We start from the raw sequence: 144,179 nt of genomic DNA, 5'->3' as shown, positions 1-144,179 counted from the left end.
GACTCTCACCATGGCGCGTCCCCGTTTAATATGTCAGAGTTTACGCGTTTCCCTGTGTTATTAAATTGAAAAATCGCGAGAAGGAAAATGGCGATGTAAGTCGAGATATAAATCAATTTTTATGGTAGTAATTTTATCGTGCGAATTTTTAAGCGAATTTTTTCAAGCGGAAAGCTTGGCGGTAATGCATGTAATAGGCAAAAAGTACAATGTTCTTAGAACAATTTTCTGTTTTGGTTCCGTTTCTTAGACCATTCTCATAAAAATATGCAACTACATAAACATCCACCATAGTTGTAAGTCCTGTTTCTGGTTACTAAAGTACGTAATCATCTAAAAAGTCGAAAGGAAACAAGAACTTTTGTTTCCAGTCCCTTCCTTGATAATACATTTAAATTTAAAGTTATATATTCTTCCGTAAAACACGGAAAACACAATTCATCGCATTCTTCTGTAGTTAAAATTAATCTCGTTTAAAGAATTTATAAAAATTGGAAAAGTGGAAATGAAGAATGAATCTTATTTTTAAAATCTCGAGCCGTGTTGGTTTCAATCTCCCAGTGATTTTGTTGCTTTTTGCTTTGTATAATGCTAATGTTCCTCTTCCTCTCTCTCTCTCTCTCTCTCTCTCTCTCTCTCTCTCTCTCTCTCTCTCTTTCGAATTCTTTCACACGTACACACACACTCTCTCTCATCCTTTTTTGGTTCGTTTTCCTTACATTCTCTCTGCCTTTTGGTTCGTATGGTTGATGAGTTACCTGACTGCGCTTCTGGTACAGCGAAACAGAAAACAAGAAAGACACACCGCCAGTTGGCTTATTTCGATTTCGGCCGGATCGAAACGACGCCAAGTTGTTTCGCCCCCAAGTCGTTTCTTCGAAAAATGACCAATCGATCATTCGACCACGTCCTACTTTTTTTCTCGTTCGTTCGTTCATTCGTTCGTGCTCTAGCGAAGCTACTCGCAGACAGCGCTGAAAAACTTTTCGATCTGTCTGTGTCTGGTTTTTTGGTTTAATATATTCTTCGATTCTGCTGAGCAGATAATAATTCTATGAATAATTCCATGAATACTGAATACTCCGCCGCGAAATTTCCAACGCGGTTTTATACCTACGAATTTTTCAAATAAATCGTCTGGAGAGAATCTTTATGAATGATTAAACAAGTTACGATGTTGACTACGAATATTTTATGATTCACATTTGGAATTCGAGTGTCCTCCAAATGTGTTCGGTAATTTGTTAAACTGAATGGTCTGCAATTTCGAAATTTAGCATCAGAAATCTACTTTCATACAGGGTGATTCACGTAACTTGCACACCTGAAATAACTTTTAAATTATAATGACTAAATTGTTTAGTACAAAAGTTGTGTGATTTTAAGGGAAGCAGAATGTAGCGTATCAATTTTTTGTGGGTTTCGAAATTTTCAAAGTCGTCTTTATTTTTTTTTTTATCGAACGATATATTTTTTCGTCATAAATTGAAAGAACATTAAATTCCAGGTAAAAAAGTATTAAGCTACATTGATTCCAAATTTATACGTACAAAATAGATTCATATTCGCAAAAGAAAATGGAAAAAAGAAAAATTTACCAATCAGAACAATTTTCCAAACGAACGAAAATTTTGTAATTAAACCTAATCCAGTTTACGAATTTCCTAACCGAGATAATTTCACGAACGAACGGAGGAACGACGAGGAATTTTTGACTCCCAACTACGAATGCGCTGATTAAAAAAGTCGACGAACATTTAAATACGTCTCCTTTTTTTTTTTTCGAGAATATCTCCTAACTTTCTAATTAAATTAAAAAAGTTTTCGAAGAAGCTCTGACGAGACACCCGGATGTCGTTTCTGGTCCCCGCAGGATCCACGATGATTCACAAGCCCGCGCGGCAAGAAGAGATGTGCAGAAGAAAATCAAAGAGAGAAAAAAAAGAAAAAAAGGAAAAGAAGTAAGGATGATTATTTAAGAAAAAAAAAGGGTTTCACGCCCGAGATCTCGACGAAGACCAAGCATGAAGCGATCGTTTACAGTGCGTGTGCAGTACGCTGCGATCAAGCGTGAAGTTTACGAGACTCGAAACCGTGAAACCGGACTCCGACGACGTGGCGCGATGTCAGGGATGCTCCTGGCATCCGCGGAACGTGGATCCCAGACGGGGACATTTCTATTTATCTTTGGCGTACCCGAGGATCTTCTCTGGAAAACGCCAACCTCCTTCTCTTTCTCTCTCTCTCTCTCTCTCTCTCTTCCATTCTTCCTTTACCTCCCTTTCGAACTTCGAATTCCAATTCACTCGCAGATCCTGTATTATCGTTTATTTTCTTTCGTAATGACTGTTCTTTCCTCCCTCTCTTTCTATCCCGTGCTTCGATAAAAATTTCGATTCCTTCGGATTACAAGCAGAGCGTGCGATTTTTTTTTTTTTGTCGAACTAATATTCTCTTTCTTGATCTCACTGAAATTGATAATTTGACGTTTTATCTCGTTCTTTCCTAAATGACGGCTATACTATCCTCTCTGCTCCGCGTCTGGAGCTGTTTGATTTCATTGAATTACATAGATGATGCGGGAATTTTTATTGAATTAATTCCTTTTTTTTTTTCCTTTCTTTCCAGGGTCTTTCCGGGATGTAATATTCTCTCTTTTATACGTTTCATTTTATTCCCTTCGAAGCGATTATTCGTTCTTCCTCCTCTTTTCTGTATCTAATGGAAGTTCAAATTTACGAGTGAAACTTTATTGAATGAAAGGAATTTTCTTTATAAAGTACAAGAGAGTAGCACCAATTGTGAGAGAAGATTATCTATCAATCATTCTTTTCTAATCCTACTTAAAATCTTTTACTACTGAAACACCCCGACAATTTCCCTTCGCAACGTCGTAACTTCCAGGTCCTAAGAAATAACGAAATACACGAGGCAGCCTTTCATTCGAAAGAAACGATTCGGCTAACAAAGGGTTAATATTATCCTTTCATAAATTCTCTGTTGCTTTTCCATTAAAGCAAACCTACCAGAGTACAAAGCTTCGTAAAAACCGATATGTTATGCTTTTTTAACGCTCCCCTACTGACCCTCGATATCGACTCGACGAAACAAACCACCCTCTCTATCCGTACGGCAAATTCCTCGAGAAATTTACCAGCCCCGATAAACCACCGCGCTCGGTATAAAAAAAAAAGAAAAGAAAAACAAAAATACGAGAAATAAACCGGCTAAATTCCATCTCTCACCCTTTCCCTCCCTTTTCCTCCTTTTTAACTCTGAATTACTAGACATTCCTCGCGGTAATTAATATTTAACGAATATCGGTTGCCCGAGGCTCGTTCGCGTTCGCAACTATTTAAAACGCGCGTACTGCTCGCATATTACTCGGCGCGTCGCGGTCGGCTTGAATAAAAGCTCCGGACGAGCCCCGGAGCGAGACTCCGCGTTTCTTCCCTCGTCCTTTTACAATCCTCGCGTGCTCGTGCACCCAACAGAAACGAACGATACGATTCCTTGAACTGATTACACACCGGTGGATACAGCACGCGCAATTATACGTCCGGTTGATCGGTTCCACCGGCAGGGGGGAGGGAAAAATACGCGCGACGACCGCGCGGCAATTAGAGACGCGTCATTAAACGGTCGGAGTATCGTCGGTCAATTAGCTGGTATCGCTGATTACCCCGTCGAACGATCGTTCCGTTGTAAATAATTCGAAATGGAGAAGACGTGTTCGCGCCTTATGTTCTCGGTTGGAAGTGGCCAACTATCGTACGCTAATTTTTTTTTTTTCGTACGCCTTTTTTTCCCCTGATTAGCGAAAGAATTTTAAGGATCAGGCTTTTAGCGTGGTGATGGTGGAATGTTACTTGATTCGCTGTAATTGCTTTTATTTCATACAGTAACTCACTGTAAATATAATATATAGTAGGTTTATAATATATAGTAATATTTTGTGATGTATAATGTATCGTGCAAGGATTTTTGAAAGATGTAAACTTGCTTTTTCTATTCATTGAAGACTTAAGAATCTGCATCATTAATAGTTTAGAGATATTTTTCGATCGACGTAAGAAAAGTATTATTGATTAAGTTTCTTTTTAATTAAAGTATATGCTTGTTTGATGAAGAAAGAACAGTCAGCGATGATTCTATAACTTTTAACAATAAAAATCAACAGCAGATCGAAGTTACATTTCGCACATAAAAATCACTCAATCTAATACCGTTTAATCTTATCTCTATTTTACAACACATTCATTTGATAGCAAATTTTGCATTTCATGGCAGAAATGGAAGAAGAGATATTTTCTTCTACGAATTTCGTGCCCATTAATTGAACGTCTTTCAATTCAGCGTAATTGTCATTTGCCTGATTTTGTTTTCTAAACCAACAATTTCCATGTTTTCCAGAGAACTCCAGCATAGGCCAATCAACGTCGACGAAAATAGGAGAACCGCGTCGGTCGTTCGATTAACGTTTCTCTTCCTTTTTAACATCGTACTGTCCATCGATCGCGAGAACGAATGGTGACTTTCTTCCCGTTACAATGGAAAAAAAAAAGAGAGAAAGAAACAACACGATGAGGGGAGAAAATCGAGGCGAAACGCGTTCCGAATGTAATGCGTTCGTTCGTTCCCTCCGGAGACCGTAGCTGGAATGGAAATGACGCTTAATGATAGAAAACATGTTTCCTCCCCCGCCATTCCCTGTCTTCCGATTCTCATTCCCGCGACGATCGCCTACCAATCGAACTGAAATCGAATCGCCCGCAGCCATTCTATTTAATAATTCACAAACGACAATTTCATCTACGTTTATTCAATTTCCCCAATTCGGGAACTAACAGAATTGAAAATTCGTTTTTCATTTCTTTCTTTTTTCGCTAATATATATCGCGTAACAATTGAGCAAATATATATATATATAATTTTCACTTGTTATCACTAGAATGTGAATGTTCATGAGAAACAGAAAGGTGTGAAAAATGCAGAAAACATTCCGAAATTGGTCTTTTAATCTTTTCAAACTCAGACTCCATGAGTTTTTACGAATTCGCATAAATATCCACAGTCCAGTTGTCATTCGAACAAAAGTATAAAATCGAATGACTTCTCAATTTTTCATAGCAATATTTTAAAATCAATTTAAGAATCTTTTATACTGTTTGTGTAATTGCATGAAATGCATCGTTTACTAATAAAAATAAGAAATCAATGCATCACTGAGAAAGAACGTTCACTTGATACGTTCGTCTAGATTTAATACGCAAAAGACGCGAGTTCCTTTATTGCTCTCATAAATCGTATAGATGAAATTATCTCATTTATTTAACACTGAGATCCGTCGCGGGAACGACGATGGTGAAAATGAAATAGACGTGACAGCTGTGCTGAAGCACAGGAAGCACAGGGTGTCGGTGATATGACGATTGCCAACGAGTCTGCTTAGAGAAGATCTACTATAAGACGGCCGTCGTGGTACCTAGACATCGATTGCGATCCTCTAATTTAACGTCATTTTTCAATAACATTACCATGAAACTTTCATCTAAAATTCAAGTTAGAGTTACCAATTCAAAGTAGAGTTATCTAAATCGATATTTAAAAATTGATGGTTTGCTGTTGGATGTAGTTTTAAATTCAATTCATCCGACACATTACGTTAGCTGCAACGATCATTTAATATTTCGCAAAACCATGACTAAAGAGATACTCCACCACTCGTTCAGTTAAATTTAATACAAGATTAAATGTAACTTTATCTTCAATTGTTTGTTAGTAGAAAATTATCGAGAAAACTATAGCTTGAAATACTTGCTATTCAATGCCAAAGAAGAAGACTATATTTATATTCAATGCCAAAGGAGAACAAGAACGATGCCTTTGAAAACGACTTGAAATTTCGCTTGAAATGAAGTTCTTTCTTTCACTTTTTCAACTTCGTCGTGACTCGCAATCGAGAGTCGTCGGACACCACGCGGCGTGAATGGCGAGAAACGAACGGCAATGAAAGTCACAGTTGTCGAAAGATACCTCGATCTTGAGGCGCGAAGTACGGCGATGGAGGTAGCCTGAAGGTACTTCGGATCTCACCTGCGTCCTTGCCACCCTTCACGCAGATCCCAAAGCCATGGTGAGAGTCCGGTGGATCTCTCGTCATGGTGATTGTCCTTACGGTGAGCTCCTGTAGACTCAGTGGCTGAGAGCTCGGTGACGTCGGAGGATTCGCGGGATTCGGCTGCGACTGCTGCGACTGCTGCGACTGCTGTTGCTGCTGGGACGTCGACGAGGGCGTGCTTCGAACCGCGGCGACACTCGCCGGCGAGGATGCCGGCGTTCTTCTGTCGCCCTGTCGACGCTCCGACACACCGTTCCCAAAAAGTCTACGGTGAAATTTCGCTCGTTACTTTCTGCAAATTTGTCTCAGTGATTTAGCTGGCAAAGACACGAGTCGTTCGCTTCGAAATTTTACCGAGGATCGGATGCACGATTACAAAGAGATTCCATTGCAAATTAGAAGATTAGACGTGGGTTCATTTCAAATTAAACACGATTTGTGGCTGAACTTGTTGAATGAATTTCTAAGTTGTTTAGACTGTCCGATCGATTCAAAATCTATTTTCCTTTCCTAATTGGCTGATCGAATATTCCATTAATTCCACGCTTTAATCCACTGGGAATAAAACCACTTCCCTAATTCACTCGTTCGAATAAACTATTTATCCAGTCCAGTTCTTTTGTTTAATAATCATTGCAATATTTATTTAATAATAATTTATAGAAACGGTCATCCACTTCTGTTAACGTGAAAATTTCTATAAACATAAAATTGAAAGTTTATAAAGACAGTACAGTATAAAATTTCCACAAATCTATTCGCACTCGCAAGAACTGATATTAACGTAAAAACAAAAATTAATATTGTTAAATCTTCATTCTCAATTTAATTTCCGAAATTTCTGATTGAAAGAGGACCCGGTTAATAGACAAATCTGTAAAATCTAAACACCTGTTCCGTAAAAAACTTTCTATAAACATAGTATTAAAAGTTTATAATGACGATTCAGATTTTTTTCAAATTAACTCGCGATAGAAACTTTCCACAAATCTACCTGCATCTGCGTGAACTGATTTACTAACGTAGAGACTAAATTAACGTAGAAACTAATATCGTTGAATTCTCGTTCGCAATTTAATTCCAAAATCTCTGATTAAAGGAGGTTGACAGGTTGATGAAGAAATCTGTCACAAGAACTGCAAAACCGAGAACGTACCTGAGCACCTGTTCCGGTGATATGGCACCAGAACCTCCGGTGGCGTGTCCCCTGTGCCTGTACGGTGTGGTGTGCGAGGAATGGTGATGAGGAGCACTCGGAGGTCTCTCGACGATCGTGTAACTCGTGCCCGGAGGGCTGTAATATCCCCTGTGCTGACCACCATGATGCCTGCTGGTGGGCTCTAAATCCTCAGCTTCGTAGCAACCGCCGGTGCCGCTTCTCAGGAAGTGAGTGCCGCTGCGCAGGAAATGCGTCCCGCTACCGCCGCCCCACTGCAGCTCCTGTAATTCCGACCCGTAATCCTCCGTGCTACTGGCCATGCCTTTGGGATCCGTTTTGTCAGACCTGGGCAAAAAGATCACGCGAACGATGAAACACAGTTTGAAACACAAAGGGAATAATACGCAGGCTCGATCTAGATTCTTTGCGCAAAATTAAACTAGAGATGGACGCGTGTCGAGAATTGTTAAAATTGGGAAACCTTACGGCGATGTTTTGAAATTTCATTGACAGCGTGACGAGTAGACTGCGGATGTGTCTATGCGAATTTCAACTAAATTTTATTAATTTCATAAACTTTCTTTCAATTTTATGAATATAAACTAAAGATGTATAAAATATTACAACGAATGCTACATTACAGTTTGTATATTTGAGCATAGCGATATATTAGAGTTGCTCCTATCGTATTTTGGTCTCTGAGATCAATCTAAAAATGAATGTAGAAGTCTAATATGTATTCTATTCGATTATTGTTTCAATCTTTGGCTACTGCTATGATCGAATATCGTTTTTCCATTAAAACTTCCATTAAAATTCGCTAAATTTTTCGTTCGCTGTGCGCATGCAATGGACACGAAGAAATAAAAAAAAGTGTTGATGATTTTCCCTTACATTCAAAGTTTCTGGAAAACAAGTGGGCAAATTAATCATGTGATGCAAAAACGAACGAAATAAAGCTCCAAACGAGCTGCTCGATTCGTTGAAGTTTCCTTGGTGTCAAAGAGACAACTCTCAAGATTATGAAAATACAATTAGCAAGCGTCGTGTTAGGGGTGGGGATTAATAATCAAAGCGACTCGGCGGAAGATAAAGAGGGCCACGACCTAAATTTCCTAGTTAGCAACTGCATCGATATAGAATGTCATAAATTAATGGAGAATCGAGCCTCTCAGGAGATCGCGCGGACGTTCTAATATTCACCTTCCTGTGCCATTCAAATATCAAGCCTAAGTCGATCTCGCCCTTTGATCTGAAACCTCTCGTGTACAACTAAATTAACATTGAAATAACGCTGTGTAAAAAAATAAATAGAGATCAATCAGACCCGAATTGTAAACTGTCATTTTCTAAATACGAGCAGTAGTTGCGTGAGATTTGGTAAACTGATGTATTAAAGTACAGAATTTTCCAGAGTTTAGAAGTCAATGCATACAGAAAGTTTCAGTTTCCTTCGTATCGCAATATCACGAACGCTACTTCAAAGTCACTAATTTTATCCTGTCGAAATGAACGAGGAGTTTCTATTCAAAAGAGACAGACAATAATCAAATTTCAGTCTCTATTTCGATCACTCTGCGCCGAATATCAATTTTCAATTTTCAAATTTCCAATAAAGGAAGAGAATTTCTGTACAAGATAGACTCGGGGCTCAATTTCAAAATAGCTCTTTCACTTCTGTACCTTTCACCGTATTACCGCGAAACGTCCAATTCCACTTTTGGTATCTCGATTTCACGGAACGTCTGCCACGTGCCAAATATAAACAGAACCTAAACGTTTTCAGAAAATTTATTTCAGAAAATCGATCGATACCTTTGCTCGGCGTAGAACGACGTAGAGCGACCGTGAAACGACTTCACATCGATTGATATTAACGCGTGACTAATGGAACAACGGAATTCGAGGCGGGATAAATGCAATTATCGCTGTCTATCGTTCCTGATAAAATCTGTACGTGATGGCGGGAGGAGGGGTGATTTTCCATGGCAATGTCGTAATCTCGGGACAGGAAACTGACTGTTATCGCCGGAAGAAATTTGAAAGTTCGGCCTCCCTTACTTGTTCCTGGCATCACCGGCTCATGCAAACCCGCCCACTCGTCGCCGGCGATTTACACTACCCCATTGAAATTCCTCCCTCGTGACCGATAGTCCTCCTTGGCGGCATTTTCACCACCAACGGGGAACAACTTCCGCGACATCGTTTCAACTTTCGTGAAATATTGTCGTTTCCCCCTGTTGTTCGTATTGTTAGAACGACGCCAGATTTTCTGGCCAGGCACAAATGCAAATTTTTGAAGTCTCTTCCTTCCCGAGATTTAAATATATCGTAGGCGCGGATTAAAAGTGGATGCGTCGATGGTTCTGGTCCTTTTGAATTAACTTTTGAAGCTTATCGTAGACAAAATTTCATCCCACGTTAACATCCTTTTAATACACGCGATGTTGTCTACTTTTCTTTAAACGAATGAATTTCATTGGAAGAATTGCGTCTGTTTGACTTTATTGAATATTTCTGAAATGAAAGATATTCGCATTGAGGGCGAAGTTTTATCGTACGCACGTAGAACGCGTGGGAAACTTCGAAGAAAGAAACAAATATTTCTGCCGGGCACTCTCTCGTTTGTCGCTTTTCATTGAAAGAAGGAAACATAACGAGATCATAATGCTCGTTTCACATACGAAGCATCAAAAATGTTCGTAAAATCCAATCCGTTTCGTAATCCCCTGTTAAAGTATTTTATCATTCGAGCACCATCGACGTGATGCAGACTCGATGTATTATAAAACGATATTAAACAATACACGCGCGAACGATATTTCGCATGTTCGTACGAAATGCACACATAGTTCACGAAAGAGTGGGGAAAGGAACACGATAGAGAAGTTGCGCGGGAGTCACGTTTTCGTTTCATCTATCGTTCCATCTTTTACCTTGATATATTGCCTTATTTCTGTTGCGTTTCGAGTTTTACGACGGAATACGTAATGACCGGTATCGATTCTCGAAATAACGTAGCGATATTGGTTGGACGTTGTAGCCTTGAACACAGCCAGAACAGTATTTCTTGCATGAATTGATGTTTCGTAATGATCTATCAAACGGTACTGTGTTTGAATACCTTACGACGGAGTATTTCGTTTCTTGCATGCTTTCGCTTTTTATATGCTCTATAAGATATCCATCGTATTTCCATTAGATCTCACATTTCATGACCGCATACATTATGGAGAGATGATCGGCCGAATATCGAATTAACGTTTTTCTACGTCGAATAACAGCTCTTCACGGCTCCCTTGCAAAAACATCGAATTAATATTGAATTATTTCGAGAGAGCAATCAAGCTGCTTGCGAATAATTTAACGGGTGCTTACCATCCCGTTTAACTTTTTCGAATCACATTATAATACTTTCATATTACCTAATTGCACGTTTCTTTATCTTGTTTACCATATACGAGCGAAACAAGCTAGCTGTGAGTTAAAATTATTATTAATAAAAGCGCTACAATTATAATACTATTTAGTATGCAATGATGTTATTTCTAGTTAATTTTTTTATATCCCTCATTTTTTCTTCCACGAGAATAACAGGGATTAATTTATGGTAATCGTTAAAATGAAGAAGATTTAATACCGCAAACTACTTTAAGTGTAATGTTACAGCAACATTAATCCGTGCTTCAGTATCAATTTCCTCCTCTTCATAATTTCCTTTACTTTCCTTCACTCTTCCTTCCTTCCTTCCTTCCTTCCTTTTTATCTTTCATTCTTTCTCGTCATCTCCTCATTCTAATCCTTCCACTCTTCCCTTTCTATCTTATCATCTACACGTCCTTCCTTTTTTCCCTTAATTTCATTCCTTTCTTCTTACTTCTTTCCTTCTTTTTAACCTTTCTTCATTCACTCTCTTTCCAATATTTTCTATCTATCTTTCTTTCTTTCTTCATTTATTTACTTCATTCTTTTTTTTTTTATATATGGGGGTTTAGCGTCGCATCGACTACGAGGTCTTTAGCGACGTGTCGAAATTGACTCTTTATAACTGGTCTAGTAGTTAGGTCTTCTTTAGGTAGTCGATAACGTTTTTTTGTTGTTTCTGGCAGGTTAGAGCGGTGTTTTGGTTTAATCCATATTTACTTCTTATACTTCGGTATTTTCTGCATTCACGTAGTAGGTGCTGGGTGGTGATTTGTAGGTTGCAGGTGTTGCAGAAAGGTGGTTCTGTTTTGGTTAGGAGGTATTCTTGTGTGATCTTGGAGTGTCTAATTCGAAGCCTAGTCATAGCTATCCTTTCTTTTCTGCTTAGATTGTTGTTTGGTATTTTTTGATAGAAATGGTGTGCTATGTTGTGTATTTTGGTTCTATTTGTCGTAGTCCAAATTCTGTTCCATTCTTCTCTTTCCGCTTTGGTCGTTGAAATTAGTAGGTCTTGATGTGGGACTGGGATGTTGATTTCTTTTGTTTGGTCGATTGTTGCTTCTTTGGCTAAGGAGTCGGCTTGTTCGTTTCCTTCGATTCCCTGGTGTGACGGGATCCAGGTGATTATTATATGTTTGTGGTCGTTAGTAAGTTCGGTATATGTTTACTTCATTCTTATTTCCACTTTCGTTCCATCTTTTTCCTCGCTGTCCCTTTTTAATTCTCCTTTTCTTTTTTATCCATTGTTTCTTCTGCTTAGTTAAAAAATGGTACAAGAGGACATGACGTATGTACATAGTCTCCTACTTATTCCTACACAGGCAGTTTGAAATTAAAAAGAAAACTATACGACAGGGCGGACTGTATTCACAAGAGGTGTTCATAATGTTTAACTGGTCTTCTGTTACGAAACGAACTTCACTGTCAGTGAAGATAAGCGGGAAAAGAGTACGAGGTAATTCCGCCTTCGCTGCTTAAGAGGTCAAACCAAATAAGAAGTTCACGATGTTAAGAACTAGCATGCCCCGTGCCACTGTACACATCCATAAATAGCGTTACGAACTAGCGCAACGAATTATCAATATTTGCTGCACATCGACGTCCACTAAAGTTGAAACGTCGAGGAACTGTTTGTCTGCCCGGTCGATTTCCAGAAAATCGGTCATTAAAATTACGAGAAAATTTATAACTCATAGGAACCTTGTAAATTGTAAATGAAAATGAATACTTTGAAATTGTAAAGAAATTCACACAGACAGCGTCAAAGTTTTACAAATGAAGCTTGAGAAGGAATAAAGGTGATACTTAAGAACCAGAAGTAAAAGTTGTAGCTGAACGACATTACAATTTCACGTCACAACTTGGACAATTTTCCCCGCGACGATGCTGTTCCAATTTTTCATGCATTTCTTCGACGTGGTCTTCTTAAGTTTTCACGTACGTATTCTCCGTTCCATTTTTCTCACGTACGAGTACCTTGTTCTCGGCGTCGTCTTATCGCACATCGCATTTTCTATCCACGGTATAGAGCAAAAGTAGTTTCAAATGCATTTAATCTCCGTCTTTCCTTTTTTTTTTTTTTTCTTCTTCGGAATCAAAGATTGACGCAGCAAACATTTTTCAATCTATTAACATTTTAATTTAAACTTCCGTTGCATTCCAATGTCATTTTTAAAACATAGAAAATGTTCCAACATTATGTACAAATATCGGGCAAACTGCCATAAAATATCTCCCTAACCATTAGGTTCAGAAACGTGGCTTGATATTTTTTTACATGGATATTTTTAATATTCTTTCGATATATGTGCCAGTTGAAAAAAAATAAAGATGACCTTGAAAATTTCGAGAACTCTTCAACACACGAAAAAAATTGACACGCCATATTATGCCTTTAAAACCATACAACTTTTGTTATTAAATAATTTTTCATTGGACGCATAATTTGGCTTCAAGTGTGCAAGTTACGTGAATCATCTTGTACATCGTCTTCAATCATCGTTGAATTACACGTTAATTAATTATTAATTAGTTATTAATTATTAATTAGTTATTAAATCGCGTTGTACTGTTCCTTTCAAAAATTTCGAATCCAATTAACGCAAAATATAATTTGTACAATTTTGTTTATATTTGACTTTCTACTTAATATTGAAATTACTATTTCACACTTAATCGCAATTGAAACGAGAAAAATTCTTCAACCTCCTACATTATCCCCCCACAAATTTACAGCACGAAAACGACGCGAGACCCACAGAGTGATGTAAAAGTGTCGAGGGAACTTGTACCATATCTTGTACCATAAATAACGGTCGGTATCAGTGAAATCGGGTAGAAACTCAAAGCGTTCCATGTGGAATATTAATCTGGAGACGATGGAGGCGGCGGGGGAGCTTCGACACCCCGTGACAAGTCGATTTTCTAGAACAACCGCGGCATAACCGACGCGCGGCTAACGTTCTAATAGCGTTAGGAAGCCTCCTGTTACCGGCGGAAGAAATTTCGGAGTCATCCGGTTCGCGGTAAATGCATACCTATGCAAAGTCGGTGCTTCGTCGCGGATCGATCGCCGGCCAACGAGCGAGAGAATCGACTGGTCGCGGTGTTTAATTCATACCACCGGCTAGCGACGATCGATTCGCATTAAGGTTGGTTTATATTAACCGTTCGGACACGGAACGATTGCAACGTCAAGACGAAGACGCTTACGATTGGTACTCAGGATTGATTAGTATTGTCAAAGCTCTTTTGTACAATAATGTTATAACAGTAGTGAACTTTTTGCGAGTCACAAGTTACTGTAACTCTACAAATTTTCATTTTTCACAATTTGATAATAAGTTTGACGATAGTAAGTTACTGTAACTCTACAAATTTTCATTTTTCACAATTTGATAATAAGTTTGACGATAAAGTAAATAATTTAGTAAACAATTAAAGTTTAGTAAAGTAACGAATTTAGCGTTTAGTGATGTTATTATATTTAATAATATTATTGTATCAACATTCATCTTAGAGAAAATTTATATTGAACTCAATGAGCAGCATTTACGATAGATTTGAAAATACTGTATACAAGGTAACGGACAAGAACATGTGAAATATTTAGTGATTGAAAAACGCATCTTGGTGCAGAGTACACTTCTTCAATTATGTTTTTAAAATTACAAAATTGTACGAACATGCGCAATCTCATAAATAAAAAAGGAAAGATTTCATCTTGTTAAATGAAGAAAGAATGTTTCTATAATATACATGTGCACGTTTAATTTTCCGTTCCAGAAAAAATAGGGGAAAAATATTCGTACATGCATTACTGCAAAATATATAAACATTTATTAAGAATTTCATTATAATATATTATATAATATTATATATATTATATTAACATTAATACATTATATAATATTATATATTATATTAACATTAATACATTATATAATATGAATTTATTTTTTTATGATAATAAATTTTATCATAATATATTATATAAATGTTTATATCATAATATAAACATTTATTAAGAATTTAATTTTTACTATCAAATTTTACTAGCAAATTGAATATTTTTTTCGTACTTATAGAATATTTTTCCAACCTTCACAAATTCATCCAACGAAGAAAGAAAGGATTAATAAATGAACAATAACTTTTCGGCAGAGAAAATACTACGGTAATAAAGTGCGATAATAAATTAACATTCAGAATGAAAAATCTGAAACCTATTATTCTGTCGCGTTCCAGTCTTAAATGTACATTCTACCGTTCTCACCGGAGAGAAGTACAATGTTCTCCGGAAGAAATCACCCTCAAGAGGCGACGATCTTCCACCGAGTGTCCCCCTTTCTACTCGCTCGCGCGAATTACACGAGTTCTAGCCAGCTCGAAAATAGACCTGCAGAAACTCGGCTGCTTGAAGCTTCTGCGTTGAGCTTGGTGAATCGGAGCTATGGTTATTTGATTAGGTCTGTTATTAAACTCGGTCTCCAGGGAGGATAGAAGAGGTATTATGGGGAAAATGTTTTTTCAGCTTGAAAGATCGCTGCGTTCAGGGAATTTGCTTTGGCTTGCCTTGGGAATAACTTTTCTGACGTAAATTTTCGAGTAAACCTCGAGAGAAAGATATATTCAGAGTTTGTTACAATAACGTTCGATCAACTCAATGTTTTCTTGATTTTTGCGATGGATTCCTTTTTTAACAATGAACGTGATAATAAAATAGAATTTTAGAAAAGATATAGTATTCGAAAAGAGAAAGTAATTTCTTGTAACTTGTAACAGGTGTCAGTTGTGGTAGAAATGTTATAACGAATCAATAATTTTTCTAAAAATTATCCTTGGTGTAATATATTGTCCCACTAATCCTTTAGAGCTTCGAATACAATTAGTTCAAAGTAAGTTAAATTGTAAAATTGAAATGCAAGTTTTAAACGAACGATTGGAGGTATTTCCTGAAAATTTATTTACGAAATATGATAGAACAAGTGATGTAAAGCAAGTTTCACATGTGGGAATAAGTGAAAAATTCAGAACGAAATTATAGACGTCGTTCGAAGCTTCCGAGGAATTCGTGTTCGAAAATTTATCAAGTACATGAGAATTTGATTAATTCCCAGATACTATACTTAGATAGAAGGTTATACTAGCAAATATAGTATACTAGAAGATATTATTCTACGCAAGCAGATAAAGGAAAAACACAGAATGAAATTGTTTCGTTCGAAGTTTTAGCAAAAATTATATCGTGTAATTTATTGTGTAAAATTAATTCCTAATTGAACGTGACCGAAAAACTTATAGAGAATTATTCTCTATGCAAGTGGAATTCTTTTCTCATTTAGTATCTTAATTACTATTTTTCGAGGAAATTACATTTTCAAACATTCACACTTGGATTTTATTACTTTCCAACTAGACATTGGTGGAAAAGAATAAATACAAAAGATTATTTTATACGAAGAACGAAATTTTCCGAGGAACATGATTCTCGCGTGTAAAGAAGAACTTTCAAATTTCAATTCAACAAATATATCAAATATCTCGAAAATATCAAACATGTCACGCGAAATCGAATACGTCTGTAATCAACGATTAAATCACGCTAATTTCAAATAACATTTTCTTTCTTTGCATATCGCGCAATTCCCCCTTCCCCCTCAATTCGACTTTCCACGTGATCCATCATAGTAACTCCGACGTTATCTCCGCGGCCGCAAGAGGAACGGAAATATCGACGTTCTCCCCCTTTCCCCCGGGTGCAAATTTTAACCTCTGACCTGTACACCCGACTCGGATAATCCCCGGGGGTAGGTCGGTTTCAATGAAAACCGACAATTACCGAATACCGGCCGACCGACCGCAACATTGTTCGACCGGCGGCGTTAGCAACCCGGAGAGCTCACGCAACCTACACACCTGTGTCCTGCCTAACTGGCCGCAGCCGGCCGTTGTACCGCCCGCCCCCCCGTTTCACATACCAGCTGCCATAATACCCAGGAAACCGAGCAATTTCCCCAAATACGCTCGTCGACGCTCGGTTATTCATGCCGAGACAGCAATCAAACCAGCAGTTTCCAACCCTCGTCCGCGAGTCAAGCTTGACCCAACCTTGACACTGAGCTGCCGAGGGGTAGCTTGTTTGCCGGGGGTTGGTCGCGGTACAAGTTGCCCCTGCACGTTCCTAGAGGTTGTAAGTGGAGTGACAGAGAGAGGCTGTGAGGTGGGTGGTCGGGGGGGTGGCGAGGGGAGAGGGGAGAGAGAAGGGGCGACAAAACGATGAAACAGCCAGGTGGAGGAAAAGGTGGCGCAAAAGCGACGAGGGAAGAAGGGAGAGGATGGATACGAAAGCGTGACAGAGAAGTGGATAAACGGGGGTAGGATACGGTATGTTGAAGTAAGATAGAGAGAAGAAGAGAGAGAGAGGGAAGGAAAGACAGTAAATGATAGAGGAGAGAAGGACAGGCGGAGAGACAGAGTGAACGAGAGGAAGATAAAGTTATAGCGGGCGACGGAGTGGGTGAGTGGTGGCGTAGAGTGAGGAAAACGAAAGGAGGGATGCTATGTGTCCCGTGGTGCGAGGGTGGGGCGATCAATACTGCAGGAACACCCCCTGAAGCCGGCTTCATTCAGCAGCTCTCTTTCCACCGATTCTCGTAACTCCGAGCCAGGCCTCTAACGCCTGGTTACTATACCCGGCTATAGCTGCCTCTCTAAGTAAGAACGCAAGGGGCAACCGGTACGATTGTTTCAAGATAATCACCCCGCCTCCTCCACCCTCCTCCCTCCGCCATTCTCCTACTCTTTTCGATTTAATCGCGTTAAAAGGATAAAAGGATTTCGCGGAGGCGAACGACACGCTTTGATTTCCGTCGGTCTTCATCCCTCTTGAGGATTTTTTATCCCTTTCTTCCCTTTCTTTTTTTTTTTTCTTTTGGTTTAGATTTTTTCAATCAAGCTCGAAATCCGACCAGGCGAAGATTAGCAGAGAATTTCTTCGATCGTTTCTGATTTCTTCTATGTGAAATGGATTACCGGTCTGATTGCAGAGTGAACGGAATCTCGCGCGAATCTCGCATCGATCGATTGAACCGTTTGTTTTCACATGATGTTTAGGGTGGGACTAGACCTGCCTCGTTTTTCACAGTCGTCTATCAATCACCCCCGGGAGCAAATTGAATCGTCCAACGAAGAAAACGATTTGTCACTTGGGTATGTATGTACATAGAACAGAGGGTAAGAAAGAAGGGCTGATTGCCAGAAATTTATCTCGCATTTGACCTACGTATCAACGAACGAAGAAAATGGGGAGCTCGCAAAAGAAACGACCCTTATCGAATTTTTAGAATTTTCAAATAATAAAAATAAATTCACAAAATGATGGAATTTCAAATAATAAAAATAAATTCACAAATGAAAATTTGACAATCCCGGCTCTGCAAAACTCTTTGCCACAACTTCATAATTTAATTAAGTAAAGTGATCAATAACTTGACCGATATAATCATGATAATTGAGTCTCGCAACACGATGCCAATGAAATTTCTATACAAGTTTCATATAACACACACGCACACACACACACGCAGAGCTATCTACAAATTTCCAAATATTTTCACGAGCAATAAGTGTTATTGAATAACATAAAAAGAAACCTCTTTTCGAGAAAAAATTGAATTGAATGGAACAAAAATTAAAGCTGCCAGCATCGATCTCCACTCGAACGATGAAAAATTTCACCAATTACAGTCGACGATAATTGTCGAAGAGATTCAATTTCATACGTAATGATCCGTGCTCGTTCGAACGGTTAATAGAATGATTAAAACGGGAGAATGAAGCAGAAAACGATCGAGCATCGAGCTAACGAAACTGCACGCTGAAATTTTTCTATTAACTTCGCTAACGAGAGCGTGTCGTTTCCAATGAGCCACGAAAGAAAGTGAAATCTTTGGTGGTGAGAAAATTCTCTTTCTCGTTAGAGGATTACGCGACACGCGACGAATCGCGTCCAATGTTACGAAACCCAGCCGGCGAGAACGATCGGGCTCGCGTCGACGACGATCAGGACGAGGCGTCGTCGAGTTTTCGCGCATCAATTAACGATTACCCCGCCGGCGTGGTGATTCTATCGAACGTTCTAAATATAATTTCTTCGTTCACCGCCACGCGACACAGCCACAGGGCCTTTACCGTCATCCTTTCGCGACAAACACGTCATCGTCGATCATGGGCCTCTTTATTAACGAGCCTCGTTGATGAATGAATCGATGGAGATTCTTCTTTCGTCCGTTATCCGATAAATAATTTTCCCTTCAAGTTTGAATAACGGAAGAGAAGCCGAGAGACGAGAGCATGAATTTTTCGGAATACGTTCATGTAAAAGTTGTAACTCTTGTATTTCTTCTATCGACGAAATATGAGGGAATAAAAGATGGCTGTTGTATAGATATTTATAACTATACCTTGTTGTTTGTTCCATAAAGTTTAATTGTGAATGTGATGAAATTGCTGGCCGATCATGATGTTCTAATATGCGTGTTGTGATGGCTGACCAAAACGTGTATATTCTACTGAATCTCGTTAGACATTTTGAAGTTGCTATGTTATATTGTACGTATGCTACATGTGTATTTGCGTATTTGTGTATCTGTGAGAGATTTAAAGAGATTTAAATGTTCAAAATAAAGTACTTGTTGTAATATTTAATATCCATCTTCTTATCTGTAGTTTATAAAAATATGCTACATCTTGTATAGATGCTCCATTTCGTCAATAAACGTTGATATAGATGTGTTTATAACAAAAAAGTGAATCTCACAAAAATGTGATCACTCACTTAGTTATTAAATGAAACAATTATCAGATCTATTTAGTTTTATTTATTGGTTTGAAGAAATTAATTAAAAATCACAATACCATAAAGACAAAAGTTAATGGACAAATGAAATTCCTCCCAAATTCCTAACTTCATTCCTTTAAAAATCTTTAAAATCTCGTAAAACATTTATCTCAAGCTATTCAAAACTAACTCACCTATCTCACCGCTATTCAAAATCAGGGCCAATTCCAATAATTTAACCCCAACAATCATTGCCAGATGCAATTCTGCGAACACTCCGGAATCGATTTTTGTATAATTAAACACAGCGCTGTTTGAAACGAAGCAGTAAAAGGGTGAATCCCGCTGACTAAATTACGATAGCGATGAAAGTCACGTTGTCTTAATAAAGGAGGTGGTCTCTCCCCCTGGGAGACAAATGAGAATATACGACTTTATTTAAAAAGCGAAACAAAGACAAAATCTGTATGTACAAGGTGAGGAGTATTTATGAAATATGACAAAATTCTGAATTTGTTTTTTAAGTTACAAACAATCTTGTCTTAGGTTTTTAATTTAATTCTTTTTAAGTTTCAACTTAATTTGACGAATTTATCTCACATTTATGTCACTCCGTGACATGATGAGAAGAATTGAATAAAAATTTCAGAGACGAAAGATGATACGTTCTAGCTTAAGCTATTTTATTTGAATTACAGATTAGACGTGTGATCCTGCCGTTTATGCATTTATGAATTATGCAAAATTCTTTGGATTCCTCCATCATCTACCACCTTTACATCCAAAAAACACTAATTCCTCAAGTTGTACCAAACAATCTTCTCACGGCCAACGAGCAATCTGAAAATCAAAAACCCTTGATTCCTTCCACCAATGTAACAACTACGATTCCACTATCGTTTCGTCGGAAATGTCAGATACATGAACGAATGGCCGAAACATGACAGAAACAGAAACATAACTCTTCCACGCACTTTTTCAACAACATCCAACGTATATACGCAAGGCACGAGAGGAGAGGAGAGAAAGAAAAGGAAGCAAAGGCTCCCGAGAGAAATAAGGTCAGGCGAAAGGGCACGCAGTAAAGCGCGCGAGGAGGGTCGTAAAGCGTTGGGAAGCATCCGGTCGATGGTCAAGCATCCCCTTGCCGCGATATACGCGAGTTTTCCTTCGGCTATCGGCAATAGGAGGACACGCGGCCATTCGAGAAGCGGGGAACAACACAGCCGCTGCGGCCACACTGCAGTGGTGATATTTCACCGGGCGAGCCTCGCGGAAACAGCGGGCATGCCTGACCTCTCGGTGCACTCAGGTGCGCCAACGTACACGACCGTGGTGCACCGGTAGGTGGGAACACGACGCGGCTCCAGGTGTGTGCACCCGCTACGAATAAACCTGCCGTTTGTAAATATTGAACGAGACCTAACTACACAGAGCGAGGCCGATGCCGGGGCTCTCGCTACTTCGCGCTCGATTAAAATGGATGCTGCGACTACGTACCACGTCGGGCAGCTTCTGCAAAAGAGACACTTTGTATGCTGATTACGGGGGAAGAGGAACGCGCAGGTACGCCCGAGGGGCACTGGCGACGGCGACAACGGAGAACGGAAGGCAAATTGGAGATTTGCTGAGGGAACGCGCGATTAACAGGCTACGGATGTTTATGCAAATTGCGGGGGGGGAATCTAAGTAGATGTAATTGCACGGAGAATATGTACGTTGAATGGAGTTTTTTTTTTTTTTTTTTTATTTCTGGATGTCATTCGATTGGTCAGTTGAGAAAGAAACAGTCGATAGATTCGGAGAAAGCTTTTGAAAATATGTAAGTGGTATGTAGTTTACGAACGAATGATATTGGTTATTTAGTTGTCGTGGTTACAGATGCGAATAGACCGAATAGCGGATGTTTTGCAGTAGAAATATGAAGAATACGCGAGTGGATTTTTATTAATTTTCTGATTTGTGTATCACTTAGCGAATGATAAGGATTAGATACATTAATGGGATATTGTTGAAAAAGGAATGATCTGATAGATTAAGGTTATTAAAGATATAAACCTTTTAAGAATAAATGATAGATCAACGATGTTGTACGAGAAAGTTGTTGAAAAACTGTGTACAGGATGTTATAAAGTGCTATAAGAAAATTGACAGAACTTTGATATTTGATGTTATGAATTAACTATCAGGATATTGACGGAATTTTTCGTACAAGTTTCAACAGTGGCTTTGTATAAACGTTACGATACTTGAACACTGCTTTGTGAAATTCAAGACGAAAAAGTCAAAGAAAGGTTAAGAAATGTCATCGGCGATTGTGTGAGGTTGAAGATAAATAAACATTACACGTATCTATCGTAATATAGTACACTAATATTATTATTCGTTGTTTGGCGAAAAAATAAAAATAAAAAAGCTAAAGGAAATGAACGAACGAATTCCGACGTGTACAAGACAACTGAAGATATTTCGTTATTTCAAACAAATTGGATTGGAATACGATAATTTTTAAACAACGAACGAATTGAAACGAGCAAAATGTAATAGCAGAATTCGAAACAGTTTTTGTAACACGTCAGAAATTATTTTAATATTTTTGTAACTTCTAATATTCAGCTCTCGATATTCACTCCAACTTTGAAATATCAAAAATACGAACTATTTAAAAAATACCTCAAAATATTCAAAATTTTGTATGAGAATGAAAAAAATTCAGTCAGAGCGTACTCATATTTTACGTCAACATTTTATAGATTAAATTAAAATAAATTATGAATTCTTCACACTTTACTCGAGGAATTTTCCCAATCCAACTAAACTAAATGTTAATCACACATCGACAGACGAATAAATTGCTTCTCCAAGTTATATTATACTTCGTCGCGTAGCTAATTTCAAAAATAAATAAACAGCGAGGGACACGTGGCGGAATAATGAATTCCTCTGCCGATTAACCACGGCCCATCGCCATCGGGCGCGAAACGAGTACCTGACAGCATGTTTCCGGTACATCTCGCGAACGTACATATGCACCGAGGCCGCACCGAGGGTCGCTCGGTTCCGTTTTATCGATGCAAACTGCCCCCGCCACCGCGTCAAAACGCACTTCCCGTTTCACGTGCCGTTTCACTCGGAACCGATGCATCTAGGCCGACTTCGCCTCCAGCCAGTGCACGCTCGTCCTACCACGCTTCCGGCGCGGCTGTCTGAAGACACTGACTCCAGCAAACGCGGATTATGTTCGCAGAAAAAGGCCCTACAAACCGCCCTCCATTTACTCTGCGTTTACTGCGTAATGCGGTTGTCTGACTAAAGCAAGTGAAGTTACAATTTTCATCGTTTTCTATTTTTGCCTAATTTTTGTTTTTCCACACATTTCCAGAAGAGGGTTGAAACCATCTTCTTGTTAAGAGTTTAGCACTAAGTGTTTCAAAATTGTTGATCTGACAATGAGAGAAAGTCACGTTCTCATTGTTTCCTTTGTTAAATAATTTTTGGTTCGTTTGTTTGGTGCTAAATTCTCAGAGACTCTTAATTAAAATGTTATTATATATATATATATATATATATAGTATAATCAATAAATAGAAACAGATCAGTAGATAAGAAAATATTTTATCAGGGTCGATAAACAATCTTGTTCAATCGTCCAACGTCTCTCTCTATCTTTCTCTCTTTCTACTATGTTAAAAATTAAATTTTTCACCCGATTTCTCCCCAAAGATTCCATTGCATACAAAAGTAAATATTTCCCTTGGAAATTTCTTGGTCGTGTGACTTCTTCTACCGGCGAAACTTGGAAATTCCATCGAGAGATGGAAAACGACGTATCGTAACGCGGGACGCGTACGAAGTTATGGCACGTTCGTGTCGGAAGTACACCTGTGGGTACGCGAGATTTATACTGTGACGATTCTGTGCACGCCTCGAATCGCGGAAACGTTTCAAGCCAACAGTTTTAAACTATTTGACAAAAAGAAAAAAAAAATGAAGTCGATCATCTGTAGCGAGGTAACATCAAATCTCATTCAATATTTACCCATTGAACAAATAATTTTCGAATTCTCTCTCTCTCTCTCTCTCTACAATAATATAAAATATCAATTAACTCTATATAATAATGTAAAATAAAAATGTAACTCTATGTAATAATACAAAATACCAAAATCTTGCAATTTACCAATTTGCAAGAAACGAAACCTAAACATTCTTGTTATTAACACGTTGGTAAAAAAATCTCAACTGAATTTCGAAAACCTAGAATTTAAAATTCAAGACTGATTTCAATATTTGAAAATTCGAAAATTTACTCGCGACAATTGAAGTGAACACAAATGGAACGTAAAGGTATTCTTTATCAGCGGCTGAAATTGGAAATTTCTCGATGAACGTGGAATGATCGATTGATTTAGGGCTTTGTGTGGCAAAATTCGCAGCTAATTGGCTGTACGTGCCAACGTAACCGGACAGGCAAATGTTAGATATTGGTAATATGATTGAAAGCTCCATTTTCACGGCTCACCTGCCGTGTCCCTGTCAAAGTATGCGACCGCACGCTCGCCTCCGCTCCGCGATTCCTACGAACAGTGTGCACATTGCTCGACTGCAGCCAATGCACACGACCCACTATAAATACACCGAGGGACGTCCTATCGAACCCGATCGCTGCCACGACTTCACGAACACCGGACCAGCCTTCTCGCCTCTTCGTATAAATCTATATCTTGCGCTCGTGTTTGCGCGAAATTAACTTCTCCGACGAATAACGAAACAAGATCTGTGTGAATTTAGAGAAGAAAATTCGAGATCGTCAATTCCTTCATTTCGCTACATTTGCATATCAAGAAACACTTCGTAAAGTATCATTTTCGAGGAAGAATCCATAAAGACGAAATTTTATAATTTTTCAATTTTGAAGTGACAAAATATCATTAAAAAAGAAATATCAGTCTTGAAAGCAATCAACCCTTGAATGGTATCGTTGGTTACAGATGACTATAAAAATTTGTATTATTTATATTAGACTATTATATTATAATACTTATATTATCTATATTATATAATATGTAATAATATCTATATTATATTATATAATAATACTTATATTATCTATATTAGTATTATTTATATTAGACTACTAAACTTTACATTTGATTTGATTTTGCTCGATTAAGAAATTAGGCTAAGATCCAAATTAAAAATTTCACTATTATATAATATAATCATAAATTGTTATAGTAATCAGTAATGATTGGGGATTAAAACAACGATGTCACGTTAAACCGAATACGAAAAATAAAATTCCAATTACATTCGTTTCTCAATAAATGATATTTTTCGCGGGAGATAACAAGGACATGAAACTGTAACGATTTTTAACGCAAAGTGAAAGTGACAGAAAAAAAAATATCAACCCTGAAAGCAACGTTGATTACGAATAACTACAAAAATTTATATTAAATAACTTTACATTTGACTTGATTTTGTATCTTATATTAAGATCCAAATATATCATTAAATTAAAAATCTCGAAATCAAATGATATAGTTATAGTATCATTGCGATGACTCAATAATATCCAATAATTGAGAGTTAAAATAACGCCACGATCAGTCACGCTGAACCGTACGCGAAAAATAAAAATTCCAGCCTATTCTCAATTAGGTGCATTCGCGTTTCAGTAAATAATACTTCTGGCGGAAGGTAACAAAGGTACGAAACAGATGGATCGGCGATTACGTGGGAAGTTAATTCGGCGTGATACGAAGGAAACCAGCGGCGCGTCTCGAAAGCCTCGTGACGGCAACGATGGAAACACGAATCGTACCAGGCGTACTGCTAACGGTGAGTTATTACGATTTAACGCAGCAATTAATTAATAAAAGTAGACGTTTCCCGCGCGCGTTTTAAAACGGAAACCGCCTTCGCGATAACATCGACGAGAAAATATTGCGCAACTCGCCACGGCGATTACGTTACCCACGGCTTCGTTACACAAATCGCGCTGTCGTTAGAACAAGCCAGCCACAATTCGCCAATTTAACACTTAACCAAGATTAATCTTTCGCCACTGGCTAACTACCGCGCGCTGGAACGGCTAACGACCTTCAACCATCTTAATTACCACGCGGCTCTAAATCGAGTTGATTACGTCGAACGCATGAGAGAGAGAGAAAAGAAGAAGAAACGGGATGATGAATCAACGAACACGTCTGTAATACGTCGTCGTCGTCGTCGTCGGTTCAATTTTCGTTCAAATTCGAAATCGTTAACCGGGATAACGAAGCGGAAAATCATAATGGACGTCGGAGTCGCGTCGATTCGCTCTTATCGTCACGTTTCCACCCGGGTGCCCGGCGAACGACCGTCGAAACTACGAAAAAATTCGAGCCTGTTCCTGGTGAAAGTGAATGTAACGCGATTTATGGTTGTATCGTAAGCAATGTCGCGTGTATATATATATATATATATGTATGTATGTATGCGTAATTTACGAAGAATTTTGCAAAATTATTGTCGTTTGTGCTCTTTACGTGGAATGCACGTGAACTCTTTACTACGTTACATTTGTATTGCTGTGTCTGCACTTTCGTGTTTGCTCTCGTTAGTTTTTTTCAAGGTTAATATATTGTTGTAATATGTTAATTATAATTATATATAAAATTGTATGTTGTATATTAATATATAACATATCATATTAATTGTAATTATAATTATATATAAAATTGTATGTTAATATGTTGTATATTAATATATAACATATCATATTAATTGTAATTATAATTATATATAAAATTGTTAATATGTTGTATATTAATATATAACATATCATATTAATTGTAATTATAATTATATATAAAATTGTGTGTTAATATGATACATTAATATAATTTATCAACCATTATATAATATATATTAAGTGTAATATTGTGACAGAAATATGAATATCATTAAAGTTTCAGAAAGAACAGAGACAATTTATAATTTGTTTCGTCTGTCATTTTTTATTACTTAATAACAGTTATTTATATTACGTGAAATCATTTCATCTGCGTGCGATTGAATATTACAATCAGATGAAAAAGAAGAATTCCCTCCCCCGGACTCGTTAATTTGCACGTTTAATTTCGTCAGCTACCGTTTGATTTCATTTCACCCGTTATTAGATGCGAAACGGCACGATGCGTGGGGAAACGTCTCGAGAAATGTTCGCGCGTATTTCGCTTTAAAAGGCAATTCCACGTCCTGGCCGGCGGTCGTTTGAAATTAATATTCCCCGCCGTAATTCGCAAAAAATTCTAAAATAAACCGAGAGAGAAAGAGAGAAGGAAACTCGCTGGTAGACGGAACGTTCAGGGTGGTTATTATTAAAGAGGGTGGATATCCGAGTTGAAAAATTCAACGCCAGTCTTTTCCTTCGTGCCTCTCTACTTTACTCGTCTGCGTCCCATTTCCCTCCCTTCGTTCTCTTCTATCTCTCCCTCTTTTTCGTCCTTTTTCCCCTCTTCTCTTCTCTCCTTCTATATTTTTCGCTCAGCTTGTCTGAGATTCGTGCACGGTCACATTAAGAAGCCACGCTTACGTGACTGCCGCGGGGAGGGATTGCCGCTGCATTGCGAGAACTCGCGTCGCGCTCGCTAATGTTGCACATGCGGAAAAATGCACACGCCACGTGCGCCGAATGCGCAACATCGAGGGGGTGAGGAGGAAGGGAGAAACCCGCGAGCCCTCGAGAATGAATGCGTCGACGCGTGCAATGCGGAGAACTAGCACCGACCTCGAGAACTTCCTCTAATCGTGGAATTTTAACGTGCCCGAGAAGTGGGAATTTATGGTAACAAAATCGCCGTTCACCACGGCGAAATGGCTTCGAACGAAACGACCTGCCTCTTGAAATAACTTTGACTGCCTTTAACCCGTGGTTTTCAGGTTCGTTCACCGGTGAAGCGAAAAGAGAGAAAGGATATGGTAAACGAGGCTCATTTTCAATCGATCGCCGTGCAAAAGTCTCGGGACGAATACACTGTACACAGTTTGTTTCTGAAACTGCAGAAAGAAAACTGTATGACAAAGGTTCTGTGCAAACATTGATAACGTTAACGCGAAACATCTGTATTACCTGTGACAAATACTTAAATATCAAAAATGAAAAATATCCTGAGACATTCGAGTGGCAGCGCATAGATCGACGCATTTTGAAACGATTTAGTACTTTGTACGGTTAAATGAAACGAAATAATGAATTAAAGCTTATTAATTGATAATTTCTCATTCGTGACAGTGTTTGAATAATTTTTCAAAGTTTTTATTATCATTTCGATCGCACTTTTATCTCTCCGACACAAATCGGCGTTTAATTAAACTTCACGGTATTCGCTTCGACTTCTCGCCACGTACAAAATTAGCATCTTATATATTGTGAAAAGCGAAACTAAGCGAATTAAAATATCAAATTAGGAGACTGCATTCCGGAGAACACTTTGAATTTCAGATATCAATAATTGTCTCTCAATTAATGATGACGTTTAATATTTAACTCTTCGTTCGATCGCTGGCGATGAAAGAAAAAAAGAAGAGAAACCGTGAGTGACGATGGAAAGAAATTCTATCTGATCTAACGTCTGGAGGTGACTAAGCTTTAAACGGAATAGAAGATCGAATCTAATTTCCCATGTCGATTAGCGTGACGGATTTGCGTGTAGTCAGAAGATTAGCACGGATCAATGAGACAGTTTTGAACTGTTCTGCTAACGTTTGTGATATTCCACCATGAAGATTAAACATTTTTTTCCATCGTCAATTAACGCACTAACCGATGTAAAATTACTAACTGCGAAAGAGAAAAGAAACGCAGAAAAAACGAGAAGGAAATTCGGGCGAACAAGAGGACAAAGATTGCACCGAAGATTAAAATTAACGTGCAAAAGGGAAAGGAAAGAATTCGTAATGCAACGAAGGATACAAACTTTTACTCGTGTATTTAAAAATTATCCAAATCACTAAAAAATACGACGTTGTTTATCTACAAACAGAACTGTACTTTGAAAAATCATAAATTGAATAAGAGAGCAAACGTACATGGAACGGACCACTTAACGCAAAATTGAACAACGACAGGTATCGCGAAGGAAATTACCCGACATTGTCATCAATTATGGCAGAACGACACTGTGAAAAGGGCATTGATGATTTTTCCCCTCTGTTTTCCTCTCTATTTCCCTCGTTGCACGCAGGTTCACACACGCCCGAGGTCCATTTCCAAGTAAACAAATTCGCTTTTCGAGTCCGCGGGGCAGCCTGTTGCGCGAACGTTGACGCGAGACAGGGTTAATTTTGCTCTCCAGCTTTGCCCTCTTTTCGATTATCCCCTCGCTCCCCTTTTGTTTTTCTTTACTCTTCCTTTATTCTATTTTCCCCCGGCTAGTTTCGTTCTAAATTGTTTGAAAACTTTAAATTTCGGATGTATTCGCGTGTATTTTATTCTGTCTTTTCCTTTATTCTATCCTAAGTTTCTTTTTTTTTCTCTCTCTTTTTTTCACAGTGAAATTCAGACGAATCTCTATGCAAAATAGGCTACGGTTCGGTATCGAATCTGGGTTAGAGTTACAATGGGACACTGTCGAGTTTCATCGTAATTAACGCGCCGTCTATTGATACACCGTTATAATTACTCGTCTAATTCCGCTAATGTGTTACAGAAATTCTCGCATAACAATGAGATATCGTTATTGTCGCGATAGAAGTCCCGCAGTTGATAATAATAGGGCAACGTGTTTTCTCTAAAAAAAATCCCTCGTTACGTCCTACATTTGCGTTGAACGAGCCCGTTCAATTTCTGATAAATTCTAGGGTAGCAATTTAATTTATCAATCGTTTCGATAATCGTTGTCAGTTATCGTTAAATTATGAACGATCCCGAGGAATTTGGATTAAACGATTTAATTTCGAAGTTTTCACTTCGATTAATTAGGATTTATTACGTAAAACATTGGATAAAAATAAAATTAATGAAACTGAATGTTTCTGTACTTGCTTCGAAACCTAGAAACTTTGTTCTTCGTTGCTCGTTCGAGGCATTTTTTAACAGAAAATTCGTTTCTCGGAAAAAGAAATCGCGGATACTTACAAAGAATTAAAAAGTAACCTAACAGAAACTTTCAGATTATAATTATAATTCGACGATGCTATTTGCCATTTGACCAGTGGCACTTTATTGTTGAAGATAATGCGAAATGCAATGGAGATCGAAACGGATATATTGTTCGAGGTATGAAATTACTCTATTTCAACAAGTTTAACGTGACGAATATTAATGTACGGGTTTTCGACATTACAGAACTAATTCTGTATTTTACGGCTACGATAGCGAGTAACTGAATATGCAGGAAACAACAAGAAGAAGGATTAAATAACAGCGAAAATGTACAGAAGGAAATAATGTTATAAAAGTTATAAAAAATTCACAAATTGAACGAATAATTGAGCAATAACCAAAATTTATTTGATGATTTGAAATTTATTCTACCTGAGAGAATACTGCGTGGAAATCCACAAAAAGAGAAAAATAATAAATATTTTATGTACGTTGAACATTAATTAGTAATTGATGTATATATTGAACGTTATTATTTTATAATATTATAAAATAAATATTAATTAATAATAATTACTAATAATTATTTACGTTAAATATAAACATTTATCAAACTGGCTCAATCCAATTTCACTCGAAAGATTAGTTTCCTTATCATTATTAACACTAGAACGACCGACAAATGAAAAGTGAAAAGCTTGGGCGGGAAAATTAAAGCGCAAGGAACGAGAGAAAGTCTATAATACAACAGAGGACACGAATTTTTATATATATATATATATATATATATATATATTTCACAAACAACTAGTCGAATTTCTAAAAATCCATCGTTACAAATCTATTCTGCAAGAAATCGTCTCAACCACTTTGGCAATTTTAGTATTAAAAATATTTCGAATCTTCTGCTTCGACATACACAATCTGCAGCTTCACAAACAAGAGGAGTAATGAAAATGTTGCACTTAAATGACATTTAACTAACTCGCAGCTAGTTTCGCCCGAAAGACTAGTTTATTATGTCGTTAAAAATGTTCGCGTCTTACACTTCGTATAACTGCAACGTCACGTACACGACGCACAGTGGTTCGGTTTGACTGTGCAGGTAGTAACACACGTGAAATTCAAATCGCGATTGCACCGCGGTAGATGTTATCCTACCACGCGATGCATGTGAAAAGGAAAAAAAGGAGAAAGAACCTGCAAGGAAAAGGAATCTCTGCATGAACCGCGACACAACTCTGCAAGGTAATTACCGTCAGAACCTCCAAGTGTATCGACTTTGCGACCGATTACGCGTAACTCACGAGCTCGAGAACACCTTGCCGCGATAAACTCGTAAACGCGACGAGCGGAGGTTGGCTTTGAGCGTAAAGAACCAACCTCCTTTAATCGCAAGCATCGGAGAAAACCAGAAGCAAAAGAAGCGGTGTAAAAATATTAACAACGTCCCTTATTGTTTTCAGCTTAGCTCTCTGATGACCTCGCGATCTCCACGATCAATCAACGTATCGATTGACGTACTTGAATCAAATATCAATAGTTTAACGTTCTTCGTTCAGATTTTTCTGTTTTAAGTATTTTTCAAGTATTTTTGAAATACTCGAGACAAGGCGAGAGATATGGAGTATAATAGTAAAAAGCGTGGCGTAAAATTTGTCAAAAGTTCCACAATTTTAATTAAACACTTTCGCTCAGGCTGTTAGTCAGCATTAGACGATTTCTCAATTTTTCTAATGATATCTACGACTTTGTCAAATGATAAAAATTCACTTTGGATTATTTTGAATTAATATTACTTTTAACTAATATATATAGTAATTATTATATAATTATATATATAAAAATTATTATATTATATTAAATATAATAATTTTGAATTAATATATAACTCGTTGATTTGTAAGATACGCAAAGAAATTTGAACAAATGTACTTCCTTTCCGATCACGCTACTACTTCCGCTCCGTTTCGTTTCAAGTTCAAAACTTCCCCGTCCATAAAATAGAAGCTAAATGAGAGAATCGAAATGATACTTTATCACGATTATACAGTCCCTTCTTTTATTGAATCGTAATCCGTGTCACGAGTGTGACACAATGCCATAAAATAAGGGTTTAGCCAAGATTTAGGTTAAGAGATTTGCGAATAAATATTCAGATTTGCTTCGTGGATTCGCGCTGGACACACACCGGTTGCTCGCGAAAGTTGTGTACAGCGAACGAAAGCGAATCGACTAGGAGGGGGAGGAGAAAAAAAAATAAATAAAAGTATTGAAACGAGGCTCCGTACCTTTTCCATGCAAACTCGTTTCATTATACGAGAACCGATTGGTTCTCTATCGACATCGAATGGAAGGATAAAAAAAAAAAAAAAAAGAATAATGCTAGCAAAAGTGGAAACAAAAGAGACGTAGCTTCCAAAGAGAGATTCGTTCAGGGAAACAGAGGGAGGCGAACTGGGTAGCGTGAAAACTATACGAGAGAGAAACAATACTTTCGTCGTAGCTGGTCCGCTAACTCGATGTATCAGTTTGCTATTCACACGTGAAACGTGCGAGATATAATTGTATCAGTGGTTTCTGTTTCTTTTTTTTTTTTTTTTTCTTTTTTTTTTCATGCTGCGACTGAAAATGTGACGAACAGTAACGAACGACCCAGTGTTTGTGAATCTCTCTGAGCGTGGTCCAAGTTTTCGCGGTCCAACGCACACTTATTATTGAATATGATTCGAAACAGGACACTGTGGCTCTCGCTGGACCTTTGTTTTACGTATCACCTGAACAGTCACATACGCGTGTTATTTACGCGCGATTTGAAATTGGAGATCAAGCAGACGTGGATGTAGTTTTATCGTTTTACCCGATTTTTGAAATTAAACATTTTTATATCGCCGTCTGCTTTTTCCTCATTCAAACTTCGTCGATTTATATTCGTGTTTCAAGATGTTTATCAAGAAATACACAGAGCACAGCTTAGCTATAACTACTGCAAGGACAAATTTATATTTCCAATGCTACTATGCGCAGAAAAAAATGAAACACGTGGTGCCAAGCGTATAATGCGCCACGAAACAATGACCCAATCTTCAATCTCCCGAAAATCCAATTTCCCCGAACGAATGCTGTTTCAAACGCTTGAGAATAAACAAATCATCCCGCGCGCGAAAGCAGCTCTCGCTTAAAAAACGGAACAGCCTCAACACCGATCGAAATATATCTCGCTTGAAAGTTAACCCTGAAAACGAACGACCCCCTGACACACGATTTTCAAACGCGAAACAATGTTTAGAGAATGAAAGCAGTCCTGGTCGCGTCGCGGAATAACCAACTTTCGTGCATGATTCAACGACTTCGCAGGCTAATCCTCGCGATCATACCCCGGATCATACCGTATCGTCGCCAGAAACTGCCCTCGCAAAATGCAAATGGATTAACGGAGACCTGGCACCTCGGTTGAACAGAGTATATTCGCGCACGGCAGAACGGACGAGCATTGCTATTAGTTATTAACGTGTTCGCCCCCACTTCGTTTTTTTTTCCACGGAAGGCATGCTCACGCACCACGTCACAGGAATCGATCCTCAGCCACGAGGTCGAGGGCTGTGGAAAGTGTTACGAGAGGAGAAAGGAGAGACAGAGAGAGAGAGAGAGAGAGAGAGAGAGAGAGAGGCGACCGAGTCTTCCGCCAGCCAGAGGAAATGAACCGATTCAACGCCAGAGGCTCGAGCTACCCACGTCGCTTATTAGCCACCAAAAGGTTCCTGGCTTCTATCTTCGTGACCAGTTCTTAGAAAAATTTTTTACCCTTCGCGCATCTTCAACGAGGAGGTGGTGAAAGGTCACCGGGCCACGGGAACGAGGAGAGACGAATGTGGAGACTGTTTCTGTTCGGCCCGATGAATATTACGACTTCTTCTGGAATTTTGACACAAATATTCGATGTTTCGGAGGTAATTATAATATATAGTTAACTGTCTGCATATTATCTATTGTATAATAGCTATCACATATTATCATAGTGTATAATATTATCTATACAAGATGTACATTTGTTTGTGAATAATGTTACCGACCTAATTATTCATTTAACGCGTACAGTTCTTTAATTAGCATGTTATATTAAAACAAAACAAATTTATATTGATATCTTTCATTTTGCTTCGTTAATCCTAAGTAATTTGAAGGAACAGTCTGCTCGCGAAGGGAACAAAAATCTGACACATTGCAAAATATAAGAATACAAATTAATTTCGGAGGGGTTAATTAATCGGCCGATTTGAAAATTGATTTCAAGAGACTAATGTAGGCCTACGTACGTACAAAATGCTTACAGTCCCTAAGGTGTGTCATTGTTTAATTAAATTTTGTTTAACAACCACGCTGTATCCCGTATATATTGCTATACGACGAGGAAAAGAAGAGAGAGACAGGACAAAAAATTACCAGAATTATACTGATAGCAGAGACGAAGGTGGGATCTTTGTATAAGGGACAATCGAGTGAACGTTGAGGAAGATTAGGAACTGGACGGAGCGCGAAAACGCTGGAGAACGTCGGAGAACGCGAGAGGATGTGGGCTCTATTGTCGAAGGAAAGTTTGAAAGGGGCTCGCGGAAGTGAAAATTAAAATGAATGTCACCAAGAACTGGGGGCTTGTTCTTGTTCGGCAGAGTGGGAAAAAGTACCTGGTTTTAGAGGGATGGTTCCTTTTGTGACTGTAAAGAAATCTTTTTCGAGGATGTACACTTGAGAAGTGATATTTCCTTTTTCTTTTTATTCTATCATCAGAAATATCAAAGGTATAAAAATATCCTGAAGGATGAAACATTCGTAGAAAACGAAGTAAATTTGCACTGAGTTGCAATGCAAATGTGAAACAGTTCAAAATTTCTTTGCTTCTTGTTAAAGTAGTCGAAATGTTGCTACAATTCACTTCAGCCACTGAGATGTGATATATTTTAAAATAATGTATCGCTAGGTTAATATTATTCGATACATTAATATTAATGTTGTTCAAAAAGCTAGCTAATTTATATTTACTTTATTATTGTTCAGATATAATATTAGAAAATACGAAATAATAATATTATTAATAATAATATTAATATTCTTAATAATATAATATTAAGAAATAATAGTAATAAAAAATAATAATACTAGACGTGTATAAATAGGAACCGTATAATGTATCTAAGTACAGGTTAAAAACGTTAGTTATTAAGCGAGACTCCGTCGCGATATAACTTCCTCGCAAACTAGTAACTAAGAAATCCGTGAATGAACTAGCACGAACGTTTCTCGAAGACCTCGTTGCTGGAGAGAAAAGTTTAACCGATCACCGGAATCTAATCAAACAGACGACGGCGTCGCCGATTTCCAATTAAGAAAAGAAAACAGACTCGATTCGGCTCGATTGCAAATCTTTCGCCAGAAAGCGAAGAACCGGCGCTACGGAGCTGGCAATTAGTTCACTTCACGGCGAATCAACGATTGAAAGGCTCGATCATCGCCTCTGACGCTAACCGCCTTCCTTTTAACTATTTCGAGACGTCGGAGGGGGGAAGAAAAAAAGGGAAAGCTAATGGTATCGAGTAATTTAATCGAACTCCTAAATAATTTTTAATCGAATCGAAGCGTTCAAATGTATCAACGTTTGTTCGAGTTTAATCGTTTAGCGAGATTCTTCTTTCCTTTTCTCAATGAATTTTCAAAGTGTGAAATAATTAGGCGATGGCCTGGGCAACGTTTACTCCGGAAGAAAGGAAAAACAGAATTTACCTTAGCCAGCGAACTAGAAACCCGTGCACCGTGACACCGATCGACCATCCTTCGCGCGCTAAACGCCACGTCATCCAAAAAAAATCAGTAACACCTACTTTCGGTGCTAGGTGACCCAAAAAATGATACCTCGCATTCGCGTGAACAAAATTGTTCGACTAACAATTTCGAACGCCTGGTGCCGTTTCCGTAAAGAGGAATGAAATTGAAAATACAATGGTGTCTGAATTGCCTGGCTCGGGCAACCGAAACGTGGTAGAATAGTCGGTAGATGAATTATTGGACCTTCGATTATCACTTGTCTCGATTCTTACAGAACTTCTTTCAAGGAAGACTAAGGAAAATTGAAAGTTCCATCAATTGAAAGTTTTAATTAAATCAAACCTAATCCAAATCTTTTGAGGAAAATTGAAAGTTCTTTTTATTATGAAGGTTATTATGTTGGATTCTGTGTAATGGAGTCAACACGCTTACAATTTAGAAGAGTTTGTTCCCTTACAGTCGTGGTATGAAATAGGATGATATACAATGATTTAGAATGTCTTAGAATATGACGAGTGTCTAATGCTCTTAACGATATAGAATGTCTCTATAATGATTTAGAATGTTTTATGAGTTAGCGACATTGAATGTCTCTATAATGATTTAGAATGCTTTAAGAGTTAGCGATATTGATGTCTTTATTGTGAACGAATGTTAGCCACGCTGCCTGTTCCTAGGCGTGGGAAGATTTCCTTGCCTACTCGGTAGAAGAGGCCACTCAAGGTTAGGGACCATGTGCCGGTCCCAAGGTTTATGACGGATGCCCGTAAACCAGAGCTAGGGTAACCGGACGAAGGTCGAACCGAGGGATACATACCCAAAGGAGTGCACGGAGGGGCAGTCCGTCAGCAGAACGTCACTAAGTCGAACGTCGGAGTCAGTCTAGCGCGAAAATATACAGGACATTTGTCCTCAACGAGAAGTGCCTTGTAAAATTATTGCCTACACTATAATGATTTAGAATGTTTTAAGAGTTAGCGATGTTGAATGTCTCTATAATAATTTAGAATGTTTTAAGAGTCTCTAAAGCATGTCTTTATATATATTTGGTTATCATCGTCAAGTGGAAGGGGAAGAAGCACAGATGACCAACTATTGGTGACCAGCTTATTGTCAGTATTTGCATAGATTCAATATTGTCCGGGTTGGTCATCCAAGAATTATATCAAAAAAAAAAAAAAAAAAAAAAAACGTAATAAATGGTGTTACGCTTCGCTGGTCATTCTCTCGTCGTGCCTTTTACGTCAAGTCAAGATGTAGAATAAATACTTATATTTCACTATTATACAAATGTTGATTGTAATGAATGAGTCGAGAGGGCACGCTAGCTCTAGAGGAGTAACGGATTCTGACTGACTCTACGACTTTCCAGAATGGTCTACGATTTTATGGCCATAGTCCAGTGTCCCTTTTCTCAGGCTGGGCTTTGTTTCTGTCCTACCGAGCCTTTCCAGATTCTGTCTCTCCCTCCAAGGCCAGAGAAAGAATCCTTAGATGGGAGTACGACATCTGGCAATTCTCGGCAGGGTCGAGACTTCTTAGAAATTGACCTAACTGACTGCCGCGAAGGATTCTGTTCTGCTTTAGAACAAATGGTTCTGTTCTTCTCCAGAACAAATGGTTCAAATACTATCATTGGGACGTAGATAACTGTAGTAATTTATCATAAATAAAATTTAGGATTACAATTTTTGTTTCTTGTGTTTTACGTTCTCTGAAACTGAAAAAGATTGAAAAATTCGCAAACTAAATAAGTAAATTAATTCTGAATCGAGTGATATTATAATATTGCAATTCAGATATGAAACGTTAAGTACGTTGATCGAAACTACCGACCACGAAAGTACAAAGATTGTACCGAAGATTAAAATTAGCGTACAAAAGAATTCGTAATGCAACGAAGGGTACAAACTTTTACGCGTGTATTTTATAAAAATTATCCAAATCACTAAAAATACGACGTTGTCTATCTATAAACAGAATTGTACTTTGAAAAATCATAAATTTTGACCAATTTGCTAGTGTTGAAACTATTATTTTTCCCCAGTACCACAGTCATCCACGGCATCAAACAAAAACACGGACAGAGAGAGAGAGAGAGAGAGAGAGAGAGAGAGAGAGAGAAATATTTCCTCTGGATGGAATCCCTTCGTTGGCATCGGATCATCCGACAAATTAATTGTGAACACGAGTGGACGTGCTCGAATTAGCGCGGGGACAGAAGCTCGTTAACTGTACCGTGTGTGTGCGTGTGTGTGTGTGTGTGTGTGTGTGTGTGCAGGATTCGAAAAGAAAAGAACAGGGCGCGTTGCAAGCACTCTCGTTGCTCGGCGAAAGAAAAACAGAACAATTCAGCGTCGATAGGCTACTTGCCTACCGTGACACCAATTAAGCCTTGAAATATTGTGCACACGCGGTTACACGAGCATGCAAACACCTCTAACCTAATTTACTTGGGGCGAAAGATTTCGTAAGCGATAACGTTTTCCAATCGAGGGAGGAGACTCTCTTAATTTGAATACACACACCGCACGATCCGCGTGCAGTTCGCAGCATATCGTGTCACATTTTCAACGCCGACAACTTTGTAAAGCTCCAGTTTATCTTAAGCAGCCGTGACTTGTTCGTAAAGTCACGGCATGCGTTTCTTCGAATCGCGGGATGCGTTAAAGACTCTATCTCGCGTTCGTCTCATTCTCGTATCTTCGTCGGGTCTCTACGACTGTTGAAGAATCAATTTCAATGAATTTCCAACCTCGAAAAGTCATCGCCGAGGAATTTTGAAACATCTTTCACTTGGTTCTTTCACAATCCCGACAGAGATTTTCAACCACGAATTCTCCGAAAATCTTTCCTCGAGTTCTATAAAATTTTTTTATTCGTTTTATTCGGTAACGACGTTCCCAGTTTTAATAGCTGCAAACGTTATCCTCGGTAATAAATTTAATAAAATCTTCCGGTAAACACTGCACGGGGTTTTGTTTCACCAATTTCATCGCATCGGTGCAAATAAAATTTAGCACTCGACATTACTATTTGCGTTCGTAAATATCTATAATTTATTCGAATTAACGGTTCCATTTATGAAAAAATTGCAACAGTTTCAACCTGTTAGCTCGTTCGAATAATTCTTTTATGCAGAATTTTAATGATTTTGATTCATTCAACGTATAATCCATCTTGTCATATCCATATATCTCGATGGAAATCGCGTTTATCCGAATTATCAATTAAATGTTCCGAGTTTCTTGCTGCAATTGCACGATATAAGGTAAATAACATCGATATAAGATAAATTTTCAGAAATTAACGTAATTAACCCAGAAAAAGCAAGCCTGCTTTCTTGAGTAAAGTGGACACTAAGCTGAAAAGGTCCACGAGTCTGTGAAGAAGAAGGTATCCTTGATCCAAGCAACTTGTTCGAATTAACTCACACCATTCGAGGCAAAATCGAGAAAAAAAAGGAACTAACTGTAATCTTCCACGAGTTAACATCAAATCTTTGAACGAGAAAACTTCTTCGAGGAAAGTGAGAAAGATTTAATCCTCTACAACGGGAGTTTTGTTTGCTTAGAGCTGCAAGAATAAAAATTGTATTTAATTGGTCGCAATTTCGTAATCTAATCACATTAAGTAGAAAAAATAATAAAGTGTAAAAATAATATAATAACTATATAATATAAATACTATATAATAAAATAATATAGTAGAAATAAAGTAAAATAAATAAAAATAATAGATTGCAGATTTTTATACAAATTCATACTTTTGAGAATATAGTGTAAAATAAAACCTCGGTAGGAAATTGTTTTACGTATCAAATACTATAGAGAATATTTTAGCACATAACACTAATATTTGGTACAACATCACTTCAGCATACTGTAATATTATTTAGTACTTTAGATATTTTATATATTTTACGTGTGCTTTTTGCATGTTTAAATTTCTCACGTCAAGCGTCATCAAATTTCACATAAAAATCCACAATCTACTAATAAGATTTCAGAGATCTAGTTACATACATAGTAACTGGATCATTAAATTTCGCAAGCATCATTAAATTTCGCATAAAAATTCACAATCAGTTAATAGGTGAATAAATTAAGATTTTAGAGATCTAATTACATAGATCCAGTTACATGTAATTTTCAATACTATCTACTCACGACTTAATGAAAGATTACAACACGAAATTTCGAAACACGAAACGTGGACCGTGGGATCGTTCTGCCCGATTTAACTTATCGCTTATAGCGCATGCCCGCCTGTGATTTTCGTCCGAAAATCATCAAAGAAACAAGCAAGGAAGAGCAATCTCCCGGTCTCTAAGTAATTTCACCAATTCTCATTATCTTCGGAACTGTTATTAGTATATATATCGCCGTGGCGAGGAATTTACGAGCACCAACTGGCCGCGTGTACAAGCTTGGAAGGTTACGCGACGTCGTAAAATGTCTGGCAAAGATAACTGGTTGCCGCTGGTCGGCTGTCGTGAATACGTAATCGCGACACGATCAACGTCCAAAGCAATCTCGAGTAATTTTTATCGGCGGTCCGCGAAAGAATCGAGGCGAGGAGGAGAGAGGCGGACCAGTTACGACGAAGTTGGGAATCCGCGTCGACGAAACGAACTCCGAAAATCCTGTTTTCCTAACTGCCAGAGCGACTGATTTGCAATGTAGATCAGCCGTGAATCGTCCTATTTACATGTACCACCGTCCGCGAATGAATAATTCGAAATTGACCCGCGCTTGATAAGAGAAGAAACTGTTTGGGAGAACACCCGCTGCGAACAATCAACGAGTTTACTGCGCTAAATGATGTTATGGTGTCGGAGGATCGGCTGGACGATGAAATTCAGTCGGATTTTCGTTGGTTGGTTCGATAGAATGATCGTTACGGTACTGTGTTTTAAGAAATGAATTATTTATTAACCAGCTGCGTTTAATGTGTTTAATATCTATATTGTAATTAGGATGAAACTTGACGAAAATAAATGAGTACGCCTGTGTAATTATTTTAAATATTAGTGCGAATGTTTTTCGCATTTAAGGGAGAAATCTGAGGTTACTAAAATGCATGAAAAATATACACAATGTACGAAAAGTATACGTCACTTGTATCATCGCATTTAAAGCGATTCTTTACTTCAGTTTCCGTTATATTCATAAATGTGCGAGTTTGCCTAAATATCCACAAACATAAATAAAATTCCCATCGCCAAAAGTTGAATAAAGAATCACTAAAGACACGATCCTTAGTAGAGAACGATGATTAGATCGTTGTTAGGGGTTGTTGCAATTTGATCGTTCAAGTTGGCAGAGAATTAATTCACCGTGACAGTCGATGTCTCGCCAGAACTGCTGCTCCTCGACGAACTTATCAATCGAGTTTCCAGCAATTAGAAGTTGCCTCGCCGTGTAACCTTTCTTCGTGGCCCGATTTCACCTCGAACGATCTGTTTGTCGTTATCATCATTGACGTTAACACGGTTGGCGAAAGACTCGACTTTTGTGTAAATAAAATGTCGAATTACTTTCGTTCCCTTTTATTCTTGATTCGTGTGATTCGATTCAACTGGAAGAGAACGATTAAAATTCATTCTCACTTTCCCTTTCTTGAAAGAGACAATAGTTTTCTCACGAAGAGCGTCTCGGCATGCATATGTTGCCGAAAATTTAACGAGAAATGGTAACAAGTCCCTCTTGCGTATGCGATTTGTGTTAAAAATTAATCAATAATTGCTAGAAAAAATAATTAATGATATAATAATAAAAATTCAATTAAATTGAAAATTATAAATAAAGTAAATTGACGGATTAAGTCTTTCAAATAAATTTATTAAAATTAATTTCATTTCAATATAAATTTTTTATTTAAATTTATTTCTGTTTAATTTATAATTAATTATATTAATAAAAAATCACGTTGGCGATTATATTAAAGATATTGACAAACTGACAATTTACAAGTTGTAGATCGAAAAAGACGCGATCGAGTAACTTGTAATTTCCAAAAATCTGAGAAAATTGCAGAATTTCATTTGCACCATTGTTAAATCTATTTAAGAAGATTTATATATATATATATATACTAAATGTTATACAAGAAAATACATCAGTACTCGTAACTTGCAACTTGTAATAGCTTATAAAGTTTCATTAATTATCAGTTTAATGCAGTTGAGCAACGATGTTTCGATATTCTTCTTTCAAACGTAAAGATGCAAGGAACGACGAGTGTCGCAATGAAAACCGAGATACAGTTGCGTCAGAATTATTGAAATTTGCATCGAAAGTGTTAAAAACAACTTCCCGCGAAGCATCTCTTCTCGTCAAAGACGTTTTCAACGATCTTCACCGATTTACGTAATGTACCGAGGAGAAACGAGTGAAAAGACCTCGAAATGATTTTAAAAATATCCTCGTTATGCAGAGAATCTCTGTTCGCTCAGGGAAAGCGAAGTGCAACTTTCTGGAATTTTCCACAAAACCACTGCACCTCTCTCGCTTAAACGTTTCTCGTTATTCCTCTCGGCGTTCCACCCTATCGATCCGCTTCAACGGATCACCGCTAAAAGAAAGGAAAAAAAGAAAAACGAAGAAACAGCATCCCATCGAGGTCTATTTACCAAATCTAGCCGAACGCTATCGTTGGCCATCGAACAGAAACTTCGATTAACTCGGCCATTTCCAATCAGACGCAGACGTTCGAGTAATATCTCGCAGTTGGAGCCACCGCCGAATCGACAGCAGAGCCGATACGTCGCGAGGACAAGCGGATAATCGCGAGCGAATGTACAACGACCAGACGAAAAAAAAAAAAACCTTCCACTGACAGATCTGTCGAACGAGAAAAATTTTGACAGTCAGCCTTAATTAACATCACGCTCTTTAGCATGCTCGAGATTTCGTTTGCGACGAACGCTCCCCCCCGTTTTGAAAAATTCACGCTAAATTCACAAATTTATTATTAACGAATGAAATGGGGTGTGTTCGTGCGTTTATGGGAAGTTTAAAAATTCCAACATGCACAATATAGAGAAAATGTAACATTTATTGTAATTCATTTGCTGTGAAACAAATTTTTTTTTTTTTTTTTTTAGTTCTAGACTTTACTCTTTTTCGTAAAAATGTTGATCTGTGTAAATATTCATAGATATAGTCAAAAAAGGCAGAGCTAATGTGCAAGTGATAGGTGGATCTCGGTATATCTCGTTCCCTGTCTCCGTCAGTCGATGTTCTGATTTATAGGCAATGCAAAATGATTTATAGCCAATGACAAAGATTCACGTGCTTTATCTTTGTGATTACATGACAGAAGTACAAATCAACACGTTTTCTTTTCTTCTTGTTTTTTGGAAAAATGGTAAATAAATTTCTTAAACATTATCAAGTAAAAAAGTGACAAAAATTTATATACTAACATTGACTACAAGATATTGATTTCAAATTTTTGTCAGACCAGCTAAAAGCCAAAGACTCAATTTACATAAACATTTTAAATAATATATTATGATGTAATTTCTGCTCTTGCGTGTTCACTGCGTTTTCTCTAAATGCATTAAAATATTATGCTTTATTGTGCAATGTTACACTAAATCAAAGCACAAAATCTTGCATTAATGTTTCCTTTTTTTACAATACAAACTAAACGACGCTCAAATGACACTAACAACCAAATGCGCTCTAGATATCCTAAAGATTTTTTTAAAAGGTCAACTTTTTCTACTATCGTACATCTTTCCACAATTTGACTACCTTAGAAATTTCTTTAATTACATATCCATCAACGTACATACACTCTTCTAAAACATAACTATTTTGAGTTACGAAGAAACTCGTTTTTTACAATATTTCATTTCAGTTAATTTTTTCTTTCTCTCTACAGTATACGCCGTAATACGAAAAGAAACTTGGAACGGTGCGCGTAATACGAAAAATAGGAGAATCGAAATTCGAAAACGGAGTTGTCCGACACGAGTGTAACGCAAGGTTGTTCCTGACCGCGCGATAGATCGATCGTGCTGTACCACATCGAGAGGAACACGATACGGGATGCGAGAATACGTGGCTAGGCGACGAGAGAAACGGGGGCGTGCACAGGGGGTGGCAGTGGAGACGTCGATGGGCTAATAATAAAAGCGAAGGAATGTTTCCTGTACGCGTTGGAGGAGAGAAGAATGATGAGGGACACTGGTACGGGTAGAACGATGGAAAATTGATGGAAACAAAAGCTGATGGAGGCTGTCTCCGAGATGTACTCTTGTGAGATATACTCTGGACATGTAAATCAAGAGAAATGTTTCTAACATCTTCATGTGCTTTAACACTGGAATCGTCAAAGTGATCAAAATGACTAATTTGCAGCTATTAGAGTAGTTTTGCAAATTTATAATGAAATATTTATTTCTTATAAAACATACGAATAAAAGTTTGTATTGTAAACTTTCTTCCATTCCTTGCAATCTAATTTCTCTGGTACAATTTTGATACTTTTTTAATACGTCGGTAGTTCCAGTGTTAAATGTGACGTCCTTCTGTGTAAACAAAATATTAACTACTCCTTTGACAAGCATGTAAATTGGTAAAAGCATTTCTGACACTTCTACAATTATAATGTTACTTACTTCTGATGTCTAGTGCTTCTTAAATGAATTATTAATCATCTCTTTGACAAGCACGTAAAGCATGACAAGCATGAAATCACTTTTTGCATTGAGATGATGCTCCTAAGTAAGATTCATTAATTTTTGAATGTAAGTATGTAGAAGATGCATGAACACATGCTTTTATTAACAATTTCTTTAATTATTACGTTTAATGATTAATTGGAGACAGTATGTAACTGTTTGAATTTTACACTACACACGATCTGCCATTTCAGTCAGATATAAAACAGGATTTAACATTGCTAACCAAAAAACACTATTAACCGTTCGAAGAACAATAAAAATCAAGACTTCCATATACAAATCCCTCTGAAATAGGATCCTAAAAACTCTTCTTACAATATATCCAGCAAAAGCATCTATTTTATAAATCGTACGATTTGGACTAGGCTATTAATCACAATCAAGAACGAAACACATCACCGAAGATAAAACTGAGACCGAAACTGGGCTGTAAGCGTGTCGTGTGAAAAGAAGGGGTTGGATATAAAGAGTGTAGAGGCAGGTAACGAGAGGAGAGTGGTATAAAAATGTAAGCGGGAAACGAGTGGATGTTATAGGGACGGTACGTGATGAACATGTAAGAAAACATGAAAAAAAGAAAACGGGCAGAATGACCAGAGGCGAGTGAACGTCTGCCACTTGACTTTAGGCTGACAAGTAACTCGTGGCCAGGCGGAAGTGGCCTGGACGAAGACAAAGAGCAGCGCCGAAGAAGCACGCAGGACGAAGATAGCAAGACACGGAGGTCTTTCTGAAAATAGCAACGTTACGTGCGACGGCAATGTCGTTGAAACTCGCGGGGTAGTTTTTCAAAGGTCGAAATCGAGCACCGACATTCGGGCGCGTCCAAGCGAAAACTGTGTTCGATGGGACGCACGTGATCGTCACAAGTGGAATCTCTATTTTTTTCTTCTTTTTTTTTCTATTTTCGCCAGCAAAACATTTTTTTATCGCGCCGATAAAACTGGCTTCCCTTTTTTTTTTTTTTTCCCTTCCTACGATTACACGGGTTAGTTGTAATCGTGCTTTTTGCGGGACACTTGTAGATTTCTATGCGAAACGTGGACGAAAACAGGGTATCTGCTTTATAAATATTTTCGAAGCACCAGCCAGTTTTATCGATCTCGTCGTGCAGCGTGATGCAAGTTTTTGCATAGCGTGTGCTTTCGGGGAAACGTTGCTTGGGAAAATGGAATTTTCAAGCTGACGATAGTTGGACCAGGTCAACTCTACGGTTGACATTCTTAAATGTAATGATCCGAAAGATGAAAATTGTATCGTTACGAGAGATACTGATTTAAAAAGATTTACGGTTTAAACGATTTTAATTCCCACAAATTTCTCTGTTTCTAGAACATTAGTTTCTCGAGCCAAATATATGTACACTCCTATACACGTTCAAGACCCTTTGCGAATCTGTGTAATCCAAGATAAGCTCGATACTCAACATCGAGTAACAGAACAATCTTCAGAGTACTCGTCCTCAAATCAAACGGAAAGATACAGGTACCGAATAATAGACAAATCTCTAGAGCCTATTCCAAAAATACTCATCCGCCAAATGGCACACAACAGAAGCTAAAGAACCTCGAAGAACAAATAGTTTGACAGCGTTCCTTACAATTCTACAAAAATCATTGCAATCTACTGACGATAAAGTCAAACTTTCACACGATCCTAACCTAAATTTATAGACGCTTCTCTCTCTTCCCGAAGAAGAGACTGAAGAAGAAAAAAAAAAAAAAAACTTGAAAGGGGTCCTCCACGGGGACCACTGTGATCTCGCTGGTACAGCGAAGCGTGCTTTGGCGAGAAGCAGCTTCCTGTCCTTGAATCAGCGGATTCCAAGGGGACGTGCTCGAGACTCACGTTTCTTCTCATCTCGCGTTGAATCCACAGCCGTGCTCACGTGCGGCTGTCCGATGGTCGCACGGTCGTTGCACCGTCGGGCCTCGTTGCGCCAATAGTCTCGGGAACGACGACGTGAACTGTGACAACAACGACGACGACGACGACGACGACGATGGAGACGAAGATGCCGTCGAGGGCGGCGGCGAAGACGACGATCGACCGCGACGATGTCGATACGGAACGAACGACGCGCGTAACGACACAGAATGGCGAGCACTCGGTGCAAACGCGAAGCACACGCGAGCGACGAGCATCGCCCCAGCTCGACACCAAGCTCACGACTGCCTCTCGAGGGCTTAGCTGGGGGTTGCTTCGACTCCGGTTCACCGGTTCAATCGCGGTAGCTGGGGGTGGCCTCGGAGGGGCTAGGGGTGCACCCGTTAACCCAACACACCACTGCCGTCTAGGGGCTGGCAAAGGAACGTGAAGATTCACCAGGGCGCAAGCTCCGTGCCACCGGCGCAGGGTGTCGCGAATAGTTTTAAGCGGCGCGGTTGTGTATAAAGTGAACTCGTAACGGGCGACGTTTTACGTGTTGCAAGAGAGTACTTTCCGTTGCAAAATTTTCTCTTTTAGTGAAGGTGGAGGTAGCGGAGGTGGCATTTTATACGATGATAGTTTAGAGAGAGTATGGGGACACATGTGCACTTTCGGTTACAAAGTTTTATACTTTCGCTGAGATGGGTATTGATACAGGTAACGTAGTGGTTGTTGGGAAGTTTTTCGCTAGAGAGTACCTTCGCGCTATTTATTGTTACAATGTTTCTGGAATGTCTGTTGTGTAAATCCAGTATAATCTGAATTGATTTGAATATTGACTGTCGAATTGTTTGGATATAAATGTATGTAATGATTTATCGAATTGTTGGGTTTCTCGTAAGAAGAATTATTAAATCGAAATGGATTTAACTCAGAACTTTTGCTTAACATACAGCTACGTATGTAACTGAATAATTATAATAAAATGTATATTGAAATGATTTTTGTCATCCTACAGTTTCAATAAAAAAAAAGCTAATCATTTAATTTTCTCAAATAAAAACAGTGGCACGTAGATATTATCGTACGACAAAAAGAACTTTTTTATATTCTTTTCCAGGAAAAAAATCTCTGCTCGTAATTTCAACGATTTGAAAAAAAAAAAGCAAAGAAGAAAACGAAGCAGAAATATATCTCTGTTTAATGGATGCCTGCGACTCGACCATTTGTACGCAGTCACTGTTAATTCAGCGACGCAGTGGAAACTACCGATCACGGTCAGACACGCGATTCCGGCATTAACTCTCTAAATTAAAACTATGACGCGATATCCAATGCGCGACAAACGAGAAAACATACTTTCGCGAACGAAATACCCCTTTTTATATTTTAATAAATGCACATTTAACATATCAAAGGCGTAAAAATCTTCGTAAGTCCAAAAGAATTTGTTGGAAGTTTCAAAATTATTAAGGAGAAATTATATTACGTCTGCCCACGACTCAATTATATTCAAAACAACTAATTATTAATTAAATTAGTTAAAATATCACCAACAAAAAGGAACGTAAAAAAATATTTTAAATACTAGCTCGACCATTGATTCGTGCTTAGTAGATTGCAGATTTTCATGCATTTATGTAATAATTTAGAAAAATATAAAATACAAGTTATATGTAAAAATTTAGTTCCTAGCCTTTGATCCTATCTAATTTTTTAACCTTAATTTTAGGCCAACCAAATAAAAAGTTTTTATATTGTTGTTCTAAAAAGATACTTAACGTATAATTAAAATGTAATTTTCTTCAAACTTTAGATAGATATTTTCCAACGTTAGAGAAATACGATACACGTGCATGTAATTACACTTATAAAAACCTAAATCTGCAATCTATTAATCAGTATCAAAATCTGCACCAAACTTGAAATCAATCTTATACGCCAGTCAACCATTTGCAGTATGAGCAATTCTCACCCTCTTTCACCACACTGTTCCAAGTGATTCGCTCATAATTACATTAACCGCAACGCGGTACACGTGGCGAGAAACTGATACTCAGGATCAATTAAGCCTCTATCGGCGTGCACGTTCAATTCCTCTAGTTCGGCATTTCTGACGTAAACTGGTGACCTTGAGCCAGTTTGGCGGACTCGAGGCGCGATATTATGTACGCGTGTCTAACGGCTCGAGGATGCTCGCCCTTATCGCATCGATCGTGCCAGAGAGAAGGAAAAGACGACAGGGGAGGCAACGGATCGCCCTTCCCTTCTTCGTTGAATGATTGTATGTCGTTTGTCGAAACCATTAGCGTCGGTTCCACCCCCTACCGTCTGTTTCCTTTGCTAAATGCGACGGTGGAACACCTACCTGCACACTCTGCCGCAGTGCATTGGGGTACTTGCACCCTCGCCTGGTGCGAAAGGGGATCAACAGGTTCGCGTGCCGGATGTGCTGGCATACCGGAAGTCATCAGCGAGGCGGCACGACGTGGTTTTCCACGGTCTCGTACGGTGGTAACGATCTGACCATCTTTTCTCTCTCTTTGCTCGAGACAGGCGGCCGTAAAAGTTAGTTCTCGACTGGATAAGCATCGACGATAGGGATAGATGTGAAATTTCTAGGAACTTCTACTACAGGATAATGAAAGAAGAAAAGTGAATTGGATCAGTTAGGGTGAAGGTCAAAGGTAAATCATATGGAAGAGAATTTAGGATAAGACAAGAGTGTTATTACCTAAGATGACATTGCGCTTAGTTAAATTGCAGACACGTTCGTTCTCGCTTCAGTGGAATACTAAAATAAGAAATTAGAACAAGGTGGTTAAATGCGAAATGAAGGTTAGTGAACGAATTAGTGTGGAATAAAATTGGATAAAGAGTACTATACCTAGAACGAAAAGGCTAAGTAAAATTGTAGGCCCATCTATTCTCACTTTTATCGACTCGTATTATACATAACTTGCGCGGATTTCAGTAAAGAATTGACGCGTACACGTACAGATATAGCTAGTTAGAGACGTTCTCCTGGGAAAAATTAGGGTCGATAAGAGGTAAGTACAAAATTGCCTAAGCTAAACGATACATCAACGATCCAAACACGTCGGGCGGAGCGTTTCGCGAGTCCGGCGTGAACAAATCTTGCTGTTATTGTTTCTTTTCTTTTTTTTTTTTTTTTTTCTGTGCTCCTTTCCTTTTCTATAACGAAACGCATGCAGATCCTTGTAAAAATATATCAACGCACGTTCACACATGTTCTAATGTGCTTTCTAGCTTCGATATTGGAACGAGTATTCGATATTCATTCGCATTAAACCTATGCGTATGCTCGATTTCGGTTTTTCTACTTCTTTTTTTTTTTTTTTTTTTTTTAATCTTGCGATTGAATTCAAAGCCGAAATGAGAAATTCCAATATCACAGAATTGAATTTCTCTGTTCCTCGCATCGTTATAATGGATGCGGGACAAAAAAAAAAATGAGTCGCAGACTGGACGAATGCTTCTTTTGAACAATTTTAGATTTCTTTTTTTTTCTTTTCGTTTTTTTTCTCTTTTTTTTCTTTTTTTTTTTTACTTTCGATTGCGATGCAGAAAAAAGTAATTGACAATTGTTTCATTGGGTCCACTTGATTCTCGCGGGCGATCGACTACGCTCGAAGCCACATTACGAAACTAAAGTTATGTACAAAATCACAATGTTTCTCTCGCGGATATTCGTTACACACGCTTGTCACAATTTTCTTCGCCGTAATCTCTTGGGATCCGCAAGGATTTCTTGTATAAATTACACGTGACTACACGCGAATGCTACCATATTCGCACATCTTGCAAACTACTTCTCTCTCATTATTCATCTTTGTTCGTTTCGCGTGTGCGTCGATAAGAGACCTAAATGACTCACGCTAAGTATAACCTAAAACTACTTTAGTCCGCGATCCACGCAAATAATGCTCTAATGTCATATTCGAGTACCGTGTAGGCGGGTGACGGCGTGTTAACACAAATGAATGCGACAGACGAGTGACGAAAGAAGAAACAAAAAAACTGATAACTACAAACACTGAACATCGTATGGTGTCCGATTCGGTGCATCGCTGTTAACGCTCGCGATTATTATTTAAAAGAAAAAGAGAGAGAGAAAGAAAAAAAGAAGAAACCGGATGACATAACTAACATTAGTACTGTCATGGATAAAATGTAAAAGAAAAGACGATGAATGCACCATCGCATGAACCTAGTGAGATTCTTTCTTCGGAGTCTCAATCAACGGAGAATAAATAAATCTCCTCTAAATGTTTCTCAGCTGAACAACGCTGTGATTATTTCACCGGATGTGTAAAGCATGGTGAAACATCAATCGCGAGATAATTCTATTCTCCCAACGCTCGACACTACCGCTTGTGGCTCGTTTTGCTTTTGGGGCTTTCCGTGGCGCTGTCGTTAGGCTCTCTTCTAGGTCGTAAAATGAAGTTCAGATTGTGCGCGGTATTCACGGCGTAGTAAACATTCGCCGAGTTTGGCAGAACCATCTCGCGATCGGGTAGAACCTGGGCCAGCGTGTACTGATCCGGGCTACCCTCTATCCCCAGCTTGAGCATCGCGTTTCGTATCACTTGCGGCGTTCTCTCGTTGTTCGACAGCATGATAGACTTGTACAGCACCACACCTTCAGTCTCAACGTTGTCGCTCTCCATGGTGACCTTGATTATGTAAAAATCCGGCGAGCTCTTGTGCGAGTGACTCGGACTGGACAGGCCGACGAGATTCGGGCTGTTTCCATTGGCGGTGATGGCAGTTGGCGGTATTAGCCGATTGTGCTGATTCGTCGCTCCGCTTCCTCCGCCGGAGCTCAACGACACGTCCAACGAAGGCAAAGACGAGCTGGAGGAAGAGCTGGACATTTGCGACGGCGAGGTACGCCGATCGAGAGAATTGTGCGGCGAGCTCGGCAGAGAATCCAGGTCGCAGTAAAACTGGGAGCTACTCGAGCTCGACGTAGAGGCTATCGAGTCGTTTTTACGGTGACCTTGATGACTCTGCAAGATAAGTCTGGGCTCAGGCTTCTCGCGGGGGACAGGTGATCGGGAACGAGTTCGTATTAACGAGATCAGGGAGAGCATGCTGACCTGCTTCTTCTTGCCGCGGTTACTCAGTGTGTTCCCAGGCGGTGGCGGCTCGATTTGACAGCTGAGCTTGTACGCTTCTCGATCGTCGAGCACCACCACGGAATGGAACCAACGATCGAACAACGGATCCGTGCTGAAGTTATACGCGTTCGCTGCCCCTTGAAGCAATCTTATTCTAGCGAGAACCTCGAATTCCTTTCGCCTCTTGTCGAAGTTGATCAGCCCCTCGGCTATCGTGTCTGGTATCGCGGTGTCTATCATAGTGAGATCCGTCAGAAATGTTCCCAAGTACGGTATCGTTCCATAGCTGATATTCTAAACAAAGAAAGATTGTAAATCGTTGGAGAGTCAACGTCTTGATCGATAAAGATTAAAGAATTGAAAGATATATCCCCATAAGTATTTGGACACTTTAAATTTTATCTCACAATCAGGCAATCGTATATTTGGTTTGACATTGATAAAAATCATATTTGACAATAATTAGTACAGATAAAAGATAGATGCTCGAGTGAAACAATTTCAAGTGTTTCCATTAAATTTTGAGATGTTAGGACCAAATATTTATGCACGCATATACAGCGTACATTAGAAATTATACTTACTCCCGCGTGAGTATTTTGCTTTTGAAATAACTTCTGCAAGTGTCTATCGCTCCTGCCGGCAGTGTCCGCAAATTTAGCTGTACCCTCTTTAATTAAAAGCTCTCGCTGCGTCCACGCGTTATTTTCCTCCGAGAAGATTCTCTCCAGCTCCCTGAAGAGCTCGTGCTTCTCCCTGGGCATGCACTGCCAACACTTCTCCAACCTGTACACCGGATTACTCTGCAGACCGGACACAATAGCCTTCAGGCTACTGAAATTCTTCAACACGCGCAGCTCTTGAGCAATGTCGATCCACGTCTCGAGGATCCTCGCACGTTCCTGAGGCTTCGTCGTCGGGTCCATCAGTATCGTGGATATTACTCGAAGCGACACGGCGTTGAACTGATTCACAGTGGCCAACACTGTGGCCGCGTCGTGGCTTCTCGAGCGATCCCTTCTGGACCAAACAGCACCAAGACATTGATGAGCTATAAGCTTCTTGAACACCTCGGCGTCCATTCGTGTCAACTGCTCGGCGAAATGCCGGTGCGGAACCTCGGGGAAACTGTAGTTCGCCCAGTGATCAACAATCGGATCCGGGGAACCACGCGGTAGTCGACCATTGTCGTACACCATACAAGAATCTGGGAAAAAAAGATAATTCGTGATGATAACATTCAATGAATCAGAGGGACGAGTTGTGTAGATGCATTTATCTAGAAGAATACTAAATATGTGATACGCGCATATTATAAACTTCCGGCTGACGTGTAATGCTAGGATCAATGTATGAAACGAGACATTTGTTGATACATAAAAGAACATAAAAATATGACAGATACGTAAGAATTATCATTCAAGCTTTAAGCAGCAAAATGTTAATGAAAAAGTAATAATTATATGTAATAATTATACTTGTAACATTTTTAATTCTCGAGAAGAAAGTTTATATGTTTATATTTTGAGATTATATATTTAATTTTTAATTTAAATTATTAACGCCGTCTGAGAGTAACTTCGTGACTTAAAAACATATAATAAATGCAGATTACTATTTCATGCAAACTAGTATTTATCTATATCTAACTTGTACTAGCAACCCACCCTATCCAACCCTCAATATTTTCACTTCAGAATGACTATTAATTTCTAAAATATTATAAATAATGTACAATACATTCGATACAATATATTCGAATCATACAGAATATAATGTTATTAAGTTCCCTCACCTATCTGATCTTCACGCTGAAACCTATGCAATCGATGCCTTGCCTTGAGCTCGAGTTCCGAGCCAGGAAGCCGTCGATGCGTGAAGTCGAGAAGTCTACTGAGCAAAGGATGATTCGGCGGCGACTTCCAGTCGCCGGGATAGGCGTCCAGCCAGACATGAAGAGCTTGAACCAAAGTCTTTCGATGCTGTTCACCTGTCAGGGCACCGGATCCTTCGTCGAGGGCGTCGTACCTCGCCAACAATAGCTCCAGCACTTCTCGCGGCGTGGTAAATGCACGATACGTCGCCAAGAAAACATTGATGTACGTCGACTCGAGTTCCCCGTCGTCGTTCGCCAGGCTCTCCACCAGCCGTTGCACGGTACCCGCTTTCAGAAAACGTACTCTCACCGTCTCCCATTCTAAATGCGAGATCTCGTCGTCTGAGTCCTGTGAAAAAAGCGGTTTGAGAATTTCACGTCTGAAGAGAGAGAGAGAGAGAGAGAGAGAGAGAGAGAGAGAGATTGAAAAGTTCGGAAACTTGCAATTGAAGTTTCTGACGCTTGACGAGAATTGAAACGACCTCGAAGAATCTTCTCAATTGATTTTACAATTTTTTCAAATTTCATATAACATCAATTTTAGGATTAAACTTTATTGTAACAATTTTTATGATAAAAAATTTTTCTTTAAATTGTGATCATATTAATTTATTTTCACGATCAATTATTGTAATTTTATTCATTTTATCTTTACCAGTATTAGCAGGAGCAATTACAATATTATTACTTGATCGTAATTTTAATACATCTTTTTTTGACCCAATAGGAGATGGAGATTCAATTTTATATCACATAACATTTATTTTGGTTTTTTGAACACCCAGAAGTTTACCAGGATTTGGATTAATGTCACAAATTATTATAAATGAAAAAGGAAAAAAAAATTTTAATATTAGGAATTGGATATTTAGGATTTATTGTTTGAGCTCATCATATATTTATTGTAGGATAAGATATTGATACACGTGCATATTTTACATCAGCAACAATAATTATTGCAATTATTATTCCTACAGAAATTAAAGTTTTTAGACGATTAGCTACATATCACGGATCAAAATTAATTTTTAATATTTCATTTTTATGATCAATTGGATTTATTTTAATATTTACAATTGGAGGATTAACATTAAGAAAAGTCTTGAAAACCCGAGAGTTTGAAAGATTGGAAATTAAAGGGCGCGAGATTGAAAGCTTCAGAAACTAGAGAGTTCGGTAATTGAAAGTTCCAGTAGCTGGAAAGTTCAAAAAATCGAGTGTTTACGATGTAAAATTGAGAAATTAAAGAAATGAAAATTTCAAAACTAAGCTATTTCTTGATTCGGGAGCTTCGAGAAATGTGAAATTAATAAGTTCGAGGTATCGCAAAATTGGCAAATTAAAGTGTTTGTAAATTCAAAAATTGAAGAGCTTGAAAAACTGATTTGGAAATCAAGTAACTTAAATATTGAAAAGTATTCTCTTCGAAAGTTTCAAAGTAAATGTAAGAATGGAAAAAAAAAAAAAAAGAAATACTCACCGATGCAGAAAGGCTCCTGGTCGGCCTGTGATATCGGACCTTCTTCAGGTACACCGTGTATATGACGCCGTCGCCCCTTTCCTCGCCCCATAAACGCCACGTGGGCTGCAAAAGTGGAAGCGAATGGCGAAAATTAAGACAAAAGGAAAAGTCCAGATATTCGGTGGCTGAAATCGGTAGGCGGTGACAGGGAAATACACGACAAAACCACACGAGGCGAAAGCACCGCACCGAGGGATGATTTATGCTGCTAATTTTACCAGCTACCACCTGTCATGCGCAACCATTTCTCAAATAGGGACGAGCTAATCAATGGACGTCGTGCACTCGGCAGATTTATTGAAATAATTGACTTCCAGCTTGAAATTGACCTCGCTCGTCCATTTTACGGCTTGAATCGCGAATTAACCGGATGAAACGCTTTATCCTCGCGATCTAACCATCGCGTCTCTATCTCTCTCTCTCTTCCTTTCTCTCTTCTAACCTCGTTGTTTCAAATTACAAAAGATCTACAGAGATTACGAGAGATCTTCTCTCATTTTTACACGAGAGTACGAAACTGAGCTAATTTACGAAGCTGCAACATGAATCTTGAGGTGCAAGAATGCGCACGTAATGTATCATGTAAAATACAATGCCTGTTATAATATTTAATATTGGCCTCTGTCTGGGTACCGTTGTTCTAGATTACGTTCAAGAAACTATGAATCTGCATAAGAATCTGCAGTCTAATTATAATATTTACATACGTATTCATGAATTCGTATCAAATGTACAATACTTAAGATTCATCTCGTAAGATTCATCACAACCAGGTATGTGGCAATCGTGAGAATCAAAAAGGCATTGAATTCTTACGAGAACCTTGTATAAATTTCATCAAGACGAGATTCGATGCTGAAGATGAGAAAGCAATGTTAAGAGAGTGAAAATGAAAAGAAATACGAAGCAGGTGAATCAAGAATTCGTTGAGATGGGATCTCGTTCGAGTTCTCGCTCGCCAGGTGCTGACTGCATCGACCAATTAAGTCGACCAAAACCATCGTTCGAGTTCTTTCTTGAATTTCTTACTGACGCAGGTACACGGATTTCACCGGCTCTAAATTTTCGATTGTTGAAATTTCGATCGACGTAGTGCTTTACGAAGTGAAAGACTTCATTTAAATATCCTTCTTGACGATTCGACTACAGAGCAAATAAAGTCTTTCGATTCGTTTGAAAATAAAGCATGCCAAGATTGAACAAACGTGCATTAAATCAAACTGCCAGAGGCCAGTTACTCTTTATTTATTACTTACTTGTACAATAAAATATCTATCCCAAGAAAATTTACTAATAATCGAGACGAATAATGTGATATTAAATACAAATTCATTTCGTCCAAAATCGAATAAAAATACTTGAGATAAATACCGAAAAAAAAAAAAAGAAATTCTGCTGTTAGTATTTCTATCTGTTAAATAGCCTCCCGTAGATTTATTTCATCGCGCGAACCCCTTCCACCTATTTTCAGCCAGCTGTTCGAAAATTCTCAAGCAATGGCACGGTAATTACGAGAGGTTATAAACGAGCGGCTCTGATTTTTAACAGCGGTGCAGGCTGGAAAACCAGCCGGAACCCTTGTTTCCTCTTCCCGACGCGGAGAGACCCCGTACGAACAAAAGGAAACGTAGCAGAAACGCGACCACGGGGGAGCAGAGCCCCATGCAAACGCGAATAGATTTCACGACAAATAAACACGCCACGTTCTGTCTGCGCGACTCACTTCCGGGGACCATCGCGAAACGATGAACACGGAACGATGGCAAGTCGTAGCTAGATCCTTATCCGGGTGTTTTCCTCGCGATCCAGCTACCGTAAATTACGCACAGAGGAGTAAGGGAGGCTCGATTCTTAATTGGTGTTTAAGGGGCTTTAATTGCGGACGTGTGCCCGCTCGCAGGTTCAGTAATTTCCATAAGTCGAGACAGTTATTTACGACGAAAAGGAAGTGCAATGATTTCCGATGAATTCTTCTCTCTGTCTTTCTTGTTGCATACGTTTGTTTGTGGTTGTTCGCAACTGTTGGGAATTTTAGATTTTCGTGTTTACGTGTAGGTGTAACAAGCGAGAAATATAGAAAATATACAAATTAATTTGCATACACATCCGGCGCAGTCTGGTTTCATTCGTGGGTTTAAAAGCCTTGTTTACACTGGTCAACGTTACATGCGTGAACACAGACAAGAATTCAAGCAGGTTGATTTTGAGTAGTTACGTTGGTAATAAATTAAATTAACTATTTCCCTGTACTTTGTCATACACGTCAGTTCATCATGTTTGAGCGTTTCATAATCATTATTCATAATATCTAACATGTTGTAAGGAGGAAATTAAATGTGTATGAAATTATGATTATAATTGTAGAATTAACGTCATAATTAATATTTCTTATTAACATTTCACAAACATTTGGATATTAACTTAAAACTTGGAGGATATGATCAAAAGCCCAAGTTAAAAAGAATCAGAGGGACAATTTTCACGAATCGATAATATCGCATCAGAAACTCGATTGCTATTGACATATGTATGTAGTTCTTCCCGCCGTATTTTTATCTGTACTCGTGTGTTCCAAAGAAGTCGCGCAATCCTCCAAAAGTCAGAAGTTCCAAAGCGTACGAACTTTATACCCGATCGAAACCATTTGATCCTCGAGAACACTAGGATTCCCAAGTATTCGAAGCCTCACGATCCTCTGTGACTGGAGTTTCTCCTCGCGATTGACCGAATTCAGGAGGATTTACGAACTTGAAAATATCTCGAGTATGAAACCACTGGAATTTCAAACGTTCGAAGAATCAATAACGAGGTATTTTATATTTCGTACAAGTCCCTTTGTCTATGCATGATTTATCGCTGAAAAAAGTCACATACTACGAAGCAAATTTTTCACGCCGTGACAATATAAGCAGAAATCATGCACAGTATGTTGTTCAATCGAATAATCTTAAATTTCAAAATATTCTGTTCTTGAGAAAAGTTATGAGATTCATATTAAAATAGATTATTATCGTTTTCTAAACAATAAATTTAAAAAACAGATTTACCAAAATATATCCGTAATTCTCGTTCCAACTTTAAGACACAGTTACTCCTCGTTTAAGCAAGTCAGAGTTGCGTTGCAGTCGCGTTAACTAATTTCCCAAACAAAGAAACTGAGATCTCGGAATCCGTCGGCAATTACATTCTCGGCAACAGCCACCAGGGAGTGATAAACTGATCTTCAAAGGAACAGAGACCACTAAAAATAGGATTCTCGGTTCAACACGTTTCGCAGCACACGTTCGCTGTTTTATTCGCAGTTAGGAACATCATCCCAGAGTTATCCGCTGCCTTCGTCGGATAACGCACCTGCAAACTAACAAGAGAATCGCAATATCCTCTCGAGAGGAATATACCGGCGAACGAGATCTTGCTTCCCTTTCTATCTCTACGTACCACCTCCTCGACGTCTTTCGCGTCTCTCTCTCTCCCCCTCTTGTGGAGTCGCGTATAGAACAAGTCGCAAAAAGAACAAACCGTGTCATTGCCATTTCTGCCCGTAATATGCAACATTTACTAACTTACTACACCGATACTATGTACCGGCACATGCATGCACGATGCATAACAGTTACTCGATCGATGGAACTACGAAAGGAAAGCGTTTCTGCATAAAAAATGAAAGTAGTGCTGCGCTACTGTTGCCTGTCGATTGCTAATTATACGCGGAGGCTTCTGTCGTAGACGAATGATGAAAAGAATACGGGTAGAGTTTATGAAAATTTGAAGAATCTAATTTCTGCATTTTCTGCGGCCAGTCATTTCTCTATTTTCTATTTTTTTTTCTTCATCTTTATATTTTTATTATATTTATTATATTTACTATATATTATATTTTTATTATATTTATTATATTTATTATATTTATTATATATTATATTTTTATTATATTTATTATATTTATTATATATTATATTTTTATTATATTTATTATATTTATATGGTTCTTGTATTCCTTTTCTTACCTTTATCTTTATATTTATATGATTCTTACATTTCTTATATTTTATATTCTACATTCTTATGTTTTCATATCCTATAATCTTATATTTCCATTTTTTTATCTTTTCATGTCCACATTTTTATTTCTCTATTCCCTATTCAGGGAAAAATTCTTCGAAAAATTATCTTCGTTCACATTTAGCGTAATAACAACTACCATTTGGTTTCTCTTCGATACGTTTCTTCACTGTCGAGTGAATCAATTTTCTGCAACTGAAGAAGCTAAATAATTCCCAAAACATGGTATTTAGGTCCCCGAGCTCTTCCAAAACTTATACTCCAGCGTCAATTAAAGACCTGAACGCAAATACTTTTCCAAGACACGGGAATCCAGCTGGATGACAAAATGCTCTCCTGATACCAGTAAAGAATGACGATAGAAACGGCGGGCCGCAATTGGTCACGGTTCCGAAGAAAACTGGCTGGCGTTTCTCGATGATGACGAGTATTGTTGCAGAACCTAGCCAGAAGTAAACTCCGGTGGAAAAAGGCGGCTTACTCTCCGGAACGAACTGGCAATTAGAGGCCTACAGTGAGAACCCGAGCGTGACTTAAGGTCCTTATACCCCCGCGTCCTTGGAGACGTGGCTCCTTCGAACACGTCAACTCTCCATTGTTTGTCAAAGAATTCCATCGCGTAGAAACCTCCTGCCTCTGTGTCGAATCCGAAGACATCAATCATTTCGGTGCAACTACCGTTCAACAATCGTAAAAAATATGTTTCATTGTTGCTTTTCCTTGTGATTTCCAAATGATCATATGGCTTGGATGCTTTGGCAAGACTAGCAATGCTCAAAAATTTGGAGCCATCTTTTCACTTCTTGAACGAAACATTTTTTCTGAGGGACAAGACTATCGCAATTGTAAGTTTGATTTTTAAACATGTAAATCATAAGTCGCATTAAATATTTAATGCAATTAAATTGCAGTATAAGCGATATATTTATTCGTTAGAACAAGTTGTTACGTTTATTTTTCTTCACTTTTAAGATATTCGAGTCACTGAATTTTGAGCTTTTACTCTTAATGTTTGTAATGAATGTTACGCTCCTTTCACGGTTTTGATATCCGTGGAACGTTGCATGCTACGCTTTATTCTAAGTGAAATCTTGTGCAATATATATTTACGTCTAGCTGTTTAATACTAAAATACCTAAATACTATCATTTAGAGGATATCATCAAGATGATAGCTAATTCGTAACGCAAATCTACCTTTCGTTGGTGACGTGTTGCACCAATTTAGGAAAGAAGAATCACCGAAGAAAAAGTATAAGTGAGAAAAATTTTTTCATCGAAAAGTCACTGTCTTTTGAATTACCACCAAACCATTCGTCAAGAAAACGAACTGTAACAGACCTAATCAACGACGTGCGAAATATTGAACGATCTCGCTCAGTCCGTTCAACTCGTACCTTTCGATTTCACTCGCGACAAAGGACATCGTTCGTGCCTCGTGTCACGTGGAAAAGTGAACCGACAGTGCTAAGACGGTACCAAAAGCGACGTGTGTACAAACTACCAGCTTCTCTATTATTCCACGTCGGCCTATAAAAAGCTTAACATCGGATTACTACGGCGAGGGGGGAAGGAATGGTCCGTGGAGCGATCGATACATGGAAATCCACGCCGAGTATATCGCAATGCTAACCTCTGCCTCTAACTTCCAGCTCGCGCAAACATCGACGTCGAAGTCACGATTCGGGAAACCCGCGGAATATTTCCAGCCAGACAGTATCACCGCACACCATCGTGACGGTTTTGCCATCGATCAGTCAAATTAGATTCTGTGAAATGGCACGCTGCGATCGCGTCACTTTAACTGACGCAAGGATCCCCGTCTCGAGTTTCTTCGAATCTGCGAATCGTTCACGTTTGAACGTAAACGAATAAATGGAATTCAAGTACATAATTTTACCTTTCACACGTAGCAGAGATCGATTGTTGGAATTAATCGGTTATTGGGAAATTTGATATTCATAATTTAATATTTAATATTATAATTTAATATTTAATATAATATTATAATTTAATATTTAATATAATATTAATAATTTAATATTTAATTTCTTGAGAATATTAGCCAGTCGCGCTGGCAACTGATTGCGGACCATAACGAGTGACCAAACCGTATACAATAATTCGTCGTTTTCCTTTGAACTCGTCGGTGATATGATATCACTGGCTAGAAATTATTGAGAAGTAATAGATTTATTATTTATTTTGCCTATTTCGTTTTACTTAGATATAATTGAAATTGAGAAAATATTACAGTTTTTGGAACAAAAAAATTCTCGTCGTGCGTGGCACGTCATTCCAGCGCAAGAGGTTAAAAGAGAAATGTTATTAAATGATTGTAGAAGGGTAACGTGTGCTATAATTAATAGATAGAAAGTATAGTTCGCTTGGAAAGCGCATTTGCAATAAGTAAAGATTCAGATCCTCCAGCGTGAAACTCCTTAACTTTAACTTTGAATGATCTTACAGATACGTATATCTTACGTAGTTGGAAAATGATACAAATACTGAAGGACTGCTTAACTAAATCGAGTATAGGAAACAAAAAATCAAATATACTCAAAGTTTATGAAGATATAAAATAAAAAAGAACACGTAGTATTTTTAGGCAATATTCAAGGTAGGGGGAAATTTGAATTAGTATAAGAAAAAATACTGAAATATTTCCATAAGCAAACTATTTGAAAGTATTGTTTCATTTAATACTTAAATCACGAGCGAATACTATTTACATTCGAACGCAAGAAAAATTTCTTAAAATCACGTTTGCACACGCGGGTAAATATTTCTTGCAAATTATATTTCTGAATGTGTTTTATTTGAAGCAAATAAAATGAGTTATTATAAAATAATATAATATAATAAAAATATATTATAATATAATAAAATAATATACAGAAATATATAATTATAATTATAAATATTATTATATTATATTATTATAAATATATAATTATAAATATTATATATATAATATAATAAAAATATAAAATAATATAATAAAATAATATACAGAAATTATTTTCTTTAAGAATTTTCAATTGTTTATCACTAAAACAAAAGCCTCGTGTGTCGAGAAAAATCTATTGCAGTGTGAAATTTCGAATCTGCTTGCTTGCAACACTATTATTTCAAATAAAAATTAATTGAAGTACTACTGTCTTACAATAAAATATTTATTTCGCGATAGTATGAGTTAGTATTCAAATATATATTTGAAATACTATTTCCTCGAGTAAATCCTATTTAAAAGAAGTAGCAGTACTTATTAAATTCTGTCTTAAAGTCTCATTTGTCTATTTTAAAAATCTACTTCCCCGCCAGCCTCTGGCAATGATCATCGAAGCAAGCGTCTGCACGCTTATCTCACTCCTTGTAATCACCATAAATGTCCATAAGATGTAACGCTCGAAAAAACACAAGAAATAACGACGAAAGGGGGAGCAGACACAACGTGTGCGTAAAGATTCAATCTAGTTTGGAAGCAAGCTACCAATAAACGTAATCTGCGATCTGAAGGAATCGCGAAGGAACGTTCTAACGCTATAAATAAGATCTATAATTATTAGCAATGGGTATTAGAAAACCTGCAGTGCAATAAAAGGAACGGATCCAAAGAGAGAGAGAGACAGAACCATGACCGAGAGTAGATAACAGTCATTCCGTTAAACGGTTTCGCAACGCTCCGAGCAACGATTTTCCAAAGCCTATTAGATAAATCTACGCGATGATCTAATCCTACGGTGTTTCTGCGCGCACGTTACACCCTGTATTATCGTCACGAGTCACAGAATCATCCCGCAGGCCGCGGAATTCCGCGCGTTTTTACTTTCGCCCGTGGTTACTTTATTTTTGACTCGTGCGTACAGCATATCGCAGAAATTTTCCAACGGTGGTTCCGTAATGGCGACTGATCATACAAATCGGTAAATATTTTGATAAAATTGTTGAGAGGTAGGAATCCACTTACGAAAGGCGCTCGAACGATCACCACAGCAAATGATTACGTACAAAATGATCTGAAACTTTATTCTTCGATATTGGAAAGCGATCTACGAACGCGTATAGGAATTACAAGATATTTGTTGTAAATGCGTACTTAGTGAAAGTTAGTGTTCAACCATCGGTCCCAGTAGGGTAAAATGGTGGATAATCGAACGTTAAAATTTTTTTTTTTTATTTTTATTTCTTTGAAATATGCACTTGCGCAGGTTTCTTTAAAAACTGGCCAATAACAATTACAATAATTAACAATGTCACTCTCAAAATGCTTTACACAATGTATTTATAAAAGATGGAATATTTACGAGTGTTTGAATATTATTTCAATGTACGTGCACTTGTCGATGCGCAACTCACATCTTCAATTTATACTTAAGAATATAGATTTGCACGAAAATCGACAACCTAATAGTGCAACAGATTCCATCTTAGGTGTCATTGCGTCAATTCACAAAAACCTTCTCGTTCAGCCTAAAACTGTTGCGCCACACAGCACTTGTACAGCACAGATTTAAAATAACTCGTCTGACCTAATTTTACCCTCGATCCAATCGAAACATCCGATTTACACCTCAGGAGTAGCTGATTAATCGCATAATTCACGGACTTCCTTTCGATAACAATGGCAACTCGCAACTCGTGCTTTCCACAGTTTTAATTCATCGAAAAGATAAACGGCCAGTTCGAAGGGAATGATGTCATTGTCATTCGAGGAGACGACACGAGCGATCGAGCGGGAAAAAGAAAAAAAGAGTTGCACCGAGTGGAAAGAAAAAAGAAGAAACGTCGCGCGGGTGCGAAGACGCGGCGGAAGTTCAAAGAACGAGCGTTGATCAAGCAAAGCTTTGTCGATGATCGTCACAAAAGCCACTCGCTGTGTGTACCTTTCAAACAGCCACCTCAATGGAAGACACAATGCGCCTAAAACGTGTTAACGCTGCCGAAACTTAAAAGGGAAGTCAGGGTCAATGATTCTCAGCCTGCTTGCCCATTCTTTCTTCATCAGATTCGAAGGATACATGTATAGCACGATGAACGTGTTAACTGTGTTGATAACTCGCTTTCGAGCTATCGAGCTGCCCGATGACGACTGCGTACGTGTGAATTGTAATTTGTTAAATTTAGATAAAGAGCCGTTAGCCGTTTTCTCTGTTAATAATTCTCAGATCTGCCGTGATCCATAGATCACGCGTGTAACGAAAGCAAATTTATCATTTTCTCTAAAGCCTCTCTAAAATCGCCTCTCACTTAGTAAATAAATTATCATACTTATTCCGATCGTGCTTCGTTTGTTTTGTAGAAAAATTTACGGAAAAATACCTGTATAGCCCAGTTCGATGAATTTGGAGTTTATAAGGTGACAAAAAAATACTTTGAACTTGCGATTCGCGTTACTACGCGATTCGATTTTTTTATCTCACGCCAGAAGCTAGGAAGATGACGAACAAGCTACGTACGCGATGAGCCACAACTGCAAACAGAGGCAGAAAGTGTAACGCGTGTCTCTGGCGAGAACACGTTCCACAAAAGTTGTTTTATAAACAAAGAGAATTCTTTTGCCTCTCGGGAGGAATTCAATTAGGCATGAACCACAGCCGGCTTCCGGCCAGGCAACGCATAATTACACGGTTCTGTAAGTCCAGTACGCAAACGTGCGATTCCAGATAAGTAATTAAACCAACTACTGGCAAGGAGCGACGATGACTCACGTACCGGTAAATAAGGTGTCAAAGCACCTTTAATCGCTTCGCGTTCTCGTTCTCCTTATCCGTATGTATATCACTTACGCAACGCAATTTCTGTGACAAAGATCGTTGCTTTTTCGAGAAAACAATTAGCGAAATTACACAATCAGGACGCACACTGACAAATGAATTTGCGCACAACGTTTTGATCCTTTACCCTGTTAAAAAGTTTTTCTTCGAATGCCGAAAATAAGGAAGATATATCGTTTCTTTCATTATGAAAATGATTTATTATCGTAATACGTGTGAATTTAATATTATAATATTTCATAACGACACTGACATCCTTACAATATATGTAAACTATTTAAATGATGAATTCAGATTTAAAAATTTTTAAATTTCTTTTTGAGTCTGAAAGTCCCTTAAATCCCTAATCTGTTATAATTTATTATAAATCTAGATCTCAGTTTAGATTCTAATTACCCAAGTTATAAATTTTGCATTTAATATTTAGATATCTAGGGCCTAGATCCAACATATGAAAATGTCTCTCCGTTCCTATCACAAATAGAACAATCGAATTTTTCTGTGACAAAAAAATGACTAACAAAGTCAATTTTACTATAGAAGTCTTCTACTACGTACATATATACATTAAAAGTTTTCTATCGCTGATCGTGACATAATTCGTCCAACTATCCGCTGCTCAAATCGTCGCTTTTATCTATGAGTCAACCGTAGATAAAGAAAAAAGAAAAAAAAAAAAAGTGTCACGCCAACGTATCGACGTTCCCCGCAACTGCAAAAGCGTAAAAAAAAAAAAAAAAATTAACCGAAACTCGTCCAAGAGGTACGTTCCGCGAGGCGAAACGTACCTCTTTAACTATTCAAACAGAACGTTTGAACGTCCCTCGCATAATTTGCACGCGCGTCTTGAGAAAACAAACAGCAAAGAATTGACGTAAAATGGAACAGCTATATCGTTCGCCAATGTGGTAAAAAAATCGTTCTGTTGACGCGAAAACGCTAGACAACATCACGAGGGAAAAGTATTATCATACGAGCTGAACGTGTCGAAATAACCACTCCAATTTCCACAACTGGCTGCACGAACAAAAACCAATTCTTCTGCTGTGCAATTCATCATTTGCTTTTAATTAAAGTCCAATTATTCTCTGTCTGAATGACACGTACGTAGATGAAAGAGATCCTCGGGTTTACTCATCGTTCGATAGAGACCACACTTTAATCTTCATTTGCATATCGTCCATCCTGGTCATTAACGACAACGATACAGTTCCGATGACATCCTGACCCTGATTACTCGATTAAAACCACTTTTACGCGCGCGTACCTCGATAACTGCACGAATTGTTTAAACAAGAGTTCTACGAGATGCGCAACTGAATCATTCGTATAATAATCGTCATATAATAACAATTTATACTAGCTTACGGAAGCATTTGAATGCTGTTATGAATATATTGTACGTGTTCCGCGAAACTTTTTGAAATTTCATTGACACTGCAATAAGTGGGCTGCGGACTTAATTGTGAATTATGGAAATACGCGGAAATGTATAAAATATTGATATAATAAATTGAGAAATAAATAATAAATAATAAATTGAAATATATTGAATAATAAATAATAAACAATAAATAATAAATTGAATATACATTGAATAATAAATAATAAATTGAAATATATTGAATAGTAAATAATAAATAATAAATTAAAATATATTGAATAATAAATAATAAATAATAAATTGAAATATATTGAATAATAAATAATAAATTGAAATATATTGAATAATAAATAATAAATAATAAATTGAAATATAAAATAATGAAAGTAGAGTATTTTTTACAATTATCATCTAGATTTCATTTCTTTGCTAATAAAAATACGAAAATTGCGTAAAAATCCGTCTAGTCAGTAGTAAGACACAACTATTACATATTTATATTACTAAAATTTCCAAAAGTAAAATATAATATACAAGAGTTACAAAGCGTTTATTGCAAATATACACTTAATTAAAAAAGTTAGTATAAAGTATAAATAGTTGCCTCGGAGTGATGGTTTCGTTAAATATTGGGGCATGATGTAATTGGATAATTTATTTAGTTTAGGCAAATAATTTTGTGATTTTCGTAAATATTCTTGTAACTTCTATATATATTTCCGAGTTTGATGACATTTAAAACTTTAACGATCGTGATTACTGTATGATGTCAAAATGCTTTGTATGACACAAACAGTACATTTCATAAAATTGTTTATAATACAATATAATAGAATAATGCATGGTGGATGGCATTGGACGAAGCAAAAACAATATACGATTGATATAGAGAGAAAAACAAACACGTTTGATAACGAGAACATTCGAAAGTAATGGAAAAGTTCTTGTCGATGAATGGAAAAATTACCGCTCGCTTCAACAGATTTTTTTGACAAATATAAAATTGAAAATGATGGAAAGTTCTCCTTCTTGAAAGAATGAAAACAAAAGAATTTGATATTCCTGACTGAATAGAGAGCACAATGGTCTGTGGTAATTCTATAGCCTTTATGGTAATTCTAACATCGAAAGTTTGCCATTTGCGAACTTATACTTTCCTCATCTTAAATAATCTTTTTCTTCACACAACAGCTATAATTGCTCAGAATTCTCGCTTCGTATAGGAAAGTAAATTCTTGGAATGTTTCAAACAATAAAGAATTGAACGAGTTGTGTCATTCTTGTGGCTCTCAAAGTCTCAGAGGAGCCTTGGCATTATTTAAATATTTAAAATTTATATAAATTAAATAACATCATTCTGTTCGATTGGCTATCAATTTAAAATAATCATTGCGCGTTGATTTATTTATTTTATTTATAAACAAGTGATAAAAATTATCTCCAAGTTATTTAACTTCAACTAAAAATTCGAATTATCTGACATTTATTTGAAAGCATTGACATATAATCACAATAGTAATCAAATAATCAAGATTTAGAAGTGATTATCGCAAATTGCATTTAATTTGTTTCAAATAAAAGATTCCACCGATCCTAAAACCTCATTTCAATCAACTAAACTGTATTAAAGATTATATGTAACGTACCAATCTAAGAAAAATCAATAGAGAAACATGGGAATTTCCTCGTGTGGTATATCAATCTAATCGAGATATATTGGATGTAACATCTGATTCATTAAATTCATAAATCGACAATTTGCTGTGATGAAACACAGCAACAGTGCACGATGCTTCCCTCTCGTTCTCATGCACGAGAGGGTCAATACTACGATTACGATCAACGTAATTGGCATGCACACTAAACGCATTAAGTGACATACTTAAAAATAATAAAAATACGAAACAAAATTCTGCACGCGAAAGCAAATTTCGTCAGATAACATATCACCGTACCGTAATCTGGTTGCAATAACATTACGGATTACGCGTTGTCTACGAAAGCTTGGGAAAAATCATGGAAAACAGAAATTTTTATCGCGCTTATACGAAATTCCTCGTTAGAAAACTTATATATCCGCGAACATTCCACAAATTGTGTATCGAGTCGGATATACGAATGAACGCGAATGACTGAAATCGAACGAGTTGATTGGAAAGATTGAAAATTTTTCTTTTCTTCGAATTTCATCGCAGAAACGATTCTCGCGATCGAACGAATCCGTTCGAGTAAACTTTCGCGCAACATATCGTTCACGATCGAGACCGTTTAAACTTACTCGACAACGGAACAATCGCATTACTAGGAGAAACGAACAGTCAGAAGTGAAGTTTCGACACTTTCCAACCAAGTAGAATCAGATTTCCAGCCGTTGGTTCGACACGTAACTACTCGATATTTCTGGTGATTGAGCGACGTAGGGTTTCATCGTGTTATACCCACGAAATCATTAGAAGTGGATCGAGCATACAGATTTCATCGTTCAGAACTATCGACGGACCTCACAATTTCTTTGTTTTTGCAATTAGTAAAAGTACTTTTTCAACGAGACTTTTCATCGGAATGGAAATAAAAATTTATGTACCGCGGGTCGTGGAGACTCTGGCTCGTCGAGGCTGCGAGCGATTTGCATTACAATAGAAATTTCAAATTGATGACGTCATTATTGAAACTAATTAGCATGTGCGTTAAAATCAATTGTTCGAAGTTATTTGACATCGATACGAATTTTGAAAGGCGTGTCGCGAAAGGATATAAATTATTATCACAGTTGACAATTGCAAAACCGTGGTAAGAATATTTCTTTGACTCTGTCGCTATTTTATTGCTCTCTTGTCATCGATTTTGACACTAGAATTACAATTGATTAGAATATTCACCAATATTCTACACTCTAAATATTTATTATCTACTCCTTCTTGTTGCAAATAGTTCTCAATTCACATGATCAAACGTTCGAAAAATTTCACTCAAACAAGTCGCTCTTTACGATTCAAAAATTTTCCGATTCGGCGGGCAAGAAAAATTACAGCAGCACTGTGTCGAACCCCACGGCTGAAAGCCGACTCTACTCGATTTCCTCTGGAAACAAACACGCGCACGCGAAAGAGAACGAAACGAGAAAATCGTCGCAGAAACGAATAACAACGAAGAAATGGGGGAGGGGTGGAAATGAAGAGAAAACGCTGTTGCAGAAAAAACTGTGACGAGAAAAATGAAGAGAAAAGAAAAACAGAGAAGAGGAGAAGAAAACAACAAAGGAGAAACTACGAGAAAGAAAAGAAAACGGAGGAGGCAAACGGATGATGAATTTGTTGCCAGTCGGTTTTTACCTGCTGCACGTACCACTGCGTGGAATTCTGGTTCTTCCTGTGGCTGCTGGGCTTGCAGGGGGCGCAGAGCAGCAGGGGCGCCAGTTTGTTCACCCCCTTGACGCTGGCCGACGCCGGGGGCGACGTTGGGCTCAGCCCGTCATCCCCCAACACGGGCCACAGCATCCACGTGTGAATGTCCGCGGAACTTCCCCTTCTTCTGTCACTTCGATTCTGCCTGTGCAATTTGTCTCGTGATTCATCTGACCAAGTTCAACATTCACCGAGCGTCTCACGATTCTTTTTCTTTTTTTTTTTTTTTTTTAGTTTTCGGTCAAGTCTCTCGGCTTGCGAGGATTTCGCGGCAGGTGGGCAGGTCGCAAGTTGCACTTTCGTTGTTTCGCGAATTCTTGGAATTTCGAACGGTGAGAAACTTTTTCACTTCGGAATTTATATATATAGAATTTCGACCGTTCGACGTAGAAGAGAATTATTTGCTTGTACTTGATGGCACACGTTGTACAACGTCGGGGGCACTTTTGAATCAATGAATTATCGATTGGATAAGGATATATCGATCAATGTTTAAAATATTCGCTCGATTCCGATCGATGAATATAATTGTCCAAGACGGACAACTAATTCTCAATTTACTTTTATATGTTTTAAAACAAAATTTTTTCAAAAGAAAATGCGATCGCATGTGACAACTGCTGAAACAAAGAAATATTCCGCGATTCGAAAAGAATTCTATTATTAAAAGTTAAAAAGTCACTGTTCGAACAAAGTTTCTTCAGAGTTTTCTCTTTTCTTCATTTTCGATTAAATCCTCTTTGAGACACTCCTTTTATAGAACGTTAAATTGAAGAAATAAGCACGGAGGAGATCGAACGCACGGTGTGTCCTCTCTTAGGAACTCGCGACGCGACACAATTCACAGCTCTTTCCCCGATTCGTCGTCGCTCGAAAACTGATCGATAGCCAGCCGCGATACGTTGTTCGAACTTGCTCGCGACGCTATTGCCGACGAGCAACTGAATCATCGTCGATTCAAGCTGGTTTAACGTTACAATTCCCACCAGCCGCCGTCGTGAATGACGCCGCAGCAACAACTGTGCGTCACTCATTACCGAAATCGAATCGTAATGTTAAAAAAGTACAACTTGCGATCGTCGATTTGCGAAAGGCTAAATGAAAATAACCTCTCTTATCTGTCTGTACGTCCATGAGAATTTAGTTTCCGAGACGCGACATCGAGTCTGCGGTCTCGTTCGATCGAGCTGCTCCGTTCTCGAGATTCTCGTTATCGAGCAATTAAAAATGTATACGTGAACGCATTGTAAGAAAATTCAAAGAGTTCTTTCAGTTTTATAAAAAATCGATGACGCTGTCGTGTGATCGACAATGTACAGGGTGTCCCAGTATATCAATGATACGACCGAGCTCCATTTTTTCAGAATCATCTCGCAGCCTGTTGTATCATTAATACTGAGACATTCTGTAGAGAGTAATGAACAAAAATATTGGCACAGATTTCCATCCCAAAATCTTGTACGAATTTTGTAAAATAATTTTCGAGATTAAATTTACCTCAATTAATGCAAAATCGATGAACTATCAATCTAGAGGCAATATGAAGAGAGATAAACAAAACGGAAACTTTGATATCTCAGACAAAATTTTTTTTTTTACAAATTTACACACGAATTTACGAAATATAATAAACTGATCTATGCTGACATCTATGCCTGTCTATAGTCATACATCTAATTGTAGGCGTGATTCTGAGAGATACTTCGATAAAAAATTGAAATCCAGATTATCTAATCTGTTCTACGAATAATATTAATAAAATCAAATAACCCACGGATATGCATTATTTAAATTGCAACGAATCTTCAAAAATCTCCTACGCTTTCTAATACCACTCGATAGCCGATAAACTTGAATTTTGAAATTGAAGATCTTCCTAGTCCAAACTCGAGTTTAAACTCAAAAAAATTATCGAAACGAAGAGCGCATGTACTCTAAGAGAATTTGTTCGATATGCGTTTCTATTTCAACAGGTAAGTTCAATTTTCATCTAGTTTGATGCTTATCGAGTACGCGATTCGCGTTCGATAAAAAAAAAGCCTGTTCTCGGCTACGTTAACAATCGTTTTGCCTACGCGGATCGATTGTTTTTCCTTGAGGGAAAGATCAAACGGGTAGTTTCATAAGCATCGATCGATCCTGCGATGGCTGAATGCTCGATGTTCAAAGGTCGAGGGAACAGACGACGGAAAACATTTTCGCTAAAGAGGATGTCGCTGCCGCGTGGGCGGGATTACGCTTCCTGTTGCTGGAAACCGCGCGCGTGTTTTCTGAACGCCCGGCAACCCCGTGACTTTTCACATTTTAAATAGCCCGGTGAACAACAAAGACGAGGAAAAAACAAAGTAACGTCCTCCGACTGTCTGCACGACTCTTTTCCATACAATTTTCATTTTATTAACTGAGAAACTGCTTATTCGCGACATGACGCGTTGTCAATACTCATCTTGGAAATTATGTATCTATGCTTCTTGAATTTTATTAATTTTTTTCGTGTTTCACCATTTTTCATTTTAAATATTAAATTGCAATCAACACATTGAGGATTGAGTTCATCGTAATTTCAACAGAAAATATTAATCACGAAGTAACGTATATTACGAAAAATTAAACTCTGCAAAATCAAACGAAGATAGAAAATCACTTGACTCGTGCGTGAGAAGAGCTTGAGAACCGTATTTTTTTTTTTTTTTTTTTTTTTTTTTTTTCTCTCAGTTTATCAAATTAATTTACGACGCATGACCGTCAAAGTCCATTCTGTGTGTGTCTAGAATTTCCCACGTGCCGATTCGTTACGCAGCAGTAATACACTATCGTAGCTCCAATGATAAAACAATATGCACGGACGCAACAAAACTGTGTACAGCCGACGCAAATGTAAAACAAAACTCGGATCGAAGAGTGAAAAAACGAAGTCAGTAACAAAGAGCGAAGAGGCGACACTCGGAGAGAAGAAACGAAGAAAATCGACATCGCCGTCGTCTTCGATTGTTCAACACGAGTGAGACGTCGGACGAGAACGATTGACGGAGAGTAAAGAGAACGAGCGGTGACTCGATGAAAACGATCCTAGAAAACGTGGAAAAAAGATTAAGCGGAATCCTCGATAAAAGTGTCGATGCCCGTCGACGCCTCGTTCCGATAAAATTGAACGCCCCGTCACCGCTTGCCACGAGAAACGGCACGATCGCACGTCATGATCTCAACCCCTCGCCTCCTCGTTATTTCTCGTACGCTCGTACCTGCGAATTGAATTAACGAGTTCACCACGAGACCAGCCGTGACTCGAAAAGAAGAAAAAAAAAAAAAAAAAACAGCGCCTCGTAACCGATCCAAGGGAACTTTACGTTCGTAAACTTGAAACCGAGACGTGACTGAAGGAACTTGTACGATAACTTGCTGTAGGAAACGTGAGTTGAAAAACGCGCACCGTGCCGAGACAACAGTTGTTTTACAAGCGTTCTCAATTGGATGGAATGAACAAAAAGCTATAAGGTTTTTCCACTATTCGATTTTGCTTTTTAGCTTGTCTTTCTTACAAGTAATTGTGAGATTTTTTTTCTTTTGATTGAAAAGCAATTTGATTCTTTTTTTTTTGTCGCTTTGATAATCTTACATCATTTTCTTGTCTCTGTAATGAAATATTGTAGGAGAAGAAAATATGAATATATCTTCGATTCTCAGAGTATCGATTTTACTTTTAGTTTGTCTTTCTTGCAAGTAATCATGAGATTTTTTTTTTTTAATTGAAAAGCAATTTGATTCTTTTCTTTTTCGCTTCAATAATCTTACGTATATTTTTATTAATTTTCACACTCATCATTTTCTTGTCTCTGTAATGAAATATTGTAGGAGAAGAAAATATGAGTACACCTTCGATTCTCTGATTATTGATTTTACTTTTAGCTTGTCTTTCTTGCAAGTAATCGTAAAATTTTTTTTTATTGAAAAGCAATTTGATTCATTATTTTTTCGCTTCGATAATTTTACGTATATTTTCATTAATTTTCACACTCATAATTTTCTTGTCTCTGTAATGAAATATTGTAGGAGAAGAAAATATGAGTACACCTTCGATTCTCTGATTATCGATTTTACCTTTAGCTTGTCTTTCTTGCAAGTAATCGTGAGATTTTTTTTTATTGAAAAGCAATTTGATTCGTTTCTTTTTCGTTTCAATAATCTTAAGTATATTTTCATTAATTTTCACACTCATCATTTTCTTGTCTCTGTAATGAAATATTGTAGGAGAAGAAAATATAAGTACACCTTCGATTCTCTAATTATCGATTTTACTTTTAGCTTGTCTTTTTTGCAAGTAATCGTAAGATTTTTTTGATTGAAAAGCAATTTGATTCTTTTCTTTTTCGCGTTGATAATCTTACGTACATTTTTATTAATTTTCACACTCATTATTTTCTTGTCTCTGTAATGAAATATTGTAGAAAGGAGAAGAAAATATGAGTACACCTTCGATTCTCTGATTATCGATTTTACACACCAAAGGGATAAAATTTCATTTCAGCTACGTTGCAATTAAGTCAATTAAAATCATTTCGAACATTTCTAAAACAAATGTTTGCCATTACTGGAGTAAAAGGAAATTGGAAGACTGATTTGTGGAAATTGGGAATTCGATATAAATTATTGCAGACACGTACAACACGCCAATATGTATATTATATATTTCATCTGAAATCTGGAGCGAAGATCAGGCACGCGGAGTGCATTATGCAATGTGGCCATTGTCCGTAAAGGGAGCTGCTAGCAGGGACCATTCGCTAGCAGGAAGTGTGCTTTAAGCTGCAGCGCGTTTCATGCGAGCATGAATCATTTGGCGGCTCAAATGACTCGGCTGTTACGTTATTTTCTTATTTAACACTGAATGCCTTTACGAGCCATTCGAGAACTCTGAGTCGAATACATTTTTGTAATTTGTTCTCTGACGCTAAAAAATGTTTTTCAGCTCTTTTCAAAAGTTGTCATTTAACGGTTAGGAGCTATAAATAAGGAATTTTGGAAGTCTGCAAATGGTTTTCAAAAAACCGTTTTTCAAAAATTGTCATTTAACGGTTAAGAGCTATAAATAGGGAATTTTTCGAAGATTGTCATTTACGATTCAGAACTATAAACGGGAAATAAATATAAATATAATTTCTTTTTTTCTCGGGGCAAAATGATCCCAATCGTTTAACGAATCAATTCCTTTGACAGCCAGCTACGAGGAATCGATTGCGCATGTAGAATAAAGAAATTAAATCGTTGATTGAGTTCGTTCAATCGAGACTCCCAACGAAGACTAGCAACCAATCTTGCTCAACAAATACGTAATATAAGGTCATAGATGTTAATACGTCACGTTAGTTGCCGCAAGCATTAACAGAACTGTTTGTACACAAGTTCGTTTGCCAGACGTTTAAACGAGGCAGAAGGTTCGAAGGATTGTTCTCTGGTCGCGAATGAAATCGAATGTTCTCCGTGCAATATATTTTATATTGCGATTGATGGCCTTCGAGGAAAATTGCTATTAGGCATTATAACCCTATCCCAATCGCAAGATCTTAGAGAAACATTCGAAATAAAATTTTCTAAACAGCTATAAATTTATGTCGTTGTCGTTTTTTTTATTTGCTACTAAAAATTATTGATATTGACTATTATTGAATGAATTTATATTACTGGAATATATTATATATAAATATAAATATAAATATATATATATATATATATATATTACTGAATTTATATTAACGAAATATATTACTTATATAAATATAAATATATTATATTTTATATTTATATTATATTATATTTATATTTATATTATATTATATATATTACTGAATTTATATTAACGAAATATATTACTTTTCTATTAAGAATCAAGCAACTATAAATCATTATACATTAACTAATTGCAAATATATTGAATTATTTCAAGAAAGACAAGCTTTCTTAATTATTCGATCTCATACGATTTTTAATGAATATTAGCATTGTGCTAATGCTATAAATAGAAAGTAAAATCGTTGAAATATCGAAAAGCCTCCGACCCGAAATATCTTCCATTATAGACGTGCTCCACCTCAGCCACGGTGCACTTCAGTCATAATGACATTCTGAGTCTGGCCACGTAGCCAGGAAGAGTAATTCCATCGACTAATCTCGAACGACTCGTACTCGTAGGTCTCGTACGAAAATGGCAAAATGGTGAAATGAAACTCGAGAAACTCGGACAGCCGATTCCGTAGCGAATTTTCTACCGTTCGTAATCTCGAGCAAAGAGGGGAAATTATGCTTGTTCAGGTCGCGGGTAGGAAACTATCAATTACCATTCTGCGAATCACGTCGAATTCAAGCGAAGTCAAGCGTCTTTTCGACGAGAACGTCCGAGAAAGAAACGAAAGCGTACCACCGACGACGATTTATAAACCGCGAGTAATTTCTGTGACGAACTGAGAGGCGTTTCTGAATTTAGGCGTTTTCAAGAGTGCTTTTATAAAAGAACGATGTATGAATGATGTATGAAACAGGAGAGAAATGTATCTTTTCCTTTTTACACAATTTTAAAATTCGACACGCACGGAGACTTTACAAAGACTGTAAAATGGATTTTTAACATTATTTCTCTATGATTTTATTTAAAAAAAAAAAGTATGAAATGCTAAATTTCAAAATGTTCTACTATATATGGAAAAATTATGGATCTAACAGTTGGGAGACTTATTTAATAAATATTTAAATAAGGTTAATAATAAATTATTATGTCCAATAAAGTAATAAAATTATTCTCGAAAGTGATATATGAAACAGGAGAGAAACGTATCTTCGTTTTCTTTTTACACAATTTTAAAACGCGCACGGAAACTTTACAAAGACTGTAAAATGGATTTTTAACATTATTTCTCTATGATTTTATTTAAAAAAAAAAAAAGGGGTATAAAATGCCTAAATACCTAATATAAAATTTCAAAGTGTTCTACTATATATGGAAAAATCATGAATCTAATGATAAGAGTTAGGAGGCCTATAACTTTGTACCTCTTTAATAGATATTTAAGTAAAGTTATTTGGTTAATAATAGAATCATTATGTCCAATAAAGTAATAAAATTATTCTCGAAAGTGAAATCAAAATCAAATCCTCTGAAGAACAAGTGTCCTTCATTCAGTGTTTTGCTCACTGTCTCAAAGACAGTTTTATTAAAACATAAAGGACCACTGTTCTTTCTCGACGATAAACACGCTTTACGTAATAATCGTTGATCTTCTAATAATTCGAAGATTTCTCAATCTACCGTCCACGAGAGACCAAGAACTTCAGACGTCTCCCCTTCTCTTGATCAGAATATTCGTAAATAAAGCAAACTCCGCTATAATTAAATGTGACCGCGGCGAGATAAGGCGCGTCCCAATGATAAAACGCAAGAAAGAGAAGAGGACGAATCTGGCGCGAATGTCAGTGTTACATTAGCATACTCGATCCGGTTTCAAAAATGAGAGTCAACCTTGACTTATCGCGACTGTTTCCATCCGGCCAACCAAGAAAAAAGCAAATCGAATTATCATCTTCTGGCTTTTGCAACAAAATATTGCTAGATATTGCGAGTTAAAACATTACCATACAAAAACATTGCTCAGTATTGTAAAAAATTCACGTATTTGGAAATACTTTGTTGTAACAAAACGAAAAAAAAAAAAGACTGCTCTTCTTTTTTTGAGTAAAAAAGAAGTAAAAAAGAAACGGCGAAAAATCAAACTTTGACTGGGAGCAAAAATTTGTAAAGCTAAGCAAACTGAATTAAAATGTGAAAGAGAAAACGAAGTATACATTGCAGTGACAAGAGGAGAGAAAAGATTCGCTCAGGCAATTCGACTTTCGCGATAAAATTTGGAGCGTAGCCCGGCGCGATAGTACTCGCGCTTTTAATCTCTACTCGTAAACGTTCGTTCCGGAAATTCGTGCCAAACCGTGTTCGACCAAATTGCTCCGTTCCTACGTTGCTCGACACGTCAGAACGATGCACGTGCAGTGAACCGCGTGTGTTCGCCACGATACGTGCGATTCATTCAACCGTGCTCTTGAAACTCGCGTATTCGAAATCCCGATCGTTTGCCACCGATTTGCTACGTCCGATGGATTGGTCGATATCTCGTGTGCAGTTCGGTGCAAGAGGTTTTCTTCTAGAAATTCTGGCCATTCAATCGGAATAAACGTTGTTAAAATAACATCGTAGGCAATGAAACGTTGGATGTGAACCAATCTCGAAAGCCAGTAGAGCGGAGGTATTTTAATCGATTCACTCTTCTGCTTTTTTTCTTTTTTCTTTTTTTCTTTGTCTCATATCTGGAAGGGACAGACATAAAAGGAAAAAGCAAAATTGTGGGAAATATTAACTTTCTATAACTACAATTTCGTTTGTTAATGATTGAGTACGACTTTTTTCTCCGATCTAACTGGCAAATAGTTAATATAAGGTGCAATTTTGTACGATGATAATGAAGTTTTTTTTTTTTGTTTTCTCTAATCCGAGATTCAGCAAACAGTAATTAAAATAACAAATAACAATTGATGCACAGAATAGGACATTGGTATTTCAATCCGGAGGCTGGGCGTTTGATTAGATGATCATATTTAAAAAATGAATTAACGCTAATGTGATGATGTAGGAAGAACATGCAGTAACAGAACGGTAAACAATTAAAAAAAAATGATCATAGTTACAAATAATCAACAATTTTAATAGATTATGAATTTCATTTTCAAATCCAAGCAAATTTGCTGAATTCAAAAAGAATTAAGATAAAACGAAGTTAAAATAATTTAAAACATTTGGAAATACTAATTTGATTCTAATCTTTGATTGAAATTAATACTCATTTTTCATTCGTATAATTGAAATTGTATGAGATTGCACGCAATGAAAATCTAGTGAGAAATTCGAAAACATCCCAACAATATAATCCAAAATTGTGAATTTTAAGCACGTGACAGTTTTGTTTTCTGATTTCACGCTATTTTTTTTCAATTTTTTATTTGTACCATTCAAGAAGAGACTGGAGAAACTGAAAAGACTTGTAACACTTTAAGGACGCGGTTTGAATAGCGAAAAGTCGGCAGACAAAGAATTCCAGGCATGCATGTGTGTAATCGTCTATTTTTAAGCGTTACGACCTACTGTTCGATTTTTCATGAGAAAATCGCTAATAATTAAGACAGCAGAGAGTAAGCGGATTATAGAAACATAGCGCGTAACACACAGATTAGTCATACGGCTGATGCATAGGTGCGCGATCGTTCACGTGGAATACTCAACGTGTACAACGTGTGTAACTTGTGACAAGGCGTCTGATTTTCCAACGTGTTCCAAGAACCCGTGAAACTCTCCTAACACGTTCGTATGCACTTAGAAGGCGAGTCTGCTTGCTCTGATAAGATTTTTCCAGCACTTGTGCATAGAACGTGCGTATTTGAACGAAATAACGTAGCTGCGAGAACTGTGGACTGACTGATAGAAAAGACTAATAAAAAAACTCGTTTGCTCGAGACACGCATTTCCTGTTATATTTAAAATATCGTAGTTTCGTCGGAAATATTTTTACGTACGTCGCGTTTTTATTTCAAATTTAAAACCGTAACCGATTTGATTGTCGCTTGTTAGAATTTTACATGCACGATTCGCAAAAAAACTGCAATACAAAATTTATAAAATCAGTTCGAATCGTAGCAAAATCGGAGTCGCTTGCATAAATTCCATCCAAGCAGCGATATACATGCGTACAGAGACTAACGATTATAAAAAAAAAAAACAAGCAGAAAGATTACTCCTCCATAGTTAAATTGATATAACCAGTACAAAAATGTGGCTCGTATTCATTTCATTCGAAATTTATCCACATAATGCACGAGAGAATATACGACGCTTCGAATGAAATGGTTGTTTTAAATGTCACGAAAACGACGCTTCATCCTCCGGTCTGAAAGTCCAAACAATCGATTAAGAAAATTACTGATGAGACTCTGAGCTCGACAGTTTTATCTGAGATCAATTTTATCGAGTGGCTCGATAATAAGCGCTGATAGGCATCGAATAAAGACGATAAAAGGCAAAATTGCAAGGCGCCGATACAATGTGGGGACAAATTGAATCTTTCAGTCGAACGAATTGCCATCGCTTTTTGTTTCCATGCGAGGAACAATTTAACGACGACAACTTTTAAATGCACGCTCAATGAAACGAACTATTACGATCTATACCGAAACGAACGATTATTCCCTTTGTCAACTATCATGCAACCGAAAGTTTTTCTACCTCGTCATTCTTCGCGTGTATCTTCTACCATATTGCGAGTCTATAGTTCTTTTGAAATACTGCATACGTCGTTCTGCTGTGTAATTAAGGGGATCTATGCTGACATTGATGTAAAGCCTAGAAAAATATCGATCAATCAGAAGTCAACGATGTTCTAAATCTATCGTAGAATTACCAACGAGGCGAAAAAAACAATGCGGCTCGATATCTTTACGAGATCTCATAGTCGCAAACATTACTCGCGACCTTGCAAACCTCTTCGTCGTTCGATCGTCGTCTACCCTCGAAATGAAAAAAAAAGAAAAAACGGAGCAGCTCGAACCCGGCGAACGCAAATTTCAATTTTTGAGATTTTTCGTGTGTGCATTGCTTAATTAACCTTGTTTCTTGAAATTAGAAATAAAATTTATCGTATTTTATATTTATTTAATATTTAAATTTTTTATAATTATTTTATATTTAAATTTATCGTATTTATCGTATTAAACGTACAGACTGGCTAGTCGATATGAATGCATGTACATTTTAAACTATTTTCATTGAAAGTTTTAGTCAAATTGTTATTTTTAGTCATTTGCGATCGAATATTTTATATCTGAACTTTGTAATTTCGGTCGAGAGAAATTTTAAAACAATATCATTATTATATAGTTGATAGATGAGAATCTTTCATATTTAGGAAAACATGATTTGATGGAAGAGACATCCAAAAGACATGATAGAATCAATTTGTATCGCTTGTGAATATATATTTACGAAATCGATAAGCATTTATATTGATTAATAAGTATATACGTTTGCCGAATTAACACATATTTGCGAGGGAGAACAAGTTATTAGAACATATAAATTTTTGATTTGATCGAACTATGAATAAAACTGTACATTTTTATAATATCTTACAATATCTTGCAATGTATGTTCAATATATTTCTAAACGCTGGAACATACCATTACACGAGCGTATAAATTTTCGAAAATTTACAATAAAATTCTAATTGATCTAGTGATTGATCTATCTATGTTACACAAACTCAATTAAAAAAACTAATCTTCAGAATTCTACTTTTTACATCTGCCAATTTTCCCTGCATCTCAATATTTAAGCTTCACGCTCCATCGTTGTGTCAAACCAACACAAGATCATCCGACACAAACGTGTGTTAATTCGCAATAGCGCGCTAATCCAAATAATCGGAAAATTCCAATAATTCGTCGGATCACTCACCACAGTGAGAAGAAAATCGTGCGTTCAAAGAAAGAACTGGACGCGGTCCCGAGAGCCACCTCAAGGAACGCGACTCAATCCTCGGCGAACCTCGTATACCTCAACACCTGCCCTCGTACCTTTCTCTCCTGCCGGTCCGACTTTTGTGTTCCAAGCGCAGGAGGCACGCATACACACACACACATATACACACGCGTACGCGTACACGTGCAGCCGCAAGCGTGACCGAAAACTCGTGGCGTTGGGCACGCCGCGGACCAAGCACAGGTGGTCGCCGATGGAACCCGACCAAGGGAGGAAAAACAGTCACGAGACCGTTTTGCAGCGGCACCAACACGGAACGTCGCTGAACATCCGCACGGCTCGACGTCCCGACGACGACTGAGAGACTCTCTAGACCGCGGCAAACACACGCAATTCGGCCGAACCGGCTCAATGCAATCGGACTGACCACGCTCTTACGTCGGCCGCCCGTCTCCATTATCACCGTGGCTTGTGCACTGACATAAATCTCTTCGTCCTAGCTGGAAGACACGAGCGACCACAATGACCTAGTCGTAGCGCTTCGGGCGCAGGATATTTCCCGAGACGGGCAGGACGCACAATCACGCACGATTGTTTGTACAGTCGCTCAGGTATTTGTTGATATTTTGAACTGTAATTCCTAGGAAATTTTGAACTTGTCAATTTCTTGGAAAAATATTAATACACCTCGTTTCAAAACACTTCGTTCTGACGATCCTGGGCCTTCGTTTTCGTCGAAAGATGTTTTTGTACTCGCGTAGCAAGTGGAAAGACAAGGATACTTTCATTCTCTCGAAAATATATCGATTAATTAAACTATTGAGTCTTCGGGATTTAAAGTCTGCATGAAATCCTAAAATTTAGCCGTAATATTTAAAGTTCGATAAAATAACGAAGAAACATCGTTTTAAACAAGTTTTAAGAGATCTAGGTAGATCTAATTATGAAAAAAGAAATTTCTCAGCGATTTTAGAGACATTTGAACTTTTATAATTTTCGAGAAGAAAACCTTTTCACGTGCTACGTACATGATACGCAGAATACATTTTCGTGTGCAATTGATATAATAATTGATAAAATGTCAATGTACTATGTATGTAGATATTTTTATGAGTTCCAATTAATTTCAATTAATTTTAAGAGCATGAAGATCATTTACGAATTAATTTGTGCATTGATACAGCAATTAATGTAAAGAGACGTAGTTAAATTTGCAAATTTTAATAAAGAATGTAAATAATTTTAATAAGAATGTTTTGTAATTAGTTTCAATAAAGTTGAAAACAGAAAATAAAAGAAATGATTTCATGCATCGTAGTCTCTAGATTTCAACTATATACGGCACTGATACGTGTCACACGCTACGGTAAAGTCGATGCATGACATTACCATCGGAGAACCCGGCATTTATCGATTCATCAATCGATAAATTTGATTTCTACCGCGTAATTCAATTCCAACGATTTTACCGTTGACACGCGCTCATGATCAACAATCGTAACACATTTATTTAAAAAAATATCATGAATGTGTCGATGATTAATAGATAACTCTATGCTGCAATTATTGAAAAAATATCTGAATACGTCACAGCTACAACATCATTGACGTAAAATTCTGTGTAACGAGATTCTGCGTCAATATTATTTAAGTCTCACGATATTTTTTACCGTAACTACAGCATTCAAAGCATTAAAATCTCACAATGACCATCTGGCATAATAATTCCATTCCAGACCTTGGAAATCGATATAAGTTCGACCGAAACGAAAGAAATAAAATGAAAGAAATTCCCACAGAAGAAGAAACATTCTTTCTCGTTCATCTTACATGTCGAACATCGTAAATTCCCAACGAACGTACACGCATAAAGTGAAAATATAGCAATAGATGAATAGTCAATAAAGTAGATGAAATCAATTATTTGGAGCAGCGTAAAATGGTCAGACGGATGGATCTACTTAAACACTGGCATTCCTTTGATACAGTTTTTTTTTTTTTTTTTTTTTTTTGCGATGCGCATCGCGTGCCGATAATGCCACAATCAAACCGACTGTTACCATGAGCGCAAAAGAATTTATGTGTGTCTCCATGCGAGCGTGCACGTTGGATTTCGTTTCGGTCACGCTTTCTACACGAATCCTCGAAACCCAACACTGTCTCTCACGATTACGCGTAATCGTCACGTTGTTCGGATACCAGCCAAACCCGGACATCGAATGAAGATTTTCATCGAAGTATTATTACACACACACATATACATATAATACAATTTAAAATATCTAATCAAATTTACCAAATTCCCAATCCCTTTGAATCTTTCAAAGAACTCTGTGAGAACGATTTTGAAGACACGGAAACGTGAAATAAAATCATAACTTGAAATATTGTTGAAGCGACTGGCGGAGGAGATTCCACTTTGCAAAAGATCCCCTGAAGCAAAACAGCTACTTCAACGTTCAAGATGTTTGCCCGTCTCTCCTCTTTTCTCCAATGGTGCCCGTAGAGAGACGAAGCGTAATTTCATTCCCCATATAATGCGACCTGAGTCATCAAATTTACCCTACACCCGTGCTCGAGGGTGACAAAGAGCCGGGGCAAGGGTGGCTGCGTACAACACGCCAGTCTTTACGATACGAGACTGTAGAACTATCTCTGATTTTTTAATGGACACATATTTCATTGCAAGAACGATTATGCAAACGGATCGCCACTTTCTTTTCACGAGGCGCCACCTTTGTCCACCGTTATTGAAAGAATGCCTTTCGCTTTAGCCGCGCAACCAGACAAACGTTTTCACGCAACGTTTTTAGAAATGAATGGATTCCAACTACAGTGGAATCAGTCGAATCAGAATTGCTACGTCCTTGTTTTTTTAAGATTATCTTCCATTCGACTTCTCCTAAGTGTTGAAATTCAGATTATTACAAAGACACAAAATCTAAACAAAGATTCGTTTCGTCGATAATATATCGTATGTTCAACCATTCACAATTGTTTAATCATTCCAACAATCCTTTCGATTTATTTTGCCCTTTCAAATATTTCCTCACAAAGATTCTTCGTGCTTCAGACTGGAGTGCAAAATTCTTAAGGGATCGATCGTTCCTTCAAATCAGAAGAGACCTTCGCGAGGTATTATACAAAGGCGTCTGAAAGCCACCCCAGACAATGTCGAGTCCTGCGAGGGTCGCGACGTGGTACGAACTTGAACGAGTCCGGGAACACGTGGATCGATAAACAATTGCAACCGCCGGTGACCAGCTGTATTTCACTCGTTATCACCTACGCGCTACCGGAATCGCCGACCTCTGCTGTAATAAATGCAGCCGTGACGTCGCCAACGTGACGTAACCACTTGTCTACTACGTCATCGTGTTGCAAACTCTACACCGTAATTCTGTCAAACTGATTTATGACGCAAAAGAGAATCTAAATATACCGGGTGAATAGATCGTTTCAGAAGCAAATAAAGAAAATCTTGATCTTAAGAAAGAAAGACAAATTTCGAATAAATAATAACAAATTCTAATAAAATAGTAAATAATAATAAAATCAAAATTTGTATCAAAATTAGTATCAAAATTTATTGATTGAAACGCATATACAAATTAATAACCCCTCCTAGTCATCAGCTGTGGATTTTTACGCATTTTTACAATGCAAAACTGTATGATACGCGTAACATGAAAAAATATATAAAATGTAATGTTTTCTATAAAATATATCGTACTTAGAACAATTTTCCATTAAGATTCTATTTTGCACAGAAAGACTACACTTGCAGAATAACCGAATGAAAGAAACCTCTCGATGTGACCTCAATTTCTTCCGATAAATTTCGAAACTCTTCGAAGGTTAATAATTCCCTCCGCTTTGAAAACGACAAGTTATACGTCTATAAAAGCGAAACGTACTTCGGTAATCTTCACTCTATTTCGATTCTAGATTTCCTTCGTTCCATGATTGCATATCGTTTCTTTTTTTCAAATTAATTTCTCTTCTCCCCCTTTTCTACGAAGCCACTTTTTCGCCTGTGTTTCAACACCTGGGAAGTCTGAGATCGAAACGTGAAATTCACGTTTTCGCGATGCGTTTACGTTGGCGTTATGTGGCAGGATCATGTACAGCGACTCGGTGAATTTCACTCGCTTCGTTTTGTCTTTCATCTCGTCCCCCGGTTCTGTTCTTAACCTGCGTGCAATCCACCGAACAGTAAATCTTGTTAGCTCGTACGCGCACTCCGACGGACCACTCGTGTCAGTCTGCACACGAGAGTATGGTCCGGGACGTAAAATCGATAACGAGTAGCTCTCGCCCCTAGAATTGGCGGGAAACGAACCCCTTCCCCCCTTTACGCCAGAGACCAATCTGAAGATATTCTCGTTCCTCTCTGTTTGAATATCTTTCACCCTGACTGTTCGTTGATTAAACGAACAAAAAGTGGGCATGGTCGTGGCGAAAAAGTTTATACAACCAAATGGAGATTAATTCCTCGACGTATATTACAATCTTTTTGCCAGTTTTTGTCGATAAAGCGTTTCTACGACCTCGCAGCATGAATAAATAAATGAAAAAAATGCCAAATCATTTAATTCTAAACATAAAATTCTTAATATAAATCCTAATTGACTTAACGTAGAAAAAGCAATAATTTTTTAAAAATCTATTTCAAAAATTAGCTATTAATCCTGAAATTAATATAGTTATTCTTGAAATAAATAAAATAAAATTTTTATATTTAATATTAAATAAATTTTCATATCAAATTATTAAATAAATTCCTGCAGTAACTAAAGTTGATGAATGAACTAAAAAATGAAACTGGAGTAGGAGCTATTATTGCTATAGGTAATCATACAAAAAATGGAAATTGTGCTCTTTTTGTAAAAATTATTATTAATAATATAAATATTAATAATATATTTATTTTATAATTAAATTTCATCTACCTACGTCCTCCTAACAAAAGATTACGTGTGAGCAAGTAGGAATTCTTCTAAGTTAATCTAAAGCTAATTTCTACATTTCTACGTCTAATTGTCACACTTTATTTCTGAGAATTTACCTGTTTTTTCCAATGAAGAAAAAAAACAGTACCTGTTAACAAGTAAGAACTCTGGAGAATATATTTATAAATTCGTCATTTATTCTAAGAAACTAATCTTTCCAATGGCACGGCTATTCCAAATACGACAAGTTTATCTGCCAAACCTAGCCAAACATTCTTCCAACAAGTCTGTATATTAAAACGTGAATTCCCCGGAGCACGTTTGTCTTTCGTTTGCAAAAAAGAAAAAACTCGTAAAAATATGCGGACGAAAATTTAACGGTGAAGACCGCGCCTATTGGAGCAATAACCTCGTTATTCATAGCCTCTCGCTTTTGGACCAGCGGACTACCAGCGATAATTACGATCCAGCCTGTGTGTGCTGTGTTGGTCTTAAGGTCGTTTACTTTCGTAGTCGACGCGAGTCTCTCGAGTCTCTGCTTGCGTGTACTAGGAACGAAATACCTCCTAGAAAGTCAAACGGTGTCGATAAAACGCTCGCCCTAGGCAAAACGATGTTCATTAACCCCGTTACCCTCTTTCGAAATCATGCCTCGATATCACTTTGTCCGATGAATCTCTGTCTGAACATTCAGCAAGTTCGATGTACACTTTCTTACGGAAGAAACCAACTAACGGAACACGAGTTCAGTAAAACGATGTAACGATTGGCTCGAACAAGCCAATAAACTGAAAGACCGCATCGATTACCATTATTTCGAAAAAAGAGCACTCGTGATCGTTAGATGCTTAGATGATAAAAACATTGATAATGAGGAAATATTGCTGGTGAAATTTGTAATTGAACGACCTTTACTCGTTAGAATAAGTGCTCAGAATCACAGAGTTTATAGTTGAATGAAAGAGAATGTTAGGTGTTAGCGTACAAGTAGAATTTTGTTCAATTATGATAAGAGAGAGAAAAAGATTAGTAAGAATGATCTATTTGTAATTTTTATGAAATACATGAATGAGAGATTGCTTTTCTTCTTGAAAAAAAAATATATATACTTTCTCACACACGACAGAATTCACTAAAATTACAAATATACGAATCAAGCATTTTTATGCAAAAACCTTGATAGAAAATCTATTAGGCAAAATCTCTAGAAAATACTACGCTTGTATTTTTTTTCATATTATATATTTTGCAGTTCTGTGGATTCTGCGGGCGAACAATTACGCTAATTAAATCGGTTGGATGGACAATCAAACGGAATTTTCGAGATGGGAGAAAATGAAACTAAGCGGATCCACAACCAAAGTACTTGCGCGAACGAAAAGCACGCGCAAGTTACGCTGATTAAGTTTCAAATCGCAGAGAGATGGCGGATTGAGCTTCAAACAGAGGAACATTTACACGCAAATGCACTTATCAAAATAATCCGTGCTGAACTCGATGAGAATAAATCAGAATTCCAACGAAAATCAAGGTTTGTAGATAAAATAGGGACACTTTGATCGTTGTCGAACATATCTTTAGTCGTGAAAGCTTTCCTCCACTTTCACACTTTCAGAATGAGCGATATAAAACACACGTTTACCAGCACTGGTGGCCAACTGCCTCGGTTTCCAATCATTAGAGCAAACAAAACCCGTTTTCTTTGCGCATACAGCTATTGGGACTCTAATTAGCAACAGTGTCTCACTGATTTAATCATCATGTACGTGCAACAAACTTTGTTCATCTAAGGTCTTTCATCATGACGCTATAAATTCATTTAAACTTTTTCTTAATCAATTTTTTACTCACTTCTTTTCCCCCCTTTCTTTCAAATTTGACTCTCCTTTAATTTAATCTCCCTTTTTTAAATTTCTTTTCTCCCTTTTCTTCAACATTCGAATGAATCGAGAGATAGAATTCAGAATACATCGTACCGATGGCCGATTGAAATAAAATTTGATGAATATTATGAAGGGGAGTGGATTCAAAGTGCATTCAAAAGAATTATTAATATTAACAAGTAATATTAATCTCGATTGCGAGGAAGCACTGGTGACAGACCACTGGTAATATTTCCTAATTTGAAGATTGCACTATTTCCCAACGAATAGTATAACGTTACGGGTAACGAAGTGAAGTATGCGTGATACTGAAAAATTTCTAGCTGAAATTGTGGGACGCGCGAAACCGCTTGGCCGAATTACACCACGCCGAAACCTTGAGCGATTTCAGACCAACGTAGGTGTTGTGAGTCACGGAGACGCGTGCGTGTTCCACGCGCGACCCACGAGTCACGTTTTCACGCTTACACGAAAACCAATCGGTTCTATGGAGGTCTCGTTAATCTGCCAGCTGCTTGAGTGATGTTCCAAAAGCACAGACGAGGGAATGATGGATACATTTGTAACGAATCGCGTAAGAGAGACTCGTTTAGTACGAATTTTGAGAATTTTAAGATTGAGCCTGTCAAAAGAGTTCGACTGTTCAAGTCTGACGGTAAACTTCGCCAATGTATTATACAATGAAGACCGATGTGAAGAATATGAGAAATTTTTAATATTCGGAAGATCTATCATCGTTCAACGTTTGTCCAAGTTTCGTTACAATAAGCAAAGAAGTGAGGTCTCGAAGAAGAAACTTGGAAAATATTCTGGCATACAATTCATTGATTTTTCAAAGTAAAACAGATCCATCATACTAGGTGTTCATTGAGAGAAAAATTTTTCTTTTATATATTTTGCTCTATTGTTAATAAAGGATTTATGAAGTTAGAATTTCTGAGATGGTCACAGAATTATGGTTATTTTTAATTAAAAACCACGTTTAAAAATTTCATTAGGAAGACTTATTTGTTTCGATGTATGTGTCGAAATATTCTATAATTACTAGTACTTGTCAACATTATAGGTTTTAATGAAAGAAAATGACATGAGATTGCTACAATAAAAAGTCGTTTCATCAAATACCACAGAGACAAGAAGACTATTCGATTATTTTAAACGAAAAATTCACGAAAGACAGGGCGAAACAGGAAATGAAGAAATATTGTTGAATATGTCATGAAAAATGCCGATTCCACAAGCGATATTGCAAACAGACAGAAAAAGAAATTTACATACGAAGTCATTACCTTCAATTGCAATTTATATTAAAATTTCACTGCAATTTTCCCAAAATTGATAAACTGCAATAACGGATTATTCTTTATCGTACTTGAGTGATAATACACGTCCGAAACGTTCTACCGAGTTCCGCAAAAGTATGAATGTTTTAATTACCGTAATCGTACACCAGCCATTTGTGTACAAACGTTTTGACTTGCGTAGCGATAGTAGTTTCACAACGCCAATAAGAAACTGCTTGAACCACGATCGACAGATCTACAGGTCTGGCTCTTTCTTGCGGTTTCGAGCCTCTTAAACGTAAACCAATACATCGACATTTTTATATTTCTCGTTTTATCCCCATGACGAATCACACTTTTCCTTAATCTTTGGTATTACGTATTATCTTACCACCGCACGAACGGTAGAAAGTAATCGTAAGAAGTCATTATAATATTCCTTTTGTTCCCTAACACAGCTGACAGTTTTCTTAAATTCGATTCGATTCTCTCGATGCACATTCATTCACGACACTGTAATATCGTACCGAATACGTGTAATTATAGAATAAAACGTAGGAAGCAATTGACTCGAATGTCATTTGAAGATTACAAAGGACAGATCGACCAGACTATTTCTTCTGACTTTTCTGATTCATATATTACATATTTATTTTTTCTACTCTAACTATTGCTTGAAATTTCAAGCTTCAATCCCTACATTTTTCAATTTTTCCACTTTTATATAATAAAGTTTTATAACTGAGAGAAAATTTAATGTAAAACAACTGAAGAAGATACTAACTTGATGAATCTAAAGATATAAGCTTCTCGAAAATAGGCAGTAAGTGCACCGTTTCTTTTTTTTTTTTTAACAAACAAGATTTAATTAATTAATATTTAACCCGAGATCAAACGAAAAGATAGTTCTGAGATGGAATTGACAATGTATTAAACTTTAAAATTGCTCTTTTACTAAAGACAGGAAACATGATTTACGTCTTTCTCCTGTGGTTTGGGATTACGACATGGCCTAAATACTACAACCTTCGTCTCATTGAGAAATGTCCTTCATCGAGACGGAAAATCGCGTTAAACGCTTTAAGTGGATCTAATATCTCAAACCAGGCACCAACTAAATTCTCTGCGAGACTCGCGATTACAAAAAAAAAAATTGGTGAGACTTGCATTCCCATAAAGACGATGCATATCATCTTTCAGTGACTTTTGAAACCAAGAAATTAAAGTCTATTCTAGTTTTATCACCCGATTCCCCGCAATTTTACAACAGAAACCAATATCAATGGTCATTCTATCCCAAAAGGAAAAAAATTATGTACAAAATATTCAAATAATTTAACGCCTTACAATCTTTTAATATTTAAAACAACTTTCTATTTAGATCTTTTTAGTTATAATCATCTCTAACAATACTTATTCAATCTCAACACTATTCCACAAAATTTTATTTATCTTTCCAAATCTTTTTCAAACTTGCATCACCCATCACCTATCATTGAAAGTCTAGCAACTAATTATAAGTCTTGGATGATCGCAAGATGATTAAGACACCTGCGTCAAAATTGTCTCGCTCGCGGTTCGATGTAATTAATCGTGGGATTCATTTAGATTCGGTAGATCGACACCGATCCTTCATTTCATTCGAGCGCGTGGTCGGTATCAGGTTGGCGAAAAACGCGTGACCGCGTGCACACCGTGGTCCACGTTACTTTCACGTTTCCGTTCGGTCGACGTCGACGAGGAAGATGGAGACTACCGCGGGAAACGCAACAAAGAAAGAGGGATGGGTGAGAAGGAAAGCGACAGACACGAAGAAGAGAGAAAAAGATTCCTCTCGTTTCGTACTGAATTCTGAATGGACATCCGCCTTTCTCACGATCGAACCTCGCTCGTGAGAAGATGATTCGTGCGAAGCGCGTGTTGGAGAATTGGAGCGTCACGGTGTACGCGTTTTTTTACAAAAAAAAAGAAAAAAAAAAAAAGGTGTGTAAAAGTCATCGTAATGACAACTAGGTCGTCATTATTAATTGTCATTGCAACATGTTTTCTTTTTAATATTTTAATATTAAATTTTTTAATTTATTAAATATTTTAATTTTAATATTTTAATATTTTCATATACAGTATCGTATAGAAATCGTATGACATTAATTGTCGTTGCAGTATATTTTTTTTTAAATATTTCTAGATATAAAAATGAATCGTGATCCACGACCATGTTTTTCAACGATACTACCATAATATATATATATATATACATATAGAAATGAATCTTGTTTTATGACCATGTTTCTTGATCGTAATTTTAAGAAATATTAGATTTCTAATATTACTTTATAGACACAAATCTCCAGGTAACAATGGTTTATGAAAATATTTGAACATTTAGAGAAACACGACTATCGTGATTATATTGATAAAATTTGAAATACAAGCTATTTCTGTGTTTGACAAGTGGCTTAAAACTTTCCCACCGTGTTTTGTATGTTCTTCGACGCTACTCAGCTTGCGTCAATATTGAGATGAAAACTGTGCAAATGTTTTGACTCGTTTTGAGGAAGGCGGGACAATTTTCGTATCACTTCTACTTCGCTTGGTATAAAATACAAGATGTAATAAAGAAAAGTTAAATGTAACTATTTTTTATATCAGTAATATTAAAACGTTCCTCCGAGAGAGTTAACATATGTATAATCGACCCACTTTAAACGATTCCTATATTTTCTGACACACATATAGCAAGAATAGCATTTGTCTGAACTCCATTTATTAAAAAGTAATTTTGATTAGCGACATACTACACATATGTATGTACAAACTTTTGTTACGTAAACATGAAGTCATATTACATAAGCGAAAAATCACAGCCAGCGACGAGAATGAATGAACTCCAATTAAACGACTTGTTCGTTATCCAATAGATTTAAATAAACAAAGCTCCATTAAATAGTATTCATATCAAAGTAACCAAATAACTACAATCTCTGTATAAAGGAAAATTCTGTTTACACGATGTCACGATATCAATATGAGAGAAGAAATCTACTCCGAAAATCGAAAGAAATCATCTGGTCGATTTTTATCGTACGAATGGAAGGCAGAGTTTTTCTCTTCACCTTGGATCGAATAACCAGAAGTAACAGTACCCGTGGCATTGGCACGTCCAGCATCTATCGAACGCGTTGGATCGACTAGTTTATCGTTCGAGTTTATCGCACAAAGTCCTTGTTCGTCTCGCGACGAACATCTAACCGAAGACGTATTTCCCAAAGGAGTGTCTCCGAAGAAGCTATGAGATCCGACAATAAAACAACTTCCAGCTATGAAATAGACGTCTTTTGTGTAACAGTATCTCGAATCGCGGTACGTGCGATACAAATATTCGTAATTTACATATCAATCACGGAATCGTCACAGTTTGCTCGAGCCACGAACGTGTTCCCTTTCCTTTTCGATGAAAGCGTGACCCAACGCGGAAATCAAGGCGTGTGTATATATGCATACGATACAGGGTGTACCAAAAAGTGAATCGAAAGTATTCTTCGTTTCACAAGAATGCGGACAAATTGTACTACACTGTGTTGCGTGTAAAAACTGGCGTAACTTTCTCTTCCATTTTTTTCTTTTCTACGCTGAACACTTCGAAGCCGGATGCTCTATATATATAATTAGCGTGTTTGTACTTAATTTAGTTGATTGCTGTTTTTTATTGCATGTCTAAATATTTTAACGTTTCCATTTCCAAATTATGTCGTGGCTGATTTAATTTCCAATAAACTGAACAGAAGCAAAAATCAATTCTATAAATCGGATGATAGGAAAAGGAGCGACATGTTACGGGTATCTTTTGACATTTACTTCGAGACTTTCGCTTGTAGCATTTGTTTTTAATAAAATTGACAAAAATTCGCAAAATACGGTAATGTGAGAAAAACTCGGCCATTTCGATTGATTTTTTTATAAGAAAAAAAAAAAAGAAAGAAAGAAACAAATTTTTACAGGATCAGCGATTGCTTTTGGAACCTCTTTTATTGAAGAGTTATACGCGTTCCTTACGTTCGGGATCGCGAAGCCCGCAATTCTTTCTCGCCTCCTGCATTCCGCGACGCGCCTCGTTAGACTTGACACGTATTACTTTGCATTCTCATAAGCGTTATGTCGCCTTGCCTTTCTCACAGCGCCGGCCAGATCGAGATTATCGAGGAATCGGGAGCTACGAGTGTTCATAGACGGTCATCGGGCAGTTTCCAATCGAAAAGAAAACTTTCCAGACAACGTACCTTTCCAGACGAGGATCAGAGCCCAGAAAAAACGTGGAAAGTAATAGCTTTTACACTTTGAAACTCGAAGATCATCGATCTTGAAACTGACATAGATTTCATTAAATTCTGAATTAACGTTATATATATTGTCTTTTTCTTCCTTTTAAATAATTTAACCGTACTCCTGCCAACACGATTTATCTATAACACAATTTCTTTTATTTGAACTATGATGATGAGAACAACCAATGAATTCTTGTCATACGAATTGTTTATCCAGCAGCGGCGATTAGATAAACACAATTTCACTGTGCTCTAACAATGACAACAGAAACAACATAATGGCTGTAATAACAAGTAGTCCACAACTTAATTTCAACGTTGCTATTGTATAAATTATAACCTCCTAAATCTACGTTTCTTTTCTATATGAATAACGATCCTTCTATATATGTATGTACGAATTACATTTGGTGAAACAACGAGGACTTGTAAGTCAGAATGATATGACTGACAGACTAATTTCTAACATAAACAGAACGACATCCTTCGATAGTAGGCATACCTTCGCGTGCACGAGGCGTGCGCAAGTTTCATTGACTCTCGAGTTATTGAACGTATTCCATCGAACTACAAGCTGTCCACTGCATTACGATTGTGTCCACGAAGAGAAGTGAGGTCAACGAAACACACGATGAGCAACTTGTATCTCGAATAAAATCGTAATGAAATTGATGTCAATTATGTGGGATGTAAACGTGATCCTCAAATGATTCGAAACGTGAATAAATTATTTAATTCTCGAATCTTTGTTATACATGCATTTATAACGAAGAGTTTTGAATTTTATTCTTTCCTTTCGACTCATTTTTTTCACGTAGAATCATCTACTCAATTGCAGGAACACCTATAGTTAGCAACTCATCAGTTAGAAACACCCTGTATGTATATATATATATATATATATATATATATATATATATATTTTAATTATAAAAATTTTCTTAAATTTAATATACAAATTACAAACAAATTTGTAAAAGCAGAAGATGCTCCAAATTTTTGAACAACCTTATTTTTAAGGAAATTTAGTTTCCTTGAAAAAAGTTAGAAAATAAAAAGACACTTGCATATTTTGCTTGAACGTAAAACATTTTTTTTTTCTTTTTAGAAAAATACAATAGAATTGAAAATGAAAGAATTTAACAGGGTTAAGACCACGTCAAAAATCGTATTCTACTCTCGTTCCACTCTCGTCCTGTGGCTAACCGGTGAACTTACGAAACGTAAAGTTTCACAACTCTCAAGTCGTCGAGTAAGAAATATCACTAGCAGCAAAAAATTACCTTTACTCGGTACAAACTCATCTGTCCACTTGGATCACGTGGACAGAAAACACGTGACAGTATCTCCGAGTTATTAGCAATTAACACAGAGCATGATGGAACAAAGATAACATCTACGATTCCTTTTGTATTGTATTTCCGTCCCATGTTTTGTATTCCGAAATCTATATATATTGCTTTATTACGTGTGAAAATTGGTGGTAATAACTGTCTAGAATCAGGTGTTCGCAAAGTTTTAAAATTCTAGCTTTCGAAGGCGCCGAATTTCAAAGATTTAAATATACAACAGTTCGTGTCTGGAATACCACGCGATTAGTCAGTGTAGCTAACAATTGTCAAAAGGTCGAAGATCGTTACATGCAAGGTGAATCGAAATCAATTCACGCTGACGACGCAACCCTGCAATTTCGTGATCCTCTTGTTTAAACACATTGTACATACTTCCTGTTTCATTGATTACGTAAAAAAAAAAAGGAGGAAAAATTATGGCACGAGCCACAACGTTCCATCTATCGTCATTTCATAATATCTCCAACCCGCGACTCTGTTTTATACACACGTTTCTTAATATACCAAAGTGAAATACACATACGCGAATATTCCCGCCAGCAAGAATATTTCCTTCGCGTGACCGCGTTAACGTTAGACGCAGATGGAAGAGCGAAAGATAGAAAGAGACGGCGAGAGCTTTCAAATCCACGATTATTTCCGCACGAGGAAGCCGTGCGTTGCTTTTCTGTCAATCCGCGTGTTTCACAGGCCGCAATGCATGCAGACCAGGCGCAACGTAGACACGAAACAAGGGGGAGCAATAAAAAAAAGAGAAAGGTATGATAATTACCAAGGAGTCGTCCCCATTGTCAGCGCTCATAGCCCACCGCTAGCGCGAGGGAATTCGAGATCGTCGTCGTGGTCGTCGTCTTCGGTCCTCTTCGCCGCCCTTCCGGTAGAACAACCTTGCGCTCGTCATTCTGCAGCGTATCCTAAATTCGCAGGACACACGAAGGACTCGTCGACAGGCACGAATGGCAGCGCTTCGCACCTGTCATCTGGCATTGCAGCGACGAACGCGACTTATTGGCACGACGATCGTAACGTATATAGAAAGGGACGAGATAGAAAAGGACGGGAGACGAGAAAGGGCAGGCGCGAGAGAGGGGAAACAAGGGGGGAGAGAGAGGACACTGACACATGAAACGTCAACGACACTGGCACGCCGTCGTATTAACGAATTGAATTTTTTTTTTTCTTTTTTGAATTACGCCATCGACGAGTTCCGCACTGCACGCCACTTCCGTTCAACTTGATACACCGATTTTCGCGTCTCACCGGCCGACTGAAGAAGGAAAAATGATCGAATGTGAAATATTAACCGCACCAATCTAACCTCCGCACGGTCTCACGGGCAGGCGCTAACTTCCAGCGTCACTCGACTCAACAACTTGCCAATGCTTTCCCTTCCATCGCGTCGCTCCCCACCCGAAGCCACGGTACGAACAGCAGGTAGAAACGATCGGCTTAAAATTGGTTTATATCGTTACGCGGATCATTGTTCGCGTTATCGTTTTGTACGTCTATTGCCCGTGCCAATCACGAATTTTGTATGTAATTTGTAACTCAAATAATATCGCGAATAAACGTCACTGCTGTCCGCACAGAATTCCCGCGACGGACGCCATATTGGACTGAACTGTGCGCGCGCAGCTACGCTTCGCGGCAGGAAATTTGAAGCACGTAGCGGGACATTTAAATCGCCGCTGCGGAAAGTGAATTTACGCAGACATCTTATTACTGCTAATTTGCGAGATCTTGCAAGATCTTCGACTTCGTTTGTACGAATAGTAACAGATGCAACAGTCCTGTAATTGCATGTTATCGCAACATTAGAATAGAAGAATATAATAAAGGTAAAGAGAGTATTTTTGCACAACCGGATACTATACATTGGAAGGAATTAGAAAAAATATGATATTTCATAAACTACTTTTAACGTGACAACGATAACAAAGGATCTTGGGAAACGGCATCGTGAATATGAAAGGGGAAAATAACAAAGAACGAAAAAGACGCATACATAATGAGACAACACATTACACGACAGACAAGAGACTTTTTCACAACATTTAATAAAACGCTATCAACTATGTATGCCTTTTTTTTACTCAAATACTCTAAAAGTTACTTACATACGTGTAGTTTATATGTATATTTATGTTATACGGAGGTGTCACATCCCTCGCAACGTCTCAACACGATAAATCTACGTTCCTTTCGTTTCTTCTATTTTCGAAAGTGTGATTTCGTTATCATTGTACACTGACAACAAACGTAACGATTTTAGGCACCAATCAGCGACGATGAACACAGTGTGAAACACGGAAATAGAAGATCGTTAAAAGTGCTTGGGAGCTGACACGTCCAATAAGTATTGTATAAATTTAATACTATCGTCGTTATCATTGTTTTCTTATGTGTAATATTCAATTAATCGTGGGTATAGCGATCAACGTCCCGGGATGCTAAAGAGGTCTGTGTCTGAAAATCTACAAGGTGAATAACAATGGGTATGCAAAAGAACGTCCAAACAAGACAACACTTGTCATCAGACTTTTGTTTATCGTACAGTTTTCCAAAAAACGAGAGAACTTCACGCGGGTATCTTTTCTTTTCTTATTTTGTTCACGTTAATGCTTACCCTGAAATTGCGAATAAAGGACGAAGTTGAACCGTTGATCATTCATCGAGAACGAAAATTCTTAACAATCGACAATTTATACGTGTACGTTTCGAAATGTATGAAAAATTTTCACGTTTTGTCACAAGTATATTCATACAATATATTCATATATGTGCGTGATATTCGAAAGACCTGCAATTTCAAGGTGTCATATAAAAGAATGAAAAAAAAGAAATAATATACGAGGGCTTAACATTATGTGTTCTGTAGACAGCGTGCGTTTGGTATGCCAACCAATCATGGTTTCTCTAACATTGGAAACATGTATTTAACCGCGATGCGTGTGCATTCATTACAACACGAGGAAAAATCTATTCTCTATCATCATTTACCGTCGCCTGCTGATTGAAAAACCATTCAAACTCGATCTCTTACTAACTGGCATAAAAAAGTCCCATAAGTAATTTTCTTAACCTACGATCCTGGCAAACTGTATTTTCATATGCACGAGTATCACAATCGCTCACATTTCGTGGTCGTCTATAAATGTGTTTTTGTGTGTGTACATGCATGTGCCTTTCTTCCTTTCTGATCAGCAATGTAACGTCTTTCAGATTCGCTTTCGCAATAAATACTAAGTTATTTGCCATCGCCGCTGTCACACGAATCCGAATCCGAAACTTCTTCTTCTTCTTCTTCTTCTTCTTCTTCTTCTTCTTTTTTTTTCGTTTTCTTTTAAAAAGACGCGTGACCCGCGAGCCTACGATTAAGGTATTAAAGTTAAGTATTATAAACTGCAATCTAAGCTGATCCCATATGTTGTTTCTTGGTCACAACCTCGTTGAATTTCTTCTGTAACTGAGTTACAGAATTCTTGCCATTTCAAGGAGACTGTTCATGAAGATTTTCGACGAAGACCTTCTCCCGAAAATCCTTCGCCGAATTGGCGGCCCCGGATTCTCTTCACGTTTATTGAGAACATTGTCTCGATCCATTCGATCGATTATACAGTCGACAATCTTATTATAAAGGAACAAGGACAATGTCTCAAGCTTCCATCCCGGGCGGACGCACACGTATCCGCATAATTTTTCTAACGACATCCACGGGACTCGTCATAGTTAACCGCGAGTGATTCTCGAGGAGAACTTTTGTTCTGTTCGAAAACCACATAAACAATTTTCGGATTTATCTAATGGAAGGATAACTGGTCAAAACTCCAGCACCTCATTATCGGGATACTTCCTCGTTATCTTTTTTCTGTTTTTTCCTTATTTACTTTTTTTATTTTTTTTTGTTCGCGAGGTTTTCGACGGAAATTAAATCCGTCGAAATTACTCTATTTTCTTTTTTTTTTTTTTCATTATAAATCACTATGGGTCAAAAACGATTTGACGGATTTGCATATAGACAATTCTTTGTATCTACAGTTTGACCTAAGCGGATACAGTCTCAACCATTGACTTTTTAATAATCTCACCAAAGTTTTCATCACACTCTTCCGTACTTTCCGATTGCTGCTCGTTACCTTGGTTCTTTTCTACCTCGACCTTCGTTCCGTTCCCGTGATAAGTACCATGCGCCGGAGGCTCCATTTCACCGTAATACGAATATCTACCAGACAAAAGTTCTGAAAATGGTTCTAATTTACCCATCTGTTGAACCACCGTGTTCATTGGCTGCACCGAATTCAAATTCGTGTACTGCGATCCAGTTGTTTCATCTTGGGCGAAGCTGGTCTCGTAGTTGGAAGAGTGTTGTCCGGGATGGACGTGGCAGTTCCCCTGAATTGATCCGGTGTCTTGTCCGTAAGGCGCGTAGTGTGAGAACCCTGGATTTCCTGGCACCGTTTGGAATTGGGGCTGAAATTGCACCCTAGATGTAGAAGGAAGGTTAGCGTAAGGTTGATAATCCTGATAAGTAGGTTGTTGAAAGGTCACTCCAGCACCCGTTTGGCTGAACGTTTGAAAAGCTTGACTAAACTCAGGATGAAGTTTCCTTTGAGGTCCCTGCGTACCATCAACAGTGTCTTCGCTAGGATAACAATCATCTCTAATTGCGTAAAGATCCAGACTATCCTCTCTAGTACCAGGTACTTCTGGCTGACAATTCGTCCCGCCGTCTCTAGCGTCGTGATTCTCGTAATGAAGCGTCGTAAATCCGCCACCGTTCAGACACGATTCAGTGGTCCTATTCTCCATCACAGATCCCAAATTGATTTCCCTTAACGGACTTCGGCCGTTTTGATTGTCGGAAGCGTCATGATCCGCGCCCTCTTCTTCTCGTTGTTTTTTTTCTAATTCTAACCGCATTAGAGTATGAATGAAATGTGTTCGTACCCGTACTGGATTAAACTCGATCCTGCCTGAATTATTCGCACAACCGTCTCGAGTACATCCACAAGGGAAACCCGCTCTATCCACCTATTAACACACATAACAGTCGCGTCATTTACTTGTTTTTTATGCTAAAAAGAAAGAAAATCTGCGAGTTTATCGCGAGGCATTTGTTTACTAACCTGACACTTTACATTGGCTCGACTACAAGGACAGCTTTCTGGATCGCAGTATCCTTTGCACCCGCAACCGCAATGTTCTCTACTGGCTCTAATGTCGCGGCACTCGTCCTTCTCGACCGCATCTATTCTACGTACTCCAGCAGCTCTAAGCAAAGCTCGTCTCTGCCATGTAGGCACTGGTTGTAGAAAGTAATAACTATCAATGTCCAGTTCCTCGTTATCACTTTGTTCCTCGTCCGTGTCGTCGCTGGGATCCTCAGAGCTGGACGCTGCTTCCGATACGCAATTTGCGGCACGCTCCGAGCGCAATTGAGCTAGCCTAGCACGATGAATTCGCCTCTGTTCAGCAGCATGCTCCGACAACGAGAACCGTTCTGCGTGAGTATGCGTCGCGCTCATACCAAGAGTGCTGCCACCCTGAGGATAAATCGATTTCAAACACTACATTCATACGTTCTTCTCTTACATCATATTATTAAAACAATACAATACTAATATATTATTTGTAATATATACGACGCGAAATAAAGTCTGTATCATAAAAAAATGTATACCTGAGAAGGCACACAAGTGAAACCCTGTGCCCGAGGGAAATAGTAAACGGTGACGGCGTCGAATTGAATATTGCGTTTCTTTTTCATCGATTCACCCGTATTGCTTCTCTTCGGACTAGGAGCGTCTTCCATGCAATCTATTAATCTTCGTTTTAGATTACTCTTTGTAGGGCTCCGAAAGTTCGTCAATGGCGGCTGTGGTGTACCTGGTATACCCACGTTTGATACAAAGCTGTCCAATTGATTTACGGCTAAAAAAACAGAATGTTATACGTTACACTTTCTTGCCACGTTCTCTTATATTCAGAAATACATTAACACATCATTTGTACACCACTAATATACATGAATACTAATATATGAATATATATGAATACTAATATATAAACTATGTAATATCAACTTTTTAAAATGTTTTCTCAAGTGAAAACTAATAAAAAAAAATATATATATATATACTATGTTGTTTAATTACCTTTTTCTTTGTCGGAGAGAATATCATCGGGTATCCTATCCAAAAAGGAAGTCTCGGAATCGCTTTCGGGGACAGGTGCAGGCCCAGAATCACCAGGAATCTCGCTGCCTAGACCAGAATCGCTTCCGTCCGATCTAACTTCGTCCCGTGCACCAGCGGCAAGTACCAGACTCTCCGCTGAATCTTCGGTAAAAGCTTCCGGCCTTTCTGGCTCCAACCTCGATATGATTTCCGGATTAATATCGACGCAGCACATGGACTCGCTCTCCTGACACGATATTTGGTCAGAAGCGGCATCGTCTTCGCATCCACGAAGAGGTACGCTCGTCATGGTCGGTATTTCAGAGCTGTCGGACCCGGTCTCGGTCTCCGTCTCTGTGTCGATCGTTTCTGGAATATCCGCGGTCGGTTCCAACATCACCGGCGAACCTAGCGTCGTTTCAGACGAAACTAAATTGTTCAGCGATTGTAAATTCTCGACGGGGGACAAAGACGAGGGGAACACCATCTTCTCGTCGTTCTCCAACTTCTCCATTGCCGATCTCGGTCCCGTTTCTTCGTTCTCCGAGTTCTCCGTCGACGTCGTTCTCACTGGCAACGTTATCCTCTGCAAGACCACCTTGCATTCCTTCACAACGCCAACGGAAGATGATTTTGTTAATTTGGTCTGTTTCAGATTGGATACTATAGGAGAATCTGTTGGTTTCTCCTTATGGTCCTGTGACTCAGTCTTTTCGACGTTTTTCTTGTAAGCGCAACTTTCAACGACGCAACATACTTCCTTCAACGTGTCTTCGGAATCAGTTCTTACGGCCACGTTGCTGTCGTCATCATTGCACGCGGTGTTCTTCTTCTGTTTCTTCTTCGAGCTGACGACCATGTATTTCGCGTTCTTCCGATCCGGTGACAAGTACTTCGACAAGTCGACGTGTTCCATCTTAACTACCAAATGGGGTAACGAATTTTGTTTCACCTGCTTGTTCACGACCGGCGTCGTCGCGCAAGCATCGCTCGTAGGCATGGTGTCGTTGCATGAGCACTCCTCGATAGGCTCCTCGCACTGTTTCGGCTCCTGGCACTTGCTGAAATTCCTCTCGGGGCTCTCGCGCGACAGCGAACAACATGAGTCCTCGTCGATGAACGTCGAGCCCGGGTATTCGAGCTTTTTACAGGGCTCTGCTAGCGCCTCCTCGACGCTGCCATTAGTACATTCACCTTCCGGCGACGTCGCTTCTCTGCGGATGATCCTGTGCTCCGACTCGACGCAAGCTGTTCCCTCGATATCATGATCAGTTTGAAAACCGTCTACGACCGTTGTCGATAACCTACAAGCACTCGTTAACAGGTCGTCGATTATCCTATTGTTCCTCGAGACGCATCGGCTGTTAACGTCGTCGTCGAACAGGCACGAGTCCGAGGACAGGGATATTTCGCCGAGTGTACGCTCCCGAAGGCTCACCAACACCGGCGAGATCCTCCTCACGTCGCTTCTTACTTGATTCAAGTCGTTCTCCGGGATCTCAACGTCAATCCGTTTGATCTCCGCGTTGATCGGCAGGAAATCACTGGCCGGCCTTTTTCTACATAATGGCGACGAGGCGACGAATCCTCCGTCGTTGTTATCCAACACTTTCCAATCAGACTCTGTCTCTTTTTCGGTACACTGAACCAACGGCGACATCGGCGTCGGCGTCGGCGTCGAACGATCTCGTTCGTCCACAGATACGTTCAACTTCTTCACTTCGATATCGTCGTCCGTGTTTCGAAGTTGCTTCTTGTCCTTGCCAAGCTTAAGACCCATGTCGGAAATATCTAATTGACCTTCGCCGGGCGAAGAATCGTTCGCGGCCTCCGAAGGCTCGTTCGAGGCATCCGAAGCGACCGAGGTCTCGCACGATTCTATACTGGCAAACTCTTGGCTACCAACATCGTTACCGCGCTCCGTTGACTCGTTCCTCGACGTAGCCGGCGAGGATACTGACGATGACACCGTCAACGACGACGCATCGATCGTCTCCGCTGATCCTGCCGAGGTGGAATCTTCTTGGGCCTCAATAAGACAATCCGGGGCCGAAGGCGATTCCATCTGGAGTGTTTGATCTGCGGTGCACATGAAACACAGAAATTTATTAAACTCGTACCACGTGTGATCACCATAGTATATTGTGTTTGTAGATACTCCGAAGACCACGAATTAAGAAACGAATCTGAGATCCGTCATCGAGACGTAGTTCGGAAAGGTAGGTCCGACTGGATTTCGAGGAAGGATTGACGGACGTTAACATTCGATAGGATTGATTCATTTTCGGCTGTGTCGTGCCGTGAAACGGACTGTCCTCGTTGCGAGTTATTACTTCGGCGTAATCATATTCGCCGCGTTGACTCTTTTTCCTCGGAATATCACAAAGGGACGAAGAGGAGGATGAAGAGATCAATAATCCGCACGCCGATACCGCGCACCGGTAACCGGAGAAAGACGTACACGACGTAATGCCAAGGAGGAAGAGGAGGAGGAGGAGGAGGGAATAAATCAGTCTCAGAAATGTTCTCCGTGATTTTGTGTACCATCATTGCGAATCCACAGAAACGTTCACGGATACTATATCGCGGTACTATATACCCGGGCCCCCGGAATTCTTTAATCTGTCGATATCTTTCTTATCACGGCACCAAATATAAAAGGGACTCTGCATATAATCCTGGCCGGAGATTATTGATTCAAAGCTGGCAGGAAAAGAGGGGTGGGATGGGGAGGGAGGGGGAGGTTTCTGTCTGCCTTCGGTTACCATGCGCACCTTGTACCCCTTATATACCCCAGAAAACTCCGCGACTAAACCAAGTGTAAAAGGGTTCTTTGTCTTCCGTTTCTTCGTTCTTTCGTATTCTTTTCTATTTTTCTTTTTTATTTTTTCTTTCGTTTAATCTACCCGTCAATCTCAATATTCTTCGTCTCTTTTAATATTTTCGACTTTCGGTGTTTCGACTTTCTTTTTCTATTTCTTTTTACCTTCGAGCCGCACGATCTTCTGCCCCCCCCCCCTCCACCACCACCTTCCCCGCACTACTACTCTGTCCTCTCGCGAAGGCCAAACCTCCGAACACGAGGCTGGCCCTCGACAATCTCTTATCACGGCAAAGCCTTTAAGTCGTCTCGCAACTCCAGCTGCCTCCACCACTCTGTCCGCGAACCCGTCTACCGTCCCTGAGATCCGAGCGATCGGCGCCCTCCATGGAGGACAACCGTACGGGCCTCGAGCTGCACAGCATTGGACAATGCCTGGCTGCCCAGCTGGGCCTACAAGCGAATGGCTTCCCCCAGAGAGACGATATTTTTCGATAGTTAACGAAACGACGACGGAAGGTCGTTTTTTCTCAGGAATTTTCAGGAAATGAGTCGTGCGAAAAGTGTCACCGGCAGACGGGATGCTGAAGAGATTCGATATCGTTGCGTGAAACTGTTCAATAATTCAACGTCCCCCGCGTAATATGCAAATACGGTGTCCCCAGAAACGATGATTTTGAACGAAATACAACGAGAACGAGCACCAAATGAAATGTATATCTGGCCGACGATTGAAAGTCGACGCGAGCGAGATCGGACGTGGAACGTTTTCAACGGGAAGACATTGTAGCTCAACGTGGAGAACGACAGCACGGGTCTGAAGAGGAGAAGCGGCTGTGCGCGAGACCGAGGGTAGAGAAGCGGCCTTCTCGACGGCGAGAGATCCAAAAAAGCAAACGCGCGAGAAAACAAGACGAAGCAGGATTTTATGTTCTCTGATGACGAACTCTGTAACTGTGGGAACTAGCTGGACGTTTCACGAACAGACTGAGACTGAGCGTTCCTAGGAGCGGAGGTTCGAGAGAGAGACGAGTGTGCCGGCCTCCTTCTCTCAGTTTGATGATGATGATGATAATACTTCGGTGGCGAGAAAGCGAGGGAAATATGTCTCTAAGTGCGGCGAGTATACTCGTAGAGAAGGAAGAAGCGAAGCGGAGGCGCGTGCGTCGCGTTCGACAGCTCGGAGCAGAGTGAGCGGAGCTGGCCCGACGCTGCGTCGATCACGATTCCGCTCGGCGCCGCTTCTCGGTCACCTTCGGCTCGCCTCGGTACTCTCCTCCGCACTGGTGAAGGGTACACGCGTACTTTATACGTAGGAGTATGCGTGTTTGTGAATGTGTAATACAGTGTATGGTGCTACGAAACGCCGTGGTTCTCAACGGGTCGATCGAACGAAATTCAACTCTCTCTCTCTCCGCGCGATCAATCCTCCGCCTCCATTTTCGGCCTTTTTCCGAAAACCCTCTCCTCCGTATGGCTGGCGTGGCCGTGAGATGTGCTCGAAATGTGCGCGCCAGTATTTATCCCCTTACCCGCGGCAGAGAAAAGCCTACCTAGTCGAACGGGCACAATGGAGTAAGAGGTGGAGTAAGAAGAATGCCCAGGGCTTTTTTTTCTTTTTTTTTTTTTTTTTTTTCAAACGAATTGCAAAAGGAGCGCGCATTTTACGTTCATACCGCATTATACCTATATATGTACGTTATATACGACTTTATTTTCCTTTCTTTTTTTTTTTTCAACGAAGCAAGTCGGAGGTATTGAAATTGAAAAAAACCGAAAGACGTGCATCTTGGGGGAAATTACACGTATTCTCGTTTCTTATTTCAGCTTCGTTTTAACATGACAATTTTGCTTCGGGCTACACTTTACTTTAATAAGCACTCCCGCAACAAAGTTGAACTAAAATGAAGCGGGCGATTAAAAGCGTTGAGATGTATCGCGTTAGAGACGGTATCAAACGTAGATCTCTTGAAAAAGTGAGTTTCTGGTTTGCTCGGCTTGTTGAAGCTCGCTCTCTGAAATCTGCTACGAGCACTGATTACTATTTGCATTTTTTACCAGCGATTCTACAAAAATACCCTACTGATACTTTCTGTTATCATTTTAGTAATAAAACTAATTTTTTCTTGATATTACAGCGATCGATTTACAGTTTCGATAAAACGGGTAATTTTACCAGAATCTGACAAATTCCATTGGGAATTTAAATATAACTTTTAGTATACATATGTAGAAAAAAAACATGAATAATTATATCTGAATTTGTATAAATTAAGGAGATAAAAATACTAGAGTTATCACTGCACTGGATTTTTATGCATTTTTGGTAAATTTTAAGGTAATATGAAGAAATAAAATATGCAAACTAGAGTAGATCTATTATAATATTTAGTAAATGAGACAAATTTTCAATTGGATGCCATATTTTTTAATTATGTTCACGAAACTGCATAAAATCCACAGTCTATTTGTTTACCATTTATTTTTTGATAATCATAAAGTGTTGAAAATTACGTGCCACTACAGTACCATCAATTACTATCGCTAAGAATGGCATGGCGTTACTATGTCATCGATTGTTAATATGTATTACGAAGAAATTCTAATTATATAGTGAAAAATGGAGTGATAAACCTTACTGCATTTTTATGTTTCAATATGACTCGGATTTCAGCAAGGAAAGATTTTACATTATATATATATCTATCTTCGATATATGATTTCAAATTATCTTCCTTTTTATTGAGTATTATTCAAGTTAAGCTGTTCTAATAATAATTTTATCAGATAAATAGATTATTTTTATGGATCTTCATTTAATACAAATAATAGAATTCTGAGAATTATTTTCCACGCTTTAGCATGGTTTTTTTAATTAATTAAGCCTAAATTAATTGCTCCAATTAATAAATAAATCCAAATTTAATTTCGACTCAATTTCAATTAAAATTTAAATAATTGTATTTATTATTTCATATTATAATTCTATGATATATATTTCATATCGTATATGAATACGATTGTAGCAATCTAATTTTAGTCAAATTAAAAGAACAAATAACGAATTTGTAATAAGCAAATCTAAATTGGCAATTGGCAGTGAATTGCAATAAAAATGCAATTGATATCAAAAATTCAAGAATACGAATGACAAGGGAAGAGCAAAGTAAAAATGAAACGAACAAGATTTATTCGACGAACATTTCCATAAACGCGAAAAGATTATCCCTGCGTATTTCGTTTTCATAGAGTTAATGAAAATGATTGTCAACCGTCAATTTGCTTATCCCGGTGTGTTCGCCAAAAGCTCCCGAATTCTTCGGATCTTTTGTCGCGCGTTCGAGATATTGGTATCTTTAATGCGCATCGTTCTGTCGGGATACTGGTTCGTTTGAGCTAATGCCGAGGCAAAAGGAAAATTAATATTAGCTTAACTAATCTCAAGTGTAATAAGCCAGGGAGCAAACAACTCGTTTGATGAAACACAGAATGGCGGAATTCCATTAACAGTGTCACATTATCGGATTCAAGTTAATGCCTAATGCGAATATATCGCTATCGGCATAACTTGTTTCGCGGCTGATACCGACGAGGATAAATGTGATAATGAAAAACAGACGCTATTAAAGGTCGGCAACTTCGCTGATTTCCAAGATTGAAGCGTCCAAGATTAAAATATCTGCAGAGGAATACGAAAATTTAAAAAAAAAAAAAAAGAAGCGCGTTAACGTTAAACGCGGTATTAATAGATGACGTTGTATCAATTATTTAATTCTGGAAAATTTTCAAGCAGTAAATTAGCACGCGATTGCGTGCAAATAATCCGAAGTAATGTAAATCATATAATTTGATTTTCATTTTATTAATACTAGCAAGTCAATTATTAAAATGCATTTAAAAATTGTGAAAGAAATTAAATAAAGAAAAAAGTTATTGTCAAAGAAGTTATTTTATCGACATATATATTTTAAGACATTGTATAATAATTCTTTATACTATGTAATTACGTGAAAATAAATCTGATCGTTGTAATATTTTTTAATATTCTTTCCCCTTTATTTTCTTGTCATTATTTATCCTTTTCTGTTGCATTCCCTTTCATGTTTCACTTTCATAAAACTTCCACTTCCATTAACAAATTTCATTATTAATAATTTGTTACGAACAGAACTGCAGAACTCATCCCCCAAATCACAATTATGCAAACTCAACTTTAATTTCAGACGTACAGCGTCAATTAATAACTCACACGTCATATTTTTTAGTCTGATGAATTACATTCTGTCAAAAATAAGCAAGTGTGCCCACGTACCGTTGAGCATCGTGTCTCCGCATAAATGAAACGTTCCGATATAATGTACACGTGCACATGTATCACCGCTGTGTTCGCGTATGTACGCGTGTTGCCCGAGTAGAGAATTTAATTGTCAGATTGCATAATCAAACGCATCGAGAATTTCGACACCCTTTCCGCAATAAATTTCGACAGAGATTGAAAGGGACAGGGTCCTCTGCGGCGAGCGTTTCTCTCTCTCTCTCTCTCTGTCTCTCTCTCCGCGACAAAAAGATTAAAAGAATCGCCGTAAGTGTTCTCCGAAGAGGGATTCACGGTCGCGTTATAAATCTCAAAATTTAAATCCAATTTAACGTGGCCCTAAAGAGGGGACGGGCGACGCGTCCTCGTGCGACTCGGGCGAGATAGTAACAAGCCAGAGAACGAGTGTCGTCGGTTGTTCCTTTCGGTGGATCCTTACTGGCTAGACGGATCTGCATTCGTATGTTTAATGTACCCTCAAGGAAGAACCTCGTCCTTTTAACTCGTTGCACCGGTAAGGCCAGTCTGCGATTCGATCGTTCTGCGTACGTCTTCGTGGAGTCCCGACTCTTCGCGTTCATCTTCATGTTTCTCGTCCGGTCGGGTGTCATCGATGCGGATAAGAGGATTTACTTGACCGAACGCCTTGCCACGAGATTTCCAAGTAACGCGTGCCTACATTACGCTGCCGGCTAATGCAGTAAGACGATCATTCCGATCGCGGACCTGATGAATTTTGTCATCTCGCGTGCATGTGCTCGTCGGGACAAGGTTCTCAATTGTCGGTTCCTCGAGGAATTTCTGCGATTCTTTTTCTCTTCTTCATCCTCTTCATCATCATCATCTTCTTATTGTGTGTGTGTTTTTGTTTTTGATCCCGTCGTTACTCAAGATACAATAATTGGAATATTATTGACTGCAGTTTTACTCAAAGTTTTAGTTCTTTTTCTCAATCTTCCTTCTTAATAGAATTGTATTAGCGTCAGTGTGAAGAATAATGTCATGGATATCTGAATCAAAAACTATCTTCGCAATAGTGCAATTTTTATTACTGAGTTATTAAGTTTGTTAGTTATTAATTATTTGTAATTATTGTTTGCTGAAATTTATTTAATACGAAGAAGCACTGGCTGACTTAACGTCAGAGTTGAGTTTATGTTGTCAATGAATTTGTAAGTGTAACGTTACTCTACGTTATTAACGACAGTAATTTTTTCTTCATCGCTACAACTAACAGAAATTAGTTATATTATCAGTTACACAATAGCTACAGTTGATTGGCAACACAAAGTTAGCACTAACGTTGGTAGTAAACCAGGCTTTCCTAATGTTTCTATCAAACAGAATAGAAGCTTTCAGCGAGCAAACTTCATTTTCAAAACGCAATATTACTGTTACCGACAGCTAATAATAAGTAACGAACGATTTTCGTAAAGCGAACAGATTCCTTCAGACAATTTTCCACAATGCAACCGACAATCATAAAGCCACGATAATATATTCCTCTGAAACGTTTTCTTTTCGCGACATTATACTTTAAAAAAAAGAAAAAAAAAAAAGACGGCGCAGAAGGGCGGGATCTTCCTCCATTATCCTTGTCAGTGTCCATGCGGTTTTTGAGTAAATAACCAGCCGAAATCACAGTAATTTTTCTGTCGAAAGTCTCATTTGGTTATTCCACGGATTTCACAACCGCAATGGGCATAAATCAACGGAAATCGGTGCATTGTTGGATACACAAGTGCGTCATGACTTGTGGTTTAATGCAACAGGTTTATACAGATGTATATAACATATAAATGATCCAATATCTTTGATTTAAATTTTTACAAAAGAACTGGAATTAATTATTATTTTATGATTATACCAAGTATTGAAGTAATTAACAGACAGCTATTTTTAGCTGCATGTGTAGCATATTTTTATAAATATAAATTAGCGAAATTTAAATTTGAATATTTTGTAGAGTTTTAACGTCAGTAAACATTAATAAATATAATTAATAAAATTTAAGAAATTTTCCAACAATTTCGAAACTCTAGTTTTAAGTTATACACGTTGGAACGAGTAATTCGTCATTCTTCTTAACCCGGTAATCCTAATGGCGCAAATGAAAAGACGCCTTTATATCGAACGACAATGATCGATTTGTGTCGTGAATTTACTCTTCCTATCAATGTATCAAAAGTATCAATGATCAAACGTGGCGTTAAAAATACGATGATAACAGTTCTCGTGCCTACGATTACGATTATATTTGTATATTATATTTGTCAGTAGTCTACGACGACTGCATTGATTTGAACTTATGTAATTACGTATGCAATCAGTTTGAACTTTAAATAAATTAAAAATTGGAATTATTTTCATTAAATAATAAATAAGAATTATTCTTTATTTTAGAAAGAAAAATCTTTCTGTAAATAAAATTTACATTAGATTTGCGAGAAAAAACACATCTTTGGTAACTTCAACATATTTTTCTATTGTAAAACCTCATCGTAAAAGCAATATCTACACTTGACTCAGAATGATTTTAAATTGCCGTAAAATTATATAATTTGTGATCGAGTACTTCATCTTTCCGATTTTAAAAATAATAAATTTTTATTTATGTACCATTCAAGCACTAAAACTTTACGATCGTCAAAAAGGATTTGTACCTAAGACTATTGGATCCGCTAGAACTAGTTAGTAACTCAAATCTACCTAAACACGAAAGGACCAACACTTGCTGCGATTTGTTTATTGAAGATAACGTTAGATTTTACGATCAAGAGTTACAAGTGTTACAAATGACAAGAACCATTATTCAATTTTACAAAAATAAGTATTGGACGTCTCAAGGACGTTCTTTTCTGAATTATACCTGTGTCTAGTGTTTATCTAAAGTCTCATGAAAATTTCTTACTAACTCAAATGAATCACTGAACAACTAACGGATATTTTTCTACAAATGTCAGTTTTTTGTTTTTAATTTATGACGTCGCATCTACCTTCTGGTCATTAGCGACGGCTAGGTACTGTTTCCTTCTTTTCAAGACGATTATATATTATGGTAGATGTTAGTTTCCTTTAGAAACAATTCAGGACATTACCTATGTGTTTCTGTGACGTTAGGGCTACCGGTGAAGTTATTTTGTATTCTTGCCTTTGAGCGTGGTATTAGCTGCATTCAAATAGAAGATGATGGTTGATAAAATTCGGTTGCATTGGATACACATTGGGGGTTCTGTTTTTTTTTAATAGATACTCATGTGTGAGTTTGCAGTGTCCTGTTCTAAGCCTTGTCATGACTATTCTGTCTTTTCTTTTCATGTTGTGGGTACGCATTGTTTGATAGAAATCTTGGGTTATATTATGAGTTTTTGTTTCTTTGGAGGTTCCATAATTTGTTCCATGACTGTTTTTCAGCATGGTGTAATGTTACAACAAGGTCTTGATAAGGAATTCGTCTTCGGATGACATCCAACGAGGGCAATGTTGCTTCTTTGGCTGCTATGTCAGCTTTCTCGTTACCTTTGATTCCATCCTGGTAGGATAGAACCCAGGCGATGATTATGTCTTTGTTATTATTGGTGAGGTACGTAAAAATATGTTGAATGTTTAGAATGGTTTCATGTTTTGTTTTACTATTTATGTTTTCTATTGCTCTGATTACGCTCATAGAGTCTATAAAAATGATGGACGATTGAGTATTGTTGTTTTGTGTATGGTGAAAAGCTTCGAGAATTGTACAAGCTTCTGCTGTGAAGATAGATGCGGCTTTTGGAAAATGAAATTTTTTACGCATGTTTCCACAGATGATGGCAAATCCAACTCCCTGGTCAGTTTTGAATGCGTCAGTGTATACTTTTTGGATTACTCGGCAGTGGTTTGGATGTTCACTGCATAGTTGTTGAGAGTTATTTCTATGTTCTATACTACTTATTTGATCTTTGGGACATTTTACGAAGTCAACATTAGTTTCAGGGATTTTTAAAATCCAGGGAGCTGTTTTCTTGTGAATGGTCGTGTTTTCGTGGAATGGTTGGTGTCGATGTAATTTCAGCAAGAGTGGTATACTTGGCAATTTTTGCATAGAATGGAATTGGTAACTTTGGTTTTTTAGTTTGTAGTTGCATCTATTTGTAAATATATTATTGCAGGTGGGGTTATCTGGAGTAGAGGGAAATATCAGCTTTTGTTTCGTTCTTTATTAGAGTATTACCTTCCCGCACGTTACTATACATTGGTTGATTCTTAAATGCATGTCCATATTTTAAGTAGCAAATCTACATTAATTCTTCTGCTGTTTAACGAAATTAAATTCTGAAACATATTTGAAATTTCAAAACAGCAAGTTTCGAATAGTCTCAAATCCATTCTGAATCCTTCCTTGTAGATCGTGCACATTATTTACCAATAAAATTTTAATGAACAAGGTTTTTTTAACTCATATCGATAGATATTTTTTGTAAACACGGGATAAAATTTTAGGATACTATAACAGCATGTGCTAAGGCACAAGATTGACATATTGAACATCTTCTTCAATCATTCATAACTCGAAAACTAAGGTGTAGAGAATAGATTTATATGATATTTCTTACGTATTTTATTACGTAGATTTATCATTCAAAATATGCATATGCATTTAGGAATCGGCCCCTACTACTATATTAAATATATTAAATTCTTTATTTTATTATTATTGTTATCAATTCAATTATTAGTATTAAATGTTTAACTAATCACAGAAAGGCTTTTTTATAGAAACAGTACGATATATAAATTACAATTAGTACGATACTTACTATAAACATAGTGAAACATATTATAGGAAAATAAAACGAGACCCGTATTCGATATTATCTATAACGATGTTCAATATATTTTTAACGAGATATTCTTTATTTACAATAAAGGCACGAGCTTGATAAAAATTTTTCGACGTAATCTTAGACCACTGGAATACAATTTGTTCGTTTCAATCTCACTTCCTATGTACATTATTTACAATATTACTACAATAATTATTAGAGCTGAATATTTGTCTTTCATTGTTTGAAGATGTTTAAATTATTGCGCGAATCGATATAAATATTTTGTTCCTCTGTTAAGTTCGACATCATATCATTAACATTTTGCAACATCTGTAACATTTATAAAATTTTTAACAGTTCAAAAATTCAAAATAGTTCTTCGAGTAATAAACGTATCCTTCATCGAATCCTTCTTTTATACCGCGACATAACATTCTTTTAAGGATGAAACCTGAAGCATGGAGGCAGTTAAACTTTCTCTATCAAACATCAACAATTCCTAAAAAGGCACTGTGGAATGCCTTTGAGGATAGGATCATTTGAGTTCGAGCATTTTGTTTCGATCCTTCTTAATTGTCAAGACAGAAATTTTTCCATACACCTTTACTGTAAATATATTTGCTAAATTTTCACATTTACTATTCGGCAATCTGTTTTGTACGTGGAAGGCCAGATGCAAGTATCTCAACTCTAATCTAACCCCTAATTTAAAACGAACGAGAAACGAATCCTATTATTACATTCGTACAATATCGGTAGGAATGACTAGATTATACAGCATAGAACAGCCGGTTATCGTTTCCTTTTGTCCATTTCTCCTTCTCGCCACGTGTATCTCCATCTCGTTCACTTCTGCAACATAGAAACAAACCAATCTTTCACACAAAATTCAAAGGGTTCGATTTACCTACCACGCTGAAGAAATGAAATGGAAATTACCGTCTATCGAATGATCAAATGCTTCCGTATCTTGAAAATTGATTTTTCAATTCGACATTTCCCTCTTCCGTGTTATATAATCGAAAACATTGCTACTTAATACTGATTCCACTAGTCTGTACCATTCAACATGAATTTTACCAGATTTTGACTTGACTGACGAGAGTTATTTTTATTTCGATCCTGAGGAGTTTCATCTTCAGGTGAAATTATCGATATCGACGAAAATCATGCGGTGCCTGTTTATGAATTTATTCCCAAAGAAATCGGGACCGTGGAATGTCGGGTAAGGAGACACTACAGGTATACAAGTAAGAGAAGCAGGGGATGATTTCAGGTAAGGGCAGTTTTAGTGGAAAGGACTCGCTCTCTTCACGAGTGGAGCGAAGAAGAACAAATCGAAGGAGATGCTCAAGAAGAGAGAGAGAGAGAGAGAGAGAGAGAGAGAGAGAGAGAGAGAGAGAGGAGAACAGATAGAAAGAGAGAAGGACGGAAGAATAGCGTACCGGTTCAAAAATCCACAAAAGGGGGACTGGAATATCCTGAAAGATGCATTCAGGTTAAACGCAGCAGACGAAATCGTCTCCTGTCAGAGAGGGAGAGAGAGAGAGAGAGAGAGAGAGAGAGAGAGAAAGATAGAAAGAAAGAGAGATTGTTAATAGAAAGATAGAGAGGAAAGGAGCTGGAAAAACAGAGCAAGATAAAAGGCAAAAGAAGAAGAAAAAAATCTGCGGGAAGAAACGTTAGAAGCCTCGGAGGAGAACGTCAAGAAAAGTTACGTCCATCAAGATTAGAGTGGAATTTGGATAGACGATTTTCTTTCTGCGTTCAACGTCTGCGAAGATAATATATATTTGACTATTTGTTTAATAATTAATTAAATTTGTAATGACTGAAACTGTAAGTATTTATGCAATTCATGTGAAACAACTGAAATCTCAATAGATATCAGTTTCATCGTAAGTAACACAAGTGTCTTATTTTGGACATTATCACGCGATCTGCGTAAGCCTTTGGAATCCTAAATTTGCCGAAAATCCAGAAATAGAAATTCTGTCAATTCAGATTGTACCATTTGTAGAGTTTTCTTTGTAGTATTCATCGATGATGCGTATTCTGGCTGAACGTCAGAGAAATTACACGTGGACAGGAATTGGGTTTGGAAACGATCATGAGCCATTATGAGAAAAATGGTCGAAAGAAAAGAAGACTGCGGGAATTGGATGTTCAAACTCCGAATGGGACGTTGTAAAGCTCTCGCAGAAGGTGGCAAAATTTTCAGAGGAGGCGAATTCGACGACTCTGAAAGTTGAAGAGCGAGAAGGGATGAAAAAAAAAAAAAAGAAAAAAAACGGTAGAAGGACCGGCACACACATACACGGGGTGGTGACACGCGTGTTAGTACACATTGAAAGAAATCGGGCACAAAAGCGTCGCTTCTAGAATGTATACTCAGTGCCCCTCTGAATGGAGTCTGCGATTTGAATGGCTGGAGTTTCAGCGAGGGGTCGCGCGCGCCATTGTGACGGGGCAAGGTCACAAATCTGTTCGGAAATTTCTTTGAACTTTCTCGGTAACGCGGATGTTACCTCACGGGCTAAAATTTACGGTCGTTGAGAAGCGAGGGAGGTGAGAAACTTTTAGAAGAAAAGAAAGAAAAAAAAAAAGAATCTCCAATGTGACGCAACGCTTCTCTTTTTAGAGATTCTTTTTTTTTTCAGGAAATAATAAACGACAAATATAATCACATTAAGGAACAGTGAACGATAGTAACAATGATTGTTTACTAATTAGCGGTCGACTGTAACAGAAGGAGAGCATTTTATCTTTCGTTTGGATTCCACGATCGCTGAACTGTTAATAATAACATGTGGGTTGACACGTTAGTACAATTAAAAATGAACAAATATTATTTCGTTGAGTCGATTTCGGCATCTCGAATATTCTACGTTGCAGAATTCTGTCGTGAAATTGTAACTTCAACCAAAAACAAATACCGAAAGAACAAAATTATGACACAAACCTCTGAAGTGAAGGACAGACGCAACTAGGAACCGATGTGGACACTGGATTTTTTCTCATTGACTTTGTTGCCACCAGGAGATGACGTCCAGCAGCTCCTCGTCTTCCGGACTCATGGGTTCGTAATTGTCGTAACCATCAGAGTGCGCGGTATAAAGGGTGCCCGATGTCCCGTAGCCCTGGCTACCAGCCGATGACGCCTCAGAAACGAAACTCGGCGTTGGCGAACTGGAGGCTTCGGAGCAGGGTGTCGGGACGAAAGTCGGGCTGGGATTTTGTCGCAAGTGTTGATGCCGATGTATGTCCGAGCTGCTGTGGTGCCGAAGCTCGTTGCTGACGTTACCGCGAAGTCTCAACTCGGGCGAATGATGATTAGACTCGACGCTGATGCCGTTGCTAGAACTACACGTGGACGAGGCGGAGGAGGTGGAGGAAGGAGGCGACGACGTCGGCGAAGACACACTCGTGACATCCGAACCACCGTCGTGCTCTTCCAAAAGACGCTGCAGACTTCTGATGTACTCGACCGCCATCCTAAGCGTTTCGACCTTGGACAGTTTTTTACTACCCGCTCTGGATCCGCCGTGCGTGCCAGCCGTACTTCCTCCGAGTGCTTGCGCCACGCTCTGTGGTATGTGCTGCCTCAAAGTGGCGAATCCATTGTTCACCTGCTTAACACGATTTCGTTCCCGGGCGTTTCGCCTGGCGACCGAGGCCGGTTGATGAGGAACGGTGCCGTAAGGGCCGGTCGCCTGGCCGTAAATCTTCGATCGCTTGCAACCGTGTTGCTGGATCTTGATGTCGTTTGACGGCATGCTGCTGGTGGAAACAATCACATTGCTGCGATGAGTTTGTGCACTGGACGCCGAGGAACCGTGAAGATTGTGATGATGATGCTGTTGCTGTACGCTCAGCATGATGGGCAATACGTTCTCCTCCTTCGATCCCACTAAGGTCATATCACTGATTCGATACCCCCACCACGAGAGCAGGAGTGCGCGGCAGCGCGTGCCGGGTGACCTTGAGAAATAAAATCTTCGAGGTACTTCAAAATACTTGGTTTGTGAAAATCAAATACTGTGACGGTTAACCCTCTCTGCCTCTCTCTCTCTCTCTCCCTCTCTCTCTCTCTCTCCAACTCCAGATTCCCCTTCTTCTACCGCACCGTGGTTGAATATGGCGCGACGCATCCAGCGAATGCAAAAGAAAACGAAATTAATGAAACGCGAGCTCGAGACGAGGCAATTGCGATTACGTGAGCTAAGAAAATTGAAAATGACACCGCACCCTCGATACTGACGGTACGGACTTGTCTTCCGAAATGCTTTACTAAGAAGGGTTCCAGGCCTTATATAGCCAGGGCGGGCACGCGCCTATCCCCTCCACTGGGCCTCATACTCGATCTCGGGCCCTAAACCCCCATCTTCTCCCTCTCTTTCCCACCCTACTGGCTTGCAGCGCCTCATACCCCTGTACGTCCCCCACCACTGCCGATCCATAGGCCCTACAACGCCCGAGATTCTCATCTCCGTGAATCGCCCTCGTGCTTTTGCGTGTCTTGTTCGAACCTATTTGCTGATTTGGATATTTAAAGATGATACCCTTCGTCGTTATCGACTAGATAACTTAACTTGCGGCTCTCGTTTCTCGGAAGTTGCAGTCGGCAACCTATTTCAGCCATGCGCTTAAGCTGGTTCGAAAATGTATTTCCATAATACGTCTACAAATAATATTGTTGACACGCCAAGTTATCGTTCGCGTAATACTCGGTTGCGTAAATCGAAGCTGTTGCCAATTAAACGGAAGAGAATTGTCTCGTTGGTTTCAACTTGTATTTCTTTCTGATAAATAAAATGACATCGATCACGAATACAAATTGGTCAGACGCATTCGGCCAATCATCGCTGAACGTTTGATCGATGCGTCAGCTCCTAGCCATTCGAAATTCGACGTGGCACGGTATTAAGATATCCCTTTCGTTGATGTGCGTGTTCTCGAATCGGAGAGCATTCTCATCTTGCCGAAACGATCGCCCGAAAATTCGGTGCGTGCGTGAGAAACACTGGGCACGCACGCAAGAAGGGTCCACCATCCCCACCGACTTGGCCGGTGTCTCAGGGATCGAAATTTGAACAGTTATATACCGGGAGAAAGAAAAGCTGGTCCAGAGGCCGAACAAGCTGGCCGAGAGAGATACGTGCGCATACTACGTGCGAGTCGAAACGAGAGGAGTCATGGAGAGAAAGAAAAGGGAGATGCGACGGCGAAGAGGACGAAGCAAGAGGAGAGATAGGAGGAGGGGGTGGCGGCTGAAGAGAAGCTACGTTGGAAAGAAGGTACTGGCCGCGCGAGTGGAGTAAAGGGGGTACATGCAGGATATGTGGGCCCGAATGGAGGCAGGGAAGTTGGAGGCAGCAGCGTTCTGAGCATACTGATGGTGGCGAAGAGGGCAGGGGGTGGAAGACGTGAGCCGTTCTCCCCACCCTCGCGTCGTGGCGCGCGCCGACCCCCATCCATCCACTTTCTCCCCTCCAACAAACGTTTCGTTTCATCCGCTACGTACGAAGCGTGCGCGTACGTGCGTGCATGCGTGCGTGCATGCGTGCGTGCGTGCGTGCGTGCGTGCGTGTACTAGAGCGCACGCGTGCTTGCGGGGCCTCGTGCTTAAGGGGAGGATGTGCGCGCGTGGACGCGTATGTTCGTGTGCAATGCGTATATATGTGCTCACGTGTGGAACAGGTATATGCCCTGTTCCTTTCCTTCTTCTCCTTCTTTTTTTTTTTTTTTCTTCTTTTACCGACGTTCTGTCTCCCTCTTTTCTCTCCCCGTCTCTTTCCCCCTATCGTTCCCTTTCAGTCTATGCGTGTCTATCTTTTTCTCTGTTGAAAAAGCGGCGCGTAAGGGACCACTCGAGGGCCACTGGACGTTCTGGCTGCGCGTGGAGCGTGCGCCGGGCCTGTGATAAATATCCGATGTCCGAATGTCGTCCGACGTTGGATTTCGACAGATAAAGAATGCTTTGACGCTTTAAACTAAGTTGTATCCCGGATACACTCGCGTTATAACTTTTGTTGATAACGCACGATAAGACCAAACACGTTGCATCAATTTCACGATATATATCCAGACTCGTGTATTATCTAGTTTTCTCAGTTTTTTTTTTTTTTTTTCGATTTTCGACAAATACGTGCGAGTTATTTTGTGCAAGACTTGCTAAAGTTATTAATTATATAATTTTATCATTAAAAAAAAAAAAAAAAAGAATATTTGATGAATATTTCAGCAAAGATTTACGAAGTTGCCAGGCACTTTTCGAAGTTGCTCGTGACAAATTCTCACTACGTGACAAATTTTCAACCGCAGAGTTGCACGTCCTATCATTAACGTCGTTCGTAGAGCTTCACTTGGTATGGCAACCAGTTTCAAGAAACATACCGCCCCTTTGAATCTGGATCAATCGCGATCCCGTTACGCCAAGTAAAAGTACTAATTTTCTCTGCTTATGGCGAAAAGGTATTAACATGTTGCATCTGCAACTTTATTGCAAAAAATTTCTGCTCGAACGGCAGATTCTCTTTCACATGATTTTATTATTTCATTATTATAAAAATAATGTCTGGCAGTCGCTGGCAAATTTGAACAATAATTTTCTCAATATACATCTAGACTTTCTCATTTGTCCGATATTATCGAGAACCTTGGAACTTTGGTTGAAAAATTTATACCGTAATTATATTCTTGAACTACAACGGCCAGGCTAGCTGGCCACATCGCCGCTAATTATCGTGAAATTAATTACAACTCCGAGTGGCGGGATGAGCGATGCCACGGGCCAACCACCTTTGATTTCTTATTTTAACCCTTGCATCACGTTGATTCTCTGTCTTGGTATTAGATATGATTCAGATTTTTTTTGCCGCCAGCACTATCCTAGAACCTGATATCATCGTTATAACTGATCATAGAGATTAAAGTCGTTGTAGTTTGTTGAATGGATATCTTTCCTCTTGCTTCTTTCCTTTTTTTTTTAAATATATAGTTCTTACAATTTGAGATCATATTGCTACACTGTCGCATGCGTATATTACTCTGTTTTCATTCAAGATTGTCGTGTATGAATGTAATGAATTATCGTAACTACGCTGAAAATTATATTAAATAATGTTTGTACATTTTTATATACGATGATGATGATGATAATAATAATAGATATGAATATAAATGATCATGTCTTGCCTTACACATGATCAATACTAGATATCGTTGCTATAATCGATGTGCTTTATAACCAGATTTTTCTCGTGGTTGAACGAGGCTTGTCGAGGTCGATAAGAATCAACTTTTCTGTGTTGCGGTTAATGAAAATGCTGGCTAATTAACCGATGAAAAAAGCTCATTAAGCAGATATTCCCAAAGTAAATTGTGCGTTTCACGTATACGAAACCTTCTGATTGAGCCTTTGAAGTGCTTCTTTTATTATGTTAGGCTGTTCCAGAAGTTTCTTTCGCGGTCTAGCAAACCACCGAAGTTGTAAAAAAGATGACGAAGGGTGGGAATAAATCAAAATAAATCGTATATAATCCAATGACATGAAACATAAAATATTGTAGTGTATCTATAAAACGAGAGAAATTTTTGGGACGACCTACTACATTAGCAAACACGTGCAGCAGAAAAGAATAGGTTGTTAACCCCCTGGTACTACACAGAGAAAAACTTGTTTAATATAATAATATGCAAAACAGAAATATGCAAATGTATACAAGATGTACGTCGTGCATACGTACAGGTCTGCCTTGAAAATATCGATTTCTGTGTGTCGGCATTTCACTACCGGCTGACATGTGTGCTACAATAATGTACAGGTAGCACTCGACCTAGAGGGGTCGAGGGAGGGAATTTATGCGTGTATACACCTTCATGAAGGACCATGTGGGGTTGCTACCCATAGCCTAATCGACAACACATATGGTGCTTTCATGAATGCGCTCTCAGAACGTTAGCAGGTACGGATATCGGTAAGGTTCCAACGTACTCCGAGAAGCATATGGCAGTTGCAGGTTCACTGAATTCTCCGCGATACCAGCGGATTCCTGACACCATTTCTCCCTCGATACGGTGCACGAGTGCCGGATCATGAGCAACTGATTTCTGGTAAATTCACCCGACGCCTATCGAGACCGTTCGGCGATATTAAGCATACAGATGTCGAATTAATTAACGAGGTGAAACGCCAACACAAACGTTTATGCGTTTGCCGGCTGCTTTAGAGATAAAAGCGATAAACGGCAATGCAACAGCGGCGATTGTATCTTTATTTTCTTGCTCGTATTTCTGAAAATTTTAGAAGACCTGCTCGTAACTTATCTAACATTTCACTTAGATAGTTTCCGCGAGATTGAGGATACTTTATGACACGCTATTTTCTTTTTTCACAATTTGCACGGCGATTTATTGCTCAACGAGTTAACAAGATATTTAATGTTTTGATACGAAGCGCGAGGCATGACAAAAACTCGTAATAGGCATGTTTACCTTCGAAAGATCACGCCAAGATAAATGTGATAACGTGTCTCTACCCAGAGGTTCATCCTTTCTCTATCGGTTCTTACTTGAAAACGTATTTGTGCACGTGTGATATCGATACCATCGGCGAGATTTTAATCCCATAAATTGTACCCATGAACATCAAAATTTTTGTTCCCGCGAACGATGGACAAAACACGTCGCATTTTCCATACTGGTTCGCGTGAATACCTTGCCTGACAAAATAATTTATCGCCGCGCGTAATGATTCGCCCTATATATTGCTACGAGCGCATTTTGATAATTTATCGGTGCATCAGGGGTATTATACATTTATAATCAAACAGCCGAGTATGTTGCGGCTGTGGCCGTTGATAGGAAAGAAAAAAAGCGGCGTTCGACGTTGAAGAGAGAAACGGTGTTCTCGCGCGTGACTCGGTCTCAGCCTGCACCGCCTTGCCTCTCGCCATGTTTCGCCGCTCATGCGAAAGTTGCAATTACTTGGCTCGTCAGTGAATAAATGTATCCACGACTGCCTCGCCGGCACCACGCGAACTAACACCACATTCCCTGTCCTCTCCCCTGACAACGGCACAATGTCTGTTTAAGTGCAAAACGACCACGATCTTTACGGCTCCATCGGCTGCTAGCGGAGCGTTACGCTGATTAATGATCCTGGACACGTCGTTCCGACAACGGGGTTGTCGCTTCCCGTGCCTCATGCGCGACCTTGTCGAGTTTATCACTGCGACACCCCCCCCCCCTGTTTTCCAGGAATTACGCGAGACCAGAATCGCGTCGGCGACGCTCGCTTGCGTCTTTGATAGAAAATTCGACTGAGCGAGTGTTATTAACAAAGTACTAATTGGGTTACTAGAGAATAATAACATTTAGCAACAGTACAATTTCATATTTTTATGAGTATATAATTAAAGAAACGGAGCTCAAACGAAGCAATCCCTTTTTGCTGTTTCAGCAATGTATTCTGTCCGTTCTTTGCATTTTTGTAATTAAAATTTTGTAACTTTGTGCAGAAAACTGCAATCCACCTATGAGCAATATTAATACTTAAGTAATATTGTATTATTGTAAGATACATTATTGTTAGGTTATTATTAGATTCATGTAGGAAATGTGTACGAGTCTCTCTCTCAAAAGTTTATCAATTCTACTTCTTACCACTTCTTCATTCTCAAAGAAACAAGATATATAATTCCACAGGTTCGTTATGGTAAAAGATGACATAAATAATAATAAACTACCAGATAAATTAAGAGAGAAAGCAATATTGCACGTGACATTATCATTTTTCTTTTACTTTTGAACTTGATCAGCGTGGCTGTATTAATCTCGATAAAATTAGAATTTATAAATAATTCATTTGCTTAACAGATAATTAATAATACAATTATTGGAACAGTATTATTTCTTCTTTTGTTATATTCAGAAATATTTTTTAGTCGATATTCATATTTGGTTGAACACGTATCGAGGCACTTACTTATTAAAAGAGAAATTTAAATATATTTTTCATATAAAATATCAATTTTATATAAAATTAACATCATAATTGCAACACAACACCTTGCCACATAAGCGCGCTGTACTCTGACGTTACATTTTCGTGAACGTGCAATAAATCAGCAACCTACGTCTTTCAATATTCAGAATATTCCATTAAATTCTGTCTACGCTTTCATGATTGCTTAATTTTGTTAATTCATTTAAATATGCTTTACGTAATCTTAATGATGCTGATTAATCAAGTTACTTCTTTTTAAGCTGAGCTGATGCCTTATGTAATGGATTGTTACATTTGCATAATTATCCGAGTACATTGTACATTTATTGACTGAAATGTATTATTAAATGTATCATCGAATAGAATAATATTGCTTCATGTTTAAATTACAGGATTAACATTTTTATTTTCTATAATTAATTTTCAACAAAGTTGTTAAAATGTTTGACACACGTAAAGAAATTTTTATTTCACTTTAATTCAATTGTAATGAATGATTTGCAAATAACGGAACATCCTGTTCATTTTCAAGTTGATTTTCGGTGTCAATTAAACTAAATTTGTGATACTAGTTTAATCTTCTTTGATGTATTTTTAGCAACGTCATCAAATGCTTTTAAATGCTGTGGTATTTGTAGTACAGCGATGGTGAACAGCAATGATTCATTTTGAATCTTTGAAGATCTTTGAAGATACCCGCGTAGAATCGTTTATAGTGGCACGTCGTCGAACTAGCAGCTATCGATCAGCAGCAGCTACGCGAGATCCTTCGCTGAAAGATTTATCGGATGACTTGCTTGGATTTTCCTTGTCGGCAAACAAGGCATCATTTCGACAATAGTCGAAAGTATCTCCTGAATGAGAAGAGAAATTAACAATTATTTGAAATTAAGCGTGTATAGATTATTAGAAAACAGAAATATATTAGAAAACGATATTAATATATTCTACAATCTTTAAACTGCGAGTTACTATAGGCACAAGGTACTTTATCAAACGTCGTTTGTATCGTTTCTTAAGCAATAGATGTTTACGGCTCAATGAAACAAGAAATTGAGAATAATATTTAAGGAAACATACGCACATCTGTTGGAAATGTACATAATTTCCATTCGAAATACTTCTCCTTGTAATCAATGTTTCAACACGTTTTCCACCATTGGTGGCTATTTCAATTTATTTCCCGATTTTCAATAATTTTACAGCGATTTTTACAGTATTCAGAGTCTAACTTTACAGAGTTGACGCTCACGTGATTATTTGCCAGTAATAACCATCGAGTACGAGTGTGCCACATCGTAAGAAATTGTATGGAATTGTCTTCATTTCAATTTTTCGTGTTTAGTGGTCACGTTATTTCGTAGAGGATGAAAAGAAAAAGGCGAGGGAGGGCGGGCGGGGGGGGGGAGAGAATTCTATCTTTTGGTCCGTCTGTGTAAAAACATCTTGTTACGAGGCAAGAATCGATCGACCGGTAACTTGTATCTACACACGTTTACGCGGGCCAAGATTTATCGTACGACTGGTGGTATCCTCCCTGTCCTTCACGTGTGTAATTCCGAGGTTCTTTTTCCCGTAGCGGATCATTCGCCGAGTCATTTTTCACGTGAACGAACAAAGGCAACGCCACGAAGGACAGCACCACGCTTCCAGGACTATCTGGCAGGATCTGTCCAAAGAGAAGCTTGGTATTCGTTGGGAATCCGGCTTCGTGCCGGACAAAACTTTCAATTCGGATCCTCGAATTTTTCACTAAATCGTTTGTCCCCGGTTATTCAACCATTTTATGATCCTACGATGCCACGAGAGCGATGCCCATTGACATCGACGCTTTCCGATCGACATCATGCGAAAAAGAATGGTTGGCAAACTACGTGTATTATGTGCGACAATATATAAATTTCAGCATAACTTTATGTACGTGTACATGCACGTGTATACAAAAGTATAAATATCTTTATGCATGTATTTCGCGCGAGAAATAAAATACTTTAAAATCTTATTAATGCTATAATGATGGATGTTACGAACTAATTTGAAAGTATATAGTATATAGGAAATATATGTAAGATGTATTTATTGTAAATGAGTATATAAGCATGTAATGTTAAAGATAATTCTGATAAACAAAGTTTATTGATATACCTAATGGATTGTGCCTGTTCAAATACTTTTCTAGTCTTTACAAAATACATATTTACTGGTATTAAATATTTTTCAGTTTCTATATATGTATACATTTCTAGATGAGTTTTAAACTTGACAGGTCTGTTTTATTACAGTATTAATGTCAAAATATATTGTAATAAAATATATTATAATAAAATCTTATAATACGTCCATAAAGAATATTATATTCCAATAATCAAATACCTTGAATATCTCGAATTAAAGTGGTATCTAACATTCAACATTTATACGAATGTAGTTATTCGTATACATTCGTACACAATAAGAAAATAATTAAATTATACGTACAGAATTCCTTTCGATTAATTATTAGCCCACAAACATAATTACCTACATTGTAGTTATTGTAATTATAGCGCTCAGTGGATTTGTAGATCTCAGAAATAAATATTTTATAAGCAAATATATGACCGGCACAGAAATTCACAATCAGATGAATACACGCCGCCACGTAAATTCCCTTTTCTTCCCTTTTTTTCCTCTTGATTGATCTTGCTGAATTTTACCGTCAAGAGATTTGTTGAATTTCGAGTAAAGGCTGTTTGGTCGCTTTACGACTTCCCGGATTGCCCTCTCCGGTGGGAAAGGATCCTTCAAGAAAAATTTCGGTTACACCCATCGCATAGCGGAATCTGTACGGTTTTTTCTTTTTTTTTTCTTCTTTTTTTTTTTTGACAGCGTTATCTAAATTGTCAACGATCTCCGGAACCTTTGATGGACTCACCGAAAAATCTCAGATATTTCAGACAACATTCAGATAACTTTTTATAGTTACTTAGATTAAAGAGAGACGTTGGCTACTCTGGTGGTAAACGAACCACTGTCTTCGTCCTTTACTGCCGTTCAGTTATAAGAATAATTAACGGTATCGACGTGGAATCAAAGATGCTACTTTATTAAGTATTTTAACTCTCGGCTTTAACTTTCGGTTAATTAATGATAAAATTAATGATAAAAATGAATAACAATTTGTAAAGCAAAAGTAATTTACGATAAAGTGTGAACAAAATTTATGCGTTTCTCAGTGAAAGGGAAATAAATAACAAAATTCTATAAAAAATCGTACGAATTCTATAATCTCAAAGCATCAAAAATGCTAAATTCTTTGATAGATTTCAATTTTGAAAAAAATAGGATAATTCATTTGTGTAACATGCACTTTGTACTTCGAATTTCCTATAAATTCATAAAAATCCGCATTCTAATAATTGCTATACAACTGGAGTATCCCATAATCCTCGGTAAAAATTAAAATCAATAGTGAAAAATAATTTTTATCAGTATCAATCGTAGTGGCTAACTATTAATATCATCAAAAATAAAAATATTCACGTACAATCGCGATATATATTCGGAAACTGCAAATTGAAAATCAATACAAATCATGTTAGTTTTGTTAAACGACTGTCTACCCAATAAGACTAAACAAGTCAAGATGTCAAGGTCTTCGAGATCAAGGACACTCGTACTTTACTTTGTCGGTGACCTGCGACCTTTCCTTACCAGCCTTTCACAGTGACTCATGCAGTCACTGGACCGTGGATAATAAAATAAAACGTTCAAGTAACTCTTCTTTGTTGATACTTTCTCTATAGTTTGATCAGTGTACATAGTCGACGATGAAATACACAAGTTGAGTGTCTGATAAAAAAGATATGTTAAATAGTGAAGAGTAACGACTAGTTACAAGTTTACAAAGATAATAAACAAGTATTTATAATAAATGTGGACTGCCATGATATATCGAAGATATAGTATATATTTGTGTGTGCGTAAGTATCATATGTACGATTGAATTAAGTACTGAATAAAGATATACCTACTACGTGTTCAGATTGGTCAATCAAATGTAGGTATGAGTTAGTAGATATTACGTTACATCGTTTTGATCAACATGCAATATGATTTCTTATGATTTGTCAGAAAATATCTAGACAAGTTAAATGTAATTATCATGTAAAAGAAAGAATTCTAGTAATAAATAGTGATGTACGTTTGAAGTTGATTAAATAAATGTTTAAAGTAGATTGCATGAATATAAATAAAGTTTAATATTTTACAAACGTTTCATAATAATTTATAACAAACTAATGAATTCCAGTCTTTCATTTATCATTTAAATAACGTGGCGACGAAAATTATAAACACTTGTCATTCCCATCGATACGCGCGCAAAAATGTACATTTATAACCCAACAACCAAATCGTAAACAGATTGCTCGAACTAACTTAAACTGATTGACTCTGAATAATATTTATGGCGATAATAATTGATAAGAAATTGCTCGAAACAATTTTCACGTCGTTGTAATAAACGACGTTTCATTATAAATATGTAAATAGAGTACTATTGAAATAAAATTCTGAAACAAAAGCACGGGCTTTTTAAGCTGATCAAGGATGACGAAGTGGTAGCGGCGACGCAAAAGTTGTCGTTTTTTTTCCTCCGACCCCATCTTTGGTAATCGACTCATTATCTGCCAGGGGATAATTACGATCGGGCGAGGTGTAATTAACGAGGTACCGGCGCTAAGAACCTCGGCGAGATGCACTATACCGGCGTTATCTTAAAAATCTCTCGCTGTCTTTTCTCTTCCTCTTCTCGTTCCTTTCCTTCTTTCGTTTGCTCCCTTTCACTTAACACGATTCGCACTTATCTCTCCCTCTTCCCCTTCACTTCTCCTCCCTCCGTTCTACCACGTTACGTCCCTAGTCCCTTTTTGGAGCGGCTCTCTTTTTTCGACGGTTCCTTTTGGGTTTGTTCTTCGTTATTACTTGTCGAGATTATCGATGTTTTTAGCACCTCCGAACCGCAAAGATTTTCTGCCATTTTGTTCCTGTATTTTACAACTCGGCGCCTTATCGCGCGTCAGTAGAATACCAAAAAGAACGACCTAGTCGATTGTTTGTTTTAATCTCGTAATCTTTCTTCTTTGAAATAAATTCTTCGAATAAAATTAGCTTCTTTCGAGCAAATATTTGATTATCTAAATTACTATTAAGGACGAAAATAAATTTGTATTGTATATTATACACATAATATTTGTTAAAGGAGATATTTAAACATTTTATTTAGAAATTAATAATTTTGAAACATTGAAATGTCGATGTCCTGATCCCAAGATTTTATAGGTATATTTGATCGATTTATCCCAGGTTGCTGTTTTCGAGTTTTAATAAATAAGTTGAATAAAAAATGTAGACGTTAATCATAAATTGTTACGCACCTCAACACTCTAATGACGTCAGTTAAGAGTTAATAAAAACTTCTATTACTTCCTTGAAGTAATACAAAAATAGTTTCATTTTGAACAAAGTACTTTTCATTTTTCTCCAATGTTGAATAACATAAATTATATTCTTATTTTTTCATTTACTTTCACGTAAGTGTTTCGTAATTTCCATCGGAATCGTTGGAGGATATCTCGTTCGCATACGCGAAGAAATTAATATTCATATCTTTCTACTACATAAACGAGTTTTAAAAACTCCGCGAAATTTAAAAATACCGCGAAATTTTTCACAAAGTTTAATTGGCCGAGACACAGCGGGACGCGTGCCCACGGTTTCTTTTTCATTTTTATTAGCTTCTTATTTTCGATGCAGGATACGTGTCGACACTTTGAAGATGCGGGCCTTCCAGGGTACCAATTACGATTGGCAGCTGCCGCATTGAAACGTTACGTTTACGAATACACTTTGATTCCAATGTATTAAAAGTATAAACACTTGCCTATGGCTTTATCACTCTACGAGTCAATAAATTTTAGTGTAAGCATGCACAGTGACGAACAACTTCACGAGGTTCAGATCAGTTAGTTGAGTTAATAGTTTCAATTCATATTTTATTCCTTTAAACGTTGAAAGCTATAAGCAAATACAAAATATCTACGCTTATTAAATAATATAGTTTCAATTTCGATAGATTGTACTACAAGTTTTTATATGAAGTTACAAGTTGCACGAGTTACTAATAATCGCGTTACTAGAAATTAGAATTCTCGCGAGTAAAAATTCGAAATAAAAAATCCTAAAGGTATACTGATTTCGAAGGAAACACTCACAACGAATGAAGACATAATTGTTTCGTTTGTTCCGCTCAATTCTGACAAACTCCATAAACCAAAATTTCATTGTCATGTTAATTTGTTGGGTCATTACTGCACAGAACGCGTTACGTATTTCGTTTCACTTTTATGATTCATAAACGTTTTCCGGAAGGTGGACGTATCAGCAGCGCGTATTTTCACCGAGAAGAAGTAAGAGAGGCGCGTGCTCAATCGTGGCCGAGCACGCACGCACGCGCGAAAGAAATATCGTGCATCAGAATTCATCTTTGCCCGATGCACCTGCACCTGTCTTTGGCCCAGGAGCTCGTTTACTGTCGCAGGTTACGTCAGAGCCCCTCCTCGGGAACACGGGCTCCGAAAACACGCGGCCAACGACGGGAAATTAGCGTGATCCTACGTGATCTAATTTCTCGTTCTCCACCGGTGTAAGCTGTTTCTAATCCAGCTCCTTCGCGTTTCATGAATGAGACGCTTATCGGGAAGAATACATTGAACGGAGTCTAAAAATAAATCTGACGAACAGTCACATTCACGGTTACGATAAACTCGCGCATGATAAATCCAGAAGCAAGTTTGCGACCGGAATGAGACGAAAAATTTCGTTTTATATGTTTGTACGTCAAAGACCGAGTGATTCTGAATAAAAATGCTCTAATGCACGTTTGTAAATATATAGGTTCACGCACTTTGTTCTCATTATTCCAACAAATGGAATTCACTGTCCTTCGAAATGGACAGAAGTTTCTCTCAGAAAATTCCAGAATAGTATCGTGGTCTCTCGCGCCTGGTAGCGAAGGATCGCGTTCATCGTTATCAGAAGCCCGCTATCGTCGAATCGATTTCAATCTGTGGATTTCGCTGGTAGGCCCCCACCCAGCCGGGCCGAAGAAGTTAGGCAAGGTGTCGACGGTGGCCGTAGGACCGTTGGGAGTCTGCCGAGGTGCAGGTGACGAGTCCGGTGGTCCTCGTGGACGCACGACCCTACGAAAGTATGCGTGCGTGCGTGTCACCGCGCCCGTGAACAAGGACGGCCAAAGACGACTAGCCGCTCGCGCGACAAAGAGGTATGCCAAGCCAGGGTGGACAAACTAGTGGAAAAAAGAGGAGGCGCTGGTGAAAAGAGGAAGAGCAGAGAGGCGAGGAGCGAAACGAAGGAGCAAAGAAAGAGAGAATGAGAGAAAGAGAGAGAGAGAGAGTGAGACGGGGGAGAAGGACGCGCAGCGTCGCGGACCTGTAAAATCTAGAGATGGGATCGAGTACCTCACAAGTAGGTTCGAATCTTTATAAGTATTTCCGATGACGCTTCCAAGCATACTCGAACCTAATTGTACTGGAATCTCGGTAGTTTCCAATGTACTTTCGGAAATGAAAATGATGCTTACATCATAACGAAATATTGCAAGATTATAACGAAATATTGCAAGTTTTTATTCTGTTTTATATTACATATTTCGATTTATTTCAAATATGCACTGCAAATTAGTCTGACAGTTAACGAGGAAGATAATATTGAAAAACAATTGGTAATACGTCTTTTGGTTCAGGGAGTTCCTGAATGTTCTAGATGGATGATTTTTGATGTATGTTTGATGTAGTTCAGAAGTTATTCATTGGACAAAGTACGTTCTTATTAGAAAGTAAAAAGCTGCCTGTCAGTCCGATGACTACACAGAGTGCATCTCAGAGAATTGAAAAGAAACAAATCCCGTTTTGAACGAACATTCGTTCGTACATATACAATACAAGTGATATCATTTTCATGTCTGACCAATGTCCGAAGAGCGAGAAGAAGGAATCTCAATTTTCAAATTTCGAATTTAATTGCTTAAATACAATGTACTCAATCCCTGCACACAAGATGTATTACGTCTTTGAGAACGTAATACAGGATGAATAATCACACGGAACTTGCGAATGACGAGAAGAAGTAAAAGCTGCGTCAAGTATCACAAGGACGATATATTTGTATCAATCATACGAATATGACGATACATTAAATGATTGAACAAGCGCGGTGGTATTCATTGATGCGTTCGACAGTTTTACGTTTCCGGTAGTATTCGAAAATGTGAAACGAAACTTAGAATATGTGGAATTTGACTGGAATTCGTAAGTACATGTTGGAGTTGATCCCATCCCTAGTAAAATCGTACCCGAAGAGAGCCGAGCGGCGGAGGGCGCGTGGCAGCGCGCAGCTGCAGCTGCCGTTTCGTTCTCCGCGTATGTGCGTACGAGAGGACCGCGCGCGGCACCGTCTCTCCTCTCCTCTCCTCTCCTCACCGCACGTCTCGTCTCGTCACGTCTCGCTCGTTGCTTCGCTACCTTTTCGTCCCTCTTGTCCTCTTTTGATGCGCGTGCGCCTGCCTACGGTCCGCCGCCGCCGCCGCCGCCGGCCCCGAGAGTCCGATACTGGTGGCGCGCGCCAACACTCATTAACGCGAAACTCCGTCATCGTACTTTCCCGCGTTTCGAGGCGCCGTGCCGAGGTGCAGCTCCTCCGTCACCGCCGCCGCCGCCGCTGCCTTTGGCGATCTTTCCAGGCGATACAGTTTTTCGCAACGTACACGATCGCTTGTTCAACGAGTATCACCGCCGTGGTTGCAATTCGATTGTCATGTTTAAATTGCCCGTGTTAAATGTAATTTTCTTTCTTTCGTAACGAGCCATTTAGCGGCTTCTTATGCGGCGAGCGAGACTGTGCGTCGGGCAAATTATTGGGTTCCATTACTCGAGCCTGTGGAGACGATTAACGATGTATTATTTGAACGTCGTTACGGAGTAGCTGAACCGCTCGGTTCCATACGTTTATTGTCGAGAAAGAAATTTTGCTAATATGACACGTATCGTAGGATCAACGCGTTCTGTTACTCATTTTATTTAGTTACTGTTGTATACAGATATTGAAAAGATGTAACAAATTCTTATATATTTTTTTTTTTTATGTAAGATTTATATTATGTATGTTCCATGTAATATTCGTGTGTTTGATATTTAATATTTTTATGTTACAGATATAAATATGAGTGATGCAGGTATTCCTCCCTTAAGTTTTATAAAGTATTTTCTTGAAATCGATCAATTGGTTCAAAAATTGTTTATTGTAATAAATATTGTGTGTAATATCTACTGCTGTGTATACCTAATAAAAAAGAAAACTCACAAACAAACTCTTAAGAGTCATACTTTCGTGTTAAATTAAAATTATTTATATTGAATTTTGATTTATTTTTTGTTGCCATCGCTTGTCTAAACTGTAATAACAATTTACTAGAAAGAAAGAAAAACAAAAGAGAGAGAACATGATGACGTTTTATAGCAGATCTTTAAAATACCATTTATTGGTATTGAAATTAAGTGAAAATATCTCGAATGTTTTGCATTTCTTACACAGTCGTTTGTAAATGTATCGTTGAGGAGTACATACTTTCTTTCTGATTTTTCTTTGGTGCTACTTCGTATTCAATTTATGTAGGCAGACGTCCGTAAATTGGTATTCTTCGTGTTTATACCATGTAATTTTGTACAGTTTCCCTCGTAAATTCGTACTCACGTAGCGGTTTACACAAATCATCGATAACGACTTTTTGTGAATCATTCCATTTGTCTGATGTTTTAAAAATTATTTCGTGATCTCGAACTTTTTCGTGATATTCAATAACGAACCATTTGCGTTTCCATCTTTATTCCATAATGTTACTTTCGAGCATCCGAAATTTTTCTACACTCGAGAAAATATTTAATTATATTTTAATTATAATTTTTTAAATTTTAATATTTAATTATAATTGTTTCATATCATATATTAATCGTATGATTAATATAATATAATAGATTAAGTGAATTCTCATTTTGTAATTATTGTTTGTGTAACATATTGTATCTTTTTCATTTAATTTATCTTAAATTTTTATGAACTTGTATTATTAATATATTATATTTTAATAATAATGATTGCACTATATCTTGGCAGAGAAAGTAAAATTTCAATCTTAATATTCTTAATTTCTTTAGTAAAAAAAATGGAATATTACTTTCTTAGCCTCCGATAAATTTTAAAAGAGAAACTTCAGAAATATCACAGAAATTAGTATCTGCTTGATATTTCAATCACTGTTATTTAATATCCCTCAGTACTGAGAAATCAATCTTTTTCTTGTGAAAATGAAAAATTGTACAAAAAAGCTGACTGTATATTTTGATCCCCTTCCAAAAATGTCTTGCCATACGAAGAATTTTATAATTGCAAGTAACCGGCAACACGTTTTCCCAATTTCACTTCCTCGGTTTTTCTCCTTTAATTGAACAGTATTTTCTTAATGGGTGTAACAATCTTTCAACAGGCAATGCTTTGCAATGTTGCGTCATAAAGGGACGAATCATTTTGAATATTGCACGAAATTATGCACTGGTTCTCGTTAATGTAGATTAAAGTTATGTGCCGGCAAAAGGCTGCGGTTCATGTGTGGTGGTGAAATAAATCATGGTATTCTATCGTTCTACCCCACGTTTCAAGGCGGTGTTTTGCCGAGGGCGACGGACCGCCATTCTCTGCAACCGTTTTTCATAACGGTGGCTTAATTAACACGAGCCATCTGACGTACAGTCTGATGTGTTTTGTAATATCCTGCAAAATTTGGTAATAACGATACACTCCAGGTGATGCTTTCGATGTTTTGTTATTCCACTTGGAGACGGCCGTTGCCGTACCTTTCGATGGACATCTTGTTAACACAAGGAATTCTCATTGTGAGTCAGATACGACGAAACTGCCATCTTTCATTTGACAGAGATAATGAACAATATACAATTTTGGTAGAAACATATTGAAGTAATGTGAATTTTGGATAACCGTATAACGGACTGTAACGATACAACGAATGAAATACATTTTAAACTTTCAAACTTATTGTGCAATTGTTAGTAGAAATGGAACAATAAGTTTCTTCGAGAGTATACGGTAAATTTAAAAGTTTAATTACGTGTCTTAACATGTATTTTTCATTATTACGTTACGTTGCACTTATTACAGTAGATTGTTAAGCTATAAAAGAGATAAAAGAAGGTTGATTTCATGGTATTATATTTTTGTTTCTCTTCCCTTTCCTGAATATCAATACAGAGTATAAAACGTATAATTTTTCCAACTTGATTTAATTCATGAACAATGGAAAAAAATATGTAACAAGTACTAATTTTTCAGAGATATTTTAATCTGCCATATTAATGTTTCAACTCAAGTCGTTAATTCTCGAACCATACGTTTTCATTTTTAATTTAAATACTTCAATTGTTTCAATTTAAAATATATTTGTGATTATTCACTCAAAATTGTCAAAATAAAATTACATCTCAAGGTGTTCGAAAAATAATGTATTATTTGTTACGTCTGTTATCTCCTAACGTATAAGTAATATTTATTTTACCGTCAGTATCGAAAATTCGATCAGTGTTATATCACGGGTATCTTCTATTGGTTGCAATGATTTGCCGAAACGTCGAGTGGTGGTATTAGGATTTACTTTTTACAACCTCGGGGCTAATATCGGCGGAATGCCGCCAGAAACGGCTTTCTGTTTAGTAACTTCTGTCAGTCACCTGTAAAAGTCGGCACTTGTGTGGCCGACGATAAACTCTTTTCTTTACACCTTTTCTTTACGATTTCGCTTCTACGTTCGCGATGAAACGAGGAATTAAGAATGGCCACAGGCTGCCGTGATGTCCTGCCGTGTTCGGGCACCATCCAATTTGGACATTAACGATAGGTTAGAGCTTTGGCTAATTGAATTAATGAGAGTTTATGACACACCCAGCCTCGTGTAATTATCGCTTTCGCGTTTCGCTGCCGTGATTATCCCTGCCTTAGGATACCGGCTTGGCAATTTCATTCTCACTCTGCTTTTCTTTATTAATATCATATTACACACGCTGGAAGATACGTTCCATTCGCGAAATCACGATACAAGAAAGATCCTTTCTGCAGATTAGGAAACAGTATTAGAAGACGGTGGGAAATAAATATATCTTAAAGCGCAGGTATTTCAGAAATATCGCAATTATTGCTTTCTGCAAATTTTTCTTAATTTTTCACTACTAAATTACGAATTATAACTTGTTACATGTATTCAAAGATATTGATAAACTGTCGAATCTCGTTGACGTAAAATATCCATGACGTAATATTGTGAAGTTACTAATATTAGATAGTACAATAAGTTATACTATCTATTATAATAAGTATAACAAATTATTATACTATTATTAGATAGTATAATAATAATAGAATTTTATTTAATTATAACTAACGTACAAAATCTCTGTCTCTACCGTTCTACAACTTTTAACTACCGATAAATATTTTATTAGCAGTTCGAATATTGAATAGATCGATAGACTGATAAAACGACGTATTTAACTGTTTAAGACGGGAGGGGAGAAATTGAGACGTAACTCGGATTGACGTATCATTTGTCAATAAATGTTCAAACACCGCCAAGAGACCACCGCATTAGTAACTAAAGGGTAATCATATAAAAATAAGTGTAATCTGTTCTTGCCTGCGACGCAATCAATCTTTCGTTCATGCAAAATATTCCGTAAACTGGTTTGATGTTGGGCAGGTGACGTGGCATTACAAGAACAGCCACCGGTTCGTATTTCTTTCATTCGCCCTTTAGCCACTTTTTGACACGGTAATTCATTTCTCAATTAAAACAAATAGCTCGTCGTCCCTCCTCGATTTTCCTAGACAAATATGTGGTACAGCTTATACGGATGTAAAATTACAACGATTCATGTTCGTCGATCTCCTCCATTTTAATTGACACTTCGTGTGACTGATAATTGAAACTATTGTCGTACAAGATACGAATAATTTTCTTTTTCCTTTTCGCGAGCAGATGAACCGATGTAAGTTAACAGGTTAATAGAAATAAACCGTGGAACGTCTCTCTCTGAATGCAGAGAGATCAAAATATATATACCTACTTGCGCGTTGAGCTACGACGAAGATTACCTTGAATTTCAAGGACGTCTCCCACCATAGATATCGCAGCTGTAATGTCAAGTGCACATTACCACCTTAAACGGTTCTTTCCCTTCTCTATTCTTCGTGACAAAATGATTTAAGATGCATCTCGCGAGTCCGTAGCACGAGCGGAAGATTAAGTGGATTTCAAATATATTTGCAATCGATTCTCCGTGGAATTTCACACTGACGACGCGTTAATCTCTAATTTATGCAGGCAATTCGTCGTGCCTCGTGCTACATTTGTAGAGATTAACGTGGCAAGATATTTCGAGTCGATACAGGCAGTTTGGTAATTACGGTAGACAGCGCAGGTAATTTTGAAGAACGAGAACGATTGAAATTTTCAGTATTTGCAAATTCACTATCATAAAAATCATTCGGTTCTTATCATTCTTACGCCTAACACGACATTCGACGATCTTTGCAATTGAAATTTTTATTACTTGCACAAATTCCACAAATTATTTTGCTATCGTTCGACAACCACTGAAATTTTCATTACTCTCTCCCGTTGCTTGATGCAACGTTCAGTAATGCTCCGAATGTCCCACATTTTGTTCTTTAGCTAAATATAATTATAAATTTGAAAAAAAAAAAAATGAAATTGACACGACGCTAGTGAACTTGACGCACACGGTCGAGAACGATGGCGAGACAAAGTGGGAAATCTCTCGCGCGGCAGCGGTGTCCCGCGGGCGCGCCGCAGGAAGGAGATTTCAATGAGCGGGAAGGAAGGAACGTCTGGAAGACAAAGCGCGCGGCAGTGAAATCGTAATCGGCGGAGAAACCGTAGGAATTAAGTTAAAAGGGCTGGAGAGGAGTGGACGGGGGCCGAGTGGCGTCGCTCGTATCCGGCTGATTGTGGCGTCGGCGGGGCAAACGTTTTCTGCGGCATTGTTCGTCATGACGCGGCAGCGATCATTTATCAATGCGAATAATAACGGCAGGAATTTATGTGTGCGCGTTCACAACGCGTACGCGAGACGTGCACAGAGGTGTACATGCACGCACACCGGCGTGCAGTTATAATAAAAGCCGATTCCAAGCGCAGGAATAGCGATTCCGGAGGCGGCTCAATGCTTGAATGCACGGAATTGAAAATAATGCCGGAGTGGGCGTGTATTGTGCACGGTGGCTGAGGTTTTTTGTCGGGGAGAGCTCGCCCCGATTTTGACGTGGCCAGCCACTACACGTTCCTTTCGTCGCGAAACGTTTCGTAGCTGGCTCGCCGCGGCAGAACGAGACGATTGAAACCAGATGAAGGAAATCTGAAGCTGAACGAGGAGCAGGGACTCGAGACATGTACGATGGAAACGTCGGAGATGCTTCCGCTATAAAATGAAAGAGCCGATTCGGTTGTATGTACGTCGTACAGTGTTCGCCGGAGTAGGAGTTGTAACACACTTGGAAATTAGGGGGGATTAGACAAATTTTGAACTCTTTCAGACTCAGTTAATACGTGGATATTGCTCGTGTATGAAACTTGACGCACTTTTGCACTTGATAAAATCTTGCATACAAACAATTTATTAATATACTGACGCAAAATATTTGGATTTGTGAACGTTCCCGCTAATGACACGCATCCATTAAGATTTGTATCTGTAGGTAACTCACGTTCAAGAATATTCAAATTCAAATGGCGTTTCAGTCAATTGGTGATACACGTATCTATCTACCTATACATTAGGTAGGTAAATTTCGAAAGATATTAATTTCTGAAGAGTTACGACACACAATTCTGATTCTATATAATTTAATTTTTATAACTGTAATTTCAAATAATATTTATGTCAATTCGTATATAATATTATATTTTTTCGCGTAGCATGTAACGACAATTTCAATTATTTCAAATATAATTTATTTTCTTGATTTTTTGACAATTTCAAATCACCATAGTAAAAAGAAAATCGAAAGAACAGACAATTACCAATTGCTATAGACAATGAAACTTACACGACACAAAGAAGATCACAGAGACCAAATAAAGATGAAATTCGATTGTTCTTGTTCGACGTACTATCAACAACAAAGACTGCCAAACAATGTTGCGCTTGTACCAAAAGTGTCGAATAAAAAATATCAAATAATATATAGTTAGAACGGTTCTAGATCTCGTAGATCGTTCTGTAATACTTCATTGTCCCGCAAAAGATATACTATGAAAAAATTTAGCCCGAGGTAGTAGCCTTGAGGTCGATAAAGTTATTCGCGTTATCAGGTAACGATCCTTGCGCAGCTAATACATAGGAAGTGACCGGAAGTAGGAAGAGAGATGTTCTGCAGGCCTACGTGGAGTACAGCAGCGTAAGATAGCATAGAGCGTCGCGGTAGACGCGAAAGAAACATCGCGAAGGAGGAAGAGGAAGAGTAGAGGGGATGGTTGGCGCGTGGCTCGATTCCTCAGCCCCACTCGGCCTCCGGACGATCTGAAACTCGCGCGCGCCCGTCTACAGAGCGAGGCAGATGCCGGGGTACTTCTTTTGGGTCTGGCTCTTACCAAGGCGGCATTAAAGGTATGAGAGAAGCCGACACCAGCGAGAAAGGCTGTATAAGAGGCAAGCACCTGCCGTAAGCGCATGGTGTCGGGTCACTCGGCTGCTCGAACACGATCGTCTATAGCGCCTAACCTGACTGGCTGGGCTCGCCTTCTTCGATCGCTTGACTGCTTGACTGGACTGACTGCCCCTATGCCCACATCTAACCACCACGAAAAATCATCGGACGAAGAAAGAGAGAACTCACGCGTACCTGTCGCGTAAAGTAGCCACATCATTAACTAGTCCCTCATCCCATCCCATTCCATCCCATACCCTTTCCTCGCTGGTGTCTGGTCGGCTTCCTTCAAACAGTCGATAACGGTCGAGAAAAGGATCCGCGGACTCGAAACCGATTCGATAATTACCAATGTACGTCGTTTTACATCTTGACGGAAAGTGGCGCCAAAGCGAAGCGAGTTATCATCCAAAGTTGGAAGATTAAACGGCCACTTGGATTCTGTCGTGCTCGCCAGACAGATGGATGTTCGTATAATAAATTTATCTTCTGCAGAGTCGATATTAATTCAATAATCTTAACCGAGACGTAATGTATAATTTATAATATTATATCTGTATAAATGTGTTTGTGCCTTCTGGGCAATCTGTGACATGTTCACTGCTTATTTCGATGAAGTAGCAATATCAACGATAAGAGTATATTTTAGTTTTAATAACTGCCGTTGTGACAATTAATGCTACAGATCCCTGAACACTAAAATATTTTATAGGTCGTTCAATTTTACATTTATAATTAATCTGACGTTATATTTAATTAAATAACAATTAATTAAATGTATTCATGGCTGTTCACAATGGAAATAAATCAATAATAAATAAGAAAACAACATTTTCCAAAGTAGATACGTGCCACAACCTTTTCCTAATAAGAATACAATCTCACAAAAGAATCCCGCGTTCCAGGAACCCCAAGGATCGGAAAACCATAAAAACCTGACAGCGCCATGTCTTATCTTCTCGTAGGCACATTTCAAGATTCAGCAGATACCGATCGTCCCATTGTTTTCTCCCCGTAAAGAATGATTCGATGCGAAATAGGGAAGGCTGGAGCACGTGCCAGTTGTTCGTACGGCCTGACTATTGGCTGTCATTTCAAACGTGTCTTCGAATGATGGGCCGCGCAGGGATCAAAGAATTAAAGGATTAAAGGACAATGATCTCGGATGGATCGAAGGATGCGCTGTCGCGGGGCAGATACAACCTGCGTTTATAGCTGGCTACGAAGAAGAAGAAGAAGAAGAAGAAGAAGAAGAAGAAGAAGAAGAAGAAGAAGAAGAAAGAAGAGAAGCAGGTTGCCAGGCCAGCACGCTGGTGTAGGCCAATGGGTACGAAGTGTGCGCTTGGTAAGCGAACAGCGAACCCGCATGATGAAAATGAAGAAATAGCATGAGAGAGAAAAGGAGGAAGGAACAACGCTAAAGAGACTCGGCTGCATCGATCGGCAGTACTAACCCAGTAAACGTGACACCGTGCAACTGAAGTTGAAGCAAGGTCTACGCTGTTCAAGTGTAATTTTTTATCGAGGACCGGTCTAGCGACGTCTAGCGTTGGTCTACACTGTCCTCGTGGACAGTTCCCCTCTTTCTTCCCCAAGTACTCTCAAGGAGCTACGTAGCGGGACGTAAGTGAAAGAGGAAAAATCTGTACAATTTACATTCTCATTCAACGTTGCAACCGTTCAAATTTTTAGCCTCTAGGGGAACAGCAAAGTAGACTAATCATCAAATATTAAATATTCATATTTTCCGAGGTATTACGTACGTTTCTAGTTAAACACGTTATATATTTATTCGTTTCGGTTAGTAAAACTGATGTGGTTGTAGACGAAATATTTTTATAATCGAGCTACAGATCTTCTCTAGAAGACCTTTATCGGTCTTCTAAAAGTTGAAACGAATCTATTGAATGCAAATGTGAAAGACCGATCACGTCGTTTAAATTTCGAACGACAAGTCTCTCTCGAGTGATATATATTTTGCTATGTATCGAATTCTACATTATGTTTAGCGTGCAATTCTTATAAAATTTATAATTTACGAGTTGTGATATCGCCGCACACTTTCAATCTGTTACTCCGCGTCACTGCTCGTAATCATAAATTAGATAGCTGAAAGTTTGTTCCAATTGCGATTTTTTATCGACCGCAACGATATCACTGACACGATCGTACATATTTCGTTCTAAATATTCAATTACTCTGGCTAACCTTGAATTATAAATAAAATCCATTTTTTTTAATGAGATTCTAAAGTTTTATGAGCAATCTGCAATAGCGTGTGTCATCGTAGCTGTATTTCGTCGACGTGCTTTTGCATTCCGTGAGTCAGCGTCATGCATTGCGATATACAAATGTCGTGAAACAAATGTCGTAAACGAAAAGGGGGTGACGCAGATTGGCGCCCCGTTCTGATTATGTCTGACATCACCTGCCCCCCTGCAGGTGGTTGCGCTGTCCCACGGTATGTGAGTATTTATCCTCGTGCCCGATCGATAACCGACCACCGACCAGCCGCTCAACAACCCCATCCGAGATAGTGTCGATACGTAGCTGCACCCCCGTAATCACTTCCAAGCACTCTTTGATCGTCGATGATAGTCTCGTTTCGATCCTTGGAGCGGAACTATAAGAGAGCTTGTCCGTTTCACTATAAATGTTCCAAATACTCGTGAGGTATATATTTGGTCGTTGTTAATAGTTGAATAGTGGTTAAACATTCGACGAAACGATGATTATCTTAACGTTGTTTTAAACTTTGTTTTTACTAAATATATTTAATAAGAAATGTATTAATTTACAGTTAGTATATTAGTAATTCTATTGAAGAGACATTGGAATAATTTTATAAGGATATTTATTTCTTTTTTGAGAATAAAGATATTAATAAACTCTTTTTTAATTAATTTTAAAACGTGAAAATCTACGAATGAATGTCCTAGGGTTGAATTAGCTAGATGTCGCATTGTAAGTTCTCTCGATTATCAAGCGACTAATATCATTTTAGCTTGTTTGATCTGTTTTTATCACTGACCGCAGTTATGCCAACGTCCGCCAGAGCATATTTTTTTTTCTACCCACCCTCGCTTCCCTGACAATCACTTATACGAGAGTTCGCACCTGGCCACCCCCGTACATGCTTTATTCCTTTCACCACTTTACCTGGTTCTATACATACTTGTACACGCGCTCAGTATCGTAATGCGCTGATTTCCGTTATATTTTTCTATTATACATTTATTACAATTAGTCAACGTCGTTTCTTTAATATTTGCGTGTACGCTTGCGAAATGTAGCAAGCTCTGCAATTATAATTAACACCGTGAACGTATTCGAGAGAGATCACAGTTTGAAATTACAGACTAAAGTTTCAAAAGATTTCAGGACTTCGAAATTTCGAAGAATACACGCAATCGAACGAACCAATGATGAACTGAAATAGCAAAGTTATTAATCGAATAACGCGACGATCAAAACTTTGTGCTATTTACGGAGCGCAGTTGTACTTTTTACAAACTCAATAAAAGGACAAGGCGTTTGAAACGCTTCTGTCATAAACGTCAATGGGAGCCACTTCATTTGGAAGGACACATAAACAAAACCGACAACCACCGTATCCCGAGTAACACAATGGCGTAGAGGGAAATACACCTCGGACCATTCGTCCCATAATACCTACTCAAACGATACACTATGCGTTTGACACATACGCACAGTTCGTTCATTCTTCGAATTCATCAAGGCTCTTGAAGATCCATGATCTCAGACAGACGTAGTAGAGGACAAAAAGGACGCGAGCCAGCGAATGAATGAAACTGCTGAATTTAGCCTCCACACCGTATATAATGTACGAACCTAGAGCCACAAACAAACCGCGGGGCATCATGGCGCCTGTATACGCGTCTGCGCGAGCATGCAGGCTAGCACGAAGAGAAGAAACGTTCGCCACCACAATCGCCATTTCCAAAGAGAAAAATTCAAAGTAACGATCGCGGCAGATGCGAGCACCCATACGTGAATTTGCTTGCACACCTACGACCCTTTTCTCCGCCACGGATAACGCATAATCGTCAATAATGCTTCCATTCGAGCCTTCAACCCTTTTCCCCTCGATTCGTTCGAAATCACGGGGAAAAACAGCCTCTGGAAATCGTAAGATCATCCCTTTTTCCGGCGTATGGCTCGTCTTTCTGCATGTGTAGATACACACACGCGCGCGCGCGCGCACACGTAAACAGCAAGCCTGGCGCGGAATTATTTGAATAAGACATTTAGATGATCGGACAGACAGCTGCGTGCTCGACCATCTTTTCCAGTTTTCCAGAGATTTTTGCATGGCGCAGGTGATGCGGGCACGCGACCACCCTTTCTACGCGCTGTCCTCTATCCTCGCCTCGTCTCCTTTCCATCGCTCGTCCACCCGCAGAAACCCTTTCGAAAACTGTCGGCCGTGAGTTACGAGGATCTCGATTCTCGAGAAGAAAGGCCCTCACTCGCTAGGAGGGGAAAGGGAATCGATGCCGGGAGTAACAGATGCCGGGTTTTCCTGATTCTACTTGAAGAACGCGCTACCACCGACTGTGTACACGTCAAAACAGCATAATCCCGTTTTGTGGCTACCTTTCTCCAGTATAGCGGCCAGATTTGCGTCGTTCTATCTTTGCGTCTTCACTTAGAAATTAATGGCAATTCCTTTGACGAAATGCTCCTTTTCTGAACAGTTTTTTTTTTTTATCGAGGAGCTGGATACACATAACAACATTGTATAATAGTAATTTGTAATGGTATCAAAAGAAATTTTCATACGCACGAAGTTTCACATATTTTCGACAGAAACATTTCGCTCTTTGCTGTAGTCTGGCATTATAAAATATCATGACACGATACACATTTGTTTTCAGATGTTGTTCGCATGGAACATTGTATCGTGTTTCCCTATCGATGATTCACATTCGGAATGAAACGCGGTAAATACCCCTCAACGCGTTTTCGTTGCTCGTAACGTATAAGAATAAAGAACGGCGCGATGATATCGTAACGAGGTATTTTATTCCCACGCATTTTGGATTGCGTGGCACGGTCTGGCACACGTAAAAGCTCACCCTCGATCGCTGCCCAACTAACGCAGTGCAACGTACCCTTTCAATGTGAAAAAAAAACTCCCTCAAATCGCGTTTGCATGGAACCGCGCCGCGTAATTACCTGGCAAATAACAACAACAACGACGTCACCTACGCCATATGGTGCTTTCTCGCAGAGGAACTCAACGGTTTCCGCACGTAACATTTGTGGCTCTCTCATGAACGAGGAATTCACGAACGAGATCCTTACAGCTTTGTAACTAACGATTATCAGTTACAAATAAACGAAAGGAACGAATTAGAATTACAAAAAAAAAAAAAAAAAAAATGAAATTACAAGAAATTTTTAAAAAGCAAAAGTCATTTTTTAATTGGACAATAACTGATAACTGTGAAGAAATAAAGTAGACAGAGATATTGACAAAATTATATATACTAATTACTAACAATCTCGCAATCATTTTCACTCATTTTTTTTAAGAAATGCGAATTTTCAAGATAAATGAAGGAGAAAATTGGTATTATCTTCCGCTCTCAAAGTTAATGTAGCAATTTATCTTATGAATTTTCGAAAACG

General features: G+C 38.2%; 5 protein-coding genes across 11 annotated transcripts in view; 1 reads left to right on the top strand and 4 right to left on the bottom strand.

Moving 5' to 3' along the window:
* The window catches only part of LOC122536418 (whirlin-like), a 109,086-nt gene extending 86,419 nt beyond the window's left edge, over positions 1–22,667 (bottom strand). The window contains exons 1-4 of one of the 3 annotated variants that reach the window (XM_043668778.1): positions 22,571–22,667; positions 7,278–7,625; positions 6,037–6,386; positions 759–770 (exon numbers count right to left, since the gene is read on the bottom strand). In XM_043668778.1, coding sequence (XP_043524713.1) covers positions 759–770; positions 6,037–6,386; positions 7,278–7,625; positions 22,571–22,572 — 712 coding nt within the window. In that variant the 5' untranslated portion in view covers positions 22,573–22,667. The remainder of the gene's footprint in view (positions 1–758; positions 771–6,036; positions 6,387–7,277; positions 7,626–22,570) is intronic. The other 2 variants (XM_043668779.1, XM_043668780.1) reach the window with 2 other exon arrangements.
* Positions 22,668–48,931: 26,264 nt separating this feature from the next.
* On the bottom strand, positions 48,932–96,253 carry LOC122536419 (ral guanine nucleotide dissociation stimulator-like). 4 transcript variants are annotated; one of them, XM_043668781.1, is made up of 7 exons: positions 95,325–96,253; positions 69,122–69,338; positions 54,526–54,630; positions 52,965–53,394; positions 51,754–52,376; positions 51,149–51,463; positions 48,932–51,058 (listed from the first exon to the last, which is right to left on the bottom strand). In XM_043668781.1, exons 1-7 carry the CDS (start codon positions 95,339–95,341, stop codon positions 50,414–50,416), a joined length of 2,352 nt encoding a protein of 783 aa, XP_043524716.1. In that variant the 5' UTR covers positions 95,342–96,253; the 3' UTR covers positions 48,932–50,413. The 4 variants fall into 4 exon arrangements, with proteins under 4 accessions (XP_043524716.1, XP_043524717.1, XP_043524718.1 ...); XM_043668782.1 differs by lacking the exon at positions 95,325–96,253 and adding an exon at positions 80,734–81,005; XM_043668783.1 differs by lacking the exon at positions 95,325–96,253 and adding an exon at positions 80,734–81,005 and having other exon boundaries at positions 69,122–69,334.
* On the top strand, positions 86,970–87,509 carry LOC122536420. Its single transcript, XM_043668785.1, has 2 exons — positions 86,970–87,240; positions 87,325–87,509. Exons 1-2 carry the CDS (start codon positions 87,035–87,037, stop codon positions 87,440–87,442), a joined length of 324 nt encoding a protein of 107 aa, XP_043524720.1. The 5' UTR covers positions 86,970–87,034; the 3' UTR covers positions 87,443–87,509.
* Positions 96,254–96,625: 372 nt separating the features above from the next.
* On the bottom strand, positions 96,626–104,129 carry LOC122536417. 2 transcript variants are annotated; one of them, XM_043668776.1, is made up of 6 exons: positions 103,715–104,129; positions 100,708–102,807; positions 100,233–100,483; positions 99,679–100,095; positions 99,178–99,583; positions 98,665–99,035 (listed from the first exon to the last, which is right to left on the bottom strand). In XM_043668776.1, exons 2-6 carry the CDS (start codon positions 102,791–102,793, stop codon positions 98,851–98,853), a joined length of 3,345 nt encoding a protein of 1,114 aa, XP_043524711.1. In that variant the 5' UTR covers positions 102,794–102,807; positions 103,715–104,129; the 3' UTR covers positions 98,665–98,850. The 2 variants fall into 2 exon arrangements, with proteins under 2 accessions (XP_043524710.1, XP_043524711.1); XM_043668775.1 differs by having other exon boundaries at positions 96,626–99,583; positions 103,715–104,112.
* An 8,631-nt stretch (positions 104,130–112,760) lies between these two features.
* On the bottom strand, positions 112,761–117,003 carry LOC122536414 (achaete-scute complex protein T3-like). Its single transcript, XM_043668774.1, has 2 exons — positions 115,632–117,003; positions 112,761–113,521 (listed from the first exon to the last, which is right to left on the bottom strand). Exon 1 carries the CDS (start codon positions 116,587–116,589, stop codon positions 115,687–115,689), a length of 903 nt encoding a protein of 300 aa, XP_043524709.1. The 5' UTR covers positions 116,590–117,003; the 3' UTR covers positions 112,761–113,521; positions 115,632–115,686.
* Positions 117,004–144,179: the final 27,176 nt, after the last annotated feature.

The sequence above is a fragment of the Frieseomelitta varia genome, unplaced genomic scaffold (assembly GCF_011392965.1).
Source record: "Frieseomelitta varia isolate USP_RPSP 00005682 unplaced genomic scaffold, Fvar_1.2 scaffold_834, whole genome shotgun sequence".
Classification (NCBI taxonomy): Eukaryota; Metazoa; Arthropoda; class Insecta; order Hymenoptera; family Apidae; genus Frieseomelitta; species Frieseomelitta varia.
This window is presented reverse-complemented; position numbering and strand designations above follow the sequence as displayed.

Excerpts from the sequence above, each read along its gene's own strand:
- LOC122536414 (XM_043668774.1), bottom strand. The coding sequence starts at position 116,589 with ATGACCTTAGTGGGATCGAAGGAGGAGAACGTATTGCCCATCATGCTG.
- LOC122536420 (XM_043668785.1), top strand. The coding sequence starts at position 87,035 with ATGGGAGAAAATGAAACTAAGCGGATCCACAACCAAAGTACTTGCGCG. Across the intron at positions 87,241-87,324 it reads GAATTCCAACGAAAATCAAG|AATGAGCGATATAAAACACA; the intron begins GTTTGTAGATAA and ends TCACACTTTCAG.
- LOC122536419 (XM_043668781.1), bottom strand. Across the intron at positions 54,631-69,121 it reads CGCAGTGGTACGTGCAGCAG|CCCACGTGGCGTTTATGGGG; the intron begins GTAAAAACCGAC and ends CCACTTTTGCAG. Across the intron at positions 51,464-51,753 it reads AGCAAAATACTCACGCGGGA|AATATCAGCTATGGAACGAT; the intron begins GTAAGTATAATT and ends TTCTTTGTTTAG.
- LOC122536417 (XM_043668775.1), bottom strand. The coding sequence starts at position 102,793 with ATGGAATCGCCTTCGGCCCCGGATTGTCTTATTGAGGCCCAAGAAGAT. Across the intron at positions 100,484-100,707 it reads TCTCTCCGACAAAGAAAAAG|CCGTAAATCAATTGGACAGC; the intron begins GTAATTAAACAA and ends CTGTTTTTTTAG. Across the intron at positions 100,096-100,232 it reads TCACTTGTGTGCCTTCTCAG|GGTGGCAGCACTCTTGGTAT; the intron begins GTATACATTTTT and ends ATTTATCCTCAG.